Source organism: Anolis carolinensis, unplaced genomic scaffold, assembly GCF_035594765.1.
Source record: "Anolis carolinensis isolate JA03-04 unplaced genomic scaffold, rAnoCar3.1.pri scaffold_11, whole genome shotgun sequence".
In the NCBI taxonomy this organism is placed as follows: domain Eukaryota; kingdom Metazoa; phylum Chordata; class Lepidosauria; order Squamata; family Dactyloidae; genus Anolis; species Anolis carolinensis.
This window is the reverse complement of record NW_026943822.1, coordinates 18,681,009-18,801,465: the sequence shown is the minus strand read 5'-3', so window position 1 is coordinate 18,801,465 and position 120,457 is coordinate 18,681,009. Positions and strand designations below refer to the sequence as shown.

The window sequence follows — 120,457 nt, the reverse complement described above, 5'->3', positions numbered from 1 at the left end:
GGAAGATGCTGCTGCCAGAAGCTCTGCCTTTCAGAGGGAATGGGAAAACTGCTGAGAACACAGAAGGCAAACATGATCGTGCAGCCTCCTGGAACAACAAGAGGAGACAGCCATCCTTCCATCCAGGTCTAGATCAGCGTAGGCTTTGTGCAACCTTCCAAATATTGGAATGCATCTCCAATTAACAATTGGGAAGGTAGCGTAGCCATATCCAATCTATGTAGAGTGGAACTCCAACATTTTTTCTACTGTTGGCTCTGTTATATAGGGCTGCTGGGAATTATCATTCAATAACAACTGGAGGGATATATTTTCTCCACCTTCATGTGTATGTAGTATGTAGACACCTTTTCTTTTTTTTGGCATTTCTTGGCAATTTTAATGCTGTTTGAGTATATTAATGTGTACAGTAGAGTCTCCCTTATCCAACATAAACGGGCCAGCAGAACGTTGGATAAGTGAATATGTTGGATAATAAGGAGAGATTAAGGAGAAGCCTATTAAACACCAAATTTGGTTATGATTTTACAAATTAAGCACCAAAACATCATGTTATACAACAAATTTGACAGAAAAAGTAGTTCAATATGCAGTAACGCTACGTAGTAATTACTGTATTTACGAATTTAGCACTAAAATATCATGATGTATTGAAAACATTGACTACAAAAATGCGTTGGATAGTCCAGAACGTTGGATAAGCGAATGTTGGATAAGTGAGACTCTACTGTATCTGTCTGTCTCAAGGTGGACTACCTTTCTGGTATCCTTTGGGACAGCAAATCTAGGCCGGTTATGGTTATTATATGGTTGTACTACAACTCTCAGGAGCCCCGGTGGCGAAGTGCATTAAAGCGCTGAGCTGCTGAACTTGCAGACCGAAAGGTGCCAGGTTCAAATCCTGGGAGCGGCTTGAGCGCCCGCTGTTAGCTCCAGCTCCTGCCAACCTAGCAGTTTGAAAACATGCCAATGTGAGTAGATCAATAGGTACCGTTCCAGCGGGAAGGTAACGGCGCTCCATGCAGTCATGCCGGCCACATGACCTTGGAGGTGTCTACAGACAATGCCGGCTCTTCGGCTTAGAAATGGAGATGAGCACCAACTCCCAGAGTCAGACATGACTGGACTTAACGTCAGGGGAAACCTTTACCTTTTACTACAATTCTCAGGTTTATTCAGCACTCCCTACTCTGGCTAAGGCTGTTGTGGGTTTCAGGTTAGCAACACTTGGAAGCTTACACAATTCCCATCCTTGATCTATGTTAAAAAAAAAGCCCATATTAGGTTCACAATCTTGGCAGCTCGTTCCATTTCAAATGACCAAGACAGGACGAATCACAAATGAGGTGCCAGAAGGAGAAAACGTTTTCAAGGGAAGACAATTTGCTTGGATTCCCCAGCATTCAAATTACAACATGAAACTCCCACCAACAGGTGGTGGGTATATTTTTAATGCTTGTTTCAAAACGAGACAAAAAGCTGCAAAAATAGCAGTTGATTCACTGGGTTAACTTCCTCTCTTTCCCCCCAAAATGGGCACTTTGGGACCAGGGCAGTCTGCATTCCCAGAAATGGAAAATAGATTTACTAGAATGATAAATGGATAATGCCCCGTGGGCAAAATAGATTCTTACGCAAAGTATTTTTACAGCTGGGAAATAACGTAAAGGCATCGCTTCCTATCTTTGCACAGAAAGGGACTGTGCACAAGACACAAAGGCTTGCTGATTTGTCTGATCAACATCAGAAGAATCAACAGGGTCCTAAAATATATAGAAAGAGAATATTGTTTTATTAGGTAATTTGTTATTCTTGGCTTACTATGTTGTATAAGCATTTTTAAAATGTTTCTTATGGGGTAAAAGTATGGTGCCTTGTATAAATTCCCCAACTTCTGAATGGTTTGGTTGAATATATCTGGACAAATTTAGAGAAGCAATTCCATACCGAAAGAGTCATGATGGCTGTTGCCTTATCACTATTTATTTATTTACAGTATTTATATTCCGCCCTTCTCACCCTGAAGGGGATTCAGGGCGGATCACATTACACATATAGGCAAACATTCAATGCCCATAAACACATCGAACTGAGACAGAGACAGACGCAGAGGCAATTTAACCTTCTCCTGAGGGGATGTTCGATTCTGGCCACCGGGGGGAGCAGCTGCTTCATCATCCACTCTGACGGCACTTCCTCACTTCCTCATTCCAACGTTGTAAATTAGTTAAACTTGCCTCCCCACTTTTATAAGTGGTACCTTATTTCCTACTTGATAGATGCAACTATCTTTCGGGTTGCTAGGTCAGCAACAAGCAGGGGCTATATTTTATTTTTAATTGACGGGTGCTCACCCTGCTACGGGCTGGCCTCGAACTCATGACCTCATGGTCAGAGTGATTTATTGCAGCAGCTGTTTACCAGCCTGTGCCACAGCCCGGTGTTGTCTGTTACCTTTCATGTACCAAAAAAGGATTAGATCCCAATATTTGCTTGTTTATTTCATACTGGTTTATTCCAAAAAGTATCAATTCCTTATACTGGCTAGCCCACACTGACAATGCAAATTGACCTTTATTAAACCAGTCTCTAAATGATGGAGATACTATAGAGAACTATTCTAGGGTGTGTAGAAGTCATTTATTTCTTGCAGGATCCACTAGTAACAATTTATTTATTTATTTACAGTATTTATATTCCGCCCTTCTCACCCCGAAGGGGACTCAGGGCGGATTACAATGAATACATATATGGCAAACATTCAATGACAACAGACAAACAACATTCAGTTTTAGACAGACACAGAGGCATTTTTAACATCTTTCCAGCTTCACGGTTCCGGCCACAGGGGGAGCTGTTGCTTCACCGTCCATTGGTGGCTGTTCTTCCTCTTCTTTTCCTCGTGAGCAGTTTTATGGTGTTGTAGATTAGTTAAATTAGCCTCCCGCATAAAGCGTACCTTAAATTTTCCCTACTTGACAGATGCAACTGTCTTTCGGGGCTGCTAGGTCAACAGCAAGCCGGGACTATTTTTTTTTTTTTTATGGTCGGAGGCTTAACCCAACCCGGGCTTCGAACTCATGACCTCTCGGTCAGTAGTGATTTATAGCAGCTGGTTACTAGCCAGCTGCGCCACAGCCCGGCTAGTAACAATGGCTGTATGTATAAGAAACAGTGGAAACTCACTAAGTAATCTTGGGTGGATCACATTCCCTTACTCCTTGAGGAAGGCAACAGGAAGTGCCTTCTGAAACATTCTTGCTCAGTAAACCTATGATAGGGTTGCCATCAACTGGAATCACATTGAAGACCGATAACAAACCTTGGCTACTGGCCAATGCTTTTCACTCATGCAGGTTGCTTTGTTGACTTGATTTATGTTGCTTAACAGTATGCAAGATGCCAGAGAATCAGCTTCGTTTGGAACTTTGGATTATTGCGAAGGCACATTTTTTCCTGCCTCTACTATTTTTCTATTCTTCTATTGACGCTCACGGGGAGCCAGGTCCATTGAGCTTAGTGGGAATTGCTTCTGAATTTATTCATAGGAGTTTGCTCTTACGTCTCCAAAGAAAAGAGTCAGAATGTTTATATTGTGTCGCTCGGCGCTTTGACCTCCAGAATGGCTTGGAACTGTCCAGCGTGGACCCAGTGAGGCTTTGGCCAAGAGAGCCTATTTGGTGGAATCAGGCTCTGCCCTGAATAGCTCCCCCAACAGCTGTGAAAGCGGATAATGTGCTGCCAGCTGAAGGAAAGCCAAGCTGGGACTAATTTACAGAAGTCTGATGAAGTTCTTGAAAGGCAATAAATCTCCCCTGGCTACAAAGATGCATGCTGCGGAGGGTCAGGCCCGCCCGGTTCCCCTTACGAGAGTAAGCAGTTTTATTTATTGCAGAACTGGACAGAACAATCTAATCAGCAATCAGTCTTGTAAATCATGCCACCGTCGGGAGATGGCAGGATCTCGGCACCCAGAGCTGAGTAAGGAAAGCAGATATTTCATCCGCAGTCCCCTTCCTTCACCTATCCTCCCTTGCAGTGCCTGGCTGACTTTCAGGTGTGTATGCGGAAGACAGAGACAGAAGTCAGGATGGGAAACGTCCAGCTTTAAAAATACTCTCATCATTCAGTGTCATTTGCCATGCGGTGGAAGGTACAGATCAAAATAACATCACTGTCACTATCTGTCGATTCTGCCATTTATTCATTCATCTAAGCCAGGCATGGGCAAACTTCGGCCCTCCAGGTGTTTTGGACTTCAACTCCCACCATTCCTTATTTATTTATTTACAGTATTTATATTCCGCCCTTCTCACCCCGAAGGGGACTCACATTGTACACATATAAGGCAAACATTCAATGCCATATAACATGGAACAGAGACAGACGCAGAGGTAACTTAAATCTTCTCCAGCTTCCTGAGGCTATTCTTGATTCCGGCCACAGGGGGAGCAGCTGCTTCGTCATCCACTGCGATGCCAACTTCCTCATTCCAACGGCAGCTGGGTGATTTTTATGGTATCGTAAATTAGCCTCCCCACATACAAGTGGTACCTAAATTTCCTACTTGATAGATGCAACTTTCTTTCAGGTTGCTTAGGTCAACAACGAGCAGGGGCTATTTTTTATTTTAATTGTCGGGTGCTCACCCTGACACGGGCTGGCCTCGAACTCATAACCTCTTGGTCAGAGTGATTTATTGCAGCTGGCTGCTAACCTGCTAACCAACCTGCGCCACAGCCCAGCCCCTAACAGCCTCAGGTCCCTTCCTTTTCCCCCTCAGCCGCTTAAGCTGCTTAAGGTCATATGGCCGGCATGACTGCATGGAGCGCCATAACTTTCCCGCCAGAGCAATAACTATTGATCTACTCACATTTGCATGTTTTCGAACTGCTAGGTTGACAGAAGCTGGGGCTAACAGCAGAAGCTCACCCCCGCTCCCCAGATCTGAACCACTGATCTTCCAGTCAGCAAGTTCGGTTTATTTGGACCTATAGCTAATTTGTATGTCAGTCTGTCCATGCTCATTTCTATCATCTTTGTCAGTCATTCCTTAGTGGAAGGTATTTCATTTGTCCTCCAATGTCTTGTGTAATAATAATAACTTAGAATAACTTTATTTTTATATCCCACCCCATCTCCACGAAGGGACTCGGGATGGCTCACAACAGGGACAAGCCCAAAACAACGACACAACATATTTGACAAAACTTAAAACAGACAATTCTTGCCGCGATTGTCAAATAATTGAACAAGATATCTTTGTTTCTAACTTTATATCAATGATGCATACAACAAAATATTCTGGTTTCAACTGTAAACTTATTTGTCTTATAAACTGTTGTCTCTCTGGCACTTATTTGCACACCCAAAGACTACTGAATCCAGTAGCTCCTCCAGACTGCATATTTGGCTATCGGGCATATCTTTTTGTTAACTGGAAGGACTTTTTTTCCACTTAGCAAATTAAGGATGGTCTTTATGAGTAACATACTTTGAGGGCAGAATTGGTGGTAATTATGGCTATTACAATGATTCAAAAACATGTCAACGGTTACCAGTTTTATAAGGCTATTCCTATCCCGTTGATCAACATTCTTTCAGTATCGTGGCAATATCTCTGCATGCTGGTACAGGACCTTTCGGGTTGGTGTTAGAATACCTTTAAAAATCCGAGTGAGTGATTAATATAATCACATGGGCTTTTTAATGCATTAAATGTTTATGAATATAGAATCATAGAGCTGGAAGAGACCTGGTGGGCTATCCAGTCCAACCCCCTGCCACAAAGCAGGAAAACCACCTTCAAAGCACTCCAGACAGATGGTCATCCGGCCTCTGTTTCAAAGCCTCCACCACAGTCCAGGGCAGAGAGTTCCACCGTTGAACAGCTCCCACAGTGAGGAAGTTTTTCCTAATGTTCAGGTGGAGATGCCATTTGTATCATATATACGATGTATACGGTTAGCCCTCCACATTTGTCAATATCAAGGACACGGGACCCTCATGAAGCTGGGGAAAAATGGGAATTAAAATTATTTCTCCTATGTCCTTCAACACATCTCTATGGTCAACTTATCTGGAAACTGGCCAATAGAATTGCACTCTATTGCCTTTGTGCATTCTTAATGTATTGAGTACCAGAGATGCATCTGCACAGAAGAATGAATTATTATTATTATTATTATTATTATTATTATTATTATTATTATTCAAAGCAGATAATGTGGATTTTTCTGCTTTGATAACCTAGAGTATCTAGCAGTGTAGCAGGGGCCATACGGCATCATCATCATCATCATTATTATTATTATTATCATTCAAAGCAGATAATGTGGATTTTTCCGCTTTGATAACCTAGAGTATCTAGCAGTGTAGCAGGGGCCATACGGCATTATTATTATTTTATTGTATGACACAGCAAACAAGATAGATATGCTGGATTTCGTTTCACAAAATCACAAGTCGAACACTTCCCAAGTGTCTAGGACTGTGATGTGTTTTCGGATGATGCATGCAGATCCCAGTAAGGTGGCCTTTTGCAGTTGACAGATCATAATTTTGTCAATGTCTATTGTTTCCAAATGCCAGCTGAGATCTTTTGGCATGGCACCCAGTCTGCCCATCACCACCGGGACCATTATTATCATTATTCAAAGCAGATAATGTGGATTTTTCTGCTTTGATAACCTGGAGTACCTGGCAGTGTAGCAGGGGCTCTTCCACACAGCCATATAACTCAGAATATCAAGGCAGGTAATCCACACTATCTGCTTTGAACTGGGTTATCTGAGCCCACACTACCATATAATCCAGTTCACTGTGGAAGGGGCCATAGAGGGCAGTGTAGATCCAGTCTCAGTACTCCACTCCTGGTTTTCTTTCAAGGGAGAAAGAGAGTCCTCCTGCCCAGGTTTTCCCTTTCCCCTGCCCTTCCAAAATCCGCTTTCCGGGTTTTCCTTCCAGCCGCAGATCCGGGCTCTTGGCTCCACGCTCCCTGCTTGCCTTCTTTTCGGGGGCTGCGCGCGCGCGCTCGAGAGAGAGGGAGAGGGAGCGCGAGCCGAGGCGCGGGGGCGCGCACAAACCCCTTCTCCTCGCGCCTCCTTCTCCTCAGGCGGCGGTGTCGGCAGCAGCGGCGGTCATGGGGCCTTAAGGCGGCGGCGACGTTGGCGGCTCCATGGAGGCTCCATGGAGGCCGGAACCTGAGGGTGAGTCTGAGGGGAATGGCGACGGGCGGGGCGTCGTCGTCGTCGAAGCGTGAGGCGGCGGAGGGCGCGCTGGGACCGGCCTCTCTCTCTCTCTGTGTATCTCTCTGTCTGCCTCTCCTTCCCTCATGGCGGCCGAGAAGCACGCTAGGCCCAGGCCTGCCTTCTCTGTGCCTCTCGCCAGGCCGCAGGAGCGGGGTTGGAGGGAGGGAAGGAAGGGGGGCTCAGAATAAATATCCCTGCAAAAGGGGAGGAAGAGGAGGAGGAGGAAGTAGTATGGCCCTTGCGGTCTCTTCCAACCCTCTGGTTCTATAATTCTGTCACAGGAAAAGGAGGATAAAGGTGAGGAAGGAGGAGGCCAGAAGGAAGACTATGGGCCCTTCCACACTGCCCCTTTACCCCAGCACCTCATCCCAGATTAGCTGTTTATCCCAGGTTATCTGGCAGCAGGGACTCAGGGCCCTTTCACATAGCCATATCACCCAGAAAATCTCACAATACAGTATCTGTTTTGAACTGGGTTATCTGAGACTCCTTCCACACAGCTGAATAAAACCCCACATTATATCTGCTTTGAACTGGGATATATGGCATTGTGGACCCAGATAACCCAGGGCCCTTTCACACAGCCATATAACCCAGAATGTCAAGGCAGAAAAATCCCACAATATCTGCTTTGAACTGGATTATCTGAGACCCCTTCCACACAACTGAATAAAACCCCACATTATCTTCTTTGAACTGGGATATATGGCATTGTGGACTCAGATAACCCAGGGCCCTTCCACACAGCCATATGGCTAGAATATCAAGGCAGAAAATCCCACAATATCTGAACTGGGTTATCTATGAGTCCACACTGCCATACATCCCAGTCCAAAGCAGATAATGTGGGATTTTATTTAGCAGTGAGGAAGGGGCCTGGGATAACCCCGTTCAAAGCAGATATTGTAGGATTTTCTGCCTTGACATTCTGGGGTCCCTCCCACACAGCTGAATAAAATCCCACGTTATTTCCTTTGAACTGGGATATATGGCAATGTGGACTCTGATAACCCAGGACCCTTTCACACAGCCATATAATCTAGAATATCAAGGCCGAAAAATCCCACAATATCTGAATCCACACCGCCATACATTCCAGTTCAATGCAGATAATGTGAGATTTTATTTAGCTGTTTGGAAGGGGCCCCAGTTCAAAGCAGATATTGTGGGATTTTCTGCCTTGATATTCTAGCTATATGGCTGTGTGGAAGGGCCCTAGGTTATCTGAGTCCACAATGCCATACATCCCAGTTCAAAGCAAATAATGTGGGATTTTATTCAACTGTGTGGAAGGACCCCCAGAATGTCAAAGCAGAAAATCCCAAATATCTGCTTTGAATTGGGATATATGGCATTGTGGACACAGATAACCCAGGGCCCTTCCACACAGCCATATAGCCCAGAATATCAAGGCAGAAAATCCCACAATATCTACTTTGAACTGGGTTATCTGAGTCTACACTGCCATATACGGTATCCCAATTCAAAGCAGAAAATGTGGGATTTTATTCAACTGAAAGGGGCTACTGATTAAACAGATATAGACTGAGGCTGGTCTAGATGTGAAAGCATATGCAGTGACAATCTAGAGTGTGGTAGGTTCCTTTCTATTGCGCAAGGAGCCTTTGATGTGCAGAGAGCATGGACAGGGTCACCACCGGGATGTCATTTGAGGCTGCAAGGCTTTTGCCAGGGAGTGTGTGGGTTTCTGTGATTGGGTACATTTGACACTGTGATTGTTACTCGTTGCTTGGGGGCATTTTAGAAATCAGAGCAATCTCTGCTGTTTCCTTAGAACTGTGAGACATCCAGTCCACTGCTCCCTCACATTAATTTATGTAAGCCTTAGTATATATATCCATTTAATTCTTGTGCATCTATGGAAGACTTCTTGGAGCTATTGTTATTGTTGGTTTATTAAAGCACTTCATATCATAACCAGTTGGGTGCAAACCAACCATAACCTAGTCTCACCCATTTTCTAGGTGAATGCTGTGAGGTTGCTATCATGTGGGAACTGGCAACTGATGATCCTAGGCATGAACGTATTGTTGACAATATTCTGGTGGTCTGATGTAACACAAAAGCTCTCTTTTTTGTTTCATCAGTCACAACATGTATTTAAACAAAGCATTGTTTGATGGTATCAGGTAGGGATAGTAAATGTTTCTCCTGACGTTAAGTCCAGTCATGTCTGACTCTGGGGGTTGGTGTTCATCTCCATGTCTAAGATGAAGAGCCGTCATTGTCCGTAGACACCTCCAAGGTCATGTGGCTGGCATGACTGCATGGAGCACCGTTACCTTCCGGCCGGAGCGGTACCTATTGATCTACTCACATTGGCATGTTTTCGAACTGCTAGGTTGGCAGGAGCTGGAGCTAACAGCGGCTGCTCCTGGGGTTTTGAACCGGGGACCTTTCGGTCTGTAAGTTCAGCAGCTCAGTGCTTTAACACACTTTGCCACCGGGGTTCCTTAGAGTCCAAAGTATTCAGGTAGTCAGAACACATAGGTAGTATATATCTGCCAAGGTGTGTTGGACATGATAGGTTTGTACAGTAGAGTCTCACTTATCCAAGCCCCGCTAATCCAAGCCTCTGGATAATCCAAGCCATTTTTGTAGTCAATGTTTTCAATATATTGTGATATTTTGCTGCTAAATTCGAAAATACAGTAATTACAACATAACATTACTGCGTATTGAACTACTTTTTCTGTCAAATTTGTTGTCTAACATGATGTTTTGGTGCTTAATTTGTAAAATCATAACCTAATTTGATGTTTAATAGGCTTTTCCTTAATCTCTCCTTATTATCCAAGTTATTCGCTTATCCAAGCTTCTGCCAGCCCGTTTAGCTTGGATAAGTGAGACTCTACTGTATATATTTTCTTTTTGATATCTGTTTATAAAGAACCAAGGTTGCTTCTGTTCTCTGTTTACTGGTCAGTATAATAAAATGCAATATTTATCCTGACTACCTGTAGCCCATTGAGAATGAGTTCCAATCTTGTAAAACATCTTTGCCTGAAATAAGTTGTTACTTGCCTTTAACGTTTTAAGTTACTGCAGCCTAACTGTTCTTCTCGGTGTCTCTCTGAATGGCACATAATCATGGATGGTGTTTAGGACAAGTTATATGCCAATCATATTTTGGAATTATGGTATATTGCGAGCCTAATATTAAAAGCTGTCTTGACCTTGCAGTGTTCCTTGATGTCTTTACTGCTTCACATGAGTGCTTCTTCTGTCTGTGAAGCTTTCCTGCTTTTAGAGTAGGAAATGATAGCTCCTCAGTGGTGCCCTTGATGGGAAGAAGGAAGTCGCTTAACAGTTCATGACTGCTGCCAAAAGAAATGAATTGGTAGTTTGAAACATCCCATGCACATAATCCAGGTTGATGTCAATCTGGTCACTGCTAGGTGCTTCCATTTTTTTCTGTGTGTTTGTTCATAAATGCCTTCAGTTGCCGTTGCGTCTTCTATGTAATAAATATTGTTGTGAAATAATTACTTGCTTCATATTTTTCTCTGTTTTATGGGGTTAAGATAGGTTATATCTTTTTGAATCTTAGAAAATGGATGCTTGAACACATTTTGAAAATCAAAACCTGATTGCTCTTTCAAACTTGTTCTTAAATTTATGTATTTGGTAGTAAAAGCTATGTTCTCTGTATTTGTGACAGTAATGGAAATCTAAACAATCACATTATGTAGGAGAATTGATTATCTAGGACCCACAGGTTGAGAACCACTGCCTTAGAACCATGCCAGTGAAGAGCTTTGAAGATGGCATTGGTTTGAGGACAAGTTCAGAGGAGTCTTTTGGAGGTGGGGAACTGAATTCTATTCGTTGTACTCAGTGTTAAATACAGTACTTTGTTATTGGGGTTGTATTGCTTCTGAGCAAGCATCTAATGATTTAGCCACACTAAATCATTTTCTTTTTACTTTTTACTTTGCCCTTTAGCAGGCTTAAACCTATGTATCAGTGATGGGGATTGAGTCTTAGTACAACACCTGGCACAATAATGTGTAACATAATTATATTAAAAACATGTTTTACTTGACAACTCTTTTTTGTGTTTCAAATAACAGCATTACAGTAAGCCTTCTATTTTTGTGCAGCAAAGATGTTTGTAAATACAGCATGCTTATTGTTCCAGGTGAGCTGCTGCTTTAAAGTTATGAAAATAATATTTCTTTTTAGGTGTCTGCCTGGGTTTATAAACAGCTTCAAGCTAATTATGTACATTTCATTGAAAAGGCAAGGAGGCCTCCTGTGACCCTTGTGGAGCCAGGTGATAATTTAACTGGGTTCAGTTGCTGGTATATATTGAAAAACAATAATGGCTTGCATAAAGGGCACTCTTTAGAAGTGGTGCAGCAGTGCCAAGACCACAGCCAGGTGATTGTTTAGTGCAATGGGGGTGATTTTGTTCAAAGTCTTTTGGTAACAGTAAAATATGTCCCTTTTGTCATTCTGCTTGTTCCCAGCATTCCCACTTCTGAGAGAGATTTAGCATATCTTTGGGGATTCATGGTAGAATTTCTAAACTCAATTCTTCCCAGTCTTTGAACTCCTGAATTCAGAATTCAAGCATAAAAGCTTATTTCCACAAAAGTACATAAAGGCAGACTCCTTTCTTGTACTTCAGTTTTTCCTATAACGTGCAGCAAGTGATTGGCTTAAAATCATAAACAAAAGAAACATCTGGTTGACAAGATCTGTTAATGCATTTTCTGTTGTTATGGATTACCCCTGTTCAGGAGTTGCCTTTGTGGAAGCTTCATAGTGGAGGTCATACAATTTTCTGATAGTGCTATTCAAGTGCAGGATTCCATATGCAGTTACAATTCTGTTAACAAAATGTCTCATCCATAAAATATGCCTTTAGGGCTTTTTTAAAGGAAGAAATATATATTATCAACATTGACAGTGACTGAGAGTTCTAGACTGTTAATTGGGGATTTCAGTCACCATCAGAAAGAACAGCTTTCAGTGGCTTGTGGACTCAATGTTTATAGACTAATTTGATTCTTATATGCTATTAAGGTTAAAAGAACAGGCATTTGAATGTGATAATGGTTGAAATAGTACTTTAAACAAACCTGCTTTGCCAATGGACACTTGGCTCTGCATTAGTTTAGTGATATGGCCAAAGGATACTGCTCAATGCTTTGTTCTGTGTTTCCACAGCAACTCACACTTTTAAAAATATCTATAGATTGCCAACTTTTCCTGTGAATATTCCTCCTTACAGAAGACATAATTCATCTCTGTAGTGAGTGTTGGTTTGCAGTAGGAAATGTCATTGATTTTCAGGGCAGTGTTTATTCTGGATGGCATTGCTTGCTTTCCAAGACTTTTCCTGTGAAAAGTTTCAAGGGGTTAGGTTGAGTATAGTTGAATGGAGAAGAGGAGATCCTAGATGATTTGGCAAGCTATTGTTTAATGACCAGGCACTTTAAAAACCTGGTTTGTTTTTCAGTTGTGTTCTGGCTTTCCTTGAAGCCTATGATAATTCTTAGCTGTGACCTCTGTTTCTTCCAGCAGCATCTGTTAAAATCTTTCATACCTACATTCCCTTTTGAAATAGGGGAAACACTATGTCAGTGGTTCTCAACCTGTAGGTCTCCAGATGTTTTGGCCTTCAACTCCCAGAAATCCTAACAGCTGGTAAACTGGCTAGGATTTCTGGGAGTTGTAGGCCAAAACACCTGGGGACCCACAGATTGAGAACCACTGTGCTATGTGCTGCTTAAAAGCTGAAAATTGCAATTGTAAAAGCATAAAATTTACCCAGTTAGAAATTTACCATACATATCAAAAAGTAGCTTCAAAATTGGCCTTTCTGTGTATATTCAACATTAATACTTAAACAGCTCTTCCCATCTTTGGAATGAATTGATTATAAGTTACTTGTAGAAATGCAGTAATTATTTATGCTGTCATACTTGTCTCGGAGTCTTCTTACATATTTTGGTAAGCACATAGGCTATTGGGACTGACTGGCTATGTGCTACTACATTAGGAAAATCTATTTTCCTTTCATAATCTTTTTAAATGCTGGCTTTTTGCAGAATTCAGAACTTACTAAAAGTATTTGGAGATGCTAGATAAAAGAAATGGAAGCTATGGAAGGTAGTCAATGATGTGATATACGCAAACTCTGTCTCTTATTTTGATCATTTCAAATGTTGTGCATGTTTCTGTCTTGCCTTCTAAAATGGAAAAAGTTTGTGAATTCTTGTAAAGACAGTATTTGATAATGTTCTTCTAAGTCCACATAAGCTCATTGGCTTTAATTGTCTCCAGTCATAGCAGTTGAATTGAGAGAGGCTGAGAGTCTACTATCTGGAAGTTTAGTAAATATAAAAGAAATTTATGCTAGCCTTTGCAATTCTCAGGTGTATGCTTTTTCATTAAGAAAGATAAGTTTCCTTATTTGAAAAAGTAACGTGTTAAATGGAGCCCTTGGTGGTGCAGCAAGTTAAACCACTGAGCTGCTGAACTTGCTGACTGAAAGGTCGGCGGTTCAAATCCGGGGAGCAGGGTGAGTTCCTGCTGTTAGCCCCAGATTCTGCCAACCTAGCAATTCGAACACATGCAAATGTGAGTAGATCAATAGATACCACTCCGGTGGGAAGGTAATGCCACTCCATGCGGTCATGCTGGCCACATTACCTTGGAGTTGTCTATGAACAATGCTGGTTCTTCAGCTTAGTAATGGAGCTCAGCACCAACCCCAGAGTCTGACACGACTAGACTTAATGTCAGGGGAAAACCTTTATCTACCTTTACGTAATGTGTTAAATAGCTATGGACTATCTTAAGCCAACAAGGTGCCCTCCAGATATTTTGGATGGCCTACCAGTAGATTAATCCAGCATAGCCAGTGGTTAGAATCAATGCTTGCTGTTCAACAACACAAGAAAAGCTTCAATATGGGGAGGCATGAGCCATTGTGAAGAGCAAAACTTGCTACTTTTTCTGGTTTGGAGAGCTGCTGAATCTAAAATAGAAGACTGACCCAAGAATAGATGTGGTAGCACAGAAAAGGCCCATTCCAATATGAGGCATTCTGTTCTAACTTCAAAACCTGCATACACGATGGTAGAAGATTGAAGGCAGACATTATTCTTTTAATGCATATGAAGTCCAGTCTCGGTCCAGCATTCCTTTTTAATGGGATATCAAATTGAATTGAGGCTATTATCCAATAACGCAACATTCTATTCATGTTTAGAATTTGTCTTTTCTGTCTCTCGCTATGGAAGCCTTGATGCTGTCAGCGGAGTGGCCTATTTATGATATCCTTGGGGATAGTTTTGATCCAGCCTGGCTGCTGCCCAAGTGCAGTGGGTTCCAGGAAGGAGGGAACAAGCTGTGAAGCTGACATACTCCAGTGACTTGTTTGAGGAGCCAGCCATGAGGTCAGTGAAGAGATCACACCCTGGACAGCCCTGGACTCTTGTTCTGCAGCTGCCTCTACTGAACCTGACCTGTGCTGTTTGCCTCCAGAGGCTGAAGTCATAGGCATTGCTTGTGGCTTATTTCATTTTATTCCATTATTTAGCCTGCCTTTGCTAAGAATGCTTTGAAACTAGTATTATTTTAAAACAGTTTCATGTAATAATTACTTTCCCTGGGATACTTGTTAGTGTAGAACAAGCATTTACCTTTACATCTTGCAATTGAAAGACGAGTACAGAAATTACAGTTGGCTGAAATCGTTCCATAATTCTAATATTACATTTCTTTCTCCTCATCTCTTGGGTAATTTTAGTAGTGGGAACTGAAATAATCTTAGAGCCAGCTCTTTTTTTTCCTTTTTTTAAACAAATGGCCAGAGATAGTTGTAAAACAGTTTTTAGGGAATAGTGGACATCTTATAGAGGAACATAATAACTTCAAAACCTTTACTTACTTCGGTGGCGAAGTGTGTTAAAGCACTGAGCTGCTGAACTTACAGACCGAAAGGTCGCAGGTTCAAATCCCCGGAGCGGAGGTAGCGCCCGCTGTTAGCTCCAGCTTCTGCCAACCTAGCAGTCTGGCGGGAAGGTAACGGCACTCCATGCAGTCATGCCGGCCACATGACCTTGGAGGTGTCTACGGACAACGCTGGCTCTTTGACTTTGAAATTAAGATGAGCACTAACCCCCAGAGTCAGACATGACTGGACTTAAAGTCAGTGGAAAACCTTTACCTTTAACCTACCAATTAAGGACTATTACGAGCATTCTTGGACTATACAGCCCATTTCATCAGATGAAGATGTGTCATGGGCTATATAGTCCAGGAATGCTCGTAATAGTCCTTAAGGTGTGACAAGTCTGTTATCTTGCAGCAAAAGTATTTTATGCCAAAATACTGTAGAAATATTTTGTTTTTTTCTGTAAAAGATGATGTGGCTCAACATGCTAATCTGGTAGTCCTTGTAACTGGTACCTCCATATTGAAGGAGACAGGTGGCTTCAGTTTATTTTGGCTATGTCCATGATGTAGTGGCTGCACAAGCAGCAATTTACATTTAGCTGGACGGACATGGCCCAAAACTTCTTTTACTACTAGACTAATGGAAAGTGACACTGAAGTCCTTTGTTAATTTTATGGACAATTCTGGTTGAAAATGACATCATTTAACCTTGCAACCTTTTTAGACAGTGGTTGTGCACCAGTACTGTAAACAAGACCAATGGTTTGGGGCTGCGATAGCACCTTTTGGTTTTCTGATATGGTCTGGAAAGGAAGAAGTAAAGATTCCTCCCTCCCTCGCCACCAGACAGTTCCTTGAACTGAAAACAGTGTGGTAGGAAGCTCCTTTGTGCACATTTCTCCGTCTAGTCTTCTGGCTGCCAGCTGGCTTTCATTCAACATTGTTTTCATCGCTGGAGAGAGAGCAAGGGAGAGAGAACAACGTCTTAAAAAGAAAAGCTACAAAAAGACATGGGAGTTGCTTCAAAAACAAAAAAAAATCAAACCTGAACAAGGCAGCTAGAGGGAGACCAGTTCTGTTGTGTGAAGAGCTAAGAGTGCTGCAGCTTCCTCTGCAAAGCAAGATGGATCCCCCTGAGTTTCTTTAGTCGGAAAAGGAAACAAAAAAAAAAACAGAATCCTCTGTAGAAGTAGTCTATAGAGGAAAGCTGTGGGCTGACTGCCAGCAAGAGATGGTGGGAGGAGTGACTTGAGAATACAGCACTTGCTCGTGTTTCCACTCTGGTCTCTGGAAAAGTGGGCACTTAAGGGACCGGACGGAGTTACTAGAGCTGGGTCCAAAGCTAATGGGAATGTTTAGGAGTTCTTCCCAGAAAGAGTTTGCCATATTTGTCTAGCTGATGCACTGCTTCTTGTAACTTGCCTTGTTCCCTTCACTTGCCTTCAGTCGCCATGATAGTTCCTGACCGATTTTTGGGGACTGCTGCCTACAGCCAGGGGGCACGTGTACTGCCTTGGACTGATCCAAATGAGACAGAACCTTAAATCCTTTTAGCTTTGCCGTGCTCTAGAGCAGCAGCTGTCTGGTGCTGGAGATTTTCCACTGCTTCTGCTATTCCTTCATGCAGGAATTCCTAAAAGTTAATCAGGTTGAAAATTAGTCAGTCATGTCTGGAAGCAAACAGAGGCTAATCTCGGAGCTCTGGAGATTCAAACACAGGAATGGAAGACATTCTGTTTGTATTACAGCTGAACTGCTCGTGGGATCAATTCGCCTTTGGGTGTCAGATCATTCACAATTAGATTTCCCGTGCCTTTTGTTTCATTGCAAAAGGTCAAAAGCAGTGCAGTCTTTTGTGACTTGCCACAGTGTGTCAAGGCACAATGATCTTTTGGCAGCATGTTGATCCTTTCGCAGAGTATACTCCAGTGTTGCTTGGCGAGATTTGTTTGAAGTGTTTTGATAAGGGCTACAAGTTCAAAGTGATATTTCACATTGGTCTCTAATGACATGGCTTCTTTTTGCAATGTAGATGTGGTTTATAGAGGTAGCTGCCCTTAATGGAGTTGAATTATTTATGCCTGGCACTGCGTGTGTGCAGTGTTCCCAGGCGAAAAGCTGTCTCCCTTAGTATTTCTGTTTCAAGGCGTCTAATAGAATTGCTTGTTGGAAGATTTCCAGCTGGACAAGAGAATACATGCACATCGTGTGTATGGGTGAATTCTTCATGACAAGTACGAAGTGTAGAGGAGCTCATGCATTTGGATTGTTTTCCTCCTATTTGATTTTGGTACTCTTTTCTACTCTCTTTAATGAGTCCAGGGACAATGTTCTGGGAATGTTAGGCTGAATTATAACTGCTTGCAACAGATTCTTTTGGGATTCATTTTAAGATTGCAGTGTGAGTATTTCATTAGTTATATATTCCAGTTCCACTTGTAATTTCAAATAAAACTTATATTGGAACTTGTAGTGTACAATCATGAATCGTGTACCAGTTGCGGCCCAGATTACTTTGGATAAGTAAGTGTACATATGTTTGTTACATTTTAGCATTCAATTTGGGGGGGGGGGGGTAAATTTTCCATTTGGAAGGTTTCCCACACACATCTCAACCTTTCTTTTGAGTGTCTTGAAATACAGTAGAGTCTCACTTATCCAACATAAACGGGCCGGCAGAATGTTGGATAAGTGAATATGTTGGATAATAAGGAGGCATTAGGGAAAAGCCTATTAAACATCAAATTAGGTTATGATTTTACAAATGAAGCACCAAAACATCATATTAGACAACAAATTTGGCAGAAAAAGTAATTCAATATGCAGTAATGCTATGTAGTAATTACTGTATTTATGAATTTAGCACCAAAATATCACGATATATTGAAAACATTGACTACAAAAATGTGTTGGATAATCCAGAATGTTGGATAAGTGAGACTCTACTGTATTGTGTTTTTTTGTGTATGGGTTATTTTAATTCTGCATATGTACAAGTGAAGAAGGGATAGATACAAATTTAATACTGTACATAGTGTACCTGGTTTTCTGCAGCATCGTGGAAACAAAGACAAGCATTACCCTTGAGGCAATTACAGTCTGAATTGAGGGTTGGGAGCAGGGGAAGGAGAGTGAGATTAATAAGATGAGAAAGGAATGAATGTGAACAAATATTGTTCCATGTGCTTAAACTGGCTTGTAGTTTCAGGGAGGATTAAAAGGTTAAAAAGTGAGATATGTTGAGATTTTTTTTTCATCTGATTGCAGCCAAGTCTATCAAAATGCTTACTAGCTGCTCATAAATTACTACCATAATAACAAAATGCATACTTAAAATACAGATAAGAGTGTAAAGTACAAAGACCTGAGCAAAAGAGTAAGCTGTGAGTGGGTTTAAATTCTTGTCAGCCCAAGCATCTGTTGTAGCTGCAGCCTAGTGGAAGTCAGTGTGCCAAAACATTATGGAAGTGGTGGTGACTCAAGACTATCTACAGGTAAGTCTACTTGGGGATTCTTGTAGAGTGGGAGAAAATCTTCAAATCAATTCTAGGGCTAAATCTCACTGGTCTATTGCAGATAAAATTGTGTGATGAGCTGTCTCATAGAAATTAACACAATCCTCCTGCAGCACAGCATCTGTTGTGGTAGCCCTAACCCATGATGCCTTGCAGTGTACATAATTTGAAGGCCTAGCAGTGCACACTGATCATTTCATTTCCTGTATTGTTTGGTTAGTAGTGTGAAATTTATATGGCTGTAACTGTTTCATCATTATTTTGGGATGGCTATGGGAAAGCTATCTTTTCATATGATAGAAATGTCCCATTAACTCCGGAATAGGCATCCTGTCTTGTCAGCTTTGTGTGTGTGTGTATGATAAAAGGCAGTGTGGTGTGCTCTGAGTGTTTAAAAACAGCTTTTATTTAAATAGGTCCCATATATATATAGCAATGCCGATGTCCCTTACACTCAGCATGGAGCAGAAGAAGCCAGAGATGGAGGGGCAGTCATAGCTTGCAGGAAAGCCTAAAACTGCCCTTTGCTACATCTCTTTGTTTGCTAAGAAGATTGTCATTTCATGTGTTAATTGTCTCTTGTAAATATAATTGCCATATACTTAACTTGTGGACTGACTGTCTTGCTCCTTTGTAGCCTCGAGGGAAATACTCATTATGTAGAATCTTCAAAGATACTGTTTTTGGTTATTTAGGAATTTAGACTCACATGATGTGGATGCTTTCATGAATTTTCTCTTGATATGTTTTTGACTTATGTTTCTTGTCTACATAACTCTGCCTGTTCTACTTTAATTTGTTTGTTATTAAACTTCACAATTGAATGTGAGATTTCCCTATTCTCTTCCTGTCACTTTTCAGTAAATGTGTTTCCTGGAGCACCATGTACACATTTTCTCTTTATGGCTTACTAGCCTTCCTTTCTCTGTGATTATCAATGTATGGATGTTCCAGGATTTAGGGACATATAACCACAAAGTCTTATATTCATGAGAAGAATTAAAAAACAAGGATCTGTACATTTCTTTCCATATTATATATGTGTGTACAGTATGTGTGTGCTTTGTTCTCAGATCCATTTGCTGAATCAGCAATGTAATATGTGTTCTTACTTCCCTTTCAACAGTTATGTCGCCTGGGCACAGCTTGATCACTGGAGGCTTGAGAACATAGATGAAGCTGCTCTTCATACCCAAAGGCTGAGGGAGCAGACAAGAGGCTTGAACCTTGAAGAGGGCCGTTAACTCTAAGATGTCCTTGAGCAGTGGAGCTTCCGGAGGGAAAGGAGTGGATGCTAACCCAGTTGAAACATATGACAGTGGGGATGAATGGGACATTGGAGTAGGAAATCTCATCATTGATCTGGACGCAGATTTGGAGAAGGACCAACAGAAATTGGAAATGTCAGGCTCCAAGGAGGTGGGGCTACCAGCACCAAATGCTGTGGCGACACTACCAGAGAACATAAAGTTTGTGACCCCAGTGCCAGGTCCACAGAGCAAGGAAGGCAAATCCAAATCCAAGCGGAGTAAGAGTAGCAAGGACAGTAACAAGACTGCCCCAGGATCTTCCCTGTTTACTCCAAATGAAGGGACCAGTGGAAAGAAGGAGGTTCAGGGGCGCCCTGGGGATGGCATGAACACTGGTGGTTTGGTGGCTGCCATTACCCCAAAGGGCTCTGAGAAATCGGCCAAATCTTCTCGCAGTGTGGCCAACTCAAAGAAGGAGAAGGAGGGGAGTTCTTCAAAGAGTAAGAAAGAAAGGAGTGAGGGTGTGGGCGCTCCAGCAGAAAAGGAGCCAAGTGTACTCCCACCTCTTGCTTTGGCAGTCAGGGTTGGGCAATATGATGGTGGCCAAGGATCAGAATCTTCTGCTACTGCTGCCGAGCAGCTTGGAAGTATAGCTATTGACACAGGATCTGCACTCAATCCTCTGGGAGTTAAGTCAGAGCTGGAAGATGGTGACAGTGAGTGCCGACAGCTCAAAAAAGTCAAGTCGGAGAAGGTAAGATATGGGCTAGTGGTTGGATCTTGTAGATTGCCGCTGCTAGATTCCATTTACCGTGGTTGTAATGAAAATATATTGTCCCAGGATTTGTATATGTTTTTTGGCCAGAAGCAAATTGTTAAATCAGATTATTGTATTTCACTGGGACGAGGTTGAGACAATCATATGAGGAGTGGAATTGGGAAATGGAGTGTTTTCAGAATGCATTTGCTTTTAAGACTTATCTGGGATATTTGTTTGTTCTTTGGCGTGGCTTGTTAAGCTTTTTTAGATATTTGGAAGGGTCAGTCAGTTTTTCAAGGAGATACAGCAAGAGTGGCCTTGGGCACATCCAGAGGGTTCAGAAACAGGCTCAGTATCTAGAGGCTTGTGTGCACTGGATAATTAGATAGGTTATTCCAGTTCACTTTACATTGTTCCAACTGTTTGTACCCAATCTGCTTATAGCAGTGTTCATGTGTCTTGAGAAAGAAAGAGTAGAGATATGAAGTATGAATATCATTGCAGTGTTTACCTGGTGTTTTAAAGAAAGAAGTCAAGGAAATGTGCAAGACTAGTGGCTTTCACTCAGTAAGATCGCTACAGCTGGTAACACATAGGTATATTGCTCATCAGTTTCTACCTGGTTCTCAGAAGTAGAAAGGCGGCTTATGTTTTAGAGTGCCTAGTTTTAGCTTTGTGATAGCTCACTGATTCACACTAGGCATTGACTTTGTCTGCTTTTGAAATGGAAATGAATGCATTGGTATGGGAAACACGACAAAAGGAATATGCACATTTTCAAAATAGGAAGGAAGGAAGGAAGGAAAGAAAAAAACCCAGAGTAGGACTTTCAGTGAGCAGTCTGGAATATACACAACCACTTGTTTTCATGCAGTAAGCTAGCTGGCCCCAATCTGCTACCTACCCTCCAGATGGCTGCTGTAAGGGATTGAGCTCTTGCCTGTGTGTTTTTTTTAAAGCTGTTCAGTGTTTATTTTCTCTGAAGAGCTGTCAAGATTCATCACCTTCATATCATGGATTCTATAGCAAGAGCTATTTGCAAAGAGAGAAGATGTGCTTTGATTTAAGTGCTACAGAAGCCTATTTGAAATTAATGACTGAAATCTCTAGTTTCCAGGGTTATGGTGTATGTAAGAAAGGGAAACATCTTTGCATATTCCAGGATACTCTTCCACCTCCTGTGGATAAGAGCCAGAAAGCTCTTAGGTGGCTTTTACAGAACTGCTTGTGGTTGAAAGAGCTTAACATGTTTGTGTGTGTTTTCATGGTTAAAATCAATGGCTTTCCAGATGTTGCTGGATTACATTTCCCATCTGCCTTATGAAGCTTTGCCAGTAGTGAAGCAGAATTAAATGCAAAGACATGTTCAGGGTCACAGTCACCCATGCTTGTTTGGAAATGAGGAGAGAAAGTCCATTATATGATTTATAGAACAAGTAGTTTGGAATTATTTCCTGCCTGTAGGTTGGAGGTTTCTAGTATATGAAAAAAGTAGTTTGTATACAAAGAAGTAATAATACGTAAAACTTGAATTTCCGGGGTCTGAAACAGAATCTGTAACTCAAATTGGATAGCCTTGTCATATTTAGTGTGAGACCTGGTTCTCTCTTTTTAATGGTTATGAAAATGTACAATAGTATATTGGGAGGTATATCCTGTCAGATAGTAGTAGGCATTGTTTTCCCAACTGAGCAACCTGTGGCTGTCCTGGACATTCTGTGAGTTTTGCAACAAGTTAAAAGCTAACCATATTTATAATGGTATAAAATCAGTAGAGACCATCTGTTGAGCTGTCAGTGGAACTAAGTAGATAGATTCAGTCTATGGGCACAAAGCCCCCCCCCCCCCCCAAGTGAAGCCAGAAGGTCAGTGGAAGAGATGAGGTTCCTTCAGAGCACAAGTAAATACAAAATCGGAATTATCTGTTCTCATGATTAGTAGCCATTGGTGGTGAACAAACTCACGAAGTCGGTTTGTAAACCTGAAGAAGTTTAATTATATTCCCTAGAATTGTTAAGTAGCAGAGGAGATACACTCTCTATCATGATAATCTTCCTGGGTATATATGTCCCCATTCTATAGTTTTGAAGTTAATCAAGGTCTACACTAGTCTTTCTTTCACTTGAAGGGATGGCATAATATGGTTTTAAAATTTAAAAGAGGACTGTGGAAATTTTGTACTCAGTGAATATAACCTCGTAAGATCCTTCATCTCTGTGGTCACCAACCCCAGCTTGGAAGTTCTGAATAGGTTTTACATCCTGCAGTGTTTTTATGATCAACAAATCAGTATTGTCGTTATGGGTTATGAGCACACAAGGGTATAAATCCACGTTGTTTTTTAGTGCAACAGTGACATTTAATTTTACATTATTTTTCAAAAACTTTAAACCAGTAAATTGTAGCTTCCCTGCTTGAATATGAACAAACTTTCCATGCTGTTCTTAATATAAATACATATCCAGACACCAAATTCCACCCATAAATCCAGTTTCTTAGAGGGTTGTGTAACAAGAACAAATCTGCAATCAAACAGAACTGATGAAAATGATTGTGTGATTTCTTTTTTATCTGCATTTCCTCTGAAAATGGGCTTGCATGCATGCCCTTTGTACTGGCCTTAACAGTCCCAATGGGAGTTTCAGAATACTCCCATTAATAAGCTCTTGACTTCCAATGACCCACTGTATTGCCCTTTTCCCCATTTCCATATTCCATTTTATAACAGATTTGTGAGAGTAATCATGTTTTATTTTAAAGTTGTGTGTGTTCATTGGAAACTTTTAACAGATACAGTTCTAATTCACATCTCTTTCCAGGTACTAGTCAGATATGATTACGGTGATTCCCTTGCTCTGCCATTTCAAAAAATAAAACACTATAGTTAAGGGAAACAAATCACTGTTTAAAGTGCCCCATGTCATATTTCTTATAACAGTAGTAATACACACAGAAGGAAACATCAGAAATATATAGTAATACACACAGAAGGAAACATCAGAAATATATACATCAGAAAACTCCAGTGCATTGATAATTGCTTAAACAGAGATGATGGTTTCCTGGCACAGTACATGCATTGCTGGTTGTGGATACTTTATCCATAATTCTGAAATCCCCAATCCTCTAAATAAACCACATGGGTGGCTGGGATGGTGACATATTTGTTTTCTGTTTATTCAGTGTACACAAAGTTAATTTGAGCATAAATTATTAAAAATATGGTGTGAAATTACCTTCAGGCTATGTATAAGGGTTCATATATAATATTTAACATCCTAGCCTCATGATACTGTCATACATTTTATCATATCTGGCACATAATATAACGTAATACTACATACCAGTAGCTCCTTCCATTATTCATTTGGTTATCTGCTCACCTTTTCTTTATCAAATATCTTTCCTTCTGCCTTTGTCCTTCAAAGTGAACCTGTCACCATATCACCCATAAGTTTTGTATTTCTGTTGCTGTTCAAGCACACATCCTACTCATTCATAGGTATACACATTTGTCCCTAGGCACTTACTCCATGCATTTGATGAATCATAGAATCGTAGAGTTGGAAGAGACCTCACGGGCCATCCAGTCCAACCCCCTGCAAGAAGCAGGAAAATCTCATTCAAAGATGATGAAGTGGACTTAGTTTACTGTGTATAGATTCACAGTAACATTTAGTATGTAGATTGAAAGATTCACAAATAAAATTTTATGCTAGAAAACACAAAGTAAAACTTACAATACAATATTACATAGCTGGCATAAAACATGAGCATTTCTGGTATTTGCATGTAAATACACATGCCACTACCCATCTGGTGTGTTATATAGAAACTCCTTCAAGAGTTCAAACAGTTATTGCTTAATGCTCACAGTGTAAGTGACATTCATATAATAGTGCCAGCACTAAGAGTATGTGCTGTGCATTTTTGTTTATAGTATAATCTATGCTAAGAGTTTATGGTGAGTAATATAAAGTTTGGTATAGACATTGTCATTTTGTCTGTATGATACCATTTTCTCCTTAGTACAGGTTAATATAATTTGTGAAACCAAAGAGAAATCAGGAGATTATTATATTAATATTAATAAATATTAATAATATTATATTAATATTAATAAAATAAAGCAGGGAACTTATGGATGGATGTTTCATTATGTTTGACAGCATTATGTTTGACATAATTATTGAGATAGGCCTTTTGCTATTTAGCTGGCTATAAGATTTATGGGAGAGTACTGATTTTTTTCAAATGCAAAAAAAAGGTAAATATGGAATTCTATACCTGGGACTCATACAAATGGATGCACATGATGTGTCATACATCACTTCATTCAGTGAAGAGTAGAGTAGGTTCCAGCTGTAGGTGAACAAAATTTGTTTTCTTGACTGGCATTGTTTATATGCAACAATTTTGTTGCCCTTGTATTCTTTGGGAATGGCAGTGAACAACTCAAAGAAGTACATGGCTGGTAGAAATATTTTGGGTTTTGGAGTACAGTACTGTATTTAACATTTCTGGATAAGGGAGACTCAACCTATATTTTGTATATCTCCTCTGTCATCATTATCCAAAATTTTCCTTCTTTTCATTACTGTTTCTCTTTGCTTGCCCACCCCCAAACACAAACACACTTTGGTGTCCTATAAAGACCTGTTTTTCTTGTTTTTACAGCTATCGCTTGTCAAAATTGGGTTCCTTCCTTATTCTCTGATAGGGTTTACAAACCAGTTGGTGGTTTCTTAGAAGCACAAGGAGTCTGCAGTCATTAACCATTTTCAAAGTCTACTCAGCTGCTTCAGGGCAGACAGTTCGATGTGCATATATACACCAGATAACGAACTGTCACTGAGCTTCACTTCTTTAATAGAAACTTTGGTTTCAGACGTAGAAATAACATGGTAAGAAAAGAGATTCCTACACTTCAAAAAAAGAGAGTAGTTCAACATGTTTCAGCAAACTTGTTATTCGAAACTAACATTTTGTATATGTGAAATGAAACAACCAGTTCTGGTAAGTCTTGCATAACCAAAAACATTTTCAATCTTCTAGAAATCACTTTAAAGCTGCTTCCAAAATGTGTCCAGGAATGCTGTTTCCAAAATGCATTTCTACAGCTTCCAGTTTTCTTATGATTTCCACTTTGATTGTTAAATTTACAGATCTATGTTTTTTCAACATGCCAGGGTAGTTGGTGAGCCAGGCTTTATCTTTCTGTTTTGTTCTTCCCACATCTGAGTAAGTGATTTGGGAGGCAACTGTTTATTTACCTTGCCTCCCCTAAAAAGATTTTATATAAACCAACCTTCTTTATCAGGCACTTTTAAAACCGAGGCATGCTTGTATTCTTAGGCTTAGGAAAGGTGGACAGATCTTTCTGTTGTCTAAGGCAACTGGAGTTTAGACGAAGCCTGTGAACACTTCAGATTGAAGAAAAAATACTTTTGCAGTCTCTAATGGCAGAATCGGAATGTCCTGTGAATCTGAATTAGAACAGCAACTTGTTGTAACCATAAACCACATGGTTATTTTCTGCTTTCTTTGTTCAGGCGCTCATCCTCTCACATCTGCTGAACAGATGGAGGCTTTTTGTTTGCTTTAGAATGAGCTAGCTGCTGCTATTGTAGCAAGATTTCCTTTCACAGGTGACACTATTAAGGTAGGAAAGAGCCAGGCAAGGTGTGGGGATTGCTGCAGTGTGTCTCAAGTGAAATGTGTGCTTGCTTCTGTATGGGGTGGAACAAAAATGACCGCTTTGAAATTCTAGTACATAGCCTTCTTTCAGTCCTGCATCTTTGTACTTGGTAACGACAGCCCATTTATTAGAAAAGTATGTTTCTGTACAAGATCATGGAAAAAAACCTATAAAAATGCTTTCCAAGTGTGTGGTGTCTTGGAGTTCTCTGTGTTCTAATTCTCAAAATGCCAGGGTGAGAGAAGGTTTCTCACTTTGAAGCCAGAGTGCAAGGTTCTTCCTGTAAAACTAATCTCTGTGTTCGTAGTCTTGTTACTACCGTCTCCCTCAGGCAGTCTGTCAAGTAAATCTACCTGGGAGAAAAAAAGGTGGGAAATCTTAGCAAATGATCTTTGGCTGAGCAATTACCTATGAAGGGCAAGTTTTTGCTAGGAACTAGCTTATTGCAGCTGTAGGAAACTCTGTTTTGAAATCTGAAAGAATCCTGTAGGGAAAGGAGAGACTGGGCTACAAGCCCAACATCTCTGTGAGGTTGTGATAGTGCTGATACCTGAAAACTTGTATGCATGGGCTACCTAGGTCTGCCTTCTCTGGGGAGACAGGTTGACCTGGATAACAGTTTGGAGGGCATAGAACATTGCTCACTGTACTTTTAATAATACCTGCTTGTATCTGTTATTCAGGCAACAATTTGGTTTGCAGGAAAAGCACAGAAAGTATGTATGTGTTGAGTATGATGTTCAGTGTTCAGTATGATGACTATAGCATCCGTAGCTTCAGAAATCAGATCTTGTACCATCTAGCTAGGTAACATAGGACATTTCAGGTGAAAAATTGTTGTTGGATCTTCTTCTGACGCTGGAAATTTTAGGAGTAAATTGATCTGTACAGGAATTGAATAGTAATGTTCCAGTGATAGATTGGTGGTCTTTACCAGTAGACTCAAGTGTCCAGTGAAGTTTTCACCATCTGGTTTCTTCCAAATAGGGTAACGTTCATTCTTCTACTTGCAGTGAAAATCATATGTATTAGATTCATAGTTATTTAGATTTGTCTGTCTTTTGCTCTTTTTTGGTTGAAGTCTTGGCATCTTCTAATGTTCTGCCACTTAAATCTGTTTTTAGAAACTGTATATCAAAATGGAGGTGGGGAAGGTAGAGAGGGCTGGATTGATGAGAGATTGAGTTAATTGAAAAAACAAATGTTATTGCTGCCAGATCATTCATGAAGTAATATGATGCATTAATATAGAATTTAGCATATCAGCTTTCAATCTGGTGGTGAAATTCAGAAGTATTCCCACTATCATATCCTGTTTAGGTTGCAATGAGTAAAATATTCTGGTCGGTTTAACAGTCTATGAGATTTACATTATGTTTCTGCTTCATCTTCTGCTTTAATCCATGAGAGTTCCAAATTTATTACCCTGTTTTCTGATACATGTTTTCTGCTTAATAGAAGAATCAAAACAGTAGAGCTCTGTGAGACTTTAGACTAGACAGTCTAAATCCTCAAGCCTTCAGTGATATTTTCATAAAACGTTGTGTCCTCTAAGATAAAACAAAGGAGAACATGAAAACAGACATCTATAAAAATAATAAATACTACCATGCCAACTGAAACATTGGTTTTAGTATAATGTTGAATGCTGGAGAATAATGTGATAATCCATTCTGAGCAGTTGTAGCTACACACTGTGTTAGATTTGTTGTTGTTTTCTGAGGATGGAGCAATGTGAGGGAGATTCAGTAAAGAAACAAGGGCTTCTCTTGACTAGGACTGGAGAACTCCTAAAGTCTAGTTTTAACACCAGATTTCCTGAAGTCCAGGTGATGAGCAAGAAAAAAGTGATAGCAGGCTGATGCCACTGAAAGTTTTAAAAAATGACTTGATATTGCAAGAATTTACTTTCCCAAATAGAGCCATATTCATCAGAAGCTATCTTTTGTGTCCAGTATTGATTTGCTGAACTGGTATTCAGTCAATGCAAATCAAGATTTGGCAAGTGTGAAGTTATGATACTTGGGGACAGTGTGAAGTAATTTAAGAAACCTTTAACCTCACATTGCAAGTTTTAGTGCACTATTCTGTACCTCTGCCATTGGATTCATCCATATAGTACAATCCTTGAGAAATTAATTTTAAATGTATTAATCAGGTGTTTCATTGTGATGGGGTTTGATGCTTATTGCATTAAGTATTAGTAGTTTTCTCTATCCTACCACAGAGGGAATGATAGTGTACATAGGATTCCCAAGGCAGTCTGCTACATTGGCATTGACCAGTCTTTTTAACATCTACATGAAACCGCTGGGAGACGTCATCCGGAGTTTTGGAGTTCGGTGCCATCTCTATGCAGATGACACCCAACTCTACTACTACTTTCCACCGAACTCCAAGGAAGCCCCCCAAATACTGAACCAATGCTTGGCAGCTGTGATGGGCTGGATGAGGGCGAATAAGCTGAAGCTTAATCCCGACAAGACAGAGGTCCTCCAGGTCAGTTGTATGTCCGATCGGGGTATTGGGTGGCTACCTGTGCTTGACGGGGTCGCACTCCCCCTGAAGGCGCAGGTCCGCAGTTTGGGAGTCCTCCTGGACTCAGCGCTGACGCTTGATGCTCAGGTGTCGGCGGTGGCTGGGAGGGGCCTTAGCACAATTAAAACTCGTGCGCTAACTGCGACCTTACCTCGTGAAGTCTGATCTGGCCACGGTGGTCCATGCCTTAGTTACCTCTAGACTGGACTATTGCAATGCACTCTACGTGGGGCTGCCCTTGAAGACGGCCCGGAAACTCCAACTAGTTCAACGTTCGGCAGCCTTGCTTCTAACTGGAGCTAATTATAGGGAGCGGTCAACCCTCCTGCTTAAGGAGCTCCACTGGCTGCCGTTCACCTTCCGGACCCAATTCAAGGTGCAAGTGATCACCTACAAAGCCCTGAACGGTTTGGGACCCTCCTACCTTGGTGATCGCCTCTCCCCCTACGAACCTGCACGATCTCTTCGTTCGTCGGGGGAGGCCCTCCTCTCGCTCCCACCTCCGCCACAAGCACGGTTGGTGGGGACGAGAGAGAGGGCCTTCTCCGTGGTGGCCCCCCGGCTCTGGAACTCGCTCCCCAGGGAAATCAGGCAAGCCCCCACCCTGGTAGCATTCAGAAAGAGCTTGAAAACCTGGCTCTTTACTCAGGCCTTTAGATAAAGATTGCAAATCCAGAAGCAATCTGTATCTGTGACCATTCTTGTACTGGTTTGCACTTTTTACCTTTGTCAACTCGATATAGACACAGGGTCTATTCCCATCCCACTTTGCACTTCCAAGAATTTGCAGCACATTATCGGTCACCTCGTGTTTACAATATTTATATGGTGCACCTTACCCAGTCTACTTTTACAATCTCTCCGTTTTAATCCATGTTTTTATTAGTTCTTGTTTTTATTGGCTAATGTTTAAATTTTTTAATGGTGCATGTTTTTGTCTATTGCTGTGTTTTATACTACTACTGTTTTTATTCGGGCTTGGCCCCATGTAAGCCACCCTGAGTCCCCTTTGGGGAGATAGAGGCGGGGTATAAAAATAAAGTTGTTGTTGTTATTATTATTATTATTATTATTATTATTATTATTATTATTATTATTATTATGCAGTTGTTTTATCACTAATTTTATGGATTCCTATTTGTATTTTAGTTTGTTCAGAAATGTCTCGTTAATTTATGTATGAGCACTTAAGCTAGGGAGACCTTTCTTCCACTCTCAACTGTTTTCTATCTCTGCTATACTAATTTAGAACTCATTGACCCAAAAGACTTCCTTGGCAATGCTTTGCTGTTTCAACAATTCCTGTGTGGTGTGTATGAGGCGGTACATCTTCCTTGTAGAGAACAGAAGCAGCCCTTGCATATTTGTAACCACCCAGTTAAAAATGTTTGTTAGCTATTGACTAGTAAGATAATGGGTTATGGATATATTTTGTGTTCTGGCAAGAACAGAACTGGATAACTGCAGAGTTTGGAAATACAGTATGACAAGCAACGGCATTTCCCTGGCCCTATACCCTTTTGTGCAACCTGAGATCTTTGCACTGAGCCAGCTTAACCCAATTAAGCCTGCTTTGATATGTTCTCAGTTCTGTTCTAAAATGACTATAGATTACACATTGGAGCTTTTTTATTGTGCCTAACAAATCCTTTCCCCCACCCTCTACATCTCTGGTTATCTTTCTGCTTAACACCAAGCCAAGTGAGTAGTTCTGATGAGCTTAAAAGCTCATATGTTAGCCTGTCCTAATAAACTTGGAGCGATTGTCCTTCTGTTACTAATGTCCAAGAAGTCCCCTGGTGGCACAGTGGGTTAAACCCTTGTGCTGGCAGGACTGATGACTTGAAGGCTGGGTTGCTGACCTGAAGGTTGCTGGTTCAAATCCAACCTGGGGAGAGCATGGATGAGCTTCTTCTATTAGCTCCAGCTCCATGCGGGGACATGAGAGAAGCCTCCCACAAGGACAGTAAAAACATCAAAAACATCTGAGTGTCCCCTGGGCAGTGTCCTTGCAGACAGCCAATTCTCTCAACATTAGAAGCTCCTGTCACACACACACACACACACACACACACACACACACACACACACACACATAATGTCCACATTTTGTTAGTGCTTTTTGGTAATATCATTGTGCTTTGCTGCTCTCATTACTGGCCCCTTTAAAGATCTGGCAGAGTGGATTTCTTGGAAAGACTTCTTGCAAACATTCAGCATCATTTTTGATAAATGAGATGGCATTGGTGGCTACTTCAGACATAAGTAAGGCTATTAAGTGTGCAAGCTGACTGAGCCATAGCCCAGTGCCTGGTTTCTTAATATTTATGGCTCCATTCCCAGTACTAATGGCTAGGGCAGGTGGTGCATCAGTTGACTGTACTTGTGTGTCTGGTTTAACAAATCAAGACATTTTAAAGAAAATTTCTGGACTGGTATTTTGAATCTTTGGTTGCTGCTCTTCTTATTCTTCTGACAGGGAGAATGTTGTTGTTGTTTGTTAAAATCAATTTACTGATATACTGTTTGTTTAGATTCTGCATTTGTAACATCTACTTTTAGGCTGCTACATTAGCTACATTTTCATAACTGGGCTTAATACCAAAACAGAAATCCCAACATTCAGGTTGAAACCAAATGTGCAAAATAAATATGCTCTGGGCTAGCAGAGGGAGACAGACTTTCATCCCAATCCAATTAGAGTGCTGTAGTATGCAAGCCCCTGGTTTCACAGTGTGTTAAAGCGCTGAGCTGCTGAACTTGTGGACCAGAAGGTCCCAGGTTCAAATCCCGGGAGCGGAATGAGCACCCGCTGTTAGCCCCAGCTCCTGCCAACCTAGCAGTTCGAAAACATGCAAATGTGAGTAGATCAATAGGTACCGCTCCGATGGGAAGGTAATGGCGCTCCATGCAGCCATGCCATCCACATGACCTTGGAGGTGTCTATGAACAATGCCGGCTCTTCGGCTTAGAAATGGAGATGAGCACCAACTCCCAGAGTCGGTCACGACTGGACTTAACGTCAGGGGAAACCTTTACCTTTTAGTATGCAAGCAGAGTAGAACTTGAAAAATTGCAGCAACTGCAACAAATGCCTTTAACATGGCAAAGAGGTAAGCAGCAGTAGAAGTGAGAAGCTATTAAACCATGAAGCAAAGTGTTATCTACAGACGTACTGAATCAGCTGGTGGACAGTTGTTACAAGTGCTTCCCTGTCTGTCATCCTCCCTTCCCTTCTGACCCAGCTTGTCCTGCTGTGATCTGACACACACATTGTCTTTGATTTCCTCTTTCTAAGACTGACATTTGGCTCTATAAAAGCATTTCCTTATTTGGGAAGTAAAAAAAGCCATGTGGTAGTGCTTCCCTTTTGACAGAGGTTACAACTAGCCCACCAAAGAATGTCTTTGAATGCTTAAAGAGTTAAGTGGCTGCAGAGACCAAAGGAAGTCAAAGCAGTTCTGCATCTTTGGGTTACTTAAATCTGAGATTTTGTCCAACATGGTTTGTGAGGCATCTGCCCTTGGCCTGTGCTCAGGATTTCCCTTCTTGTCAAACCTCTGTAACAACGCGTAACATTTTCCTAGTTTTGTTACCAATGCAAAGTTAATAGTTTCAGTAATTTCATTGTGAGGCACAGCACTGAGAGGTAACTCATCAGGAGACTTAGTTCATCTCTTTCTTGCAGGCAGGTGGTCTGATAGATAAAGAATCAGACCCTCTATTCTGTTTCTGATGCAGCCTTTCTCAACTGTTATTATTTATACAGGAAATTACAATCCTTCCTGCAGTTCATAATTGCGTATTTTTACTTGAACCTGTTTTTCATATATGAATTTATTGTCTAGAAATATAAACAAATGAGAGGATATCACATATAATGTTTTGCATATTGATATCTTTCTCTTAGTGCAGCCATCATGCCATTCACTGTGAATGAAGAACTATTTTAGATTTAGCAGGTATTTTTTTTAGGTTTGGCTTCATATGTGTGACTTTTACTCACTGTCAGATCTGCTTTGAACTGCGACTGGTTCAAAATACAGCAGTCAGATTTGTTACAGGAACATCTAGGAGTGAGCATATCACACCTATCCTAAAGTCACTCCACTGGATGCCAATTAGTTTCTGGGCAAAGTACAAGGTATTGGTTGTTACCTTTATAGCCCTACATGGTTTGAGTCCAGGTGACCTAAAGGATCGCCTTCTCCCATACAATTGCCCCCACACACTTTGATCTTCTGGGAGGTGTCTGCTCCAACCAGCCAGAACCCGATTGACAATTACCACCCAGAGGACCTTTTCATTGGCCGCCCTACAACTGTGGAACAACCTGCCAGAAGAACTCTGAAGGCTAAATGAGCTGTCGGAATTTAAAAACCATGTAATGACCTAGCTCTTCTGGCAGGCCCATCCAGACAGTCTTTAAACATGAATTTTAAGCGTCCTTTGTTTTAGCATGTTCTTTGTAGAAATACATTTTGGTATGTAACTTTGGAGGTACGTTTTAGTGTGTATATTTATAGTATTTTTTGCTGTGCTTATGTATTTGAGCCATGAGGAGAGGTGGGTAAGAAATAATAATAATAATAATAATAAATCGAAAGCCAAATTAACAAAGAAAAAACATGGCTGTGGCTCACAAATGGAACTATGAAAAAGGAGACGGAGGGCCTGATTCTGGCAGCCCAAGAACAAGCCATTAGAACCAATGCCATCAAAGCCAAAATTAAAAGTAGACGACAGATCCTAAATGTAGACTCTGCAATGAAGCAGATGAAACAATAGATCACATCCTCAGCTGCTGCAAGAAGATCGCACAGATAGACTACAAGCAGAGGCATAACACCGTTGTTCAGATGATTCATTGGAACTTGTGCCACAAATACCATCTGCCTGCGACAAAAAACTGGTGGGATCACAAGCCGGAAAGAGTGACAGAGAATGAACATGTCAAGCTACTTTGGGACTTCCGAATTCAGACAGACAAGGTTTTGGAGCACAATACTCCTGACCTCACAATCGTGTTAAAAAACCAAGTATGGATTGCCGAAGTTGCAACCCCAGGGGACAGCAGGATTGAAGAGAAACAACTGGAAAAGCTGACACGATATGAGAACTTAAAGATCAAATTGCAAAGACTCTGGCACAAGCCAGTCAAGGTGGTCCCAGTGGTGATCGGCACACTGGGTGCAGTGCCTAAAGACCTTGGCCTGCACTTAAACACAATCGGCACTGACAAAATCCCCACCTGCCAGCTGCAGAAGGCCACCTTACTGGGATCTGCACGCATTATTCACCGATACATCACACAGTCCTAGACACTTGGGTGTGTCCGACGTGTAGTCAAATTCAACAGCCAGCAGAATGTCTGCTGTGGACTCATTTTGTTGTGTTTCAAATAATAATAATAATAATAATAATATACTGAATGTGTAGATTTGTCGCAGAAGAGGGAAAAGGAAAGTTTTTTATGGAAGTGTTTTCTCTTAGAACTGTGCAGTAGTGCTCTTTATTATCCAAAAGGATTTCTCTCAGCATTGTAATTGTTGCTCTGTGTGTTATAGATTGGACAGATTTAGAGCAGCGACTAGTAGCACATCTATGATTATTGATCCTGAGATTCATCCAGTGGACTTGAATTGTAAGAACATTTGCTGTAATGCAGTGTTTCTTCTTCTTAGGATGATGCAGGGATGCCATTTTCCACATGACATTAAAAACATGAGAACCAAATCAGGCCAAAATGGCCTTTCAATTCCATATTGTCTGGATTAGACCATAAAAGCCTCATAGGAAACTTTCAGGAATGCTATGGTTGTTTGCTTTAGGGAAAGGCTGCTTATGGCTAGAGCTCCTATCCTGCTTGGGAAAGGGCTCACTCTAAGTCTCTATTATTAGAAGGTAGGCTGCAAAATAACCCTGTGTGAAAGCCTAAAGTGCAGTTGCCCATCACTATATTCATCTAAACAGGCCAGTGCTTGATCTGAAGCAGCTTCTTCTCTTCCTGTGTGAGCTAATTATGTTTGAACCCAGTACCTGGCAATTAGAGATATACTGCCCTGGATTCAAATGTCCAAGTGTTGGTTGTCTCAACCAGCTACTAAGACATTAACCATGGCTCTTTACCCAGTTTAAAAGGAACTTAGACCCCACGGACAGATGGCCAAAATAGTCCCTGCCTTGCTGAAAGCTTGCTAAGTGAAAGCAGCCATGCCAACTAACTGGTTCAAGTACTTTGCCTGAAATGACCCTGTCATCCATAAACTTTGCAGCTGGCCTCTCAGATTGTATTCCTTCATAGCTTAGACTTTGCAGAAAGCTCCACCAGTCAGCAGTAAAAAGAAATGCTGGTAATTCCAGGACAGCAAAAGGAAGTTTCCTTTCCCCCCTAAAAGTTATGTTTTATGTTTCAGTAAGAGCAAATAATTTTATTTTGTGGAATCACTTCCATGTCACATTTCTGAAACTGATTTTCATTGCCATGTGGCTAGCCTCTTTCATCTGACTGCTTCCAGAGTTATGCATTGGCTTCCTCCTGTCAACAAGAGTAATGTAAACTCTAGTGCTACATTTGCATAGTTAACCTTGCTGAAAGGGTTTCTTTATCTGAAGCAAACTGTCAGGATTCACAGGATGTGGAATCTTGCGGGTGAATGTTGAGCTCACTTAGGTGCCCAGGAAACTGTTCTTTTCTCTCTCCTTTTTGTTGCTGTAGAAAAAGCCATGTGCAGCCCACACAGGTGCCCTTTCTTGAAAAATAGCTGACCTTTGCAGCCAGGAATGGGTAATACAAAAGCAGTAAGTAAGATTAGAAGCATAAGTTTGCAGCCATCTGCAAAAAGAACCCCATTTTACTTCATATTTTCAATTCAGGAAATGTAGTCAAGGGCAGCTGTATTGCCCAAACAAAAACAGCAAAATCCATCCTGTCATAATAGCTTTATCAGGCCAACCCAAAGCCACAAAATACATCATAGTAGCTTTCAAAGCTTCACAAGGTTCTTTATCAAGTATCTTTTTTCGCTACAGTATGAAAAAGGTTTTAGTTCTAACACCTGGTGCCACCATTTATCATTAGTTTTCAAGTGGAAACTAGAATATCTTGGTTTTGGTGACACTGAAATGGATTCATTTCAGCCAAAAAATTGGCTCCACTTTTTCATGATACTGTAGGTGCTTTGTGCTGTTTGTATGTGAAATATATTTCATTCAGGACAACTTCCAGAGCCTGAATAAACTTTATTTTCTGAGATTCAGCCAGCTCTGGTGCTAGTTTTGTTCCCATCTTTTATTCTGGGGTGTTTGCTGGATTTTACACCCCTTCCCACTCTGAGCCTATCTAGATGTCATTGACTGCAATTCTCATCAGCCTTGGCCCTTATGCGAGCTTAGTTATCTGTCCCTGTTCTGGGAGCTCTTGTGACAGTTGTAACCTGTTCAGATTCATTTATTAAAGCTGAATAGTTTGTCTCATTTCACAGCCTCTGAATGTCTTGATGAATTGACTGGATCTGCTAGTAGATTTCAAATGTGTATTTTCCTAATCTGCCAAAGGGAAGACTGAAGAAAACCAGAAAGGATAGAGGGGGTATGAACTAATGTTAATCTTACCTGTCGCTGAGGGTTTTTTTTACCTGCCACTATGGGGTTTCTTTCTTTTCTTGGGAAAAAAGGGGAGCAGCAACTTGCTCTTGTCATTTATCAGCTGCTGAGCTTGTTTGAATTATTCTCTTTGCCAGTTTCATGCTTCTTGTTTTAACTTCTGAGAGATAAGTGACTGTGTTTTTGCATTCATTTTCTTTTACTGATTATCCTGTCCTCAAGTAGGACACAAAAGCTGGCAAGCAGAGCAAGAACTGTAGGCTGACCATTTTGTTTGGCTAGATAATATTTGGCCAAGTTAAACATTTCATTTACCTAGTAAAATAGTCCTAGATTGTGTTGTCGAAGGCTAGATTCCCCCTCTTTTATCTTTTGTGAGGGTAATTACAGTAGTAAAAAGAAATGTATTATTAAGACTTCTGTTTTATTTGCAAATGATCTCCATCTTAAAAAAATTGGAATATCTTTATGTTATGGTTTAGGACTTCTAAATATTAAATTATACTATTGCACCTGCTGTTTTGTGTGGTTGAAGTAATGGATTTTGCTTAGAGGTGAGAGACTTTTGGAATGTAAAGGCCATGATTTTAGATTTGGATGGATTGCTTATTTATGATATGATAATGTCATTCTTTATATATATTGTAGATTGAGTATCCCTTATACAGAATTCTAAAATATTCTAAAATCTAACATTGTCCACCTGTGTGAATTTATTTTCTGATAATTCAATATACAATAACTTTCATGTACAGAAGTATTAAAATATTGAATATAAAGTTATATATTCAAGCAGTATGTGTAAGATGTAGATGAAACAATGAATATTGTGTTTGGACTTGAGTTTGGGCTACTCACGTTGTTTCATCCTTCTCTCTGTGTTCCTGTGTCCCGACAGCTGAGAAATGATGCAGCATTTGTTCCTCTGCAGAGTAAAATATGAAATCCCATAAAGCCGCCTCACTTATTAGATGGTTCTCAGCAAGCTGCTTATTATGCGCTGTGGCATAATGCAGATTACAAATGTGACCAAATTATAATTAGCGAAGCTGGAGTGGCAATTAGCATTCTTCTGCTGAGTGCTGATTACCTTTCAATGTAGAAAGCAGCTGAACAGTTTGCAGACTTGCAACTACCCGGACTCTGTCTCTAAACATGCCAAGAAGTGCCCCAACTCTGCCTCCAGGGTTATGTGGTGGTGAACCAGTTTCCATCTTCCAAGATGAATAGACTGTCCTTGGTTTCTTGCCAAATGTTCTGCTTCAGTGTGCGAGAAGGAGGGAACATCTGCTCGGGATTAGAGAACAGGGTTTTCTGGAGCAGCCGATTAGTTCCATTCTCTTTTCCCACAAGGAACAAGCAGAGGTATCCTGTGCGTTCTCTGGCAGTATGACCTTGGTGTTTTGCTGGCAGTACTAGGACCCATCTTAGAGTCTTTCAGTGAGAATCATTCCAGCAAATGCTGGCAAGTATTGATAGTTACATACGCTCTCAGGGCTGCCATTAGAGCTGTCACTAGAAATAAGGTCAAAAATGCCATGTGTCTTAGACTATTGTGAAGCTACTGTATTGACTTACCAAGGAAATTATCTGTTGGCTTTGGAGGAGAGGATTTGGCTGTCCCTCCTGAAGCTTTCTCTACAATGAGATACCAGGATTTTTGACAAGTGTGTTGTAATATTCAGCTAGTCTTTCAATGGTCCATTTCTTTTTTCTATTTGCATGCTAGTCTTGAATGAGGAAGCCAAAAAGAGATGCCTTCTATGGGTACACTCATAGAGGTCAAAGCCCCTGTGCAGCACAGTATGAGACAGTATTTCCCTTCTTGCACAAAGGACTTGGGAAGAAGGGGAATTTTACGTTTCCTAGGCATACACACTGCTATTGTCTGTACCAACCATTCCTGCCGAGGTGCTCAGCTGGGCTTTGAAAGGGCTCTCGCAAGATAAAAGACTCTGCCACACACATACACACACACAAACATGTACACTTTTGATTATTACACATCAAATCAGAAGCCAGAAAATCATTTAAAAATATCAATATTAAATTCTTCATAGACACATAAGTCATGCCTGATTCTTGGTATTATGGTTTAGAGCAAGGATAGGTAACTGATTCTGCAGATATTGTTGGATTCCAGATTCCAGCAAATTGTATACAGCATAGTTGGTGATGAACAATGGTGGAATAGGCATCCATAAATAATTTCTAGGGAGGTTAATATTGCCTACCCCTGAGAACATGTCATGCTTTCTGTCCTCCCCATTTCTGTATTCAAGCAAATCCTTGCTAATTTTAACATCCAAATTAAGGGTTAATATTCCACTCATGATTTGAAGATTGACACTAATCTTAGTTATCTATTTAGGAATTTCTCCTAATTGTACCAAACTGGTTTAATTGGCTACAGTCCTGTACGCTACAGTCTTACCTAGATGTGGGAGCCCCCGGTGGCGCAATGGGTTAAACCCTTGTGTCGGCAGGACTGCTGACTTGAAGGTTGGGTTGCTGACCTGAAGATTGCTGGTTCAAATCCGGGGAGAGTGCGGATGAGCTCCCTCTGTCAGCTCCAGCTCCCTATGCGGGAATATGAGAGAAGCCTCCCACAAGGATGATAAAACATCAAACATCCGAGCATCCTCTGGGTAACATACTTGCTAATTCTCTCACACCAGAAGCGACTCGCAGTTTCTCAAGTCGCTCCTGACATGGAAAAAAATCTAGATGTGAATAAAGTATATGGGGCAAATGGCGATATAAATAAACCCTATATGTATATAAATGTCTAGTCTTACTTCTCCTGGCATTCTTGTTTTCTGATGTGTAGGAATGCTTTTCCACAAGACAGCAGGCGGTTTGTATGAGAGAGCTGATATGATCAAGACCCAGGCTTACTGCCTTTGAGAGAACTAGGCCATAGGCTCAGCTACCTGCTTGGACAGATGGATCCAGCTCAGTCACTGCAGATTAAATTGGTAGCCAGTATTAAACATTTATCAGATTGGATTTGCTTTGTGCAGCTGTCCAGAGAAAGGATGTACACAGAAAGAGAAGGAACCAAATGCAGGCAAGCAGGCAAAAGACACTCTGGGTGTTTTGTTCTGCTATGTTAACATGACTGGAAGTGAAAATCCATCCCCAGAGCTCAGCATTGCCCATGTTCATGGGCACTGAATCTTGCCAAAGGGGAGGCAGCTGTTTCCCTCAGTTATTGCTTGTGTGATGGGGACGTTTAATGAGATTGTGTGCATTGGAGGGTAAACATGAGTGCTTTCCCCTCTTTCTTTTCCATCAGGGGTATTAGGTGATATAATGATTACACCCACTGTTTCTTAGTCAAACTTTGGACACGGCTGTACCTCAGAATTAAAAGGGGAAGGGGTTGATAAATTTGATTATAATGCTTCAGACCCTCTGTTTCTCTGATTGCTTTGGGAACTCTAAAGCTATGCCTCTGTTTTGCTAGGCAAGCAGCACTGGGTGCACAAGATTCAACTTGCTGTATGTCAACTGCCTTTAATTGCTTAATAAAAAGACACAGCTAGCAATGTGTGAGAGAGAGAGTGAGATGGGAGGGAAGAGAGTATAGCAGCGGAGTATAGCCTGGCAACTGTTCAAAAACCAGAATTAGTTTGAATGGGAGTGTGTGGCTATTGGCAGTCATGTTCCATAAATAACTCCTGATTTTATGGGCACAAATGCCCCTGGGGAGGAGGGTCTGAGGTATCTCCTGGCAAAGGGACTGTGAGATTTCTGCCTTTGGCTCATTTGAGACCAAGAAGGGCAAGCTATAATCTGTAACACACAGGCAAATTTCCTAGAGCGACAGCTTGAAGGTTTTATCCCTCTGGCTGGAATGTGTGTGCTTACCAAGAGATATGCAGGGCCATCAGTTTTATGCTGAGTGGCATGTGGTACAATTTTTGAATTAGCTGATGATTTGAGGGGCATCAGAAGCCAAATTGAAACCCTTCTTCCTGAGAAGGCTGCATTCTGTGTTTGCAGGCAGCATCATTACAGATCCTTTTCCAGCATATAACGTGGGGGTTTTATTTTCTATGGTGATTGCTTCAATTTGGAGAGCAAGATAATTTTCCTTTGAAAAAAAGACAAGCAGGCTGGATAATGCTCAGAATTTGTTTTTCCTTTATACAAGACACATATGTAGCTGGATATTAGCACTGATTTCTCCTGCTGTGTGGCTGCAATATGATCACTTGCTGACAGGCTTCAGGGCATAACTTGCACCTGCTACATAAGAGGATGTTTCCATATAATAAACATTTGCCAGAAGCCAGACTGGTTTGGCCCCAGTTCTCACTCAAGTCTTAATTCCTCTATCCAGATTGTAGCAAATTAGATTGTAGAAAGGGAGACCCTGCTCATCAGACTACTTTACACCACAAAAAGTCCCCATTCTGTACCAGTCATAACTGCTTTCAGTGGACAAATATATAATCTGTATGAACACTCGTCTGCAGATTTGAGTGGTACAGTATCTACCGCCATGAAACTTGCACCTTCATTTTTTCCCATTTGTAAAAAAAAAAAAACATTTCCAGGAATTAAGGCCTGATGAATTTATTAAGTTTTATGTGTAGAACTAGGAGGAGCATGTCTTGGAAAGAGGTTATTACTTCATTAGCCATTCCACCTATGAGTTAACTGTCTCCATCCATTCATCCATCCCTTTGTTTTTCTCCTGTTTTTCCTCACAGAAAAAGAGGTAGAGGGACAAAAAAGGATAGGACAGCCTTCCAGGGTCCCATGAACCAATGTAGCTCCCAACTCATGTATGTTCTGTACCCTGTTCTCAAGTTTGTTCTAAGATTTCCAGTGGAAATGCATTAGGTAAAATACTTATAAAGGAAAAGACAAGTCAGGTCACTTTAGTTGGTGGATTCAGTAAATGGAAGTGAGGCCAAATTCTCCCTTAATCATCCATATATATTTGTTGTAACCGGTTTATTATCTCTTTTTGCAGATGGAGTCTCCAGTGTCTACTCCTGCCGTGCTACCATTGCATCTTCTTGTCCCTGTTGTCAACAATGATATATCCTCACCATGCGAGCAGATAATGGTCCGCACTCGCTCTGTAGGGGTTAACACGTGTGATGTGGGCCTGGCTACGGAGCCAGAGTGTTTGGGCCCCTGTGAACCTGGCACCAGTGTCAATCTGGAGGGCATCGTGTGGCAGGAAACAGAAGACGGTAGGTGTCCTTCAGTCTGTTCATTGCTAGGTCAGTGTTGGCTTTAATGCAGTTCCCCCAGACCAATTTTGTGTAGCGTGGACAATAGTCAAAACGTGTGCCAGAGGACTCTGCCAAGTAGCATCCTACTCTAATCTTGGTCTTGTTGCTCTTTTTACTTTAGGAATGATCCAACTCAGGCTCTATTCTGCATGCAAATTGTAACATACTATTGTCCAGGTCTTGGCAAATTAAGATATTGTTTCAACTGGAGCAGTGATTCCCAAAGTGGGCGCTACCACCCCCTGGTGGGCGCGAAGCAATCCAGGGGGGCGGTGATGGCACCTATTAGGACACGGGGGCAGGGCCAGGGGAGGGGCAGGGCCACTTCCTAAGTGCTGGAGACAGGGCTGAGCACCTGAGGCACCTGTTAGGACACAGGGGGTGGCGCTAGAGGAGTGGGCTTGGCTTCTTCCCAAGAGCCCAAGACAAGACTGAGAATCTATACCTCTCCTGAGGTGCTTGTTGGGACACAGAGGGCGGAGCTAGGGAAGGGGGCAGGGGCTCCTTCCAAGAGCCCAAGACAGGGCTAAGCCTCTATACCTCTCCTTAGAAGCCTTTTAGGACTAAAGGGCGGGGCTAGGGGTGGGGATGGGGCCTCTTCCCAAGAATGTGAGAGAGGGCTGAGCCTCTGTATACCTCCCCTGGGGCGCTTGTTAGAACACGAGGGTGGGGTATAGAGTTTCAGCCCCGTCAGGTACTTGGGAAGAGGCACTGCCCCCTCCTCTAGCCCCACCCCCTGTGTCCTGGCAGGTGCTGCAGGACAGGGATAGCTCAGCCCGGCCTCAGAGCTCGTAACTCCGCCCATCCCAGTCCTGGCCGCCCATTTGTGGCCCATTTGTGGCATCTTGAACTAGGGGAGAGGCTCAGCCCTGCCCTCTTGAGCAGGAGCTATGCCCAGCCCTCTAAGCCACGCCCCCTTTCCAGGGGGCGCTGAGTAATATTTTTTCTGGAAAGGGGGTGGTAGGCCAAATAAGTTTGGGAACCACTGAACTAGAGCTTTGATAAATCCTTGCCAGCAGTTATAAGGCTGAGGCTGATCGAGTTACATGTTGTGGACATCAGATTCCCTATTCCTACTTATAGAGCTTTCTTGAAGTATTTCTAACTTCAGTAGCCACGGCCATTCATTGTGAACTAGCACTTATGAATTGAGCTTTATGGTCATTCTGGATCTTGACAATTCCCATTTTAGACCACTTTCCTTGATTTGCTATTTTGAACTTGTAAGTTTATATACAACATGTTTTTACTCTTTCTTTTGTGTATGTTATTCTCTGTTCAAGAGCAAAAGAAAGCATCTCTTGAGCCAAGGACCATTTTATCTGCTCAGAATTTAGTGCCTTGTTTGAAGTTTGCATTCTGTCTACTACCCAGCATTGCATTTTCTAAACTTCTTTTTCAAAACCATTGTTCAAATATAGGCTCTATAAAATTGGTTTTAGAGGTAGAGTATATGCTTTCCAGATGTGTAAGTGTGCTGTACTTTGGAAAAATGAATTCATTAAGAAAAATTTTGTGTTTCATTTCTATGCAAGCCACTACCACTGTTATCCTATCGCCTTCACTCTTGAAGAAGCAAGGTTGCCAGGCTACTTAGCCACCGTGGCTACTGGCTACCTAACAGACAGCTTCTCTAGTTATTGGCAGGTAGCCAGTTGGAACTGAGAAGGAGTCCATTATCTTGAATGAGACTGGTGCAAGGACAGTATATTCACCTGTTATAGATCCAGTGTGATGCAGTGTCAGGCAGAGTGGAGTTGACAGATTCTAAGAAGTTATAATTTGAGAATACAGTTAGACTGACAAACATTCTTCCTTCATTTGCTGGGTTTGCACATGGGTATTCTTAGTTATCTGTGTTGAATACCTCTGAATAACCAAAAAACAAAACAAGTTTTCTGATCACTGCTCAAGTTTTCTGATCACTGCTCTTTGTTCTGTTTCTTGTTTTGTCATGATCAAATACTACCACCTCTAATTTTTATTCACTTTTTCTTTAACATTCTTTTAATAACCACATAAACTTACGAAATTATATGAAGCACACAAAAAACAAGCCTTTTCTCATCCACCATAGATTTCAAGTGGGTTTATGTTTTTGAATATTGTGGCAACTTACAGTAATTCAGTCCTGAGTAACTGATCAGGAGAAAGTGTGCAACCCAGTAGCAAGATTACCTGTCTGTGTATCTAATTTTTATTTACTCAATTAGCTCAAGTTTTTTTCACTTTACCTTAAATGCATTATTTGGTCAGGACATCTTATTTGATGGCAAGAGGATATACGAAAACTCTTTTATCTTCATTTTTTATCAAGTACATGTTACAAAAGAAATTTGCTGTGTAGGGGATATGTTTAGGAGACTTGTTTGTACAGAACGTCACATGGTATGAGATATGTGTATGATTCCATCGTGTTCTGTGGTAATAGCAATAATGACGGCCATAATATATATCTCTCATCACAAACACATGTCCATTTTTCTTTTGCACATGTTTCAGAGAAGGCTACTTCGGGAGGCCGATGGGGGCATGACACTTGTCCTATGGCTGCTGGCTTCCATCCTTCTTGCTGTCTGGCTCTAATGGTTTTTTGCAGCCTGTCTTTCCATGTTAGTCTTTTTTAGAACAGCTATAATTTCAGATCTTGCCTAGAAGGTATTCTGTAGGATTCGCTACTTAGCTATTTTTAGCCCGCACTCATTCAGTGAATGTGTGCAGAGATCTTGCCTGCCGGGCTACACTGACTGCTGCATGGTCCCTGCTGTCAGAAGTAATACATCTTTCGCTTCAGAGGCTTTATATCCTTAGATCAGTTCTGAACATCACATCACCAACTGACTGTGTGCAGGTTCTGGTTGTTTACATAGCAAGAGCTTGGTTCCCTGGATTTTGCTTCCAACCCAGATTATAATGGCACTTGGATTCCAGGTTACTATTTACAGTTTTAGAGTTGAAGGATATTCTATTTATGCAATATTTGTTGTTAAGACAGAAAAGAATGTACTGGCTGCAACTGCTGTGATTTAGTTCCTTTGCTCCAGTTATTGCTAAAAGAAATTAAGGAAGATCTGTTGTTTTGTTAAAGGATCACTATTAGGGCTACACACACAACATACAAGCACACCAAAATAGTTCTCTTTGGTCTATGTAATTCTCTTACTCTCCAAACATTAACAATTGATATTACCACTTTCTGTACAGGCAAGAAGTCAACATAAAATGAACATTATTAACAAGGCAAGGAGTGGCCATTACAGTGTTTCCCAGGGACAGATAAAATCTTCTTGTTTCAGCAGCATTTACTAGTATAGACTGTGGTACCTAGTTTGCTAGTCTTGTAACAGTTCGCTAGCATGGCTGGTTTATGAAATGAGAGTGCAAGTTTTCTCCTGCTTCGCTCTAGGATTACCCATTAATTTGTTTTTCTGCAGCAACTAAGAATCTTTTCTGCTGGTCAGGCAATAAAAAGTAAAAGAAGCTGGGTTTCTCTTTTTCACAGTGCCACAAATGATAAATTCTAGTGGTTCTCTGCAATTATTTTGTGGAACTGTGTAGATGGTTGTAGTACTTCCCATAGTTACATGTTTATACAATTGGGGTATGAGTTATTTATCCAACTGAAAAGGAAGACTTTCTTCTACTAAAACCACAGTTTCTTCATTCATATATCATAAGCAGTTCTAACTTGACAAAAAGAATAACTTTGTGTGTGCCTGGGTGATTAGGGGAACAGCGTGCTCAAGGTTCAATGCTAGTCAGATGAACTGAACACAGTTACCTCTGCCCTGGATCACTGGCTATAGATCTCTTTGCCCTTCCTGGCTTGTTAGCAGTTTTTTCCCTGCCCTGCGACCTGAATTGAGAGCCGATGTTCTTCTTTAGCTATGGGGTCTGCCATGGCCTCACAGTAGGGCACAGAACAGGGAATGTTTCTTATTGAGACATGTGAGGAACCAGGTCATGACTCTTCCTATGTCCACATTTGTCCACCAACAGACTCCGAGGCTGTCAGCATATGTGAAGGTTACGGTGCTTAGCCTCCCCGCTGTATGCTCCACAGGCAGCTATTTCATGGCTGCTCGCTCTCCTTCTCTTCCCCCCTCTCTCTTGCTTAACCTTCTAGCTGCGGCTTATTCTGTCTGCGTGCCTTTCGCAGGAATGTGTTGTGTTAAATACTTCTAAGGACATTTTCAGGCATTTCAGACAGCTGTTGTAGCAGTTTCCCTAATTCTGTTAGGCGCAATTCTGCGCTGCCGGGATCATTAATGGCTCTAATTATCCTGGAATGCTGCACTCCACTTGCTGCCTTATGAGCTGCCAGGTTCCTATTTCCTCTTGCAGTGATTAATGCCACCTGGGCTGAAGTCAGTAATACGAAGAGGGCTCCCCAGACCTGCTCCCTCCTCAGGGGCAGCCAATTTCAGCCCAACTCCTACAACTGAGGGCTCCAGCCCCACCATCATTGCTCACCTGGGAAATATCTCAGCCAATAGCACTCATGCTCGCAGCTAAAAAGCCATTGTCTGACATGGAGATCCTCTTAGCAACAAGGATCACTGCATGGCAACCGCAGCTGCCGCACAAAGGAAACGTCAGGAGCCTATTCCTCCAAATCTCTTTCCCTTCCTTTTATCTTGAGGATGTGAAGCACTCTGGGTTGCGGTTTTCCTCTTTTTTTTGCGCTTTAAAGGTGTACCTTTTTCTTTGAAAGAGGACACACGGTTCTTTCAAGTATCTGGGTAGAAAAGAAATGGGAAAGGCGAGGCCACAGTGCTGGTTTGTGGTATATAAACCCTTTCAATTTTGTATAATTAAAATTCATCTGCAAGAACTTGAACTGCTTTTTATGAAATCACCCCACAAATTCTAGTTGATCACAAGCAGAAGGAATTAGGATATGGTTTTTTTGAATATGTGTATTCAAAGAGAAAGCGAGAAGCCTTTCTCAGGCTACTTTTTCCTTTTTCTTCCCAATGAAATCCAGGCTACATTTTTTTTAACAAAAACAAACATTTACTCCACTTCTGGAGTCAAGTAGCATGTATTTATGTTTTCATAACAAACATTTATAGCTATGATTGCTTTCCAAAATAAATCAAACTCAATAGATTGACACACAAGAAAAGGGAGTGATTTATGAGATAACAGACTTTATCACTAAGTAAGATTTTTTAATTGGTATGGTGAGGAACACTTTTTCCTTTGTATTACGAAAATTCCCATTGATCTTTTTTTTTGTTGTTGTTGACATAGTGGCATGGGGCACATTTTTAGTGATGTCATTAACACTTATCACCTTTGACATAGGTGCAGTCAGAAATGAAAAGTGAGTAGCATTATTTGGTTTATTTGCCCAGTAACAAAACCCAACTCCGTTTCAGGAAAACGTTCTCACAACACATTACTTCTAAAGAGACACATTACTGAGTTTATTTGTATTTGTTATATAGAAGCAATACCACCTGGAGATCTGTGACTTATTCAGCTCTGAACTGGGAAGCTGTATGAAGGCTTCCTTGACCAGTCCTGCACTGTTAAGCTCGCTGCCGAATTTCTTTGTCCCTGGAGAAATAAGGATTGTAATCCTAGTTTGATTTAGAAAGTACATTTAAGAAACAGAGTTACCGCCTGGATGTGATGGGTTTGCAATATTGAAAGGTCTCTCCTCCTTCAGTATTATAGTAATTCTGAGTGCCTTAATCATAGCTGGCTCTGGATTGCTTTGCGTTTTGCTAAACATGGCTTCTTTCCCATTCTCGCCTTCTCCCCCTCCCTTCCCCACAGGGAAGCTCTGCAGAGACACATAATGGATTAAAAGGCCGCCTTGCAAATCATCTTGCATTTCACGAAATAATTCTGCATTTATTTGCGGGTGTGTGTGTGTGCATGTGTGATTGATTGGGGTAGGTTAAATCTAGGACACAGCGTGTCAGGCAGGAGTTACAATTAGTCTTGTGCTTTGTTTGGTTGCCAGAGCAGCAGGCAAAGGGAGGGGGCAGTCCAACCGCCGCTGAGGTCTCTGCTTTACAGAGCTCTTCATCTTTCTCCTGTGATCATGGCAGCGGGCAGGCTGCCAGAACGTCCTTCCTAATCTGACCTGCCAGCTCGGAGATGGAAGCAGCTGCTGGCGCCTTGCCACGCAATTAACTTGTAAGGCTCTGCAGGAAAGCAGTGTGAAGCTTGAGCACATAAAGCCTTTAAAAGCAGCCTTGCCTTGAAAGCGGGTGCCTTCTCGGAAGATGGTGACACCTGCAGGAGGAGAAATCTGGGCGCAGTGAGAAAGACGGATGCTGTGGGGAGTGGAAAATCCATGTTGGTATCTGGGGAGCATTCTCCATCTACACAAAGCCTCTGTCTTTCAGTAAAGGGGAAGAATCAGTTCATTCCCTGCCGGAACTGTTCTCAGATCAGAGACAGCTATAATCTCCTGCTGGCCTGGGATATGAATTTCAGCCCCCCACCCCACCCCCTACATTTCTTCCACAATATGGACTGAGATTCTGCACTATATAAAATCGGAATTTTCATATCTTTTAGTATCCTATGTTTACAAGGGCCCTGATGTATCTCTGACACTTACAATTGCCTAGTAACCAGGTGATACCTTTTAAGTCTTGCTGCAGCATTGAAAAAATGAAAAGATCCAAACTGTACCTGGAATATGGGATAATTTCACCTTCTTCTAGATAGTTCAGACTAAAAACAAATTTGCAGTAACTATGGATCCCTTGTACATATGATAGTGTCCAGCATTTTACTTGGCCAAAGTGATTTCCTCATAAAGGAGTGCTTTTGCACTGGGGTGAGGGACTAGCATTCCTTGTAGAGGTTGAACTCCATTGCCTGTTTTTCTTGACCATTCGCTGTGCAATCTCTGCTGATAGTGGTTGAAGGTCAGCAACATGTGCAGGGCCACCAATTCTCCCACATTTATTTAAAACTGCACATTAAAAGAAGTTTGAATGTGTTACACTTGATATTTTTAAGGTCACCTCCCTAATGCTTGCAGTAAGAGACAAAGAAAAATCTAAACATTTTCATGGCAGGCAAAACATAACTCTTCTGCATCTATTTTCAAAGAAAGACATGCTTACCTATCTTGAGTTTAGTTGAGCTTGCTTTGGATTTGTCTCTTTTTTTCTAGCTATTATGAAGCGAGCCCATGAATGTCTTAGGGGTTTCTTCAGCAAGGAATACTCAAGAAACAGTTTGCTATTTGTTTCCTCTGTGCTGCTTCTATATTGCTGTTTTCTAACTACTAAGGCACATTTCCCTCCTATCAGTTGGGATTTTCATTTCTTGCAGTTTCCTTTTAAGATACTTTGTCCTTCAGGCTTCAAAGTGTTGGTGGTTGCTTTGTCCAAGAAGCAGAGAATGTCCGCATTACAATTTGACTTAGTTAAATTTAAGTACATAGAATATTTGTGTATCTGTGGATGTGAAGGGGGTCAGTGTGTTGTAGTGGTTTTATTGATAGACTAGGACTCTATGCAGAAACCTTCTAGATCATCTTGTGCAAGTCACACACCCTCGACCTCAGAGGAAGGTGACCCCTTCTGAACAAATCTTGCTTAGAAAACTCCATAATAGGTTTGTTTTAGGGTCAGAAGTCAGAAACTATTTGAAGATACACAACAAACACAAACTTTACGTACTGCCATTCTGAACTATTTTGAATGTTCTTCCCATAACTCTAAACCTAAATATAAATGTACGTTAACTGTGTGCGTGGATGTAATAATTGGAAGGTAGCATCTGTAGAACATGCCCTTTTGTTTTCTAATTTCTGTGCCAGCACTAATGTTGAACTTCACTATTTTACTAGTGACTTTATCTTGATTTGCTCAGTCCTATACTGACTTTAGATGTAAGATAAAAATGTAGCAGTATCATTAGTTATGTTCAAATTTGTCAGTGGCAACAAGGATAAGAACACAATTATCTGATACTGCAAGCCTGATGTGAAGTTAGAATACTTGGGGTTTTTTGTGCATACCTGCATATACAAGCAGTTATGGCTGTAAATATCTTTAGAGGGATTGAATTTCTGGTCTAGTACATCTTATTATTTATCTTGATATATTTGCACATACACACATACATACTTCGGTACAATTATGTCTCAGGTTGTCATGTGTGAATTTCATCTTTCTCATAAAATTGCTCAATTTAGTGGGCCTAAGCAGATACATGTAAATTAGCTTATTCTGGCTACTGCATCACTATAATTGGGAGGAAATGCCCATTTGAGTTCACTCTGCTAATAGCATGGAATTATTTAGCATAATTGTTTTCTGATGGAGCTTGTGAAAGCCAGGCTGTTCATAAACTACAACAATGCAGTCCAAATTCTAGGTTCACATTTAAATTATGCACATCACTACACTTATGCAAATATGTTTATTTCATAACATTTTCCTAAATTTTGTTCCAAACCTAATATTTGATTAAGGTTCAGTTACTTGTGGAACTATCTCGCAATGGAACAGAGCCATCAATGAGGGACAAGTTGGTCCTGTTGGGCAGAGAAGCTTCACTTTTAATGTCCTGTAAAAGTCTGCCTGTGTGCTTTGAAAAATCTTCAGTAACCATGAGGGCTAGAAAAGTGTATACAACTGCTTTTAAAACTGAAGATCTCAGCATACAGATGTGCTGTGTGCAACGCCTAAACAATAAAAGGCTCTGATTGATATCTGTTAGTTACATGAAACCTTCCTAGGTGCTGCAGCTTATGTAATGTTTTACTATGGGAGCCAAACTGGATCTGATTCATAAATGGTACTCAGTATTCCTGGCACTGAGAGTATAAAGGGGTGCCAAGTATGTTACTACTATGTCTGTACCTCTGCCAAAAGTAAATGGGAAGCTACTTGTGGCAGCAGATCAGACTACTTTCTCATTTTTATTGTGGTTCTGTGCCTTCGGTTGATTTCTGACTTATGGCGACCCTAAGGCAAACCTATCATGGAGGTTACTTGGCAAAATGTATCCAGTATCTTCCTTTGAGGTGGAGAGAATGTTTACTTGCCCAGGATCACCATGTGGATTTCCATGGCTGAGTGGACTACACCACATTTGCCTTAGAATATTAGAATAAGAATACCTTGAATTTTATTTTCCATAGCTGGAGAGTTCAAATATTTGCTTCTCCGGAGACTCCTGAGTATAGTCTATAAACGGAATCCACTATCATGAATGAGCTCTAAAAATGTTCAACCTCTGCTCTAGATATTCTCTCCCATTGGATTTAGAAGACTTAATCTGACTTTTTGATATCATTAGCCAAAGTATTTGTCAATTTTTTTTTTCGTGTCAGGAGCAACTTGAGTCGCTTCTGGAGTGAGAGAATTGGCCGTCTGCAAGGACGTTGCCCAGGGGACGCCCGGATTTTTTTTTTTTTGATGTTTTTACCATCCTTGTGGGAGGCTTCTCTCATGTCCCCGCATGGAGCTGGAGCTGATAGAGGGAGCTCAACCGCACTCTCCCCAGGTGGGATTCGAACCTGGCAGCTTTCAGGTCAGCAACCCAACCTTCAAGTCACTTAGCCCACTACGCCATCTGGGGGCTCCGATTTGTCAAATGACAGCTTCATAAGTCAGATGACAGTTTGGCCCTTGAATCCAGTTGTTGGTGAAATAACCATAAGTCATAACTCAAATTGCCAAAATGGAAATTGAGAGCATTTTGTTTAACATATTGCCAACAGAACGACACCTGTTTACCAGAAATAGAGCTTCTTTTTGACACAGGATTTGGGCCAGCTTGACTGTTTGACAGAAACATACACAGGGAAGGATTAGGAAGGTGAGATCCTCTCTCAGATTTGGACAAGTTCTAAGAGGAACTTGCTTGCTGTGTGTATGAATCCCACTCCTTAAGAATATTTGCCTTTTCTGATAATATAGCTTATATGCAACATTGAAAATTATAGTGGTATATTCAGCAAACATGCTGTTATATTTGGTTTCCAAGGATGCTGCTAAGCCTTCATTCTTTCACTGCCATTTAAAAAAAATGTGACCCTGATGGCTGTACTGAATCTGAAGCTTGTTATGTAGTTAGTGGAGTTGCGATTTTCAGTTCCTTAATGGCCAAAGATACAGAGCTTCAAGCAAAAACTATCTGAATCTCCGCTTGAGTAAATCTACTTGTTGTCACCTAATAAGCAAGCTATTTCTTTCTTATGATTAAGACAATTGTGAAGTGAGGATAAGGCCATTTAGACTGTCCTAGAAAAGCAAAGCGTTCACATTTCTCTCTCTTGGTCCCGCAGGTATGCTGGTGGTGAATGTCACCTGGAGGAATAAGACTTATGTGGGGACACTTCTAGACTGCACACAGCATGACTGGGCACCGCCAAGGTAAAACACGGCAGAGAGGTATCCTGCAGTACACTTAGTAGCATGCCACATGAGGTTTTGTTGGAGCACAGTGGCAATCACATGGCTTTCAGATGTTGTTTGATAGCAACCCCCAGCATCTGTGCAGACAAGGCTTATGGGAATTGTGGTTTAACAGTTTTATAGTGCCAGGGTGCTGCCCACCCCGGCGCTATAAAACAGACAATAGAGGCTGCTGACTTTTGTGTTCTCTTTCCTGCATGTCAGACACAGTCAGCCCTCTGTATCTATAGATTTTATACCTATGGATTCAAGCATCCATTGCTCAAAAATATGTTTTTCCAAAAATCCAAAAGTCAAATCTTGATCTTGCTATTTTATATAAAGGACATCATTTTACTACACCATTGTATATAATGGGATTTGAGTATCTATGGGTTTTGGTCGCATGAGCCAAACTCCAGTGTATGGCAAAGCCCCACTGTATTTTGCTCCGATGGGGGAAGAGAATTCAAGCAGGTGCTTTCTTAAGCAGGAAAATGGATCTGATTTACATCTGAAGTTGTCTGTGAACAATGTTGCTTCCCAATCTGTCTAGAAGCCTTAATTCTAACTAGGTTCCCCAGTCATTTTAAGGACTATGAACGTCTTTCTATTCCAAATTTAGAAAACCTCAACCATGTCTCTGTCAGCTTGCCAGCTTGAGCAGGCCTGACTGGTGCCATCTAAAGTAGCCTTTGGCAAATTCAGGAGATTTGTATCAGCGGCTCTAGGATTCTTTCAGCCACTCTGTGCCATCATTAGGGAGAGGGCTAATTGCAGAGAAGGGATGGCATGATTTTTGTCTTTTAAGTCCTCCTTTGTTACTTCTTAGGTTCTGTGATTCTCCCACCAGTGATCTGGAGATGCGAAATGGTCGAGGAAGAGGCAAGCGTATGCGGCCCAACAGCAACCCCCCCATGAATGAAAGCACAGCAACCTCGGAGAGCAAAGGAACCAGCAACAGTAGCAAGACAAGAGCAGGAGCCAACAGCAAGGGACGCCGAGGCAGCCAGAACTCTTCAGAGCACCGCCTTCCACCCAGTGGCACTTCAGAGGATGTTAAGGCCAGCCCTTCATCAGTGAGCAAGCGGAAAAGCAAGCCCCTCTCTGACATGGAAGTGAATTCTAGCTCTGAAGACTCTAAGGGAAGCAAGCGTGTCCGCACCAACTCCATGGGTTCAGCTGCTGCACCCTTGGTGGCTGCAGCTGCGGCAGCGGCAGTAGCTACAACGACAGTTAAGGTGGAACCTGCCATTCTAGATAGAAACTGTCCCTCTCCCATACTCATTGATTGCCCCCACCCCAACTGTAGCAAAAAATATAAGCACATTAATGGACTCAAGTATCACCAGGCTCATGCACACACGGATGATGACAGCAAGCCTGAGGCTGATGGAGATAGTGAATATGGTGAGGACTCCTCTCTTGCAGCTGATCTAGGCAGCTGCAATGGTGCTTCTGGGAGCCAGAAGGGTTCTTTATCTCCAGCTCGATCAACTACTCCCAAAGTGCGGCTGATAGAGCCACACAGTCCCTCACCATCGGGCAAGTTCAACCCCAAAACTTGCAAGAAGAAGCTGAGTGGTGAGGGGGACCCTGACTCTGGTGCTCTGTCGAATGATGGCTCTGAGGATGGTCCTTTGATAGCTGACGAGACAAGCAATGATGGCTTTGACTCAGTGGAGAAGAGGAGTAGTGACAAAGAGAAATCCAAAAAGCCTATCAGCATGAAACCTGAGAAGATATCTTCAAAGAGCATTAAGTCGGCTCGACCCATTGCCCCAGCTATCCCACCTCAAATCTATACCTTTCAGACAGCCACATTCACTGCTACCAGCCCTGTCTCCTCCACCGGTCTCACCACCACGGTTGTTCAGGCCATGCCCAACAGCCCCCAGTTGAAGCCTATCCAGCCCAAGCCGACTGTGATGGGAGAACCTTTCACAGTCAGCCCAACCCTTACTCCTGTCAAAGACAAGAAGAAGAAGGACAAGAAGAAGAAAGAATCTAAGGATATGGAGAACCCTTTGACTCCTGGGAAAGTTTGTCGAGCCGAGGAAGGCAAAAGCCCCTTCCGAGGAGATCCCAGTGACCTTGGGGCTAAAGGGGAGAGTCTTTTGAATGGTTCTTCTGACCCCCACCAGAGCCGTCTGGCCAGCATCAAAGCAGAGGCAGATAAAATATACAGTTTTACTGATAATGCCCCAAGCCCGTCCATTGGAGGTGCCAGCCGACTAGACAATGCAGCACCTACACAGCCCTTGACCCCGCTTCATGTTGTCACACAAAATGGTGCAGAAGCTAGTTCTGTAAAAACAAACAGCCCTGCCTATTCTGACATCTCAGATGCAGGGGAGGATGGAGAGGGTAAGGTAGATAGCATGAAAGCAAAAGATCCCGAGCAGCTGGCTAAGGAGGGGGCCAAAAAAGCCCTCTTTCCCTCTCAGCCTCAAAACAAAGAGTCCCCTTATTATCAAGGTTTTGAGGCATACTACTCACCAGGCTATGCCCAGTCAAGTCCAGGCCCCATAAATCCCAGCAGCCAAAGCACCATTGATAGTCAGGCCCTGAAACTGAAAAAAGATGAGGAGCCACCAAGCCCAGAGGTGAAGGTAAAGAACGAGGTTTGTGAGGAGAAGAAGGCAGAGCTTGGGCCTTCTAGCCAGCAGCCTTCTGTCATCCAACAGAGATCCAATATGTACATGCAGTCTCTTTACTATAACCAGTATGCCTACGTGCCTCCTTACGGGTATAGTGAGCAAGGGTATCATGCCCACCTGCTCAGCACTAACCCAACCTACCGGCAACAGTATGAAGACCAACAAAAGCAGCGCCAGACCCTGGAGCAGCAGCAGCAGCAGCAGCAGCAGCAGCGTGGGATGGATAAGAAAGTGGAGCTGGGGCTGAAGGAGCGGGAAGCAGCCCTCAAGGAGGAATGGAAGCAGAAGTCCTCTCTCCCTCCCACTCTGACTAAAGCCCCCAGTCTGACTGATCTGGTCAAATCTGGACTTGGCAAAGCCAAGGATCAGGCGGGTGAGGTGGCCAAGTCTGTTATTATTCCTAAATTGGAGGATTCTTCAAAGCTCCAAGCACAGGCTACAGAAGGTCTCAAAGGAAAGCTAAGTGAAAGCCACCTTGGCAAAGAAACGCCAGAATCAAAGGCTGGTTTGGACTGTGGCCGGCAGGCAGAAGTGGACCCAGTACTTTGGTATAGACAGGTAAATGGGGAAAGCAAAAGGGCTCAAGTGTGTGTGTGTCTGTGTGTGTGTGTGTGTGGAGTTTAGAAATCGGGCAGTTTGTGCAATGAAGCCATAATGGATGTTGTCTGTGTGTTGTTGAATTTTTCTTTCCTTGAATTACACCCACCAAGGACCTTTTTAAAATATAATCAGAACTACTTTTCCCAGGTCTCCCCAAAATGTCAAGAATTTTTGCTTGTGCATTTTTTAAACAGCCACCTTGTCTATATATATCTTGCTTGCAGGAGGCCGAGCCCCGAATGTGGACCTATGTTTATCCTGCTAAATATTCTGACATCAAAACAGAAGATGAGCGGTGGAAGGAGGAGCGGGATCGGAAGTTAAAGGAGGAAAGGAGCCGTAGCAAAGATTCTCTTGTGAAGGAAGATGGGAAGGAGAGTACAAGTTCTGACTGCAAAGTGCCCTCCAGCGAAGAGTCCCGTTTGGTGGGGAAGGAGCCCAGGCCAAGCACTCATGTGCCCGTCTCTTCACCCCTCACCCAGCATCAGTCCTACATCCCTTACATGCACGGCTACTCCTACAGCCAGTCCTATGACCCCAACCACCCCAGTTACCGTGGCATGCCCACAGTCATGATGCAGAACTACCCAGGTATGGGGGCTTGGAGTACATTCTGAGTATAAAGGGCTGCAGCCTTGATTTCTTCTTAGGGGAAGGTGGTTGTTTTTGTTTTGTTTTACTTTTTTCTTGGAGCAACATGGAAATTGCGATTATTGTAGCTGGAATCCTAGATAGACTTCTCAAGTTGAGTGTAGTGACTATTCAGCAACATCAAGATGGAGGAAGTTGAGATCCCCTTTATAGCACATATATAAGTGTTTGGATTTCAGCCCAGAAAAGTTACAGCTCCCAGAAGCATGGCCAGGAGTCTGGAATTACTCCAAAAAATTAACTAGCTGTTTTATCTGGGAATTGGTAGTCCAAAGAAGTAACTTTCCCAAACTCTGAATTTAGGTAGTGCTAAAATAGGAAATGTTCCCTAAACATTGGCAATTCTACCCAGAGTCCTTTGGGTTTCTGAGCTTTTAGCAGATCTATTAAACAACAAACAATACTTATAATTTTGTAAAAAAAAAAAAAAAAGGTTTTCCAGCTCTTAAGGAATGTGTGTGTATGTGCAACTCTGTTGTAAACTTTGCTCCACCACCAAGCCTCTGGACAGTCCTTTCAGTTTCAAGGATTTGAGAAATGACTATCTCTTTGAGTAGCCTGCTCTTCCGCTGGGACAAATAGGAAGACCCTGATTGGCATCTCCTCCACAGGCTCTTACCTGCCCTCCAGCTACTCCTTCTCCCCTTACGGCAGCAAATCCTCTGGGAACGAGGAGAGCGAGAAATCACGAGCCAGCCCTAGCATTGGCTGCAAGTCCAGCTCCGAATCGAAGGCTTTGGACATCTTGCAGCAGCATGCCAGCCACTACAAGAGCAAATCCCCAACGGTGAGTGGTGAGCTTGGAAGAGAAAAGTCATGTATATTCTATAATGTTGATTATGTCAACCTATAGGCTGAAAAGGTTGTACTTTCTAAGCTGGCACTGAGTCATTAGAGTTTTTTTACTGGGAGGGAAGATGGAGAATGTTATATGTAAATAGGTGGAAAAAAGCTCTTACTAACCTGGAGAATTGAATTTGGCCCTCCTTGCTAAGCAGCTGACTTCCACACACCCTGGTGCAAATTCACACTTTGGAGTGTCTGTCTGGTTATTTTACAGATAGGCGAAAAGGCCTCTCAAGAGCGCAGTGGCTGCGGGGTGGGAGGAAGCAGTGCGGGCTGCAGTGGTGTAGGGGTAGCCGGCAGTACTGAGAGAGGCAGCGTTGACCGGCCCCGCTCCTCTCCTTCACAGCGTCTGATGTCCACGCATCACCACCACCACCACCTGGGCTACTCGCTGCTACCAACTGCCCAGTACAACCTGCCCTATGCAACAGGTAGGAGCAGACCAGAAATTTGGCAGTGTTCCTTAAGGAGAAGGGAAATGAAATCCATGGTCCCAGAATTGTTGGGTGATGGTGTCTGAGGCCATGCCAAAACTGGATAGTTTTTGCCTCTGTCATTCACATTTTCACAGGTATTGTCTGTGATGCATTGTGAAATGTCCTCACTATAAGTTCGAACTGGTACTATGCTGCAGGTCGCTTGGGCATCTTTACCTGTGGCCTCATGTTCCATTGTGCACCGTAATTCTGCTTCCCTGCAGGTCTCTCATCTACCGCCATTGTTGCCAGTCAGCAAGGCTCTGCTCCTTCCCTATATCCCCCGCCCCGGAGGTGAAAGTGGTAAGGATGTCCTCTGGGCCATTGGTGTGGGAAGAGGAGTGTGTTGGGACAAAGGGAGGCATTGCCATATAGTATTTCAGCCAGAATGGGTCTCTTTCTAATGTCTGAAATAGTACACTGTAGTATATACCTATGGATTTGTAACTAGATAAGTACCCTAAGGGCACCAGATTCTGTCTGTTCTTGGAAGCTGGGAAGGGTTGTCCTTGGTTGGTTAGTATTTTAAGGTGAGACCACCAACAAATACCAGGTATTGTAGGCTCTGTTTCAGAGAAAGGCAATGGAAGTCCTATGAAAATTCTAGCAGTGCCCCTAGAATTTTGCCTGAGTCCTTTTTGCATATACAGTAGAGTCTCACTAATCCAAGCTAAACGGGCCAGCAGAAGCTTGGATAAGCGAATATCTTGGATTATAAGGACTGATCAAGGAAAAGCCTATTAAACATCAAATTAGGTTATGATTTTACAAATTAAGCACCAAAACTTCATGTTATACTACAAATTTGACAGAAAAAGTAGTTCAATACGCAGTAATGTTATGTTGTAATTACTGTATTTACAAATTTAGCACCAAAATATCACGATATATTGGAAACATTGACTACAAAAATGGCTTGGATTATCCAGAGGCTTGGATAAGCGAGGCTTGGATTAGTGAGTACTGTACCATATTTCTTCCCAGTTAAAGCACAGAGCTGTATCAATCTCCAGTTAGGACTACAAGCAGTCTCCAAGTTGCATACAAGATAGGATCTGTAGATTTGTTCTTAAGTTGAATTTGTATAACTTCAGACAGCTACCTTTTAAAGTGTAATTCCAGCCAAATAAATAAATAGCTTTAGACAGCATAGGGAAGGATTTACACCCCTATGGTGTTTGTTTTGCTGTCTGTGCCCCTTTTTAGAAAATTTCATCTCACTTTCTGTTGCTGTGATACCTGGATTTTGAAAAAAATGGGTTTGTTGTGGAAAAAAGAATTGGAGGAAAACTTTAATGGCAAGACCTTTTCCCCATGATAACTCGTTCAGGAGTGAATTTTTCTTCTGAGTGGTAGATTTCTGTCACTACCTGTTGTCTCACCCATTAACTAGGAGTCATTTGTAGGTCGAATGTTTGTAACTTAGAGACTGCCTGTATATTGAAAATATTCAAGTTGTGTAATAGCTATGAAAATTACATGGAGTGCAGATTTCATCTCTTCTTTGTTAGAGGTATCTACTATGGGCAGCCTTCCAAGTCCACCTGCCTCTCCATTTGGGGATAAAAAGATTACTTACTGGTTGAACTCTTCTAAGCCCTAATTTCCATTGTTCTATCTCCCCCCTGTGGCTGACTCTCAGACTGCTAGCACTGTGTTGTATTTCTCTTTTTCCAACAGGGCACAATGTGATCGGGATAACCTAGGCTATACCAAGCCATGTGACTGGCTCACATGAGGACGCATTGGGAATTGCATTAGACATCAGTTGAATGGTGTTGATTGTTCTGCTTGATGATCCTGCCGTAATGTGAGGCAGACTCTGCCCCTTCCCCTGTTGAACCCAAGCTGAACTCCCTATGTTTTTGAGTTGTGGAGCTGGAACTTGCAGAAGTATTTATTCACCTGACTTGGGGTTAACTGGCTGATTTCCAGAACTCCTCTGGAGCAGGGACATTGTGGTGGCAAGCCGTGCGGTGTGGCACCACAGGTGCCTTGGAACGCTGGGAAGGGAAGGCACGTTAGCCCTGGACTCTTGTCCACGACTCTTCTGCTCCTGAGCTACACCCGAGATAGATACTCCAGGTTTGGCCGAAGTTGAAGAGAACATCCAGATTGTGTATTTTTACTAGTGATGAGTTTTTCCTCAGCACAAGCAGGTAGGCAGACTCCAGCAATGACAATAGGAAAAAGATGATTTCTCCCACTTCCTACTGGCTTGAGAAATGGGCTGTGCAGGACATGGGGTAAAGATGTGTATCTTGGGATGAATTGAAGCCAACCATGTGCTCCACTGTCGAGAACAATGCAGAAACCTTTTGTAGCACTTTGCCTCTGGGACTGTGGCTTCCTCGTGTGCCCTGAAAAGCCCGCTCTTCCATTGGCTGTTTTTTTCTAACATCTCTCCCTGCTGGCAGGACTTGTGTGTTGCAAACAGCAGACACTACTTTGCTGTACAGCACAACATATACATTCAGTTCTGCATCCAGCTGGGCCTTTCTGCAGGCTGGCCCTGCTGCTGCTGGGATGGATTTCCAGTCCACCGCTGCCGAATCGCCTTGCCTCACTCGGCTGGAAGACTGCTGGCTGCCTATCTTCCCAAACCCCTCCCACTGAACAAAACCTCGTGTTTCCAAACGAAGAGAGCATGCAGATGGGGCTAGATGGACTTCAAGCATGCAATTCTTCATTCTCTACAGTTTCAAGACTGTCTTTTCTTAGCAGGCAGTGAACAGGTGGATCCTGGGGCAGCGAGAGTGAAGTGGGAGAGCTCTTGGTCTTGCTGAAAAGAAATGAAGAAAAGTAGTCCTAGTAATTAACTGGCTGCTAACCCATACAAATCTTCTAGAGCTGCATGTTCTACTAATGTAGGACATCTGTAATGTTGGCCTGAGGCAGCGGTTGACCTGTGGCCAAATGCCCCGCCGCTGTGGGCTCTGAGACACGACTGAGGAGGAAGGACAATCCTGGCATCATCATGATGGTCAGTTTCTTACCCCAACTCCTTTCCAGCGTTCTCATGAAGCTGCTAGTTGAAACTGCCCGTCTTCATAGGAATGTCCTTCCCCTTTTTTGCAGGGTAGTCACTTCTAATAGCAACTGAGAGGGGTCTTGTTTGCCCTATCTAGCCAAGCGAGGAGCAGCAGCAGCAGGTGCAGTATTTCTGTCCCAACAATGCAAGTCTCCAGCTCTCTTTCTGTTCCTGTCTGTATGTACGTTGTGTGAGGCCACCCTCTGCCTCTTGGATTTTGTATATATTGTAAAAAGGAATTGTTTGAAACTTGTCTTTGTTATTTCTTTCTCAGCCTGGGGTATCTTACATCTCCATACAACTAAAAATCCTTTTCTTCTAGAAGCTATCTTAGGATGGGAAGGGGAAGAGAGGTTTGTTGGCCTTAATTTGACTGCTGTCCTCTCATTATTTTAAAACACCCAGTGATTTGACTCCAGGAAGGAAGTGTGCTGCATTGTCTTATCTCCTTTTCTACTCGAGACGCCTCCCATGAACTTTCTGTCTATAGAAGCTGCCTTTATCAATTCAGCAAGAAATAACACAAGAAAAACTGCGCTTTGGCCTGGGAGTTTTAGAAACTGCCTTGAAGAATACTTTTAAAAGACAAATTGATGAACTTGAGGAGTCAGGCAGGCATACTAGGGCAAGACATGTACACCCCTCTAACAAGGTGAAATAAGGAACCAAGTATTCATAGTATTAGTGGCAAAACATTGATGATGAGCCTGCTGTATGAAGAGGGGTGCGATGCCCGTTTGATCGTAATGGAGGAAGTGACCTTCATTCCTACTACTTTTAAACTAAATGGAGCAGGTAGAATACAAAACTGCCCCACCTGCATTGTCCCACCATGGTGTGGAAACTGTATGTCGTCTGTTGAAGAGCAGGCTGAATGTGCTTCTACTGAAGATCCGCAGTTCCCCTCAAATGATTTTTTTGGGATAAGCACAAGACTTAAATACCATGGAACTTACTTAAATCCCAACTATAATCTCTTGTGTGGTGGTAGCTGTTAATGGTGAGTCCCAGTTTAACTGAGCACCTAATGGATGAATTAAAAGGAAATGTGATTCATTTTGATACTATCCTTTTTAAAATAGATATTGTGTGTCTTCAGTGTAGGTCTTAATAGGAAATGGGCAAAAGGCTGTGGAGGAAATAATGCTAATCGGAAGTGCTTTTTCAACTAGAAAGCTGCTTCTCTGCATAAAGGCAATGTAGGAAATTTTGGTGCACCCTTTAATGCCATTAATGGAGGAAATCGTAAACAAGCAAAGCATGTTCCTTCTCCTGTATCGCAAGATGCGCATGATGCTGGCTAAAACCAGCTACGCCAAACATCTTATTAAATAAGGAAATGTCTTTAAAGCTGCAAACCCCCCCCCCCCCCCCCCAAACTATCATCTTTAGGGGTCATACCTGGGATTTGTTTTGTGGTGTTTTTAATAAGGAAATAGGAACTGATTGAATTCCACAGTTAAAGCCAGCAGTGTTAGTGCAAGAAAAGAAAGTATTGAAAGTGTTATACAAGATGTATGATATCCTAGCTTTAAAAAATACAAAGGAACAATGATTCATAGCAGCTAGTTTTGTTGTATAAAGACAAAATATGTGTCTCCCCTTTTAGCTTACTGCACGTATGTCAAACTAAGGAGGAAACATTTTTGGTTACAAAAGATGTGGGGAATCAGAACAGTAGGTAGCCATTTTTACAAGGGAAGGGACTATTGAGACATTTAAAAGTTTTCCGCTTTACCCCAGGAGCTAGAATTGCCCTTAACAGAAGGCTCCCCTCGAGCTGCACTGGATTTCGTGGGAGAACTGTTCCTCTAATAAGCACATCTTCCTATTCTGTTCTAGGAGTAAAGCAGGGCAAGCCACTGCTTGATTTAAGTTTCTGTATATTTGTTGCTATGCCTACTGATCTTAATACGTATCTGGGGATGGGATAGAACGGATTACAGTAAATGCTGCTAACACATTGCGCCAGGACCAGAAAAATCGTCAAAGGTAAGAAATAATCTTGCCTGAAACACTGGAGAGCCACTCCAGCTCAAAGTTTGCAATAGGGGATGGCCTCTGACAGTGTAAGGTGGCTACATTCCGAAGTACTCATAAGTAAATCATAAGACAGCATTATTTGGATCATTCTTTAAAATGATGGTATCAGTTCTGCTTCGGGACTGGAAGAGAACAGGTTCTTCCATTTATTTCTGTACTACTCCCATCCTCTTCCTACTGTTATTTCATTATATCAATCATGATTAAAAAGACACTCCTCAACTGTACAGTGAGAAACATACTGATTAGTCCTAGGTGACCTCTGATGAGAGAATTTAAGTCTAATACCTGGGACAATAGCAACACAAAGTAACAGCTGTTGATTTTGCACAGATGTTCTAGGCTGCACAGTTTTCTTTTTAGCAATAGGAATTACTCGCATTAAGCATTAATGAGAATGACAAACCAATACAGATAAGGCCTCTTTTTACCACTTTCAGATAACACTATAAGAACCACATCAGTAAATAAGACAAACAAAAGTGTTGGAATTGTATATTGTGAAATTTGAAGGAACTGACTGTTCAAAGAAAGATAAGCATGATAGCTGTCATCTAATATCCAAAACAAGACTACTTAGGGAAAGATGTGACACATGGAATTTCAACCACACAAACTACTTTTAGGAAGAGTTTTCTGAAACAGCCTGCCCTTGGTATTATGGGGCTTAGTTCACAGTGAAACAGCATAGGACTGAAGACTAAGAACAGCAAAGCACGAGATCAGATTGTTGCCTATAAGCACTCTGGGAACCATTGGCTGCACGGGCATCCATCAGAGCTTCTGGGGAGCTAGACAGGTGAACTTCTCTTCCCTCACTTATCTCAATGCTTCCCATGTTTATACCCAAAAGATTATAATACAGGGACCGAAGAAATAACTACCACAATCCCTGAAAGGCTTGTGTAGCTCATTCTTGAAAATCAAGGGGCAGCTTTACTTGTTTATTGCCCCTATTAACTGGAGGCTGTTCTGAAGCAGTGTTAATAACATAAGAAAACAAAAGAGCACAAAAGCTTTTCAGAAACCCACGGTTGGTTACCCCAGTGGTGCCACCTACAGTTTGCTAACAAGTGTTAATTTTCCTCACAGCTCTACACTCAGAGCATGTCTGCTGCTTAAGAGCCTACGTATAAATATACAGTTATTGAAAATGAAAGCCCAATAATGAAATGAACAGAAAGCCCAATGTTAAGGAGGCTTGCCCCTCTCTTCGCCTGCAGGCTCCTTGCCCAGCGCGTGGCTGGACTCGGCATGCCTCCACTAGGCTAACCAGCAGACCACAGAGCTGCGTATGAAAGGGCTCCATTTATCTTCCGTTTACTATTGTGCGATTACATGTGCAGACTTTATATTATTCGCTAGGTAACACATTTCAATGGAAAAGTCAACTCAGAAGATATACAGGTCACTCTAACAATAAGTAATGCAGTTTCAGTCCAGAAGAATTTTGTTTTTCCTTTCCTCAGGAGAGTTTTAGCCCCCTCTTGTCTCTGACGCATGTCCAGGTCCCAATGACGTGCTGCGCTCCGTCTAATCATCCTCAGACGAAACCTGATCCAGGGGGTACACCATGAACAACACATCAGGCCGCAATGGGACACAGGGGTGGCCAGGCCTCACAATTTCAAAGCCCAAAAAACTGAACGTCTTCAGTAAAGGAGCTGTAAAGATAGAGTGGCATGGTCAGGCAGGAAGAGACCTCGGCTACAACCACATCAATGCAAAAACCATGAATTTTAATGGATGTTGTCTTTTTCATTAAGCTAAGGGTTCTGCAAATCTTGCCCAATCCTAAATTTCCTTTGCATCTTAATTGGCTTGCCTAGCGTATGCTGTAAAACCATTGGGCAATTGTTGCATCCTACCAATTAGGCTCTTAGTGGTAGTGTTCTCAACCAATCTGAAGAACTGTACTAGAAGAGACAATGTAGCTTTACACTCAATCTGAAAACTTCCCCAATTTAATAATCTGTATATTAAGGTAGTTTTGGAAGATAAAAGAGCTGGTGGAAAAGCCCAGTTCACTTAAAACATCCTTGAAACAAAATAGTCATGGGGTATTAAGCCAAGCAGCTGAAAAAAGAAAGCTGCTTTCTTTCCATTTCAACAACAGAATATTTGTATTTTCACTAGAAACAATTTGCACTCAAACAGACTACTGCGGGCCCTCGTTATTCACTGGGGTTTGGTCCCAGAAACCACTGTGGATACCCAAATCCATGTATACTCAATTCCCATTATATATAACAATATTGCAAAGGGGTGTCTCATATAAAATGACATGATCAAGTTTTGCTTTTGAGGTTAAATTTTTAATTTCAAGTCATAGATGGTTGAATCTGTGGATACATAGGATCGCCGATACCTAGAAAAAGCTTCACTTTTTTTAAAAAAATGAACAGGATTATACATTTACTTATGCTACATTTCACTTATTCATTCAAGTGCATATGGAGCCTTCTAAGACCCGAACTGAAGTTACTAGACTTGGCATGGAATCTTGCAACTTCAAATGACCTAGGTACTAGTCTAGCATGTTTTAAGACTTCTGGAAAAGCTATTCCACAAAATGACACACATGCAGACTCCACTTACTAATGGGCAATCTTCATCTTTACATAGAAGAATAAGGTTGACGTTTTAAGTGCTTACCTCTGTCTTCTCTGCTTTTTCGGAAGCAAATAAAGACATAACTTGCTTTCATCTTTTCTTCAGCAAATTCCAACAGTGCTAATAATCTGTCAACAGGGAAGAAGAGAGCACATCCCATTGAGGCAACCTGTTATAGATAACTCTTTAAGCCAACTGAATTTGTCTTGAGCTTGATGGCTTTTGCCATTGGTAGTGTTGATTTTCAGGAAAGGAGTACTAAGAAGAAAAAGGCAGGCTCAATGTGAGCGTTTGGGTAGGGATAAGAAAAAGCTGGGCAGAAATATTGGAACACTTGCAAAACGCACACTAAGACCACATCCAATGTTGTTAGTGGTGCTTAGATGTGTATCTTTGCCATTCATTATCAGGATTTCATTATATTTCTGTAACATAGCTATTTGGAAATGCATGACAGATTGATGAAGCATCTCAGTCTATCTATTGAGATTGACAGAGTTTAATGACAGAAAGAAGAATGAATGAGCACCATGTCAACGAAAAGTGAAGACATTCTAAACTGTAAGACAATTACGTAAGTTTAAAAAACTGGTGTTTATCACCTCAGTCCCATCGCTGCACTTGATCACAGGTAGGCAAAATACTCCTGAGACAATAGGTACCTCCTATGATAGTTTTTCCAGCTCCCAAGTCTTCCCATAGTGTCCCCCCCCCAATTCCTCCAAAGCAATTGCATTTCCAGGAATCCTGGGCTTTCAAAGGGAACTGTTTAATATTTTCCCCAAAAAAGTAAAAGAAGATTTCTCATTTTGAAGAGATTTCTATGGGGATATTTTTGGCCACAGGGTTCCAGGATCAGATATTCAGTCCTGGATCTGCCTCGGTTGCTCATAACTCTTGACCAGAGTTTTTTTTTACTTTAGATCTAGTAAGGAGCACTGAAAAATAAGGCTTCAATCAATCCCTAATGAAGCAGTGGCTTCAAGACTGGAAAGAAACAGCAGGCAGAGATTAACTTGGGATTTTGTTAATATGATAATGATCAATTTTAATTATAAACGCCAAGCAGCTTATTTTAGCTATCTAAAAATAATCAGTTATGCAACTATACTTAAGCCATGCTGTGACAGTATAAGTACTGTCACTAAGAATGGTGGTGAGGGATGAATGAGATGAAACATTTATAGAAAGGAAAGGCACCAACTGATGTAGCTATGAAATATAATACACTGTGTTAACTTTGAATATCAAATCATTATGTATTAGTAGAGCAGCTCCCACTGGTGCAGACACACTAAGATTCCAAATGTGGAAAGCCTCTCTTTTAACATTTGCAGATCTGTACAGACAAATAGAGGCTGCCCCAAATCTCCTGCACAAAAGCCCAGGATGGCTCAGCATCATCTCCAAACTTGCTTCCTTCAGCCAAGCACAAAAGCCAGTATATCCTTCTAGTCCCTTCAGTGGTCATCTCAAAAAGGAGAAGCTGTGGCTTCCATTCCAAAGAAGTCAGGATGGAAAGCAAAGGGATTTTTAATTTAAGCCCAAACTTTCATGTACATTTATAACGAAAGACAATCAAGTCCTTAAAAAGCACCTGGGAGAAAAAAAGGGAAAATGTGTTCTGTTATTTAGCCTGGAATAGGAGCCAGGAATAGGCAACTTTTTTAAAAAACTCAAGAACTCTTCCCTCAAAGTAATATGTGTTTGAGCATTTGACTATAGTTCAAATTTTCAGCAGGCAAGTCACACTCAGCTTCAGAAGGCAACAAAGGCAAACCCTGAGCAAATTTGAGAAAACCCCAAAATATGCTCGTTATAGTTCACCATAAGTTGGAAACACTGCCATTATTACCACAACAATATGTTGGGGGATTGCAGAATGATTGCTTTTTCCTCTTCCTTCCATCCAGTGCATGCCAAGGGAAGGACAGACTGCTCTTGTCCCAGGTCTGCAATGAGCAATTGCAGAAGGCTTCCAGTAGCGGACGACAGATTACAAGTCGCCTGGCCAACACTGATAAGTTGGCATATATACAGGTTAAACTGGATGTAAGCTGCTTCCCAACTGTTTTTCCTTAACTTCCTATGTCAGCAATGGTGCACTTGAGCTTGTACTTTGTTTTTTTTTACACATAAAATATTTAATTTATAACTATCATATTGAATACTGGACCACACAGTTACTCGCACAGATGTTTCAAGATGGAAGCCAAAAGCAATTTGATTCTTACCCTTCTTTACTCCCATCAGCTAATAAACCATCAGGGATTTCCACAAAAAGACTCTGATTGGATAGCACTGCATCCCAGGTGGAGATCTTTACTTCCGTAACTTTGTACTGGAAGTGGACAATGTGTGGCTTCCCATCGTGCACTGGAAGATCTTGGTTAACAGTGAGCTTCTCATCCTTTGAGGATTATAGGAAGAAAGAAAAACAATCATTAAAATATGGGAAGAGCTAGTAAGCATCAACATGTCAAGTCACTCATCAGCATTGTTATGCGGAATGACATCTACTGATATGTTAATAAAGCTCATGCCAGCAATGTTTCCTTCAATGAGAAAGTTTATATACAATAATATACTAGCTACACATATCGCATGCATAGGTTCTCCTAGAAGCAGTAACTAATGTGCATGAGCACAAAACTCATTTATCAAAGATATGGAGCATATTTCTCAAATCGAAAGTTCTGCCTTCTAAGCTATATCCAGTTAGATATCCAAAACAATTTTGAAAATTACGGTTTGGAAGATGTCATATAGTCTAAAGAAGGAGTGGGGAACCTCTGGCTCTTTTCAATTCCCAATTCTCATAAACCTCAACCAGCATATTCTATGTTAATGCAAGTCAAAGGTTTTCAAACCCCTCTCTACATAAACCCATTAGGACTTAAATCAGAGTTTGGCAAATTGTATCCCTTTAAAGATTTTTGCACTACAACTCCCATCAGTCCAAGCCAACATAGCAAATGCTGAGAGATGCAGTCCACCAACATCTGAAAGGCCATTCATTCGCTCCTCCTCTAAATCAAAGCCATGTTTCCAGAAAAATTATGAGCCTTATGTATAGAGAATTGCACAAGGAATGGCTTAAACACAAGTATGGGCACGTTATCCATACCAGTTGCCTCTTGCATTCTGGGCAAAAAGGTGCACAGATGCCCAGCTTTTCCAGGTTCTCATTTGCAGCACTGGAAGCAATCCTTTTCTCTCTTTTCCTGGCTATAAAGTCATTGGAACCTTGTCCTGCAATTCTTTATGCCAGTTTGCAAATGTTATGAAACAAAAGCTCTGGGGAGAAAGGTGGTTGTGTGGTTATTTAGAGCAATCCAGATTGAGAACTAGAACAGGACCTTGTTTGCTCTGTTATAACTGATCCAAATTAGTACCACTAACTTGGGGCAGAGTGGCATTTCGCTCGGATTCCTACCTTGTTGTACTTTTAAAAAGCCATCACAATAACACTGAAGACTTTAAGAAAGAATACCATGATGTCCATTAAAGCATTCTTATTTTGGACTGTAAGCATATCCTTCAAAAATAGGTCTTGTTCAATAACATTCAGAGGACATCAACATCCCTATGAATGGGAAGACCACCCCTTGTAAATGGCAATTAAATGTGTGGAGATACAACTGGACTCACCTTATATATCAAAGCTGAGAGAGAAGGATCCCTGCCAACCCCTCGCCCACCGGGGATCTTCGACAGTGGGTGAGGGGCATCAGGAGCACCACAGAGGCCCTGGGACAATGTGCCTGCAGCACTGTAGTTGGGGGCAGTTACTCAAAGGCAAAATACTACTGGAAGAAGAAACAGCAGTGGTTAGGTTTTGAATGCCTTCCAGATTTCAGCTCAATAATCAAGGAAGTGCAAGAATCTTCTATCGTAACCTGGCAGTAACACACTTGGGAGGGTCACTGTCAGGTAAAGGGAAGAAGAGAATCCTACTGTTGAAGGAAGTATACAAAGCCACTTTTCTACTGGCAGGAATCCCAGATAACCAAGAAAACATAATTAAATGTGTTTTTCAACAAACAACCAAAACATAGGGACAACGTCTGGAAGAAGTAGAGTTAAGTTTACAGTATCCTAAAAGGGACAGGCAAATGCTGGTACACCGAATATCATAATACAATATTGTAATGCATGGGTAGCACAAGCAAACTTATCTGACTTATATGTGGTTCCCTCTCACTGGAAATATATGAGGAAATGGGATAGGAGATTAGGTAATTTCCTGGACTTTAGGTGTTATTCCTGGGTTACATTCCAGATGTGGGAGTCGCTTGAAACCCCTAATGGGTACTCTAAGAGGTGGCTGTGCAAATGAACAGACAACTGATTCAACAAGATGCACATTGAAGGAGCTCTACATACTTAACACATAACCTTATAACAGAAAAATCAAGAGAATAAGAGTTGCTGTTGTGAAGAAGTTGTTTTCATGCAATAGACACTAGATTCTTTGTTGGATTAACTTATCTTTGGACTCTTCTATGGGTTTTTTAAAAGAGCTGCTTCCTCCAGCATCTGATGTGGTTCTGAAGGTTCTCATAATCCAAGTTCAACCGCTCATTCCCAGTTTTGACATAGCAAATTTGCAGAACATACTTTTATAAATAGTCAATCCAAATTAATTACATATAGGATTCTGTGTGTGGTCTGTCACATTCAAAATTGGTTTCTCAGATCATTTTGTACTGTGCTGCAATAGGCTTCTGTCTAAAAACCCCCTAAACCAGTTCCCACATGTCTATGCTGAAGAGAATGGCACATTAAAGCACTGAGCTAAAGATTCAACAAGTTTCAGCTAAAGAGGCACTCTAATGTGCTGACTTTACTGATTTCCAATACTGGAGTTCCAAGTTAGCATAGTCCTGAGGAGGAAAGAAAATTCTTGACCTGTAGCAAGGGCTTGCTGAATATAAAGACATGGATACACTCCATGATGCAAAATAGCATTGCCTTATATTTCTCTATACCTTCAACTCCATGTAATTGAGTCTGTCATTTATATTCAAACAGATATGCATGAGAGCAGAAATATTTTTTTCATCTAGGTGCAAAAGCGAGAACTGATAACCAGCCAAAGTATTAAAATAGAAAAACAACTACCAATCTATAACTATGCAAAAATCTTTTTAAAAAGCAGTGATAGTTTACTATGCTAAATGCAATGTTTTTATAACAAGTATGCTTTTAGAAATGAATCTGAAACTAGTTTGGTCTTCCACTTTGAAAAGAGAGTGACATATGCAAAGCTGAGGTTCATAAACACTGCACGGCATGTTAAGAAGATCACTATAACCCACACCCCTTGTGCTGACCTGATTTTTAGACCACTGGATAGAATTACTTCACTGTTTATGTAACAGTAAAGGCCTTGAATGGATTTTCAGAACTTCTTGATGAATGTCTTACTTACTTGTACCCATATAGTCAGACTTATCCATTAATCAAAGCCCTGGATATTTTGTGTTAAGCTAAATAATTTTAAGTTTGGAGATTTTTTTTTCCTGAAATTTCAGTTGCTGTTTACAGCTCAAACTAAGCTAAGAACTCCTTCCCTGTAACATCTATTAAAAAAAAAAGCCTTCCTGTCTGGCAAGCTACTGATATGTTTAAAAACACACATTGCTAGCGTAAGGGACAATTTTCAGCATTTACAGCCAAGATGACAAAAATTTTACTAACCAGTCTGACATTAGAAATTAATTTTACTTAGAAATTCTTAAAAGTCAGAATTGAATTTCTGAAAATTTTCTAAAAGGAATTTTAATAAGCAAACATGCACTTTTAGGGAATCTATGTGGTGTAAGAAGTATACAGTGTAAACAGCAGTTTGGGTAATGGGTTTAGAGTTTAGAGGGTTTAGAGGATGGCTATGAACAGCTGGTGAGAAACCTGTATTATGATCACATGTCAGAACGCCGATTTCAAATTCCTACACTGTTATGAAGCTTATTTAATGACCCCGTGTAAGTCTAAACCTCTCCACAAAATAGTTGCATAATAATTATATATGCTCTGTAAATTGAATTGTAAAGTTTGTTCCCAGTACCTCCTCTTTAAATGAAACTTTCCTTTGAAATCTGACTTTGAAGTGAGCGATCTCTCTGCAAACCCCACTATTTCAACAGAAACCAATCATTCAAAGTTTCCCCTGACATCTTAAAGGGAGAGCAAACAATATACACTATTATTTCCCTGCCAGGTGACAGTTGTTTTGCCATTTGTTCCCTATGTGAGTTATTGGGCACTTCCATCACAGCTCAGAAAATGGTTGGGAGCACCATTGTTCAACCTGAGGGCAGGCTTGTGATACATATGAAACATGGGTGGATCAAGCTAAATACTGGTCAAAAATGAATAACCTTCCAGCAAGGAATTGTCAGAGCCAGCTTTCATACTTTTAACACATTTTAAGAAATCATGTGTATGTTACCAAGTTTGTTTGTATAGTTATCCTAATTTTTGGAGCATTCCTTCTGTATTAATAAATATATTCAATCACAATATTTGTAAATAACCCCAGGAGCATTACTCTCTTTGGTCACTCTTAGCAGATTATGCTCTACTAGTTTGGAGGATATCTCCTAATATTTTAACAACTGCAACAATGAAACAGTTTGCTCTTCCCACTAAATTAGGCTGCAGGGATGATGAAAGCCCAAGGGAAAAGGAGCGTCTTTTACTTGGAAAAGCTTTGTGCTTAGCTTTGATTCTAAAAACAGACATTGTTTGAGCCATGTGTTGAGAGAAAAGGCACCTTGTTCTTTAATTCTGTTATGTCTACCTCTACCAAGTTTTGGCCCATCACTTGTTTTTGAGTCATGTTTTTGCACATGATCCAATGTTCAAGTCAGGATTTTTCACACAAATCCCAACATGCACACCCCATTCACTCAAGAATCTTGCAAAAGAGAAATCCTGGAAGATCCTAGATGCTTGAAGCTTGTCTGTTGATCTTTGCCAACACAGGAAACACTAAGAAAAACAAAGTCCTTCAGAAGCTATGACATTAGTACACGACAAGCCTATACCTATGGTATTTCCTGAGAAGGAAGCTCTGTAGAAAATATTCACTATCCACCATTTAATGCCCAAAAAATCTTACTGGATTGCAATGCATGAATGTGTATTCTACAGGTATCAATTCCAATCAAATATTCTTTTGGACATATTAATATACATATATATACCTTGTGCAAATTTACCTCTCCTTCTCCCTTTCCTTTGCATGTATGCTTTAAGAGCCCAATAAAATTGGGAAGGAACCTCTATACTGATCTCTAAGATCCCAACATGCACAGAATTACAGACCTACTCTTGTTTGCCAACTCTGGACTTGCTGCTTTGTAAACAAACTAGGAGTGGGTCCAGAAAACACTTGATGCTTTAATGGAAGTCTGATGAGGTTTTCATTAGTCTCTTGGTGGAGAAACTACAGGGAATGCGTAATATCTGTTTACAGCTATGCGTAAACAGATATTAAAAACCACACAAGAACTATGCAAAGGGATATCGCTTAACACAGCCTGCTTTCCAATACATACCCGAGGGCAGAGAGGCGTGTTAAAATAACTCTGTCTCTTTCCCATTAAAAAAGGGGGATATTCCAAGGTGACAAAAAAGGTTGCAGAAATAAGACACAAACGTGGGGAGCAAGAAGCCCCTTGGCTATATGGAGCCCTAGTGCTTTTGAAAGTCACCTATAAGCTTGTTGCCTTTTTTTCCCTTTCCATCTATGTTTAGAAAACCTATAAAATGTAAACTCAAAAAGGGAAGTAAATCTTCTTGATTTCAAAGAATTTACTTCCAATGTGGATAGAATTGTAGGCTTACTCTTATTTGCTACTTCTTAATTGTTTCTTTGTAAACAAACCTGATTTTATATTGTTCTTGGTGCAAGCTTGTTTGTCCCCTTTCCCTCTTCGTTTGCCTTTATGTTTTGAAAAGCATATAAAATATATTTTAAAAGGGAAGTAAACCCTTTAAACCTTATAATATTTAATCCAAATGTGCACAGAATTATCGGTTGAATTTGATTGCAAACCTGAGGGGGGTAGGAGACCGTTTTGTTTTTTACTTGTAAAGCATTAGACTCAAAGATAGTAATATATAAATAAACGATGATGACAATAATAATATTGATGACAACAAATATAAACACATCTGAATGGTGTATGTGTGGATTCCTACCCGTTCTCCTTTATTGTGTCCAACCATTTAATTTTATAACTACAGGCAGTCCCAGTTACAAATATCCGACTTATAAAGGACTCATACTTGATATTTTAAATAATTTTACAAATATATATTTAAAATTTCATTATTTTATTTTATAATTTCATTAATTTATTCTCTAATCTTAAAACATTTCTATAATTCTATAATATGTATGCGTACAATTATAATTTTGAGAATTATTTTTTATAATTTTACAAATATATTTTATAATGTGATTTTATTTTATTTTATAATTTCATTTCATAATTTTAAAATGTTTCTATAATTCTATTATACATATACAGTAGAGTCTCACTTCTCCAGCACTCGCTTATCCAACGTTCTGGATTATCCAACGCATTTTTGTAGTCAATGTTTTCAATACATCATGATATTTTGGTCCTAAATTTGTAAATACAGTAATTACTACATAGCATTACTGCGTAATGAACTACTTTTTCTGTCAAATTTGTTGTAAAACATGATGTTTTGGTGCTTAATTTGTAAAATCATAACCTAATTTGATGTTTAATAGGCTTTTCCTTAATGCCTCTTTATTATCTAACATATTCGCTTATCCAACGTTCTGCCTGCCCGTTTATGTTGGATAAGTGAGACTCTACTGTATATGATTTTATAATTTTATTTTATAATTTTAAAATATTTCTATAACTCTAATACATATATATATATATATATGATTTTATAATTTTATTTTATGATTCTAATATATTTCTATAATTCTACAATATATCATTTATAATTTTATAATTATGTTTATAATTATATTATTTTTATAATTTCATTATTTTTTATAACTTTAAAATATTTTCAGTTAATATATATTCTATAATATAGATCATTTATAATTTTATAATTATGTTTATAATTATATTATTTTTTATAATTTCATTATTTTTATAACTTTAAAATATTTTCAGTTAATATATATTCTATAATATAGATCATTTATAATTTTATAATTATGTTTATAATTATATTATTTTTTATAATTTCATTATTTTTTATAACGTTAAAATATTTTCAGTTAATATATATTCTATAATATAGATCATTTATAATTTTATAATTATGTTTATAATTATATTATTTTTTATAATTTCATTATTTTTATAACTTTAAAATATTTTCAGTTAATATATATTCTATAATATAGATCATTACTAATTTTATAATTATGTTTATAATTATATTATTTTTTATAATTTCATTATTTTTTATAACGTTAAAATATTTTCAGTTAATATATATTCTATAATATAGATCATTTATAATTTTATAATTATGTTTATAATTATATTATTTTTTATAATTTCATTATTTTTTATAACTTTAAAATATTTTCAGTTAATATATATTCTATAATATAGATCATTACTAATTTTATAATTATGTTTATAATTATATTATTTTTTATAATTTCATTATTTTTTATAACTTTAAAATATTTTCAGTTAATATATATTCTATAATATAGATCATTTATAATTTTATAATTATGTTTATAATTATATTATTTTTTATAATTTCATTATTTTTTATAACTTTAAAATATTTTTCAGTTAATATATATATATACACACACACATTATATACATATACAGGACAATAGAGTGTCCAGGTCCATCCTATTATTATTATTAGTCATTTCATAATTTTGTATTTTATGCTTATATAAGTCATATTCTGCTATTGACAACCAGCTAAAGAACTAAAAAAAATCCAAATCCGCCATCTCTCGTTCCAGGCCCTCCATAGCTCTCCTCCTCCTCCTCCTCCTCCCCCCTCCCCCTCCCGCTTTGTGTATCAGCATCCGGGTCTTTTCGGGGCCGCCTCACCAAGCAACAAGGCCTCAGAGGCGGCGTCGGCGGCTGAGGCAGGCCCAAGAGAGAAGGTAGGCCCAAGGCGGCGGCCTGCCCGGCTCCAGCCCTACCTGTCCTGGGTGTTTATCATCCTCGGGGCTCGGCAGGACGGACGGGGGTTCGGGAGGAGGCGCTCGCTGTAGGGCCTCACGGCAGCTCCTCCCTTCGCGAGCGCCCAGCACGAACTGACGGCTCAACTAACGCTGCTCCTGCCGCCGCCAATAATAATAATGCCACACGCGGCCCCGCCCACCTCCGCTAACTCATCTACATAACCACGCCCCCCTCTGCTGCCGCCAAGCTGCCTGGGAAACCGGCCCGCTTGGAAACAAAGGCTGGCGGTGGAAGAGGCGCCTGCGTCGAGGACTGCGCAGGCGCATATAGACTCTTTTTTTTCCTCCTGGCCCTTTAAGGGGCGGGGCTTTGAAGCAAAGGCTCTCAAGGTGGAAGCAGGGGTTGTGATGTCACGTGTGAAGTCACTAGAGGAGGTGACACCACATAGAGCCAAAAGCACGCCTATTAGACCAGGTATGGCCAAATTGGGCCCTCCAGGTGTTTTGGACTTCAGCTCCCACAATTCCTAAGCAGCCAGTCTTTGAAGCTGCAAGGCTATTCAATGCTAATCAAAGTGGCCAATGGCAACATTCACACTTGCCTCAAACAGAAAAGAGTTCTTTCTCCCAACCTGGACATCATTCCACAGATATATAAACCCCACTTGCCTAGTTTCCAACAGACCTCACAACCTCTGAGGTTGCCTGCCATAGATGTGGGCAAAATGTCAGGAGAGAATGCTTCTGGAATGTGGCCACACCGCCCGGAAAACTCACAGCAACCCAAACTGAAGGAGTTTCTCGGGGTTAACCTAGCATTATGTGGTTTGTAGTTACTTATACAGTAGAGTCTCACTTATCCAACGTTCTGGATTATCCAACACATTTTTGTAGTCAATGTTTTCAATACATCGTGATATTCTGGTGCTATATTCATACATACAGTAATTACTACATGGCATTATTGCGTATTGAACTACTTTTTCTGTCAAATGTGTTGTATAACATGATGTTTCGATGCTTAATTTGTAAAATCATAACCTAATTTGATGTTTCATAGGCGTTTCCTTAATCCCGCCTTATTATCCAACGTTCTGCTGGCTCGCTTATGTTGGATAAGTGAGACTTTACTGTACTATACTAATATTATAATATACTGTATATACATATAATATTAATAATATTATATGTATATATAATATACAGTGGAGTCTCACTTATCCAACATAAACGGGCCGGCAGAACGTTGGATAAGCGAATATGTTGGATAATAAGGAGAGATTAAGGAGAAACCTATTAAACATCAAATTAGGTTATGATTTTACAAATTAAGCACCAAAACATGTTATACAAATCTGGCAGAAAAAGTAGTTCAATACGCAGTAATGCTATGTAGTAATTACTGTATTTATGAATTTAGCACCAAAATATCATGATATATTGAAAACATTGACTACAAAAATGTGTTGGATAATCCAGAACGTTGGATAAGCGAGTGTTGGATAAGTGAGACTCTACTGTATTATAATATATTGTATATACATATAATATTAATAATATTATATGTATATACAATATAATAATATGATGTAATACAATGTAATAATAATAATACACTATTATAATTGTATATTTATATTACATGTAATATTACTAATAATACTGCAATACAGTCATATACTACAATATAATATATAATGCTTATATAGTGCTTAAATTGTTTTATACTAATAATATACAGTAATAATAATAACTTTATGTATATACAATATAATAATTGACAGGGAGCTCTGGCGTGGACTGGTCCATGACGTCACAAAGAGTCAAAAACGACTGAACAAGTGAGACGACGACAAATATAATAATTGTATATACAATATAATAATATATATGTATATACAATATAATAATATTATGATGTAACACAATATAATAATAATAATACACTATTATAATTGTATATGTATATTACATGTAATATTACTAATAAGATTGCAATACAGTCGTATACTACAATATAATAATATATAATGCTTATATAGTGCTTATATTGTGCTATACTAATAATATACAGTAATAATAATAATATTATGCATATACAATATAGTAATTGTATATACAATATAATATTATGATGTAATACAATGTAATAATAATAATACACTATTATAATTGTATATTCATATTACATGTAATATTACTAATAATATTGCAATACAGTCATATACTACAATATAATAATATATAATGCTTATATAGTGCTTATATTGTGCTATACTAATAATATACAGTAAAAATAATAGTATTATATGTATAAACAATACAATAATAATAACAACAATAATAATACACTATTATAATTGTATATTTATATTACATGTAATATTAATAATATTGCAATACAGTCGTATATTACAATATAATATATAATGCTTATATAGTGCTTATATTGTGCTATACTAATAATATACAGTAATAATAATATATGTATATACAATTTAATAATAATGTTGTAATACAATGTAATAATAATAATAATACACTATTATAATTGTATATTTATATTACATGTAATATTACTAAAAATATTGCAATATAGTCGTATACTACAATATAATAATATATAATGCTTATATAGTGCTTATATTGTGCTATACTAATAATATACAGTAATAATAATAGTATTATATGTATAAACAATACAATAATAATACCAATAATAATACACTATTATAATTGTATATTTATATTACATGTAATACTAATAATATTGCAATACAGTCATATATTACAATATAAAATATAATGCTTATATAGTGCTTATATTGTGCTATACTAATAATATACAGTAATAATAATATATGTATATACAATTTAATAATATTATGATGTAATACAATGTAATAATAATAATAATACACTATTATAATTGTATATTTATATTACATGTAATATTACTAAAAATATTGCAATACAGTCGTATACTACAATATAATAATATATAATGCTTATATAGTGCTTATATTGTGCTATACTAATAATATAATATATTGTATGTATATATAACTTGTAAACTGTCAAGTCCCCTTCGGGGTGAGAAGGGCAGGATATAAATGTCACTAATTAATAATAATAATAATAATAATAATAATAATGGGATTTGCGCACATCATCCAAAAATACATCACACAGTCCTAGACACTTGGGAAGTGTTCGACTTGTGATTTTGTGATACGAAATGCAGCATGTCTATCTTGTTTGCTGTGTCATACAATAAAATAATGATAAATAATCCACAACCTTATGCATTTTGTACAATTAAAAAATTGACTTTTTCAAATAACCTAAGCTAGCAATAATAATAAAACATAGTACTCATTACTTCCAAGCCATTGCTTCCTTATTCTGCAAGAAGTTCAAATCAAAATTAAAGGCTTTCTACACTGCCATCTAAAATCCAAATTATCTGCTTTGAACTGGATTATTTGGCATTGTAGACTCAGATTCAAAGCAGATAATGTGGATTGTCTGCTTTGATAATCCTGCATTATATGGCTGTGTGGAAGGGACCTATAAATCCCAGTTCAAAAGCAAGGCTAATAATATTACAATATAGTGTTATAATACAATAATATAATGCTTATATTGTGCTATACAAATAGTATAATATGTTGTATGTACGTATGGCTGAGAAGGGCGGGATATAAATATCAATAATAATAATAATAATAATAATAATAATAATAATAAAATCCTTTTTTGCATGCCGCCCCATGTCCCCCACTTTCTTATTTAACGTCCCTATATGGAGCAAAACTCTATTTATATGGCTCAGGAAAAACAAATTTGTCCTTTCCCACAGAAGCCGGTCTTTTGGCTGATTGTTGTTGGAGGAAGTTGGAATGTGCTATATATTATTTTTAGGATTCGCATGGGAAAGGAAGCGTTCACCCTTTCGTTTCCAGTCCCAGCGATGTAAGAAATAGGATCAAGGGAAGAAAAACAAGAGTATAAGGGATGGATGGATGGACATGGAGGGGGAAACTCAGTATCATTCATCAGGGGAGAAGAAAGTGCAAATGTGATTGGAAACAAAATCAGATTAGTATCTTATCCTTTTTTATTAAAGTCATTAATGAAAGAAATATGCTCGGCCCTCTGTATCCACAGATTTAACAACCCGGGGCTTGAAAATATTTGGTTTTGCCATTTTATAAAAGGAACAGTATTTTATCATGCCATTGTAGAATAATAATAATAATAATAATAATAATAATAATAATAATAATAATAATACGAAATCCCGCATATCTATTCTGTTTGCTGTGTCAAATAATAATAATAATAATAATAATAATAATAATAATAATAATAATAATAATACTCAGCTGCTATCAGGACCTCAAGATTGAACTTCAAAGACTCGGGCAGAAACCAGTGCAGGTGGTCCCAGTGGTGATGGGCACACTGGGTGCCGTGCCAAAAGATCTCAGCCGGCATTTGGAAACAATAGACATTGACAAAATTACGATCTGCCAACTGCAAAAGGCCACCCTGCTGGGATCTGCACGCATCATCCGAAAATACATCACGCAGTCCTAGACACTTGGGAAGTGTTCGACTTGTGATTTTGTGATACGAAATCCAGCATATCTATCTTGTTTGCTGTGTCATAATAAAATAATAATAATAATAATAATAATAATAATAATAATAATAATAATAATAAATCACATAGTCCTAAATGCTTGGGAAGTGTTCGACTTGTGATTTTGTGATACGAAATCCAGCATATCTATCTTGTTTGCTGTGTCATAATAAAATAATAATAATAATAATAATAATGTTTTTATTTATGACCTGCCTCTCCTTTCGGCTTGAGACGGCACACAACTCAGGGTCTTTCCACATAGCCCTTTATCCCAGGATCTGATCCCAGATTATCTGCTTTAAACTGGAATATATGAGTCCCCACTGCCAAATAACCTGGGATAAATAGATAATCTGGAATCAAATCCTGGGATAAAGGGACAGTGTGGAAGGAAGGGCCCATAGGCCCCTTCTAAACCGCCATACAATCCAGTTCAAAGCAGATAATATGGATTTTATATGGCAGTGTAGTTAAATACATCTTTATATGTATAAATACCGTATATACTCGAGTATAAGCCAACCCGAATATAAGCCGAGGCACCTAATTTTACCACAAAAAAGGGGAAACCATTGACTCAAGTATAAGCCAAGAGTGGTAAATTTCAGAAATAAAAATAGATACCAATAAAATTACATTAATTGAGGCATCAGTAGGTTAAATATTTTTGAATATTTACATAAAGCTCAAATTTAAGATAAGACTGTCCAACTCTGATCAAATCATTATTCTCATCTTCTTCAATGTCAATGTGCTTATGTATCCTTTTAATAATAACAGAGTAAAATAATACATGTAATAATAATAATAATAATAATAATAATAATAATAATAATAATAAATACAGGAAAATAATACATGTAATAATAAATAGAGTAGAATAATAAATGTAATAATAATAATAAGATCAGTAAAATAATAAATGTATTAATAATAATAAAAAATAGAGTAAAATAAATGTAATAGTAGCAACAATAATAGAGTACAATAATAAATGTAATAATAGAGTTAAATAATAACTATAATAATACCAATAATAATAAAGAAAAATAATAAATGTACCATATATTCTCGAGTATAAGCTGACCCAAATATAAGCCAACCAGGATCCTCACCCAAGTATAAGCCGAGGGGGCTTTTTTAGTCCTAGAAAAAGGGCTGAAAAACTAGGCTTATACTCGAGTATATACAATAATCTGGATTTTATATGACAGTGTAGTTAAATACATCCTTGTGTGTATAAATACATCTTAGTATTATAAAATCACATATTAAAACACAGTTAAAATGCAATCATAAAACCATATATTAAAACATACACTTATTAAAATACATGAGACAGACGTTTAAACACAGTAAACATATAATGTGATTTTTCAAGTCATATGGACTGGGTAGGCTTCCGCATCCATGGATTGTAATATTCACGGAGCCAGATTCCAATGGAAGATAACCATAGTGTTATGCTGGAGGACCTAGAAATTGCTAGAGGTGTGTTCTCTCAGGGAAAAAGTGGGTTTTTTGTTTTCAAAATGCATTTTCCCACTTTTACAGGCATCCTATGCTCCTAACACCAGCAGATATGGAGGGCTGACCGTACATGAAATTGATCCAGGGGTCTTTGTCGACCATAAGGTAAGAAATACATGCTGCCCAAAATAAACAATGCAATTCTAGGCAACATCAACAGAGGTCTAGTGCAGGCATGGGCAAACTTGGGCCCTCCGGGTGTTTTGGACTGCAACTCCCACCATTCCTAACAGCCTCAGGCCCCTTCCTTTTGCTCCTCAGCCGCTTAAGCCTAGTTTTTCAGCCCTCTTTTTAAGACTGAAAAAGCCCCCCTTGGCTTATACTCGGGTGAGGGTCCTGGTTGGCTTATATTTGGGTCAGCTTATACTCGAGAATATATGGTACATTTATTATTTTTCTCTATTATTATTAGTATTATTACATATATTATTTTTCTCTATTATTGTTGCTGCTATTACATTTATTTTACTCTATTTTTATTATTATTAATACATTTAATATTTCACTCTGATCTTATTATTATTATTATTGCATTTATTATTTTACTCTATTTATTATTACATGTATTATTTTCCTGTATTTATTATTATTATTACATGTATTACTTTACTCTATTGTTATTAAAAGGATACATAAGCACATTTACATTGAAGAAGATGAGAATAATGATTGGATCAGAGTTCGACAGTCTTATCTTAAATTTGAGCTTGATGTAAATATTCAAAAACATTTAACCTACTGATGCCTCAATTAATGGAATTTTATTGGTATCTATTTTTATTTCTGAAATTTACCACCCTCGGCTTATACTGGAGTCAATGTTTTCCCAGTTTTTTTGTGGTAAAATTAGGTGCCTCGACTTATATTTGGGTCGGCTTATACTTGACTATATGCGATACAGTAGAGTCTCACTTATCCAACACTCACTTATCAATTGTTCTGGACTATCCAACACATTTTTGTAGTCAATGTTTTCAATACATCGTGATATTTTGGTGCTAAATTCGTAAAGACAGTAATTACTACATAGCATTAATGTGTAATGAACTACTTTTTCTGTCAAATTTGTTGTATAACATGATGTTTTGGTGCTTAATTTGTAAAATCATAACCTATTTTGATGTTTGATAGGCTTCTCCTTAATCTCTCCTTATTATTTATTTAGTTATTTCTCACATTTATATCCCGCCCTTCTCACTCGAAGGGACTCAGGGCGGCTTACAACAGTGGCAACAATTAGATGCCCATACAAATCAATATAAAACAACACATAAACCAGTTAAAACTATTAAAATACATTATGAATTAAAAATATACATATCAAATATAAAAAATATACATATCAAAGACATCACAACCAAATCCATACAAATGTGGCGGGCGGGCTGCACCTTAAATCAGTTGCCAAGAACAGGGATCCTTCTTCCACATGTGGTGGACTTGTGAGAAATCAAAAAAATATTGGAGAGAAATCCACAAGACAACCCAAAAAATCTTAAATATAAAATACCAAATGAGACCAAAACATTTATTATTAGGGATCTCAGAAGAAAACTTAAAAGAAAATGAAGAACTTCTACTCAATTACATGATGACAGCGGCGAGAATTGTCTATGCAAGGAACTGGCGACAAGAAATAATACCGGACGTAGATCAATGGATACTAAAGTTAATGGAAATAAAGAATATGGACAGATTATCATACCTACTAGTTAAACAACAAGGATTACCAAATAAAAATACTGACTGGCAACCATTAATAAATTTTCTTATGAAAGAAAAGAACCTTAGGATAACATAATCACAAAACAACTATGAGGAAAATAAAGACAATATTATAAACATATATACATATAACAATAATATCGATGGTAGTGAAGCTTCAACCACAAGGAAAAACAGAATCATTGGGATAGACCCCCACAAGGACCAGAGTCAATATAGATGAAGATGGAAGTCTATGAACTTAAATTCTTTTTCTTTTTCTTTTCTTCCTCTTTTTTCCTTTTCCTGTCATTTTTTATAATCCACACATATCCTATATTTCCCACTTTACTATAATCTAAAGTGTTCCCCCACTTTCACTGTATTTCTTGAAAAAACCTCACAAATAAATATTTTTTAAAAATCAGTTGCCAAGTCATTTATCAAATGCAATATCAAATGCATTTAAAACATGTAAGCATATATAAACAAGCATATAAAAACAATAAAACATTATCCAACATATTCGCTTATCCAACATTCTGCCGGCCCGTTTATGTTGGTTAAGTGAGACTCTACTGTATATATATTTACAATAAACTGTTTGCTTATATTCTTGGACTTCTGTGTGGTGCGGTGGTCATAGGTGTGCAACATTGAAGTAAACTGAGGACAAAGTGGGAGGAGGTGAAAGAACCAGGGACATTTTAAGAGCAGTTTTTTAAAAAACGGGACACGGGATTATTAATTGGGACTGTCCCCGCAGAAGAGAGACAGTTGCTGCCACCCCTGTTCCCCATAGGATTACATCTTTACTAGAGCTTTTAATCTATGTTAATTTTATCAATATTTGTATGTATGTATTTTTATCCTTTACAATTTTATCTTGTAAATCACCTAGAGCAGGGGTCCTCAAACTTTTGAAGCAGAGGGCCGGTCAACAATGCTTCAGACTGTTGTGGGGCCAAATTATCATTTGAAAAAAAAAATACAAAAAAATTCTTATGCATACTGCACATGTCTTATTTGTAGCGCAACAACAACAACAACAACAACAACAACAACAATGAAAGAACAATACAATATTTAAAAATGAAAACAATTTTAACCAACATAAACCTATCAGGATTTCAATGGAAAGTGTGGGCCTGCTTCTGGCCAATGAGATAGTCAAGTGAATTAGGATTGTTGTTGTTGTGTGCCTTCAAGTCATTTCAAACTTTGGCCGAGCCTAAGTCTAAAATTAATTATTTATTTACTGCATTTATTTACTACATTTATATCCCACCCTTCTCACCCAGAAGAGGGCTCAGAGCAGCTGTATGTAAATACAATGTATTATTAGCATAGCACAATATTAGCATTATATATTACTATATTGAACTATACCACTATACTATTATATAATATGTAATATATAACATATAATTAATATTATTATATGGTATTATTATTAGTATTATAATGTATAACATAATATTATTATCAATATTATATGTATATACAATCTATATATATAAAAGAGTGATGGCATCAGGGCAGCGGACAAAACAACAAAACTACAGGCCCTCCAACCTCGAAATTTGACAACACAACCCATCATCCACGGCACTAGGTTGATACAACAAAAAGAAAAGAAAAACAAAGTCCTAATTAGAGAGAGAGGAATAATAGTTTTTATCCAATTGCTGCCAGTTAGAAGGCTAAGCTCCACCCACTTGGTCTCCTAGCAACCTACTCAGCCCAGGGGACAGGAAGACTTAGGCCTCACTTAGGCCTCTTCCACAGATTATCTGATTTTAACTGGATTATATGGCAGTGTAGACTCAAGGCCCTTCCACATCTATATAACCCATTTAGAATCTTATATTATCTGCTTTGAACTGGATTATCTTGACTCCACACTGCCAGATAATCCACTTCAGGGTGCATACTAAACATAAAGACAGCCATACAACAGACATTCAATACCACCACTACCTCAACAATTTCTCACCAACACCACCAGACAACGCCACAGCAATGCGTGGCCGGGCACAGCTAGTATATTATATTATTAAAACTGATATAAAAATATTATATTATAAAACTGAGGACGGGGGCCAGGTAAATGACCTTGGAGGGCCACATCCGGCCTTAGTTTGGGGACCCCTGGCCTAGAGCATCGTGGATGGAGGGCGATTAATAAGTAATTAAATGATGATGATGATGATGGTGATGATGATGATCTCGAAAAGTAGAGTCAAGGTGAAAGAAACCAGGAAGGGGGAACTGAACACTCAGGCTGTCTTTGGCTGCAGCTGTGGAAGGGAAGTTCTCTGGCCAGTTGCCTGGCGGAGGAGGGAGAGGCCGTGTGCAGCGCACCACATTTCTGCCTTGGAGACGTTGTTCTAGTGCGCCTCTGCTCTTTTCTCTCCTTCTCCCGATGCTCTCCTGGCACCTCCCCAAACGCTGCACTAACAGGAAGGGCAGGAGGCCGTGGGAACAGACCCGGCAAGAGGGCTCCCTGCCGCAGCCAAGGCCAGCTGCTTCCCCTGCCGCCCCCTTCCCCCCACGGCGCTTTTGGGGCGGAAATCAAAGACAATGTGCCAAGTCCGAGCCAAACGCTTCTGGCGAGGACACCCCACGCCAATGAGCTTTGCATGCTCCTCGCCCTGCGAATGCACACAGCATGCATAGGCAGGATCGCTTTCAATACTACTACTACTACTACTACTACTACTACTACTGCTAATAATAATAATAATAATAATGATAATAATAATAATACTATCTTGAAGAAAAAAACATCTTGCCAGATGAACAGAAAGGCAACAAACGGAAAAGCAGGGGCACAAAAGACCAGTTATTGATTGACAAAATGATCCTGGAGAACTGTAAGAGCCAAAAAGCTAATCTTCACATGACGTGGATTGACTACAAAAAGGCCTTTGACTCACTCCCACACAGCTGGATCATCAAGTGCCTGGACGCCATCGGGATTAGTAAAAACGTTGGCACCTTCATTGAAAACATGATGGAGCACTGGAAAACTGAACTGTTTGTTGGAAATGAAAGCTATGGACTTGTCAACATCAGGAGGGGAATTTTCCAGGGAGACTCATTGTCCCCTCTGCTTTTCATTATTGCCATGATCCCTCTGTCAACAGTTTTACAAAAAACAAATCTCGGCTATCAAACATCTAAGAATTCTCACAAAATTTCACATTTGATGTAAATGGATGACCTGAAGCTATATGGGAAAACGCAAACTCAAATCCAGTCTCTGACCAACACTGTCCGAATTTTTAGCACTGATATCAACATGGAGTTTGGTTTGGACAAATGTTCGACAGTGGCATTGAAGAAGGGGAAAATCATTGAAAGTGAGGGCATAAATATGCCCAATGGCCAAACAATAAAGTGTCACCAGCCAGAGGCCTATAAATATCTGGGCATATTACAGCTGGACAACATCAAGCATGAACATGGGAAGACTGTGGTCAGCAAAGAATACACACAAAGGGTCAGAAAAATTCTCAAAAGCAAGCTCAATGGAGGCAACACCGTCAAGGCCATAAACACCTGGGCCATACCTGTCATAAGATATACTGCTGGCATTATAAATTGGACACAGGCGGAACTGGACAATTTGGACAGAAAAACAAGAAAACTCATCATTCATCATTCTCTGCACCCTCACAGTGATATTGACCGGCTCTATCTGCCTAGAAGATCAGGGGGCAGAGGACTCTTACAAGTAAAACAAGCAGAAAAAGAAGAAGAACATGCCCTGGCAGAATATGTAAAGCAAAGTGAAGAACCTGCTTTGATTGAAGTCAAAAATCAGAAACTCCTCAAAACACAACAGACAAAAAACCATTACAAGAAAACCGCACTACAAACTAGAGCTGACAGCTGGCACAACAAAACACTTCATGGAAAGTTCCTTGACAAAATTGAAGGAAAAGCTGATAAAGAGAAGACCTGGCTCTGGCTCACGAATGGGACCCTGAAGAAGGAGACAGAAGGCCTGATCCTTGCAGCCCAGGAGCAAGCCATCAGAACAAAGGCAATTAAGGCCAAGATCGAAAAATCAGCTGATGAACCAAAATGCAGACTGTGCAAGGAAGCCGGTGAAACCATTGATCATATCCTCAGCTGCTGTAAGAAAATCGCACAGACAGACTACAAACAGAGGCACAACCATGTGGCCCAAATGATTCATTGGAACTTATGCCTCAAGTACCACCTCCCAGCAGTAAGGAACTGGTGGGATCACAAACCTGCAAAAGTATTGGAAAATGAGCACGCAAAGATACTGTGGGACTTCCGAATCCAAGCTGACAAAGTTCTGGAACACAACACACCAGACATCACAGTTGTGGAAAAGAAAAAGGTTTGGATCATTGATGTCACCATCCCAGGTGACAGTCGCATTGACGAAAAACAACAGGAAAAACTCAGCCGCTATCAGGACCTCAAGATTGAACTTCAAAGACTCTGGCAGAAACCAGTGCAGGTGGTCCCGGTGGTGATGGGCACACTGGGTGCTGTGCCAAAAGATCTCAGCCGGCATTTGGAAACAATAGGCACTGAAAAAATTACGATCTGCCAACTGCAAAAGGCCACCCTACTGGGATCTGCGCGCATCATCCAAAAATACATCACACAGTCCTAGACACTTGGGAAGTGTTCAACTTGTTGTTGTTGTTATTATTATTATTATATCTGTGGAATGTCCAGGGTGGGAGAAAGAACTCTTGTCGGCTTGAGGCAACTGTGAATGTTACAACTGGCCAGCTTGATTAACATTGAATGGCCTTGCAGCTTCAAAGCTTGGCTCCTTCTGCCTGGAAGAATGCTTTGTTGGGAGGTGTTAGCTGGCCCTGATTGTTTCCTGTCTGGCATTCCCCTGTTTTCAGAGTGTTCTTCAATGTTTACTGTCCTTATTTTAGAGTTTTTAAAATACTGGTAGCCAGATTTATTTTTCATTCATGAAAAATAAGGATTCTGGGGATTCCTGCCACAGATGTGGGCGAAAGGTCAGAAGGGAATGCTTCTGGAACATGACAGCCTGGAAAATTCACAGCAAAAATGTGAGCATGTGATGCACATGAATTGCCCATAGATGGCAGCATAGGCTTTGGCAGCAGAAAGCAATTTGCAGCCGTTCAATGGTACAAAGGGAGTGGACTGATGCTTGGAGGATTTCCTTCATCTCTTAGTATAGTTGTCCTAACAACTAATCAAGGTGACATCAAAATATAAGAAAATCCCGTCCAACGTTCTATTTCTTTGTTCCAGTGGCTATTCAGATCTCACTTAAGGATTTTAGAGTGTATGTAGTGGTTAGAGGTTTTGGTTTACGGAGCAAAACACACCAATGGCTTGAAGAAATACTCAGCTTTCTTGTAGAAACTCCATTCTAAGAAGAATAGTAACTCAGAGGACTGATCTAACCTACCTACATCTTAGAACGTAAAGGGAGAACTCATGGGAAGAAGAATAGGTAGGGAAACATCGCTAAGATTGTGTTGTCAAAGGCTTTCATGGCCGGAATTACTGGGTTGCTGTGAGTTTTCTGTGAGTATGGCCATGCTCCAGAAGCATTCCCTCCTGACGTTTCACCCACATCTGTGGTAGGCATCCTCAGCAACAAATGATTCCTCCAGGCAGGAATCAGCCAGGCTTTAAAGCTACAATGCTATTAAATACTATGTAAGTTAATTTTTAAACTGATTTATAGTGTATTGTACAGTTTTTATATGTGTGTTTTATTGTAAGCCGCCCTGAGTCCCCTGTTGGGTGAGAAGGGCGGGATATAAATATTGTAATAAATAAATAATAAATAAATAATCAAGGTGGCCAATTGCAACATTCCCACTTGCCTCAAACAAACAAGAGTTTTTTTCTCTCACTCTGGATATTTCACCCCACTTGCCTAGTTTCCAACAGACCTCACAACCTCTGATGATGGCTGCCGTAGATGCAGGGAAAACGTCAGGAGACAATGCTTCTGGAACATGGCCCGGAAAACTCGCAGCAACCAATAATAATAATAATAATAATAATAATAATAATAATAATAATACCAGATACTATGCATGGATATTGGGTGCAGGAATCTCAATGAGTACAAGAAACAATTATTATTATTATTATTATTATTATTATTATTATTATTATTATTATTATTATCATTCATAAGGTGGCCCTTTTTGCCCTGGCAGCACAGAAAATACGGGCAAGACTAATCTCCGATATCGCAGTTGACTGTGCTGAGGATGCTTTTAACTAATAGTGGTTGTTTATGTCCAAGGTGTTCCCTGCTTAAGTTTTAATAATGCTATACTTATTTGGTTTTATCTTGTTTTTAATTATGTTGGTGCTAATCCATAAAATATGTAGTATTTGAAGGGCATATCCTGACATTAATATTTGCAGCATTTTAATGTTTTAATGATTTATATAGGGTTTTAATGGCATGTTTTATATTGTAGTTGATGGTCTGGCTTTCGTGTATTTGTTTGTTTGTCTTGCATGCGAAAGACCTATGGTCTAAGCATTAAATAAATTTGGATTTGGATTTGGATATTGGGTGCAGGAATCTCAATGAGTACAAGAAGCAATTATTATTATTATTATTATTATTATTATTATTATTATTATTATTATTATTATTCAGATTATCTGCTTTGAACTGTTATTGCCGTTATTGTAAGCCGTTATTGTTACTTGCCATTATTGTAAGCCGCCCTGAGTCCCTTTCGGGTGAGAAGGGCAGGATATAAATGTGAGAAAATAAATAAATAAATAAACTGCATTATATGGCAGTGTAGACTCAGATAAAGCCGTCCAAAGCAGATAATGAGGATTATCTTGTTTTGATAATCTAGATTATATGGCAGTGTAGAAGCAGCCATAGCCATGGCTCTCCACAACGAGGTCAATGTTCCACCTGCTTCCTGGCTGGTTCCTGCTTGGGGGATTCCTTTGTTGGGAGGTGTTAGCTGGCCCTGATTGTTTCCTATCTGGAATTCCCCTTTTTTCAGAGTGTTGTTCTTTATTCGTTTTGTATGGCAGTGAGCAATGGCTGCTCTTGCCAGTTTCTCTTTGGAAGGGCAGCGAGGCAAAGTGTACTTCCCTCCCTCCTTCTTCCTCCTGCTTTGGACCCGGCTTCACATCCCATCATCTCAACTTGAGCAGAGACCGTGGAGCCTGCTCAATATTTCATGACCTGTCTCTCGGCGGCCCTCGCATGTCGCATCCCCTCTCTTTCCATGCCTTTGCTCCTCTCAGCAGCAGGAGAGCCCGGGATGGGTTAAAGTCGCATTGGGCGGGGATGGGGAAGAAATCTTTCCAAATATTAAAATTTAAAAAACCCTGTTATTCCACCCCACACGCTGCAGCAAAGCTATTTTCTACAGCACATGTCACACTGCTGTTGTCAGGCACCAACATAGAGCAAACAGCATCTCCAAGCAAGAAACATCCTCCATGCTTTCCTTCCATGTTTGACCATCTTCTAAATACTCCTTCCTTTTTTCTTTGATCCACAACACTAGGGCCGGGCTGTGGCGCAGCTGGCTAGTAACAAGCTGCAATAAATCACTACTGACCGAGAGGTCATGAGTTCAAAGCCCAGGTCGGGTTAAGCCCTCGACCATTAAATAGCCCGGCTTGCTGTTGACCTATGTAGCCCCGAAAGACAGTTGCATCTGTCAAGTAGGGAAATTTAGGTACGCTTCATGCGGGGAGGCTAATTTAACTAATTTGCAACACCATAAAACTGCCAGCAAAACATGAGGAAATGAATGAGGAAGTACAGCCACTAGTGGACGGTGAAGCAACAGCTCCCCCTGTGGCCAGAATCGTGAAGCTGGAGAAATGTTAAATGCCTCTGTGTCTGTCTATACTGTATGTTGTTTGTCTGTTGGCATTGAATGTTTGCCATATATGTGTTCATTGTAATCCGCCCTGAGTCCCCTTCGGAGTGAAATAATAAATGTAATAATAATAATAATAATAATACAGGAAAATAATACATGTAGTAATAAATAGAGTAAAATAATAAATATAATAATAAGATCAGAGTGAAATGATAAATGTAATAATAATAATAATAATAATAATAATAATAATAATAATAGAGTAAAATAAATGTAATAGTAGCAACAATAATAGAGAAAAATAATAAATGTACCACATATTCTCGAGTATAAGCTGACCCAAATATAAGCCAACCAGGACCCTCATCTGAGTATAAGCCGAGGGGGGCTTTTTCAGTCTTAAAAAAGGGGCCGAAAAACTAGCTTATACTTGAGTATATACAGTACTTTCTGGGATGGAAGAGAATGAGAGGACACGATGCCGTCCCATGATGCCAGCCTAGCAACCTTTGTCAAACATTATTCTTACGGGGAATAACATGGAGGAGGGAGGCCTTTGGTCCTGCTTCCCATGCTATTCATTAACCTGTTGGCTGAGATTCCTAGACGTCAAACCTGGGACCACGCAACATTCCCAGACTGCATCAAAGCAGAACTGTTCAAGCTCCTGGGTGAATTATCAGCAATCCCGGTGTAAGTGGAGATGTAATTTGCTTACATCAGTAAGGGACTTTAGTACGAACCCATTTAATTGAGTGTGAACCCATTTTTGCACCTTGAACCCAGTCTCCAGCAATTGAGTGTTGTAGATCAGTCACCAGAGGCTGATGGTTTAACTGATGATTTAGAGAGGACTGTCAGCTTTCTTGTGGCACAAAGTGATGGGCCCTCAAGTCTTGGAAATGATTGTTCTCTCTGTGATAAAACCGGCTCGGTCTCAAGGACATTCAGGGGAGTCAGAAGTAGCAACAGGAGATAAGAAATCGAGTGAAGAGCTGAGTGATAAGGAGGGTTCCCATGGGAACCCACCTGCAGCTTTGGAGATCAACAAAAGTCTTCATTTACAAATCAGAGTAAAAAAATAGGTTGTTTCATTTTGAGAGATTATGTGGGAAAGATGTGAAAGAATTACCGGGAAACAGAATGATTTCATGGGTGTCTATTAAATAAGTTGTTTACCTTAATGTCAGTTCAGGCAACGTTGTGTAAGAGTGAGAAACTACTGCACTGGTGTATATACCTCACATTTCCAGACATACGGAAGAAACAATAAGTTAAATGTGCATCGTATTCTGTTGTTTAACAATACACAAGAGCAGACAACTGCAGAAGCCATTAAAGATCAACGTTGTTTAAGAAAATACATACAGTAGAGTCCCACTTATCCAACATAAACGGGCCGGCAGAACGTTGGATAAGCAAATATGTTGGATAATAAGGAGAGATTAAGAAAAAGCCTATTAAACATCAAAATAGATTATGATTTTACAAATTAAGCACCAAAACATCATGTTAGACAACAAATTTGACAGAAAAAGTAGTTCATTACACATTCATGCTATGTAGTAATTACTGTATTTAGCACCAAAATATCACAATGCATTGAAAACATTGACTACAAAAATGCATTGGATAATCCAGAACGTTGGATAAGTGAGACTCTACTGTATTTGTATGAATTTTATATGCTGTATGCTGCTTTGAATCTCACCCAGGGGAGAAAAGCGGGATAGAAATGAATAAATAATAATAATAATAATAATAATAATAATAATAATAATACTACAGTAGAGTCTCACTTATCCAACCTTTGCTTATCCAATGTTCTGTATTATCCAATACAGTTGGCCTTTTAGTAGTTAGTGTTTTTGTAGTCAATGTTTTCAATACATTGCAATGTTTTGGTGCTAAATTCATAATACAATAATTACTAAATAATGTTACCATGTATTGAACAGCTTTTTCTATCGATTTGTTGTAAAACATGATGTTTTGGTGTTTAATTTGTCAAATTACGGTATGATTGTACGTTTAATAGGCTTTTCCTTAATCCCTCCTTATTATCCAACATTTTCGCTTATCCAACATTCTGCTGGATAAGCAAGACTCTATTGTAATAATAATAATAATTCCTAGTCCATGGTAATTTTTTACTACAGTAGAGTCTCACTTATCCAACATAAACGGGCCGGCAGAATGTTGGATAAGCGGATATGTTGGATAATAAGGAGGCATTAGGGAAAAGCCTATTAAACATCAAAATAGATTATGATTTTACAAATTAAGCACCAAAACATCATGTTATACAACAAATTTGACAGAAAAAGTAGTCCAATACGCAATAATGCTATGTAGTAACTGTTGTATTTATGAATTTAGCACCAAAATATCATGATGTATTGAAAACATTGACTACAAAAATGCGTTCGATAATCCACAACGTTGGATAAGTGAGTGTTGGATAAGTGAGACTCTACTGTATTTGGATACAAGTAAATACATCATCAAATGCTCTACTATGGGTCCAGAAAAGTGAACCATATCTATGGTGGAGTCGTCGCCAGAAGGATTTCCTCCTTGAAGGACGGAGAAGGGAAGTGAGTGGATATTTCTCAGAGAAGGGCCGGAGGAAGAGCAGTTGGTAACAAGGGAAAGCGAGGCTGGCAAAGCAGGGAACCTGTTCCTTTAACGGCACCAGCTGGAGAAAATTCCAGGCTCTGGGAATGCAGCGGTGGCTGGCTTGGTGAGAGGCGAAGGGAGCTGGGAGCCGGGCCTAAGTGCTCTGTGGCTGCCGGATGGTGATGGGATGCGACGGCTGCAGCCAGGCGTGCAGGTGGAGATTGCATTCGCTGCGGCCGCTGGGAGGGGGTGGGGAGAGGTGAGCCAGCGCCGAAAGCGCAGAAGATGGAGATGGCGAAGACACAGCAACATCTGCAGCTCTTCCTCCTGCAAAGGGCTTCCACGCCCTTCCCACTGGTGACTCTCCCAGGTGCAGAGACATTGAAACTAAAGGCGTGGTGTCCCTGAGGTTCTACACCAGGCATGGGCAAACTTGGGTCCTCCCTCCGGGTGTTTTGAACTTCAATTCACACAATTCCTAACAGCCACAGGTTCTTCCTACCAACTGTTAGGAATTGTGGGAGTTGGAGTCCAAAACACCTGGAGGGCCCAAGTTTGCCCATGCCTGTTGCTATGAGCCAATCGTCCATATATGGAAAGACATCGTTGAAGTCCAAAACACCTGGAGGGCCCAAGTTTGCCCATGCCTGTTGCTATGAGCCAATCGTCCATATATGGAAGGATGTCGTTGAAGTCCAAAACACCTGGAGGGCCCAAGTTTGCCCATGCCTGTTGCTATGAGCCAATCCTCCATATATGGAAGGATGTCGTTGAAGTCCAAAACACCTGGAGGACCCAAGTTTGCCCATGCCTGTTGCTATGAGCCAATCGTCCATATATGGAAGGATGCCGTTGAAGTCCAAAACACCTGGAGGGCCCAAGTTTGGCCATGCCTGTTGCTATGAGCCAATCGTCCATATATGGAAGGATGTCGTTGAAGTCCAAAACACCTGGAGGGCCCAAGTTTGGCCATGCCTGTTGCTATGAGCCAATCGTCCATATATGGAAGGATGTCGTTGAAGTCCAAAACACCTGGAGGGCCCAAGTTTGGCCATGCCTGTTGCTATGAGCCAATCGTCCATATATGGAAGGATGCCGTTGAAGTCCAAAACACCTGGAGGGCCCAAGTTTGGCCATGCCTGTTGCTATGAGCCAATCGTCCATATATGGAAGGATGCCGTTGAAGTCCAAAACACCTGGAGGGCCCAAGTTTGGCCATGCCTGTTGCTATGAGCCAATCGTCCATATATGGAAGGATGCCATTGAAGTCCAAAACACCTGGAGGGCCAAAGTTTGGCCATGCCTGTTGCTATGAGCCAATCGTCCATATATGGAAGGATGCCGTTGAAGTCCAAAACACCTGGAGGGCCCAAGTTTGGCCATGCCTGTTGCTATGAGCCAATCGTCCATATATGGAAGGATGCCATTGAAGTCCAAAACACCTGGAGGGCCCAAGTTTGGCCATGCCTGTTGCTATGAGCCAATCGTCCATATATGGAAGGATGCCATTGAAGTCCAAAACACCTGGAGGGCCAAAGTTTGGCCATGCCTGTTGCTATGAGCCAATCGTCCATATATGGAAGGATGTCGTTGAAGTCCAAAACACCTGGAGGGCCCAAGTTTGGCCATGCCTGTTACTATGAGCCAATTGTCCATATATGGAAGGATGCCATTGAAGTCCAAAACACCTGGAGGGCCAAAGTTTGGCCATGCCTGTTGCTATGAGCCAGTCATCCATGTTTTGTTGTGCCAGCTGTCAGCTCTAGTTTGTAGTGCTGATTTTTGTTTGCTGTGCTTTGAGGAGTTTCTGATTTTTGACTTCAATCAAAGCAGGTTCTTCACTTTGCTCTACATATTCTGCCAGGGCATGTTCTTCTTCTTTGACTGCTTGTTTTACTTGTAAGAATCAACTGCCACCTGATCTTCTAGGCAGTTATTATTATTATTATTATTATTATTATTATTATTATCTGGTTTCTTGGTTTTTTGGTTCTTAGTATGCTTCAGCGCTCCATTGAGATCCCATCTTTCCTACAATGGGAGGTAGGAGATCTTCCATAGTCGAGAGCTGTCCATGGTCCTGACTTCCCTGGCCCCTTAACAAGATGGGGCATCTGTGGGCATCAGATGATGTGGGTTTCTCCTGTGGATTAAAAAGTAGGGGACAAATTATGTAACAAAATTGGAAAAGTTTTCTGTTTTCACAAAACGAATCCGGGAAGATGGCCTTCAAACGTTGAGCCATGCTTCTTCATTGTCTGCAGGCCAAAGAGAGGTGCAGAGAAGTTCTGACACACTATAAGAAAAAATGGGTTCCCAAGGACTTGAACTAACAAGTGGAATACATGGAATAATAACAATGTATTAAATATCATTAAACATTGTATTACACACAATAAACGATTATAAATTTCAGATAAATGGTTACAAAAGCCAATCAAACTGTTGTATTCACAGTATGATGAATGGTAATCAACTTTCTTGGTTATCTTCTTGTTTCTTCTTCAAAGAAGAGTAGACCCCTGATCCACAACCGGTTTCGACTACTTATAGTCTTCATCTGGTGGTAGGGTTTTTGTTATTTAGTTCCAACAATTCAAGCATGTTTTCAATAAACCATACAGTCTTTCATAATACCGTGGAACAAAGTGTACTGTTTCAAATCAAAGATACTCTGCATTCAGGTTTTACTTGCAGACAAAGATTATAAGTACAGTAGAGTCTCACTTATCCAACACTTGCTTATCCAATGTTCTGGATTATCCAACGCTTTTTTGTAGTCAATGTTTTCAATACATCATGATGTTTTGGTGCCAAGTTCGTAAATACAGTAATTACTACATAGCATTATTGCGTATTGAACTACTTTCCTGTCAAATTTGTTGTATAACATGATGTTTTGGTGCTTAATTTGTTAAATCATAACCTAATTTGATGTTTAATAGGCTTTTCCTTAATCCCTCCTTATTAGCCAACATATTCGCTTATCCAACATTCTGCCGGCCCGTTTATGTTGGATAAGTGAGACTCTACTATAGTCGAAACCTGTTGTGGATCAGGGGGTCTACTCTTCTTTGAAGAAGAAACAAGAAAATAACCAAGAAAGTTGATTACCATTCATCATACTTCGAATGCAACAGTTTGATTGGCTTTTGTAACCATTTCTCTGACATTTATATTCGTTTATTGTATATACAGTAGAGTCTCACTTATCCAACGTAAACGGGCCGGCAGAACGTTGGATAAGCGAATATGTTGGATAATAAGGAGAGATTAAGGAAATGCCTATTAAACATCAAATTAGGTTATGATTTTACAAATTAAGCACCAAAACATCATGTTATACAACAAATTTGTCAGAAAAAGTAGTTCAATACGCAGTAATGTTATGTAGTAATTACTGTATTTACGAATTTAGCACCAAAATATCATGATATATTGAAAACATTGACTACAAAAATGCGTTGGATAATCCAGAATGTTGGATAAGCAAGTGTTGGATAAGTGAGACTCTACTATAGTCTTAACCTGTTGTGGATCAGGGGTCTACTCTTCTTTGAAGAAGAAACAAGAAAATAACCAAGAAAGTTGATTATTATTCATCATACTGTGAATGCAACAGTTTGATTGGCTTTTGTAACAATTTAGCTAAAATTTATATTCGTTTATTGTATATAATACAATGTTTAATGATATTTAATACATTGTTATTATTCCATTTAGTGGACACTTGTTAGTTCAAGTTCTGACACACTCCCACAGACACAAATACGTGTGTTTGGTATACAAAGCAAACGGAGCCGAGGGGGAGTTTGGGTTCTGGTTGCCATCCTGAGAAGCCTTTACACATTCTGGCAAGATTTTGCAGAGATACATGGCTTGTGAAATATTCATCAGGCCTCTCTATTCAGGACATGAAATTGCTCTAAATTACTCTAAATATTTCATTCCAGGGGGCCGAGGAACGATCTCACCACTTGAGGGCTGACACGGAAAACGGAGCGCTATCTATGCACATCTGAAAGGTATGAAGCTGTATTGGGCCTCAGGCTTTCACACAATACATTTGGACCTGGGTTAGCCGACAGGTTGAAAGAAGAATCCTGGAACACGGGTCAGACACGCTTTCTCCTTTTCATGCGCCATTCCTTCCATTGTTGTTCTCTTCCTTCCACCTCAATCCACCTCTGCTCAGTCTTTGTTGTTCCCGCTAACACGTTGTGAAAGGAACACTCCGGGTTGAAAGCCATTCCTCATGACATTAAATGTGTAGGATCTGGAAGATGCCTTGAATATTCCAGTATCTTGCAAGGGTTGATGGGGATGAACAGGCTTTGCTGCAGAATGGCGAGTGCGTGCATTTGTGTGAGTTTGGGCCATAGGAAAGGAAACTGGAGGAATCCACCACAAACAATTTGTGGGGCAGCGTGCATACACTTTCATTAATGCACACATGTGCAATAAGACGCCAAGCCAAAGTACATTGACACAATCGAAGTTGAAGTCATTGAGGGTTATATTCATTGTGTCAGAAGCAATTTGAGAATACAGCTATCTCTATATATAAAAGAGTGATGGCATCACGGCAGCGGACAAAACAACAAAAGTAAACACCCCACAACCTCGAAAATTGACAGCACAACCCCTCATCCATGCCTCTAGGTTGATACAACAAAAAGAAAAGAAAAATAAAGTCCTAATTAGAGGGAGAGGAATAATTGTTTTTATCCAATTGCTGCCAGTTAGAAGGCTAAGCTCTGTTCACTTGGTCCCCTAGCAACCCACTCAGCCCAGGGGACCCTTTACCTTAACTACCACCAATTCCTCAATACTTTATTTCCCATACCACCAGACTTCGCCACAGCAACGCGTGGCCGGGCACAGCTAGTAATGTATAAAAAGGTAAAGGTTTTCCCTTGACATTAAGTCTAGTCGTGTCCAACTCTGTGGGTTGGTGCTTATCTCCAGTTCTAAGCCCAAGAGCTGGCGTTGTCCATAGACACCTTCAAGGTCATGTGGCCACTGGCATGACTACATGGAGTGCCGTTACCTTCCCACCGGAACGGTACCTATTCATCTACTCACATTTGCATGTATTTGAACTGCTAGTTTATTTATTTATTTACTTATTTACAGTATTTATATTCCGCCCTTCTTTCTCACCCCAAAGGGGACTCAGGGTGGATCACATTGTACACATATAAGGCAAACATTCAATGCCATATAACATAGAACAGAGACAGAGACAGACACAGAGGCAATTTAAACCTTCTCCAGCTTCCAGCTTCCCGAGGGTATGCTTGATTCCAGCCACAGGGGGAGCAGCTGCTTCATCATCCACTGCGACGGCACTTCCTCATTCCAACGGCGGCTGGGTGATTTTTATGGTGTCGTAAATAAGCCTCCCCACATATAAGTGGTACCTAAATTTCCTACTTGATAAATGCAACTATCTTTCGGTCAGCAACGAGCAGGGGCTATATTTCATTTTTAATTGTCGGGTGGACACAGGCTGGCCTCGAACTCATGAACTCGAGAAACTTCATTTTTGTGGCTGCCACGAACTACCGTATCATCCAACCGCTGTTGAATGAGGAAGTTGTCATCGCAGTGGATGATGAAGCAGTTGCTCCCCCTGTGGCTGGAATCAAGCATACCCTTGGGAAGCTGGAAGCTGGAGAAGGTTTAAATTGCCTCTGCGTCTGTCTCTGTCTGTGTTCTATGGCATTGAATGTTTTCCTTATATGTATACAATGCGATCCATCCTAAGTCCCCTTCAGGGTGAAAAGGACGGAATATAAATACTGTAAATAAATATATCAAGTAATGCACAATTAAACGGGAATAACGCTTAAGCGGCTGAGGGGGAAAAGGAAGGGGCCTGAGGCTGTTAGGAATGGTGGGCGTTGCAGTCCAAAACACCCGGAGGGCCCAAGTTTGCCTATGCCTCCTCTATCTGCTTAGTTTTTGACGCAGAGAAGGGGAACTGACCCCACCTTGGTCTTGATCTCAGGCAGTAGCACGGCTTGGGTCAGCGTTAAAGCTTATTCCTAAAGGGTTAAGACTTGTTAACTAGGAACGATCTGTTCTGTGAGCCTCTCTCCCTGGAGAATGGAGCTGCCCCACTCTCCCTCCTCTCTCTTGGGCTTTACTATTTAAGGCAAACATCTCTCCCAGCTCCCAATGTTTCCATCCTCTTTTCTTTTTTTGCAAAAATAACTCGCTGGGAATAAACAGCTCCAGGCACGAGCCTATAAATCAGGTATTCCCAGGCCTTGGCCTGCCAAAGTGCTCAAGAGCCTCCCTCCTTCTCCTATGTCTCTTTCCCAGTAAGATTGCCTTTAAACTGAGAAAGCCAACTCGGCACAGCCTTCATCACCTGCAGCACTCTTCTCAGGGCCCTTCCACAGAATATCAAGGCAAGAAATCCCACAATATCTGCTTTATTTATTTATTTACAGTATTTATATTCCGCCCTTCTCACCCCGAAGGGCAAACATTCAATGCCCATAAACACATCAAACAGAGACAGATACAGACGCAGAGGCAATTTAACCTTCTCCTGAGGGGATGTTCGATTCTGACCACAGGGGGGAGCAGCTGCTTCATCATCCACTCTGACGGCACTTCCTCATTCCAACGTTGTAAATTAGTTAAACTTGCCTCCCCACTTTTATAAGTGGTACCTTATTTCCTACTTGATAGATGCAACTATCTTTCGGGTTGCTAGGTCAGCAACGAGCAGGGGCTATATTTTATTTTTAATTGACGGGTGCTCACCCCGCTACGGGCTGGCCTCGAACTCATGACCTCATGGTCAGAGTGATTTATTGCAGCTGCTCAACAGCCTGCGCCACAGCCCGGCTTTGAGCTGGGTTACATGAGTCCACACTGCTATATATTCCAGTTCAAAGCAGACAATGTGGGATTTTATTCAGCTGTGTGGAAGGAGGCTAGGTTGCTGTCAGGATGTGAAAGCCCAGCACTCATAACAGCTGAACTCTCCACATCCCGTCAGAGCAATGGGGGGTGGGAGATAATCTAAATCAGGGGTCCCCAAACTAAGGTCCGGGGGCCGGATGCGGCCCTCCAAGGTCATTTACCTGGCCCCCGCCCTCCGTTTTATAATATAATATGTTTATATCAGTTTTAATAATATATTATATATACATATAATATTGATAAAATATTATAATGTTATACAATATAATACTAATAATAATACCATATAATAATATTAAATTATATGTTATATATTACATATAATATTACAGTACAGTGGTATAGTTCAATATATAGTAATATATAATGCTAATAATGTGCTATGCTAATAATATAATATATTGTTTGTACATACAGCTGCTCTGAGTCCCCTTTGGGGTGAGAAGGGTGGGATATAAATATAGTAAATAAATAAATGAATAATTTTAGACTTAGGCTTGACCGAAGTCTGACATGACTTGAAGGCACACAACAACAACAACAACAACAACAATCCTAATTAACTTGATTATCTCATTGGCCAGAAGCAGATCCACACTTTCCATTGAAATCCTGATAGGTTTATGTTGGTTAAAATTGTTCTTATATTCAAATATTGTATTGTTCTTTCATTGTTGTTGTTTTTTTCACTATAAATAAGACATGTGCAGTGTGCATAGAAATTTGTTCATATTTTTTTTCAAATGATAATTCGGCCCCTCAACAGTCTGAAGGATTGTGGACCGGCCCGCTGCTTTAAAAGTTTGGGGACCCCTGATCTAAATGATAAGGGCCATATGGCTAGGAGGATGGGATTTATGGCCTGCTCTGGTTTTTCAAGCCTGGGAAAGGACTACATCACAGATACCTGTGAATATGGAAGGGGGTGGAGTTAGGAGCTGGCTATACTCGGGGTTTGGCGGGAATATGTGTAATGCTCCTAGGCAGCGTGAACACTTGGAACCAACACGGAGGCCAATAAATAATCTAATATCTTTATTAAAGCAATAAAAGTTTCAAACAAAAATAAGCAGAATAGATAGTCAAGCAGTTGATCTTTTAAGAAAGATCAGAATTAGTCCAAAGAATGAAAGTTTTATGTCCAATATTAAAGTCCAAAGTCCAAAATCCAATAACCGAAACACACTCAAACTTATTGGAAGTTTGAGTGGGGAAAGGAGCAAAGTTCCTCAGGAAAGTACTTGAAGTAATAGTCCAAAACAAGGTTTCAAGGCAAGGCTAAGGCTGTTCGTGATGGATCTGAAACGCAGTCCAAACTTGGCAAGGGACGAGACACAACGCCCGGTCTACTCGAGAGTAAGCGCGCCAACAGGCCGCTTGGAAGCTCAGGATCAAGAGACAATGTATTCTTCAACCAGAAGTTCAGTTGACACCGCAACAGAGATTCTCTGCGCAGAACTTTTATTGAAGTCCAAGAGCTCCCCCATACAGGTGCTTGACTCCCCAAATCTTCCCAAGAGAAACGAGCTGCTAACAACGAGGCGCCAGATGCCTGCCTCCCCAATTCTTCCCAAGAGAACTGGCTTAGCCAAAATCTCCTCGCTCTGCTAATCTCACACTTCTCCTTAAACTTTGTCTTCGAGAGCGATCTGTTTGGAAAGTAGCCCTTCTATCAAATTCTAAACTCTCCGGAGATCCGGGAAGAGCTGGCAACATTTCAAGGGCATTCCTAATTGGCTCTGGCATGGCAATGTCAACAGGAGACATCTGGAAAGGGATTGAATCTTGCTGCGGTGGGAAAAAACCCAAATCCTCTTCAGTTTGATCAGCAATGGCTGCGGGATCAGGGGCCAAAGGTCCCTAAGACATCACAATATGTTAGTTCTAGCTTTGTTTTCAACTTGAAAACAAGGTCTTCAATAAAGCATTTCCACAGAACTGCTTGTGTGAGCCTGCATTGAGTCCTATCGCTTTCAAGAGCTGTGAGTTTTCCAGGCTTTATGGCCATGTTCCAGAAGCATTCTCTCCTGATGTTTCACCCACACCTATGGCAGGCATCCTCAGAGATTATAGGTCTGTTGTAAACTAGGCAAATTGGGTTTATATATCTGCGGAATATATAAACATTTGCCCAAACGCGAATCAGGGAACATGAAAGGCACTAGTGCAGGCTAAACTAACTCAACCAGAGAAGTCAGCCATAGCAGAGCACTTGATGAACCAACCAGGACACAGGGTATTATTTGAGAAGACAGAAGTGCTGGACCACGATGACAACCACCATCTCAGACGACACAGAGAAGCCATTGATATCCACAAGCATGTGGACAATTTCAACAGAAAGAAGGAAAGCATGGAAATGAACAAAAATCTGGATACTAGTGTTTAAAAAAAGCTCTACAATCAGGACAGTAAATAAAGAACAACACTCAAAAAACAGGGGAATTCCAGACAAGAAACAATCAGGGCCAGCTAACACCTCCCAACAAAGGATCCCCAAGTAGGAAGCAGCCAGGCTGTGAAATTGCAAGGCTATTCAATGCTGATCAAGGTGTCCAATTCTAAAATCAGGACAGTAGATAAAGAACAACACTCTGAAAACGTGAATTCCAGACATGAAACATACCAGGGCCAGCTAACACCTCCCAACAAACGATTCCCTCAGGCAGGAAGCAGCCAGACTTTGAAGTTGCAAGGCCATTTAATGCTAATCGAGCTGGCCAATGGCAACATTCACACTTGCCTCAAACAGACAAGAGTTCTTTCTCCCACCCTGGACTTTTTATAGATATATAAACACCACTTGCCTAGTTTCCAACAGACTTCACAACCTCGGAGGATTTTTATTTTTATTTTTTTGTGTCAGGAGCAACCGGAGTTGCTTCTGGAGTGGGAGAATTGGCTGTCTGCAAGGACGTTGCCCAGGGGACGCCCGGATGTTTTGATGTTTTACCATCCTCGTGGGAGGCTTCTCTCATGTCCCCGCATGGAGCTGGAGCTGATAGAGGGAGCTCATCCGCACTCTTCCCGGGTGGGATTCGAACCTGGCAGCTTTCAGGTCAGCAACCCAACCTTCAAGTCACTAGGCTTTTATCCCCTTGGCCACCGGAGGCTCCATACCTCGGAGGATGCCTGCCATAGATGTGGGTGAAACGTCAGGAGAGAGTGCTTCTGGAACATGGCCATACAGCCCAGAAAATTTACAGCAAGTCTGCCAGGAAGATGTTGGCTCCCCCCAGCATTTGCCATCAAAGGCAAATGCCTTGTTTTACCAAATGATAGGGCCAGAACCTGTTGCATTCATTCTGTTCTCCCTCCTTTTCTTAACTTTCTCATTTACTTTTGCTCATCTAAGTGTGATGGACGGAGTAACCTCTTCTTCCAGAAGGATGCCTCCTTTCCTTCTCATCTCCCCCAATTTGCTAATCCTCTTGTTTGCCACATGACTGAGGAGAGGCCTTCAAAGTTCAAAAGGATACAGCCCGGTGTCTATTACAGATCGGATCGGATGGCATCTCTTCAAGGCAGTTGTGAACTTCTCTGAGACTCACGCAAGTGGAGAGTGCTTAGCAACCAACTTCATGCTCCCCAGTTCCGGACTGACATAGCAAAGGTGTGTGAGCATCAGTAGCCACATCCCGGTTGACCAAAATCCTCCATAGCATAAATCTTCATAAATTACACCTTGATGGCTCTCTACATCCCTTGTGCTGCATGCACGTACAAACAATACCCAAGTTGGCTTGATGTGAGTTTTCTGGGTTGTATGGCCATGTTCCAGAAGCATTCTCTCCTGATGTTTCACCCACATCTATGGGCAAAACATTGTGAGGATACCTGCCATAGATGTGGGCGAAAAGTCAGGAGAGAATGCTTCTGGAACATGGCCATTCAAGCTGGAAAACTCACAGCAACCCAGTGATTCCGGCCATGAAAACCTTTGACAACACAACACACAAGTTGCACATATAATGGTAATAATAATAATAATAATAATAATAATAATAATAATAATAATAATAATAATAAGCTGATAAGGAGAAGACCTGGCTCTGGCTCACGAATGGGACCCTGAAGAAGGAGACAGAAGGCCTGATCCTTGCAGCCCAGGAGCAAGCCATCAGGACAAAGGCGATTAAGGCCAAGATAGAAAAATCAGCTGATGACCCAAAATGCAGACTGTGCAAGGAAACCGACGAAACCATTGATCATCTCCTCAGCTGCTGTAAGAAAATTGCACAGACAGACTACAAACAGAGGCACAACTATGTGGCCCAAATGATTCATTGGAACTTATGCCTCAAGTACCACCTCCCAGCAGCAAAGAACTGGTGGGATCACAAACCTGCAAAAGTATTGGAAAATGAGCACGCAAAGATACTGTGGGACTTCCAAATCCAGACTGACAAAGTTCTGGAACACAACACACCAGACATCACAGTTGTGGAAAAGAAAAAGGTTTGGATCATTGCTGTTGCCACTCCAGGTGACAGTCGCATTGATGAAAAACAACAGGAAAACCTCAGCCGCTATCAGGACCTCAAGATTGAACTTCAAAGACTCTGGCAGAAACCAATGCAGGTGGTCCCGGTGGTGATGGGCACACTGGGTGCCGTGCCAAAAGATCTCAGCCAGCATTTGGAAACAACAGACATGGACAAAATTACGATCTGCCAACTGCAAAAGGCCACCCGAATGGGATCTGCGCACATCATCCGAAAATACATCACACAGTCCTAGAGACTTGGAAAGTGTTCGACTTGTGACTTTGTGAAACAAAATCCAGTATATCTGTCTTGTTTGCTGTGTCATACAATAAAATAATAATAGTGGTAGTAGTAGTAGTAGTAGTAGTAAAGGTAAAAGTTTTCCCCTGACATGAAGTCTAATCGTGTCCGATTCTGGGGGTTGGTGCTCATCTCCGTTTCTAAGCCGAAGAGCCGGCGTTGTCCGTAGACACCTCCAAGGTCATGTGGCCACTGGCATGACTGCATGGAGCGCCGTTACCTTCCCACTAGAGCAGTACCTATTGATCTACTCACATTTGCATGTTTTCGAACTGCTAGGTTGGCAGAAACTGGGGCTAACAGCGGGCACTCACTCCTCTTTGGCAACCTTTTGGTCAGCAAGTTCATCAGCTCAGCGGTTTAACCCACTGCGCCACCAAGGGCTCCTTTATGTACTATAAGACCTTTGATTTTAACTGGAGTGGATGGTGAAGGGAAAGGAGGCATTGGACATGGCTTGAAGACATGCAACAACAACAACGTACATAGCCCTGTGTCATAGGCCCCACAGTCAGTGTTTACAGCATTCCTGCTCTTCTGCGTTGGCGTACAGAAGAATGCCGTTCTTCCTTTTTCCGAGCACATGGGAAGGGTTTCCAGGGAATAGCGATGGGTATTGAACCCTGGCGAAGGGGCCGCAGTGCTAGCCGGGACGGAGTCTGCAGCCGGGCAGAAGGGCAGGTCTGGAGACCATCAGCCCCACGCTGTCACCACAAAGTGCGATGTGATGAAGTGGAAGGAGCCGGTTTTATCAGATGGCAGCTGTTAATAGCACGGTTTTCTGGGCAGGAAGGAATGCGGCATTGCGGTACCATGACCAAGCAGCTCCCAAAGCCATTTAGAGGGACAACCGCCCGCCTGCATCATCGTCTTCGCTCTTCCAAAATGGGTTTTTGGTTCCCAACAAGGGCGCAGTTACAAAACTTGTCACAAACCTTGTGCAGATCTTTAAACAACCATTCCAAGAACCTCTTAGGAGCAAACACTTCCAAGATCTGATCTCATACAAGTGACTGCAACCTGCAACCAGAATACTATGACAGTAGAGCAGGGGTCCTCAAACTTTTAAAGCCGAGGGCCGGTCCACAATCCTTCAGACTGTTGAGGGGCCGGATTTTCATTTAAAAAAAAAATACAAATAAATTCCGATACACACTGCACATGTCTTATTTGTACTGCAAAAACAACAACAACAACAATGAAAGAACAATACAATATTTAAAAATAAAAATAATTTTAACCAACATACATTTATCAGGATTTCAATGGGAAGTGTGCTCCTGCTTCTGGCCAATGAGATAGTCAAGTTAATTAGGGTTGTTGTTGTTATTGTTGTTGTTGTTGTTGTTGTTGTTGTGTGCCTTCAAGTCATTTCAGACTTTGGGCGAGCCTAAGTCTAAAATGTATTTATTTATTATTTATTTATTTGCTGCATTTATTTACTACATTTGTATGACACCCTTCTCACCCCAAAGGGGACTCAGAGTGGCTTACAAATTATATGTACATACAATATATTATATTATTAGATAGCACAATATTAGCATTATATATTACTTTATTGAACTATACCACTATACTATAATATTATTAGTAATATTATACGAATGTAATATAGAATATATAATTAATATTATTATATGGTATTATTATTAGTGTGATATTGTATTACATTATAATATTATTATCAATATTATATGTATATACAATATATTATATTATAAAACTGAGGGCGGGGGCCAGGTAAATGACCTCGGAGGGCCGCATCCGGCCCCCGGGCCTTAGTTTGGGGACCCCTGCAGTAGAGTCTCACTTATCCAACATAAACGGGCCGGCTGAACGTTGAATAAGCGAATATGTTGGATAATAAGGAGAGATTAAGGAAAAGCCTATTAAACATCAAATTAGGTTATGATTTTACAAATTAAGCACCAAAACATCATGTTATACAACAAATTTGACAGAAAAAGTAGTTCATTACACAGTAATGCTATGTAGTCATTACTGTATTTACGAATTTAGCACCAAAATATCACAATGCATTGAAAACATTGACTACAAAAATGCGTTGGATAATCCAGAACGTTGGATAAGTGAGTGTTGGATAAGTGAGACTCTACTGTATGTTATGATTTTACTCATCAAGCACCAAAACATCATGTTTTATAACAAATTTGACAGAAAAAGCAGTTCAATACGCAGTAATGTTATGTTGTAATTACTGTATTTACGATTTTAGCACCAAAATATCACGATATATTGAAAACATTGACTACAAAAATGCATTGGATAATCCAGAATGTTGGACAAGTGAGACTCTACTGTAATAATAATAAGATCAGAGTGAAATAATAAATGTACAGTAGAGTCTCACTTATCCAACAGTTGCTTATCCAACATTCTGGATTATCCAACGCATTTTTGTAGTCAATGTTTTCAATATATCGTGATATTTTGGTGCTAAATTTGTAAATACAGTAATTACTACATAGCATTACTGTGTATTGAACTACCTTTTCTGTCAAATGTGTTGTATAACATGTTTTGGTGCTTAATTTGTAAAATCATAACCTAATTTAGTGTTTAATAGGATTTTCCTTAGTCTCTCCTTATTATCCAACATATTTGCTTATCCAATGTTCTGCCAGCCTGTTTACGTTGGATAAGTGAGACTCTACTGTAATAACAAAAATAGATTAAATAAATGTAATAGTAGCAACAATAATAGAGTACAATAATAAATGTAATAATAATAGAGAAAAATAATACAGTAGAGTAGTTCAATACGCAGTAATGTTATGTTGTAATTACTGTATTTACGAATTTAGCATCAAAATGTCATGATATTTTAAAAAATTGACTACAAAAATGCGTTGGATAATTCAGAACATTGGATAAGCGAGTGTTGGATAAATGAGACTCTACTGTAAATGTAATAATACCAATAATAATAGAGAAAAATAATAAATCTACCATATATTCTCGAGTATAAGCTGACCCAAATATAAGCCAACCAGGACCCTCACCCAAGTATAAGCCGAGGGGGGCTTTTTCAGTCTTTAAAAAAGGGCTTATACTCGAGTATATACAGTAATTATTATTAAGGAATTGTGGGAGTTGAATTCCAAAACACTCAAGTTTGCCCATGCCTGGTCTACACTGTCCATACAATGCAGGTCCAAGTGGCAATATATGGTTGGTATAGATCCAGCCGAAGAGATCTATGTCCAATGTTTACAACAGGGTTCCTCAAACTTTTTAATCCGAGGGCCGGTCCACAATCCTTCAGACTGTTGAGGGGCCGGATTATCATTTGAAAAAAATACAAACAGATTCCGATGCACACTGCATATGTCTTATTTGTAGTGCAAAAACAACAACAACAACAACAATGAAAGAACAATACAATATTTAAAAATAATAACAATTTTAACCAACATACATTTATCAGGATTTCAATGGGAAGTGTGCTCCTGCTTCTGGCCAATGAGATAGTCAAGTTAATTAGGGTTGTTGTTGTTATTGTTGTTGTTGTTGTTGTTGTTGTTGTGTGCCTTCAAGTCATTTCAGACTTTGGGCGAGCCTAAGTCTAAAATGTATTTATTTATTATTTATTTATTTGCTGCATTTATTTACTACATTTGTATGACACCCTTCTCACCCCAAAGGGGACTCAGAGTGGCTTACAAATTATATGTACATACAATATATTATATTATTAGCATAGCACAATATTAGCATTATATATTACTTTATTGAACTATACCACTATACTATAATATTATTAGTAATATTATACGAATGTAATATAGAATATATAATTAATATTATTATATGGTATTATTATTAGTGTGATATTGTATTACATTATAATATTATTATCAATATTATATGTATATACAATATATTATATTATAAAACTGAGGGCGGGGGCCAGGTAAATGACCTCGGAGGGCCGCATCCGGCCCCCGGGCCTTAGTTTGGGGACCCCTGCAGTAGAGTCTCACTTATCCAACATAAACGGGCCGGCTGAACGTTGGATAAGCGAATATGTTGGATAATAAGGAGAGATTAAGGAAAAGCCTATTAAACATCAAATTAGGTTATGATTTTACAAATTAAGCACCAAAACATCATGTTATACAACAAATTTGACAGAAAAAGTAGTTCATTACACAGTAATGCTATGTAGTCATTACTGTATTTACGAATTTAGCACCAAAATATCACAATGCATTGAAAACATTGACTACAAAAATGCGTTGGATAATCCAGAACGTTGGATAAGTGAGTGTTGGATAAGTGAGACTCTACTGTATGTTATGATTTTACTCATCAAGCACCAAAACATCATGTTTTATAACAAATTTGACAGAAAAAGCAGTTCAATACGCAGTAATGTTATGTTGTAATTACTGTATTTACGATTTTAGCACCAAAATATCACGATATATTGAAAACATTGACTACAAAAATGCATTGGATAATCCAGAATGTTGGACAAGTGAGACTCTACTGTAATAATAATAAGATCAGAGTGAAATAATAAATGTACAGTAGAGTCTCACTTATCCAACAGTTGCTTATCCAACATTCTGGATTATCCAACGCATTTTTGTAGTCAATGTTTTCAATATATCGTGATATTTTGGTGCTAAATTTGTAAATACAGTAATTACTACATAGCATTACTGTGTATTGAACTACCTTTTCTGTCAAATGTGTTGTATAACATGTTTTGGTGCTTAATTTGTAAAATCATAACCTAATTTAGTGTTTAATAGGATTTTCCTTAGTCTCTCCTTATTATCCAACATATTTGCTTATCCAATGTTCTGCCAGCCTGTTTACGTTGGATAAGTGAGACTCTACTGTAATAACAAAAATAGATTAAATAAATGTAATAGTAGCAACAATAATAGAGTACAATAATAAATGTAATAATAATAGAGAAAAATAATACAGTAGAGTAGTTCAATACGCAGTAATGTTATGTTGTAATTACTGTATTTACGAATTTAGCATCAAAATGTCATGATATTTTAAAAAATTGACTACAAAAATGCGTTGGATAATTCAGAACATTGGATAAGCGAGTGTTGGATAAATGAGACTCTACTGTAAATGTAATAATACCAATAATAATAGAGAAAAATAATAAATCTACCATATATTCTCGAGTATAAGCTGACCCAAATATAAGCCAACCAGGACCCTCACCCAAGTATAAGTCGAGGGGGGCTTTTTCAGTCTTTAAAAAAGGGCTTATACTCAAGTATATACAGTAATTATTATTAAGGAATTGTGGGAGTTGAATTCCAAAACACCCAAGTTTGCCCATGCCTGGTCTACACTGTCCATACAATGCAGGTCCAAGTGGCAATATATGGTTGGTATAGATCCAGCCGAAGAGATCTATGTCCAATGTTTACAACAGGGTTCCTCAAACTTTTTAAGCCAAGGGCCGGTCCACAATCCTTCAGACTGTTGAGGGGCCGGATTATCATTTGAAAAAAATACAAACAGATTCCGATGCACACTGCATATGTCTTATTTGTAGTGCAAAAACAACAACAATGAAAGAACAATACAATATTTAAAAATAATAACAATTTTAACCAACATACATTTATCAGGATTTCAATGGGAAGTGTGGTCCTGCTTCTGTCCAATGAGATAGTCAAGTTAATTAGGGTTGTTGTTGTTGTTGTTGTTGTTGTTGTGTGCCTTCAAGTCATTTCAGACTTTGGGTGAGCCTAAGTCTAAAATGTATTTATTTATTATTTATTTATTTACTGCGTTTATTTACTACATTTGTATCACACCCTTCTCTCTCCAAAGGGGACTCAGAGTGGCCTACAAATTATATGTACATACAACATATTATATTATTAGCATAGCACAATATTAGCATTATATATTACTATATTGAACTATACCACTATACTGTAATATTATTAGTAATATTATATGTAATATATAATATATAATTAATATTATTATATGGTATTATTATTAGTGTTATATTGTATTTTCCGCCCCCTTGATCTGGTCATGTAAGTGTGATTTATTGTTATAATTGTATTATTTTACCTTGTTTAATAATGTGTGTTATGTCGTTATGTAACGTTTTGCTTTTATGACTGTAAACCGCCCTGAGTCCCATCCGGGAGATAAGGCGATATATAAATAAATTATTATTATAATTATAATAATAATTATTATTATTACATTATAATATTATTATCAACATTATATGTATATACAATATATTATACTAGCTGTGCCCGGCCACGCGTTGCTGTGGCGAAGTATGGTGGTACAGTAGAGTCTCACTTATCCAAACTTCTGGATTATCCAAGCCATTTTTGTAGTCAATTTAATTGTCAAGATAATCCAGTTCAAATCAGATAATCTGTATCTTATAGGCAGTGTGAAAGAGGCCTAAGTGAGACCTAACTCTGCCTGTCCTCTGGGCTGAGTGGGTTGCTAAGAGACCAAGTGGGCAGAGCTTAGCCTTCTAACTGGCAGCAATTGGATAAAAAACAATTATTCCTCTCCCTCTAATTAGGACTTTATTTTTCTTTTCTTTTTCTTGTATCAACTTAGAGGCGTGGATGAGGGGTTGTGCTGTCAATTTTTGAGGTTGTGGGGCATTTAGTTGTTTTGTCCGGTGCCATGATTCCATTACCTACACATACTAGCTGTGCCCGGCCACGCGTTGCTGTGGCTAGGACTTTATTTTTCTTTTCTTTTTGTTTAGTTGTTTAGTTGTTTTAGTTTAGTTGTTTTGTCCGGCGCCGTGATACCATTACCCTTTATATTTATTTATTTTATTTATTACAATATTTATATCCCGCCCTTCTCACCCAACAGGGGACTCAGGGCGGCTTACAATGAAACAGACATATAAAAACAGTACAATACACTATAAATCAGTTAAAAAATTAACTTACATATAACATTCATAAAATGCATTTATAAAATATAGGTAGGCGTGTACAAGTTTAAAAGACTGGGTCTGTCAATTGAGTTCCAGTATACATAATAGTAATTAATGCTGCTGATTCTTATTCGAAAGAATATATGTAAGTATATATATATATACATACACTAGCTGTGCCCGGCCACACATTGCTGTGGCTAGGACTTTATTTTTCTTTTCTTTTTGTTGTATGAACCTAGAGGCGTAGATGAGAGGTTGTGCTGTCACTTTTTGAGGTTGTGGGGCATTTAGTTTAGTTGTTTTGTCCGGCGCCGTGATTCCATTACCCTTTTATATATATAGATTATAAAACTGAGGGCGGGGGCCAGGTAAATGACCTCGGAGGGCCGCATCCGGCCCCCGGGCCTTAGTCTGGGGACCCCTGGTTTACAAGATTCCCCATGAGAACCAAAACACATTTCTGATTGAGGACTTTGTTCCACGACTCTGAGTCTTTCTGTGAAAAGTTTCTCCTCTCTTTGGTGCCGTATTCATAATCTCCTCCTCCTCCATTTTTCCTCTTGAGCTGCAGAGCTTCGAGGGGCTTCTCTGCGGTGAAGTGAACAAGCTGCCAAATGTCACGGCTAATCGGAAGGAGGGCTGAGAGAAGCCAGGCGGCCACATCTGCAAAGGCTCACAACACCCCTGGGATGTCAAAAGCCGGGGAGACGGGGAATGCAAAAGCCATGGCTGCGACTCCTGCCACATACTCCTCCACTGATACAGGCCTGTGAGTAAGTCCCGTTGCATTCAGTAGGATCTCCTTCTGAGTTCAAGAGAGATTTTCCTTTGCCTCCTCTTCAGAAATACATGCATCATGCCTGCTTTCTCCGGGCCGGGACTCCTGAATATATGCTTCTGTCAGCCATGGGGTGCCATAGCTATTTCCTGCTATCAGGAATGAGCCAAAAATACCCACAAAAGTCGATTTATCCAGTGCCATAACATATCTGAGATAACGGGCTTCCAAAGAAGGTGAAAGGGAGGTTTCAAGGGTGGGAGTGGGATTCTTTTTTCAGCCAAACAATTATGGTAAGAGGAGGAAAATATATCAACAACTGAGTGCTTAAGGGTTGTTGTACAGTAGAGCAGGGGTCCCCAAACTAAGGCCCGGGGCCCGGATGCGGCCCTCCAAGGTCATTTACCTGGCCCCCGCCCTCAGTTTTATAATATAATATTTTATATCATTTTAAATAACATAATATCTTGTAGATACATATAATATTGATAATAATATTATAATGTTGTATGATATAATACTAATAATTCCATATAATAATATTAATTATATGATATATATTATATATAATATTACAGTATAGTGGTATAGTTCAATATAGTAATATATAATGCTAATATTTTCCTATGCTAATAATATAATATATTGTATGTACATACAGCTGCTCTGAGTCCCCTTCGGGGTGAGAAGGGCGGGATATAAATACAATAAATAAACGTAGTAAATGAATAAATAAATAATTTTAGACTTAGGATCGCCCAAAGTCTGAAATGACTTGAAGGCACACAACAACAACAACAACAACAATCCTAATTAACATGACTATCTCATTGGCCAGAAGCAGGCCCACACTTCCCATTGAAATCCTGATAGGTTTATGCTGGTTACAATTGTTTTCATTTTTAAATATTGTATTGTATTGTTCTTTCATTGTTTTTGTTGTTTTGCACCACAAATAAGACATGTGCAGTGTGCATAGGAATTTGTTCGTTTTTTTTTTCCAAATGATAATTTGGCCGCTCCACAGTCTGAAGGATTGTGGACTGGCCCTATGCTTTAAAAGTTTGAGGACCCCTGCATTAGAGTCTCACTTATCCAACGTAAACGGGCCGGCAGAACGTTGGATAAGCGGATATGTTGGATAATAAGGAGAGATTAAGGAAAAGCCTATTAAACATCAAATTAGGTTATGATTTTACAAATTAAGCACCAAAACATCATGTTATACAACAGATTTGACAGAAAAAGTAGTTCAATATGCAGTAATGTTATGTAGTAATTACTGTATTTACGAATTTAGCACCAAAATATTACGATGTATTGAAAACATTGACTACAAAAATGCGTCGGATAATCCAGAACGTTGGATAAGTGAGACTCTACTGTAGTGGCATAATAATGGCATACCCTGTATAAAATCGCAAAATCAAATTTGCTTGAAAATAATGATAATAATAATAATAATAATTGGAAACAGTAGACATTGACAAAATCACGATCTGCCAACTGCAAAAGGCCACCCTACTGGGATCTGTGTGCATCATCCGAAAATACATCACACAGTCCTAGACACTTGGGAAGTGTTCGACTTGTGATTTTGTGAAACGAAATCCAGCATATCTTTCTTGTTTGCTGTGTCATAATAAAATAATAATAATAATAATAATAATAATAATAATAATAATAATAATAACAACAACTATTTATATTCTTCCCTTCTTCCTGTGGGGACACAGAGTAAATTACAGTGTAAACAGATAAAAGCAAACGTGCAATGCCTTGTTACAATACAATGAGACACACAAACACAAAGACAAAGGCTTCTCCTTTCATTTCCGGCTTTGGAAGTGGTGCTCATCTCTGGCTCTGGAGTATTACGTTTCTCCATTTCAATTTCCAAGCCGAGGAGCCTGTGTTGTCACCTCTTGATTGTATGACCAACATGACTGCTTGGAACATCTTCTGTTTTTTCCTGCCGAAGCAGTACCTATTTATCTACTCGCATTTGCATGCTTTCATGTTTTCGAACTGCTAGGTTGGCAAGAGCTAGGGCTAATGGCAGAAGCTCACCATGCCCTGCAGATTCAAAGTGCCAACCTTCAGGTCAGCAGTTCAGCACGCATTGTGCCACCATGACCCCAAGCCGTGGATGCAAAGCCCATGAGTAAAGTGGACTGAATGTATACTCCCTCCAGAATTGCAAGCATTATGATTCTAAAGACAAATGGCCAAAGTGTGAAGGTAATGTTGCCGCCACTAACTGATTGGTTTCAAACTGTATTAATTGTACAGTGTAGACACACCCCTTATCAGGGGGGAAGTTATCCATTTTAAAAGGGCTTGAGGCAAATAAAATGACACAGGTTTGTTTAATGTGTACAAATATCTGTCAAAGTTCAGGCAAACTAGCAAATGGGAATTCCATACAGGAAACACTCAGGGCCAGCTAACACCTCCTAACAACGGATTCCCCCAAGCAGGAAGCAACCAGGCTTTGAAGCTGCAAGGCTATTCAATGCTAATCAAGGTGGCTAATTGCAACATTCCAATGGACAATTCTTTCTCCCACCACAGATATATAAATCTCACTTGCCTCTGAGGATGCCTGCCATAGATGTGGGCAAAACGTCAGGAGAGAATGCTTCTGGAACATGGCCAGACAGCCTGGAAAACTCCCAGCACCCCTGTGGTTCCATCTTTGAAAGCCTTCGACAAGACAGCTACAAAGAAATAAATATATGCCTATGTGTATATGCTTGTGCATTTGTTTGTTTATGGATGTGAACATCAATTTCATCGCTCAGTTGTCAATCAAGCCGCAACAAAAAGTTGTTTCGATGCAGGTTTGGTTTCTGGCCATCCGTTTTGGGCCGAGAAAAAGAGTTATTATTAGGAATAATCTTGGCTCGAGCCATCAGAAGCTGATCCGGTTTGATTTAACTAGACCGACAGCTGCGGCTAGAACTGTGTCAAAGGTATTTGGGCTTTTTTAAAAAAAAGTCAATTTTCTCAAAACCTTGGAGGTTCCTTAATGAGTAGAGAAGACTGTGATTTTTATTTTTTTAAATTAATTGCCATATGCTACAAATCACATTAGTATTTCACTATGGGAGCATCTATACCAGGCTTGTCGAAGGCTGGGTTTCTGTGAGTTCCAGAAGCATTCTCTCCTGATGTTTCACCCGCATCTATGGCAGGCATCCTAAGAGGTTGTGAGGTCTGTTGGGAACTAGGCTTATAAGTGGGGTTTATATATCTCCAGGGTGGGAGAAAGAACTCTTTTGTCTGTTTGAGGCAAGTGAGAATGTTGCCATTGGCCACATTGCTTAGCACTGAATAGCCTTGCAGCTTCAAACCCTGGCTGCTTTGAAGAACTAGCATTTATATATCTGTGGAATGATGTCCAGGGTGGGAGAAAGAACTCTTTGTCTGTTTGAGGCAAGTGTGAATGTTGCCATTAGCCACCTTGACTAGCATTGAATAGCCTTGCAGCTTCAAAGCCTGGCTGCTTCCTTTCCTGGGAGGAATCCTTTGTTGGGAGGTGTTAGCTGGCCTGACTGTTTCCTGTCTGGAATTCTTCTGTTGTTCTTTATTTACTGTCCTGATTTTAGAATTGGCCACCTTGATCAGTACTGAATAGCCTTGCAGTTTCAAAGTCTGGCTGCTTCCTACTTGGGGGAATCCTTTGTTGGGAGATGTTAGCTGTCCCTGATTGTTTCTTGTCTGGAATTCTCCTATTTTTTGAGTGTTGCTCTTTATTTACAGTCCTGATTTTAGAGGGTTTTTTAACACTAGTAGCCACATTTTTTTCATTCTCATGGTTTTCTTGTTTCTGTTGAAATTGTCCACATGCTCAATGTGGATTTCAATGGCTGTTTCTTTCTCTTCTTCTCCTTCTCCTTCTTCTCCTTCTCCTTCTTCTTCTTCTCCTTGTCCTTCTCCTCCTCCTTCTCTTTCTTCTTATCTTTCTCCTTCTCTTTCTCCTTCTCCTTCTCTTTCTTCTTCTTCTTCTTCTTCTTCTTCTTCTTCTTCTCCTCCTCCTCCTCCTCCTTCTCTTTCTCCTCCTTCTCCTTCTCTTTCTTCTTCTCTTTCTTCTTCTTTTTCTTCTTCTTCTTATCGTTTTTTCCTTTTTTTGCTGCTTCCCTTCTTCGTTTCTCTTTATTTCCTCCTCTTTCCTTCCATATTTCCCGCCTGCTGTTAATTCATTTCTCTTTCTCTCTTTCCTGCTTGACTCCTTCTTCTCTTTCTCCCTTCTCCCTTGCTTCCTTTTCTCTTTTCTTCCTCCCCTTGCTGCCTTCCTATTTTCGTTTTTCTTTCTTTCCTCCTTCCCTTCCCTTTTTCTTCCTGCTTTCCTTCTTCCTTTTCATAGATATTTCCCTTCTTTCTTAAGCGGCGGAGGGGCAAAAGGAAGGGGCCTGAGGCTGTGAGGAATGGTGGGAGTTGAAGTCCAAAACACCTGGAGAGAGGGCCCAAGTTGGCCCATGCCTGAGCTAAGCAGTTAAAGCGGTGTCAAACCGCGCTAATTCTGCAGCGTAGACTGAGTGAAATCAATTTAATGGCATGGGTGGTGTTATTTTTTTTTCCCGCTCTCGTTGTGAGAGTTCAGAGAGGAAGGCGCTCTGCACATGCTCAGGAGCGCTCTCGCTCAACAGTAATAATTACAATTCCGTTTCCATCCCGGGAGAGCGGCCAAGGCGGCATCCTGAGCCTCTGTCGGGACGCCTCTATCCCGCCCCTTCGTTGAGAAAGGAATGCAAGGCAACGAGATTGCGACAAATTGCCATCACTTCCCATCTCTATTCGGTTTTCCTCCCATTTCCCCCCCAGAAACCCGCACCAAACAACAGATTAAGAAACTCAAAAGGGGAGAAGAGGAAAAATTAAAGTCTCTTGCAAGATGTTGTCGAAGCAAGGCTTTCATAGCCGGGATCACAGGGTTGCTGTATGTTTTCCGGGCTGTCTGGCCAGTCCCAGAAGTATTCTCTCCTCACAACCTCCGAGGATGCCTGCCATAGATGTGGGTGAAACGTCAGGAGAGAATGCTTCTGGAGCATGGCCAGACAGCCCGGAAAACATACAACAACCCTGTCTCTTGCTAGATTTGATTCCATCGCCGTTTCATCTCAGCCGGCAGAGAAGAATCACAACAATAATCACAATAATAATCACAACAATAATAATAATAATGATATGAAATCCAGCATGTCTATCTTGTTTGTTGTGTCATACAATAAAATAATATTAATAATAATAATGATATGAAATCCAGCATGTCTATCTTGTTTGTTGTGTCATACAATAAAATATTAATATTAATAATAATGATATGAAATCCAGCATGTCTATCTTGTTTGCTGTGTCATACAATAAAATAATAATATTAATAATAATAATAATGATATGAAATCCAGCATGTCTATCTTGTTTGCTGTGTCATACAATAAAATAATAATATTAATAATAATAATAACGATATGAAATCCAGCATGTCTATCTTGTTTGCTGTGTCATACAATAAAATAATAATATTAATAATAATAATAACGATATGAAATCCAGCATGTCTATTTTGTTTGCTGTGTCATACAATAAAATAATAATAATATTAATAATAATAATAATAATGATATGAAATCCAGCATGTCTATCTTGTTTGCTGTGTCATACAATAAAATAATAATATTAATAATAATAATAATAATGATATGAAATCCAGCATGTCTATCTTGTTTGCTGTGTCATACAATAAAATAATAATATTAATAATAATAATAATGATATGAAATCCAGCATGTCTATCTTGTTTGCTGTGTCATACAATAAAATAATAATATTAATAATAATAATGATGATATGAAATCCAGCATGTCTATCTTGTTTGCTGTGTCATACAATAAAATAATAATATTAATAATAATAATAACGATATGAAATCCAGCATGTCTATCTTGTTTGCTGTGTCATACAATAAAATAATAATATTATTAATAATAATAATGATATGAAATCCAGCATGTCTATCTTGTTTGCTGTGTCATACAATAAAATAATAATAATATTAATAATAATAATAATGATATGAAATCCAGCATGTCTATCTTGTTTGCTGTGTCATACAATAAAATAATAATATTAAAAATAATAATAACGATATGAAATCCAGCATGTCTATCTTGTTTGCTGTGTCATACAATAAAATAATAATATTAAAAATAATAATAACGATATGAAATCCAGCATGTCTATCTTGTTTGCTGTGTCATACAATAAAATAATAATAATATTAATAATAATAATAACGATATGAAATCCAGCATGTCTATCTTGTTTGCTGTGTCATACAATAAAATAATAATATTAAAAATAATAATAACGATATGAAATCCAGCATGTCTATCTTGTTTGCTGTGTCATACAATAAAATAATAATAATAATAATAATAATAATAATAATAATAATAATAATAATAATATCCCTTACATTGCATTACGAATCTATTTTTTCTGTCTTTTTGTTCGATTTCGTATCTCAGTGGAAAGGATAAAAAAGGGTAAATTTCCGCCTGGAAACAACCCTTTTTTTTTTTTGCAGAGCAGAAACAGGCACCTCCCTCAAGAGAAATCAATACATAGAGAGAGAATCAGACAGACAGACAGAATGGTAGCAAGAAAGAAAGATAAATATATTATTAGACAGACTGAGAGACAGACAGAAAGATAGATATCAGTAAATAAAGGGAAAGGTTTTCCCCTGACATTAAGTCCAGTCGTGTCTGACTCATCACCATTTCTTGGAGCCGGCATTATCCGTAGACGTCTCCTTGATTAGCAATTGGCCACCTTGATTAGCACTGAATAGCCTTGCAGCTTCAAAGCCTGGCTGTTTCCTTCCTGGGGGGGGGGAATCCTTTGTTGGGAGGTGTTAGCTGGCCCTGATTGTTTCCTGTCTGGAATTCTCCTGTTATCAGTGCTTTTCTTTATTTAGTATCCTGATTTTAGAGGTTTTTTTAAATACTGATAGCCAAATTTGGTTCATTTTCTTTTTTAAATTTTTTTACTAGTGTTTTTATTTCCAAGAAAGTGATACACGAATAAAATAAAAGTGTACAAATTACATATATAAACAATAACACATTTTGTTCATTTTCATGGTTTCCTCTTTTCTGTTGAAATCATCCACATGCTTGTGGGCCAGCTAACACCTCCCAACAAAGGATTCCCCCCCCTCCCGGGCAGTAAGCAGCCAGATCTTGAAGCTGCAAGGCTATTCAATGCTAGTCAAGGTGGCCAATTGCAACTTGCCTCAAGCAGACAAGAGTTCATGCTCCCACCCTGGACATTAT

At 40.0% G+C, this 120,457-nt stretch overlaps 2 protein-coding genes across 3 annotated transcripts; one reads left to right on the top strand and one right to left on the bottom strand.

The window, feature by feature from the left end:
* The first annotated feature begins 6,815 nt into the window (after positions 1 to 6,815).
* Positions 6,816 to 60,705, top strand: znf609 (zinc finger protein 609). 2 transcript variants are annotated; one of them, XM_008120716.3, is made up of 10 exons: positions 6,974 to 7,208; positions 19,828 to 20,705; positions 41,540 to 41,765; positions 52,084 to 52,171; positions 53,025 to 55,410; positions 55,677 to 56,043; positions 56,715 to 56,890; positions 57,164 to 57,380; positions 57,650 to 57,728; positions 59,106 to 60,705. In XM_008120716.3, exons 2-9 carry the CDS (start codon positions 19,953 to 19,955, stop codon positions 57,721 to 57,723), a joined length of 4,287 nt encoding a protein of 1,428 aa, XP_008118923.1. In that variant the 5' UTR covers positions 6,974 to 7,208; positions 19,828 to 19,952; the 3' UTR covers positions 57,724 to 57,728; positions 59,106 to 60,705. The 2 variants fall into 2 exon arrangements, with proteins under 2 accessions (XP_062819561.1, XP_008118923.1); XM_062963491.1 differs by lacking the exon at positions 19,828 to 20,705 and having other exon boundaries at positions 6,816 to 7,208.
* Positions 60,706 to 61,663: 958 nt separating this feature from the next.
* Positions 61,664 to 75,614, bottom strand: oaz2 (ornithine decarboxylase antizyme 2). Its single transcript, NM_001291895.1, is given in 5 exon segments — positions 61,664 to 64,163; positions 65,155 to 65,240; positions 67,347 to 67,522; positions 68,764 to 68,921; positions 75,305 to 75,614. Coding segments are annotated over 5 exon segments (570 nt in total). The 5' UTR covers positions 75,325 to 75,614; the 3' UTR covers positions 61,664 to 64,032.
* Between the last annotated feature and the right edge of the window lie 44,843 nt (positions 75,615 to 120,457).

Excerpts from the sequence above, each read along its gene's own strand:
- znf609 (XM_008120716.3), top strand. The coding sequence starts at position 19,953 with ATGTCCTTGAGCAGTGGAGCTTCCGGAGGGAAAGGAGTGGATGCTAAC. Across the intron at positions 41,766-52,083 it reads GTGGCAGGAAACAGAAGACG|GTATGCTGGTGGTGAATGTC; the intron begins GTAGGTGTCCTT and ends TTGGTCCCGCAG. Across the intron at positions 55,411-55,676 it reads CAGTACTTTGGTATAGACAG|GAGGCCGAGCCCCGAATGTG; the intron begins GTAAATGGGGAA and ends TCTTGCTTGCAG.